This window comes from Amphibalanus amphitrite, unplaced genomic scaffold, assembly GCF_019059575.1.
Source record: "Amphibalanus amphitrite isolate SeventyFive unplaced genomic scaffold, NRLGWU_Aamphi_draft 000366F_arrow, whole genome shotgun sequence".
In the NCBI taxonomy this organism is placed as follows: Eukaryota; Metazoa; Arthropoda; class Thecostraca; order Balanomorpha; family Balanidae; genus Amphibalanus; species Amphibalanus amphitrite.
Genome location: NW_024881860.1, coordinates 299001 through 405155, shown reverse-complemented (window position 1 = coordinate 405155; position 106155 = coordinate 299001). Strand labels below are relative to the sequence as shown.

Below are 106155 nucleotides of genomic sequence, written 5' to 3'. Positions count from 1 at the left end.
CGCGATGAGAGATGTCTTCCTTACTAAGAAATAACAGCATGTAACACTTAACAGCGAAATGTTTCTCCGTGAGGAGAGCGCCGGTCATCAGACGATGGATAAAGCCCGGTTTGAGATTGTGTAAGGACAAATATGACTATGTATTTCGGTTAGTCTGAATTTATGCAGAAATGAGTGGCAGTGGTTTTGTAGAACCACTCAACTTTTTTTTTTGGGAAGTCCGGTTAAGTAATTAAGTTCGGTCACCTTTGGGTTGAACCACCAGCGTCGACCAGCCGCTTATTATACCCAGCGCGTATTTCGTTTTTGTACCCAAGGACCAGCCCTCCCATTGCACGTGACAGCTGCCCTCGAGGACTAAGTCGACGTCTTTCTCAGGTCCTCCCGGACACTGGTGTCACATCAAAACCCGGCTGTGTGCCTGGGAAAGCCGTGTGAAACGGCGGACGTCTGTGAATTTTCCGGAGCACTGCGCAACGCGACAAATGTTAGCTAACTGTTTAGCAGGCTCTGGATGGAATTAGCCAAACAAACCACGGTGGGTGTCGACTCTGTCCTTAAATCTGTGTGGCCCGGGAGCTTATGTGTGGCGTCATGTAGGCATGAAAGGGTTTCGAAATAATTCGAGCGTACTTAATCTTGTATAGGAGCTTAGCCGATCGTTCACACGTGTGCCAATGGCCGACAGGTCTGGTGGCGGCTTTGCTCACTACCTGAGCAGCCGTAACCACCTCAGCACTGTGGTGGTGCATTTATCTGCCGGTCGGGCGATGAGCCGTTATCAGCGGATTCTCGTCTCGTGCCGGTCGTGAGGGCGCTGTCGATCGAGGCTCTCCGCTGCTGTCCCGTGATATAAACGATCTGCGGCGACGCTGTGGCGCCTTATCTCCGCTGTCCTCAGCTGCCGGGCTGCTATACCGAGAAGGCGCATTTTGAAACGGCCGGTGCCGCAACCGTCTCCGCTTACAGTGGCCGGCTGCGATGGGCCTTTTTCTCCGGCGCTGTCCCTGGTGACACGTGCCTCTCTGCTGGACCTTCCCTCCACTGCACCGGGCTCTGCTGGATGCCCTGCAGTCCAAGCGAAGTTCAGTGATAAGCCGTAATGCCGTTATCAGTTCATTTAGCAGGTATCAGATATCCGATTGTTGCAACATAGATAATAATTATTTGGAAGAATCATGAATGCATATTTTCTGTAAATTACTAGTTGTGTGGTTACAAAGCTCCAAGGTGCATAATGCATATTAAATCCATGGAGGCTCTTACTTTCCATGATCATCCAAGGACCTTCAGCGTTTTTATCGACTCTGTGCATAATTCTGGTCAAGAGTTTTGACAGCAGCTGATGTGTACGTTGACGTGGCCCTAGAAGCATTCATCTATGACATCAGCCCGAGGACAGACGATTAACGATCCCGGCCTCCACTGGTGTACACACAAACACGGTCTCTGACCCGCGCCACGCATGTGTCGCCGGCGCACCGCGACTGTCACCCGCACTAATCTCGGCGCGTGGCGTGTTGTTTGCGCGTGCCGGCGGCGGCCGCTCGGTGCGGTGTCACCGCGCTGAGACCCACTCTCCGGGCCGCGGTAAGCCGCCGAGCGGTCCCTGAGCTGTGTGAGAGCCACCCGTCGATCCGCCCGCGCGGCCACATGCAAATTCTCACCGGGATTACGGTTTAGCGCTGGCGTGCGCGGCGTGCGAGGGCGACGGCGACGGGATGCTGCTGGCACTGCACCCCTCTGCGGCGGCCCCGTAGGTCGGTGAGACGACATTGACCAGGGGTGATGAATCCTTCTTCTGGGAGCGGCGATGATCGGCGTGGGTGATGACGTCACCGAAAATGTCCGGCGACCAGCCCCTGAATGGTGTCATCTAATACCGTGTCATGTCCACCCTGCTGTCATCCTTGTCATGCCTCTTCAGCCTTGTCATCAGCGAGTAACCACTTTAGCTCAATTACATGCTGAAATGTTGTTTTCATTTAAATGTTATTCATTAGGCTGCTCCCTTCCAATATTGTTGTGTGGAATGTGGATCCCTTTGATTTTGTGCTTGCAATGGGTGCCTATTAGGTACTTCGGTAGGTGCTCGATAAAAATGGTGATAGAATCGGCGAAGTTTCAATTACGGATTTCCGTCTGGCAATTCCCCTCCTCCAAGATCGGTGATCGGTATAAAATAAAGGATCTGAACACGGGTGCAGTGTGGCGAGAAGAGAGGGCTGATAAATATCACTGTAAAATCCTCACCCGGCACCTGTGTCGGATATTGTGGCTATCAAGACGCTTTTATCAACACGTGGACAACATGTTTGTTTTTACAGGTTACCTATTTTTTTTTTTTGACATGTGAGGACAAATATGATAAGTGAGGGAGACTTTATTTTAGGCTGAGAACTTATTGGCACGCAATGTATACCTAAATATTGTGATGCGAATCGGGAGGAAATATACGAGTATTTTGACTCGTTAGTGCTTAAACACTTATGCAGATCTATTTTTACCCCTTTCATTTTTGCGATAGATATGTTCATTGGATGTATCACATTGTTGTTTCACTTTCGTGAGAATAATGTCTGGAACAACCTTCCTATTGCCAAGTGATAAATATACATCGGTTGTTTTCCTAATATGACTCATTTACATCAATGTGCTACGATTACGAAGCATCACTTATGGAGTGTGGCGTGCACGTAATCGAGAACAGTTACCATGTCAGTACTACCTACCAATTTGTCTCGGCTATTGAATGCAGGAGCGAATTGGAGCGATTGTGAAAATTGCTCCAGCACACGGCCCACAGTCTCAACAAAGATCAGAGAAAACGGCAAAAGCCAAAAGCTGTATTTCCATCAGAAGTTCGCGCTGTGGCGATTTCTAAGTAACGCACGGGTTAACGATGACGACATATTACATATTGGTCACGAACTTGACGGTCGCTTATTAGCTAACGAAGAAAAAGAACGTCATCTCCTTTTCAGGTCAGCAATGAGTTTTTATCGTTTGATTAGCGAATATCTTATTAGCACATTCCGCTTGGAACTCAAAAGTGATAATGTTTTATCTTTGCATGTCGTATAACAGTCAATTTTTAACTAATGGTATCATCGGATTTAAAACACGGATGATGAAGAAATCGGTAGAGTGCAAAGAGAAGTAGCAGTAGCCGCTTAGGGTCATATTTCACGGGATTGGCCCAGAATGACATAATCCCAAATGATCCAGTGCTGCATCGAAGGGCGCGAGATGAGCCCAGCGTGAGCCTTGGTGATGCCAATCTGATAGCACCACTTGCCTTGTAATGATTGGTGATTTTTGCATCGGGTGTAGAGCTTAAACATTGGACGCCATTTAATTGCGTCCCAGAAAAGCTATTTCTGGCACCTAAAAGCTGACTCGCCCCAAAATTGGGCCTCAGCACCTATTTGGTGGGTACCAGCACCAATCATGGAAAATGACCTTAATTAGCTGTTTCTGGCACCTATTCATCGGTACGCCTTACTCTTTTTTCTGAATCTGGCACCTAAATGCTGAGCGTAGCACCAATCTAGTAGAAAAATGAACTACTGGCTGGTAGAACCATGTTGTTCTGGTATAATGACCCCTGGAGTCTAGCCTAAAGGTTGCCAGTGCAGCTAAACTCTAAGACAGCCCCGTAGTGATCTCAGCATTGTATATGACGTTTAAGTAAGCAAATAATATTAATTTGTTTGAAAAAACAATGTCATTTAAATATTTAAAAGTATTTATTTGTAATGCTTAAAGGGAAACATTTTTGTGAGTAATTGTCTCGATTTTGACCATTAAAACGGGTATTGTATTTTTTGACGTCATCATAGCTCCAAAAAAGAAATGTAATGTTTTCATTCCGTTCAAGGCCGCTGAAGAAACGCGGGATCTTGCGTGGGACATGTCCGTTGTTTGCCGCGCAGAGTTGTGCCGTGGTTGTGCCTTTTTCATCCGTTTCTTACTTATGTGTGCATGAAGCTTTGATTTTGTTTTTGGTTATTGTGTGGCCGGTCAGTCAAACGCCCCTGTAGAAACCGGACGCTGCGTTTGATCGAGATGGAGTCAGACGATGATTGCAGAAAGCCAGAAAGCTAATAATATTGAAAAGGGGGCCGGTTGCGTGGCATGTCTGTTCAGAGTTGACATTTTGCTTTACTCCAGTTTATGACCTGAGAGCCTGGCTGGAAGTGACGGATCCAAACTTTTCACGTTAAAATGGCTGAGGGTGCAATAATCTCTACATAGCGGGCTGGTATAGGAGCGTCTTGCTATGCTGCACCATAGCTGGCTAGTGATTCTCTTTTGGCTAGAAATGGCATTACCTAATCATTATCTCCACTGGCGAAAATGGCACTTAACATCACCGAATGCAACGTTCATGTTTGTTAGGATACATAAAATCAGGAAGATTACGCGAATTAGGTAGGCAAACGTGGAATAAAATAGGTGCTGGATGTTTTGGTTTTGGTGCTGAATCAGCAAACAGCAAATACGGAGTTCAACTAGACGATCTGGCAACTTTAGGCTGTGTGGAAGCAATTAGGTGCCAGATTCAGATATTAGGGTCGAATTAGCATTTTGGGGCTGATCAGCAATTAGGTGCCAGAAACAGCTTTTTAGGGACCAGAAACAAATATTCCCCTTAAACATTTGCATTAGCCTACTGGCACAATTTACGTAATTCCTATGTTTGCTTTCGGTAATGCCTCTGCTTAACGTAGGTCATTACTTTGACCCACGCTTAGCTTAACTTCCCTCTGCTTACGTTTTCCTTAGGCGTGGATCGGAGCCAGTCGGACTTATAGTGTTGTTTGCATTATAACTGCAAGCGAACAGAAAGGAAGCATAGGTATGATGTTTCTATCAGCGCACAAAAGCATTATGCTGTGATTTTAATTGCTATCAGCCTGTTATCGTCTTCTCGCCTTATAGACAGTCACTTACTATTGTGATTCGGTTCGGCCTCGCGATTCGCAGTGGGTACTGCTTGTAATGAGGAGTGTAGCTACGTAAATCGGCGGCGGATCGCAGCTCTGAAATGGTAGTTGATATAGAATGGCGCCTCTGGATGCCTTCCTGATCACCTATCTAAAGCCAGTTGATAAACCCTCCACACATATAGTGATCGTCAGAGTGCGCAACTGCTTGCAGTCACCCTAATGGCCCGGCTAATTGAGCTAACTACGTGATTTAAGAGCGAAACGTGTGTTGTCATTGGAATGGTGCCGACACATTTCAGTTGATGGATGGCGCGTGTTTCTTCAATGATGCTTATCGAATGCTAATGGCCGTTTGAAAAATGACACATATCAGTGGGGAGAGAGAGAGGGAGAGAGAGAGGGAGAGTGAGGGAGAGAGATATAGAGAGAGAGAGAGAGGGAGAGAGAGGTAGAGAGAGGGGGAGGGAGAGGGAGAGAGAGAGAGAGAGAGAGAGAGAGAGAGAGAGAGAGAGAGAGAGAGAGAGAGAGAGAGAGAGAGAGAGAGAGAGAGAGAGAGAGAGAGAGAGAGAGAGAGAGAGAGAGAGAGAGAGAGAGAGAGAGAGAGAGAGAGAGAGAGAGAGAGAGAGAGAGAGAGAGAGAGAGAGTGGAAGAAATAAAATTCGTATGTAACTGGAGAGAAGTAAAGATGAAGCTCAAAAGTATTTGATTTGGGGCTATGTTTATTGTTTACTAAACGCCAACTTTAAAGGTGGCATATATTTTTAACATTGGATTAAGTGTTTTTTTTCTGGAGTTGTCCTGGCGCTTTTGATGTTTACTTTAATGTTGCCGTATATTTTGTATCGTAGAGTTCAGAAAATGAAAGCCGGCTAGCATCATGTGATTCTGTTTTATTCCGATCAATTTCTATCGTGTGACGCAGCTTTTCATCTAGCCCGAGTGACGTGGTCATTTCGGATGACACAGTAATGATTCAGTCCGTCTTAAGCACGGGAGTGCTTTTTCGGTGTCGCCATCACGCCGCAGAGGTCACAGCTGAGGACGCCACCTGTGGCCTGCGGTTCATCCGTCACCGGCGGATTATATCGGCAATGACCGTGGGCGGGCGGTCACTGGTCAGTGCCAACGGGCTCAACTTTTACCTCGTAATGGAATAATGAGTGATGACCGCAGCCGCTAGTAGTCTTTTTTTTTTGCATGTGTGTGACCTTAGGCTGAAAATGTGCATTTTTACGTATTGGTTAGGAGTAAGGTACAGCCAACGCATAGCGAGCATTCACAGCTTTCATTATCTTTTACAAATTGCAAAATTGCAAAAGTCCAAATCGTTGTAAATGTCTCAAGAAACATATGCATCCGAAACGACCGAAACTGTTGCCTGGTGTCAAATTTATGTCGATGCTGGTGGTCTTCGACGCACCAACTCATAGTCATACGAAACAAAATTTTGAATTTATCATTAAACCGGAACAGATGTCAGAGAAGGTCATACATTAGTATGACTATGACATTAGTATGACATTAGTATATACCCTGAAATTCCAATATTTAGACAAATCGGTCCAAAAATATAGGAGTTATTGATATTTTCATTGACGTCATGACACACAAAATATGATTTTTTTGAGGTTGTACACCTTATCGGAGAATAAAATAAGCCCCATCCGATTCGTCGTGAGAAACTGTATCACATAGACACCTTTTTTGGTCTTACCAACAAGCTTCGAAGTTTTACCTCACTTGGCCTCACCTCGACCTGAACTTTATCCCATTATAGTTCATATCACTTTTTGACTAATGTCTATTAAATTCTTTGAGTAAAATGACTCATTAAATTGTATCGCACACATCCTATTCATTCAATGCTTGTTTTTGGTGGCATGGCCTGCATAACATCCTTATATGCAGTGCACCTTGTCTCGGTAGTCGGTAGCCTTATAACGCGTTCTAAGTGATCAGTATGAAGCTACTCTTCGCCAATTGGGCCCCACCAAAGTCAATAGTTTCTACCATTGACCTGACCTTGACCTGATCTGTCACCTACTTAGGCAAAACAAATTGTGCTAGAAAGATATGGCTTGTTGTTGGAGCTTTCGATCGCTGTTCTCCCTGTCTTTCTACAACCATCCGTTCGGAAATTAGACAGGGGGTTAGAATCCACCCTCTCCCCATTAGGGCACGTTCGGCCGAATACCCCGGCTGGTTAACAGGACATTAGTTATTGTCCTTTCAACAACTAAAAATGGACGCTTTAGCCAACTATGTAGCTACCAATTGTATGTCCCGGCGAATTGTATTGTGTTTCATTGCTATAGCTCTCGATGCACCCGTGTTCGCCGCTGTTTCGACGTTTATCATTGTTCCGCCGTGGCATACGGTAGCTACGGCTATATGCTATTCAGTTTCACCATTCTGTTGTTTGATGGTGCTGCTCAATCGAACTGTTACCCAGCACCGGCGAATCCTGCCTAGACTAAGAGACTTATGCCAAACTCCGATCATTAGCAATGGTGTGTATTGTCCAAGGGACAGACGGGCGAAGTATATGAATATCACATATTGGACGGATAACAGTATATGTAAGCGCACGGTAGCCAGCGCCCACTGCCGCGGCTTGCGGCGACTAGGGCGTCAGTCTCAGTCTACATCCCACACATGGGTCTAATATGAACCATATGTAGTTCTCACAACGAGTCTACTGCGACGTAGAACGGACAGGGACGGACCACGGGTACACACATAACGTCTGTCGCTGGCTAGACGGTCTCCTCCTCAGGCTGGCCGTCGGTGGTGTCAGCGGCGTCCTCCTCCGTCACCGGCCGCTCCGTGGTGGTCGTCCTCTGGCGCCTCCTCACGGGCCGTCTCCTCAGCACCACGGGCACCGTCTCGGCGTCCTGTGAGGGGGCCGTCTCCAGGGTGACCGAGTTCTCCGCCAGTGCTGCAGAGGGAAGTCGCTGCCGCCGGCGGGCCGGACGGTCCCGGAAGGAGGCGGGAGGCTCGGTGGCGGCCGGGGTGGGTGTCTCCTCCTCCTGTTCCTCCTCCTCCGCCTCCTCAGCGGGCTGCTCGGGCTCGACAGGGCGGACGGGGAGCCGCAGTAGCCGGCGGGCCACCTTCCTCCGCACAGGAACGACGGGAATAGGGGCGGCGGTGGTCGGAGCGGCGGGCGCCTCCTCGGACGCAGTTTCCAGCTCCTGCTCCTCAGTCTCCTGCTGAACTGCGCTCTCTTCTGCCTCCTTCTCCTGCTCCCGCTGCTCTACGAGAAACTGCTCTACTGCGGTCTCCTGCTGCTCTTCAAGCTGAATGATTGCGCTCTCGTCTCCGGTAGCCTCCTGCTCCTGCTCCGCTGCCTGGGTCTCCTCTGCTGCCTCCTCCTGCGGCTCCTGCTCCTCGACACTCTGCTCAGTTGTGGTAGGAGCCTCAGTGGTGATCCTCTGCCTGCGCCGGACCGCTCTCCTGGTCGCAGGAGCCGCTGTGGTCGTGGTCGTGGTTGTGGTCGTGGGGACCTCGGTAGCCTCCTGTTCGACCTCCTCGGCGACCTCCGCCTCGGTCGGCTCGGCGCTGGATGGTGCGACGGCTGGCAGCAGCGACTCTCGGAGCTGCTGGCGGTTCCTCCTGCGGACGGCGGCCCGCACCGGGACGGTCCGGACGACCTCCTGCGCCACCTCCTGTGCCACCTCCTGCGCCACCTCAGGCGCGGGGACCGGCGCCGCCTCCGGCACAAACTCCGGCACCGGCTCCGGCTTGCTGGGCTTCACGGTCTTGGCCAGCTCGACGGTCTCCTTCTTGGGCGGCGCGCTCTCCTTCTTGGGCAGCGCGCGCTGGCCGTTCTTGCGCGCCTTCTGGGCGGCACGCATAGCTTCGTGTTGGCGGCCGATGCGCGCGTGCTCCTCCATGATGCGGGCCACCTCCTTGAAGAAGGTGTCGCGCGCCGCCGCCACCACCTTCGATTCCTGCCGAGGAAGGAAGGGATCAAGTCAGAGCGGAGATTTGGTCAGATGCCTATCTGTCGCGTTCCGATACTGTCAGTGCGTCTGATCTAGGTAGCGAGGGCGAGTGATGTTTTTCTCAGATAATTAAAGCTGATAAATGTCAATGCTCACTTGGGACTTGTACGGGTGGGAACTGATAAAATAACGATGCCAATATCTTGTTGATGACATGCAATGCCAATTAGCTGGGTACACTAAGCTGGCTTTACCTTGATTGTTAATCATGAGCAAGTGGTGCGAAAATTGATACCTATCCGTTATGAAGAGCTGCCTGGGAGGGACACCTCATCTCCAGTCAATAGTAGCGTTTTCAGTTGGGCTAAGACATTCATAATCCGCTTCTTTTTCCCACATGAGTCAAAAACGTGTCCGAGTTTCCCACGGGCAGGTTTTTTTTTATAAATTTTGTCCGAACCTTTTGATGGGAAGGATTCACAATGACAGAGCCACCGCTAAGCGAAGCTTGTTGCGATGACCCTGCCCTCTACCCTCCGATCGCGCAATTCCGATTCTATGGCAGAATTTAGAGTCCAAAGTTTAACGTGCGCACAAAGTCGCGCACGGCCGGTCCCCTCTCTGACTTCGCCTGGCTACAGCCTGCCACCAACCGCAACCATACCTGTCAGGAGGCCCATAAATGTCGAGCGCCCGTCACGCTTCGAACCCGGACTGTTATAACCGGGAACGCGTGCTCTCACCACGCGGAGTCCAACGCTCTAACCAACTGAGCTACGGGACCGGCTTTATCACGGATCATCGGCGTCTAGCACTGCCGGGTATCCAGTGGCCAACATGGGCACCCGACAGCATATCTCCCCACCCGGCCCGAGCTGAGCCGTGATGAATCCTAAGTCGTGAGCCGCGCGCCAGACATCGTCGCAGTGCGCTAAAAACGTCGACCGCGCCAGACGTGTGTCATCCGATCTAAAAACGCTCATATGAGTTGCAGTAGTCAAGGTCGTTGGTTGGCGTACCTGAGCGACGCAAAACCGGTAGGGTGACCCCGCGGAAGGAAAGGATTGCGAGTCGTGACCCGGGAGACGGAGCCACGGGGCCGTGACCTACGTGGTGACCGGTGCCATTAAATACCCGATGACTAGCCAGTAGCCTTTCCTTGACCCGCCATGGCCGGTGTTTTTAGATCTGCCTGGTGTCGTCAAAATTAGAAGTGACAACGATACATGATAAAGAGAAATTAAATTTCGACCTAAGCGTTACCCTGGCCTCTGATAGCTGACTCTGACACAGTGTTTTATCTTCATTGTTTAATGCTTACCGATACATTGGTCAGTGCTCGCTCAGCGGTAAGTCTCCTGGCCAATTTGGTATCAGTGAAGTGTGATGAATGCCTTAAATGTGATTACTGGGACCGTAATCGATTGCATGCGTAGAGAGGCCAAGGAATTTCTATCGCGTCACACTGTGCTGGTTTTATTAAATGCCAGCTTAACCCTCGCATGTGTGCGGCGTTTTCCAGCTTCTAATGTGTAGGGGGGGGGGGGTCGGTTGGACCCCCCTTGCCGTTTGGCCCCTGATCGAGCTAGAGCTTCGCGGAAAAAACGAGCGTGTTGCCCGTGACGAGAGGAAGCCGATGATACCCAATTTTAAGGTCCTAGGTCATTGGTTGACCTTCCAGGTCAGGTCAATGACCCAAGGTCGGGAAAATCGGGACCTGTTAGAAAGTCGTAAAGTGTGGCTGCTAAGGGGTTTTTCGGGGTGCTGATCACGAATATCGTGTTAGTTTTGATCACAGATGATGTTTTTAAGCATTTAGACCAGGTCGGGTCAGGTCAGGTCAGGTCAACCAGTAGGCGTCGTGACGGGTATTAGTATTACGTGTCAACCGCCTCTGACAGCTTCGTAACATGTTACGAAGTCACCAAAACTACTTCGTAAATGTTCAAATGGTTGCTAAATTCGAATTCAGCTCCAAAAACTAGCCTAGAAACATGTAAAACTCGAAAAAGTGAACCGAGGTCACCAAAGGTCAATGACCTGACCTGACCTTCAGGTGACCTTGACACCCACCCTAATGCATGGGAGCAACATCATATCACATGTTTGAACGCTTGAAACCACGAAAAGACTGCAAACGCGCGGCTAATGCGAGCCGACATACGCGGAATCGCGATTCCGGCCAAACATGGTCTCGGAAAAGAGGTCACAGGTCAAAGGTCATTGGGGTCAGGGTCATGAAATTTTCAGGGTAGGTGTAAAATTGATCAATGCGAGGGTACTAAAAGTTTCGTCGCGATCGGCCGCTTTTTACGCGAGTTATTCGCGAAAAACCATGGGGGGGGGTCCATCCGACCCCCCCTACACATGCGAGGGTTAAGGAAAGTGCAAACGGATTGCCCTTATAGCTGGCGACGATTCAACAGGTTATGGGCTTGATCCTCGATCTTCGATAGCTCACTACTTAAGCCATTTAAGCTGTATTTAGCGGGACCTTCAAGGCTTGTTTACCTTGGGGATTCGAAGAATCTCAAAGGCGATGTCGTAGACGAAGATGTTCAATAACATAGGGATTGTGTCGCGAATATAAATCACGAACCAAAGATCATAGGCGTCAGCAATGACCCAGCGATTGCGTCAGTCTTGCGACAATGCTAAAAAAAGTAGCGTCATGGAGATTTCAAAACAAGCCAATGAAAAATGTCGACTACCGGGAAAAAAATGTTTTGATGCCACCAAAGCCGACATTGACATTGTTCTCCCGGCCGTGAGGCAATAAAATGTTGTCAGATCTAACCTGTTTCATTTAATCAGCTCGTCTAGCCCAAAGCCGGGCTCCTGTCAAAGGGAATACTGCAAGACGCTGGCGTGCAACTTAGGGCTTTACCAGTGTTACTCGGATCTTTGACACATTGTGGAACCCCTCACCATGTCAGGTGGCGGATTGGTTTTTAGATAACGTTACAGATTAGCACGTGTCGCCACCAAACCACAGCTTCTGATCCTCTGTATCCTGTATATTGTCACGGCTTTAGAAATGATGCTGTCGAACTTTTAACCCGCAAAGAAGATGAAACCAGTCCTTCTGTAGGTATGTAATAACGCAAGCTGTCAAAAATCCGGAAAAAAGTATCCTGGGTGGTTGACTAATGCGCGTAAGAACCTAAGACCTAATGCGCTTACCTGCCTCTGACACCTGACTCATGATTGCAACCTGTAAGTAACCCATGTACTTTGGACTAGCTACCATGTCGTGTCATGTAATATATCATAAGCAGATATTGTTGCTTCAGCGTTCGTAACCGAAACACGTTCTCTACTTAGCTTTTCAATTCCTTTCTGTTTCTTCCCAGGCGTCTTGGTCCCTCATCCATGTTCCCTCTTGTTTCCTCATCCCTGCTCTACCTGCCCCGCCTCTCATCTCCCGTCCCTCAACTTCTATACGGGACCCCTCCATTCCCTACCCTTCCCTCCGTCCCCCCTGTCTCACCCTGGGTGGGGCGCCCGGCCCCGCCCCGCGCACGGTCCGCTGTCTCACCCCGGGCAGGGCGCTGGGCACGGTCCCCCGCACGGTCCCCTGTCTCACCCTGGGCAGGTCACTGGGCACGGTCCCCCCGCACGGTCCGCTATCTCACCCTGGGCAGGGCGCTGGGCACGGTCCCCCGCACGGTCCCCCTGTCTCACCCTGGGCAGGGTGCTGGGCACGGTCCCCTGTCCCACCCTGGGCAGGGCGCCCGGCACGGCCCCCCGCACGGTCCCCCTGTCTCACCCTGAGCACGGCCGGGCGCTGGGCACGGCCCCCCGCACGGTCCCTTATCTCACCCTGGGCAGGGCGCCCGGCACGGCACCGCGCACGGTCGGGTAGAAGCCCGTCTTGTCGGCCGTGTAGTCCACCTTGACGACGCGCTTCAGCGGGTCCAGGTACTGGAACGAGCCCACCACATTGCCGCTGTCGTCCCGAGATTCGCTGCGGAGAGACACAGGGTCGTTGTGAGTGTCAGGAGGTAGGGAACGCTTACATCATTTATGGATACAGAACGAAGTGCTTTATCCTCTATGGACGCTCCATTTTCGTTGAACGTCATTTTTGCAAGCTGCTTTTTACTTTGATTGTGTATTTCTCGTTAAGTTATCCACAAGTTTGCTAGTGTCGGTCAATCACAGACACCAAAGTGATAATTGAACGGGTTTAACATTTATTTTGCTCGCTTAGTCTACCGCCGTTCATAGTCTGTGGACGTCAGCGTCCACGGTCTTACCTGTGCGTGCGATCCACGTGGTTGGGGAACCGGCCGGCGTCATACGAGAAGCTGTACGGCCGCCGCGGCCCGCGCGGCTCCGCCCTGGCCCGCGGCTGGCGGAGCTCGGGAGCCGCCTCCTGAGGCTGGCGCAGCTCGTTCTCGGACCGGCGCAGCTCGACAGCCGGCTGCCGGCGCCTGACAGCGGGCTGCGACGGCTCCTCCAGCGGCTGCGACGGCTCCTTCAGAGGCTGGCCCGCCGACAGAGAGAGCTCGTTGACGGGCTGCGGCAGCTCCTCGAACCGCTGCGGCAGCTCGTCGAGTGGCTGCAGAAACTCGTCTCTGGAGTCGGGCAGGCCGAACTCCAGTCCCAGCGGCTCGTCGAGCTCTCCCTCTCCGGAGCCGTCCGCTAGCTCCTCGCCGTGATCGTGGGCGTGGTCGTGGTGGTCGTGGTCGTGCTCATGGTGGGCGTGGTCATGGTGACCGTGGTGGGCGTGCTCCAGGCCGTCGAGGAGCTCAGGCCGAGCGCAGACGGCTGCAGCCAGCAGCTGTTGGTCACAGGGGACAGGAGTGGGGTCAGACGGCTTCGGGGTGATAGCCGGGTCAGAGGGTCGGTTTGGAAGGCAGAGGCCTGCTCAGAAGGGTCAGAAAGGTCACTGTCGTCGACTTATTGAATTCAATTGCTGGTCAAAGAGGTAAATGGTTGTGGCTTGTGCAGGGGCGCGGGAACTACTTTCCGACTGGGGGGGCACACCATAATAGAGATCAACCTAGGGTACCCCCAAATCTAGTTTTCTCACCGGTTTTAGGCCACTTATTTTTCACCCCTCGGCTTTTTCAACAAAAAAGAAAACATTTGCAAAAAAAAGTGTGGTATTCCGTCTCATAGCTGTGGGGGCACCGCCCCCACGGCCCCAGAGTTGGGGGGGGGCAAGCTGCCCCCACTGCCCCCCCGGCTCCCGCGCCTATGGGCTTGTGACTGATAAGCACTACCTACCAAGAGTCAAGACAGAAAAGATTAATTAGTTTGATATCGGTTTCGCCACTGCCTTTTAAAATTTAAAGACTATTTAAAGTTGAACGAATTAGTAATATAAACACCGGCATTTTTTCTGCGTAAAAAAATATACTTTCAATTAGTCTTTGTGAAGCTGTCTTTATCGTAATGCCACCTTGCGGGCATATTAAATTTTGGTTCAGAGGAAAATAGATGGCCATAGGAAAATTAATCATGTTCACAGAGCCTCTGGTCCACCGCGATGCATGTGATCTCTGCGGTCTGCCGATGTATGGCACCCCAGCTCTAGTTTGTGCACCGGCCCGATGTAACTCATCCCACTCACCAATGTCAGTAGCAGCCTCATCGTGTCAGTAGTCGGTACGCCAGTGGGTCACCCGTCGGCCAGCCGGTCCCAGCTGTGCTCTCAGCACAGCCCGCGCCGCTCTAAGTAGAGTCCCGCCGCCGCATCCCGGCCGCTGATTGGCTGCGACAGGTCTGACGCGGGCGCTGATTGGCTGAGCGCCCCCCCCCCCCCCACTGGGTTAGGAACGTCCCGAGCTACCTTTCTCTGTCGGCGAGGAGATGGAACAGGTCACCGTGTGATTCAGAACGACAGATCACAGGGGAGAGGACAGAAATCCCAGCGCCTGTCCGTCTCAGTGGCGTGTGGTCTGTTCCCCGATCAAATACCGAGTCTCATGTGGAGTCTCTTTCCACATCAAATACCCATATGAGTCTCACGTGGAGTCTCTTCCCAGAGCAAATACCCATGAGTCTCATGTCGAGTCTCTTCCCAGAGCAAATACCCATGAGTCTCATGTGGAGTTTCTTCCCAGAGCAAATACCCATGAGTCTCATGTGGAGTCTCTTCCCAGAGCAAATACCCATGAGTCTCATGTCGAGTCTCTTCCCAGAGCAAATACCCATGAGTCTCATGTGGTGTTTCTTCCCAGAGCAAATATCCGTGAGTCTCACGTGGAGTCTTTTCCCAGGTCAAGTAATATCCATGTGTCTCATGTCCATGTGGTCTCGGGTTCGTCAGACTTAGCCGCCGGTTTCAAACTGACCACTCCTCTCCCACATGGGTGGAGCTTTTCCGGGGAAGTCGGTGGGGTAAAAAGGCATCAAGCCTACATTGGCAGATTGTCAAGTTGAATAAAATGAACACTGAATCAATTCCCATCATTAGAGATGCAACATTTTGCATAACACAGACATTACAAAGCTCCTCAATGCGGGAAAAATAAAAGCAAAGCAACAAAGTCCTACAAATCAACTAAAGTTGGTGGGGCAAAACGCTAATCGGTGGGTCCAAATCGGGGGCGGTTGCCCCACAAACTGTATAGGAAGCTCCGCCCCTGCTCTACCATATTCACCTACCCGTTAAAAATTGGATCGTTCGGCACGAGCCAATACCGGTACTGTTCGAAGAGGATGATTGAAAGAAAAAATGAGGGCTATGTTTTGATCCAATCGACCGAGAAATTCAGTCGAATCATTGGTAGATTTAATTATCCCTAAGCAATATTTATGTTTCTGAATAATATCGTAAGAAGGAAATGCAAACAATCAACTTGCAGCTTGCACAGTGGCGAAGTGGTAGGGCGTCTTCATGCCCCCTCCCCCAAGGGTCTTCGCTTAAACTGAGCCAACCGCCTCCAGGGGCCAAACAGAGTGTAAAATGTACCTAAATTAATGTGAAATAAATCCAGAATATAAATCTGAGGAAAAACTACAAAACAAAACTATTCTATTGTTTTTATTGTATGTTTTTATTGTAAAAACTATTGATTGGCTTTTTTGCGATGTTCGGTACAGCTCTAGTTATTCACGCGTTTGAGCTAATTGATCCCAAATCGTAAACAACAGGAATATTTTACATTTCAGTAGTTGCTGGTGACATGACCCTATAACTGTATGATTTTGGTACCTTTCTATTGCCGCTTACCTACCACTTACTGGTCGTTACGTGTCTCAGAAGCCGAGTTGGATGGGCGCGGTGCCCACTCCACCTTTCTCCCGCCACCTTCGAATGTCATACGATTGGTTCACTGTCCTGGCTCGGTGAAACGGTCCTTTTCACGTAGTTTCGATGATGGAAAAAAACTGCTACGGTCGACTTCAGAGAGGTCACTCAGGAGCTTCGATTGATCCGCAACTGAGAAGTTTTTCTAACGATGAGTCAAAGTGACAGAAACTGTCACCGTCTGTTTTATTTCAGTGGAAACTGATTGATACCTATCGCTGCTTAGGGTAATGCTATAGTTCTGCTAAACGCTTCGTCACTTTGTGTGGGTATTATACGGCATTATACATTATATTACAATCATACGTTTACTCCGTCTTTCGGTTATAGCTGTAGGAGCCTTGGGCCGATGAATTTCTCGGCCCGTTTTCTCCTCGTCATTGCCAATATCATAGACCTCTGTATACATGTCAATATCCATGTCTTAATTTGCTTTGTTCTCTGGTTCAATGCCAGCTGGCCAATATCAGCCTGACCTCTGCAGTTGGGTGGAGACACTGCTGAGTGCTGATAATATCCAGAATAACGGCCACAACGCTGATTTATCGTCTGCTGCGGCGAAGGAGACTCGACAGCGAAAACTCCGACTGAGAAAAAAATGTTATCGCCGCGGACTCATGCTGGCTGGTGTGAAATTAATGTCGTCTGTCCCGTTGGATCAACTTATCGGTCACGGTAGCTCCCTGACATTTGAAACACAAGTGAGAATTTCGACTTATTGTCAGACTACCGTGCGCCGATAGCGGACATGCGGTTTTGTAGCATCTAGATCGGAATACTGGTCTCCAACATTTATAGAGTGGTATTTTTAACAAATGTGGGGGCGAAACTTCAGGGTCGAACATGGGATTTGTGACCAAGCATCGATAATGTCAGGTTTCGTCTTAGGCACTCGTAATATGGGTCATGCAGAATATAAAGAATGCACTGCAATGCTGAAGCTTCAGGGTTTGCATATTGAAGGTCACAAGTTCCTATTTAAATTGTTTGGGCTTGGGTGAAGGAGGATGGCTTTGAAAAAAGTGTGATCACTGTTAGACTTGTTAGGTTTCTTTCTATACTTCTATCTTTACGTTCAGCAGTGTTACATACACACATACACAGATAAAACACTGGTAAGTAGGCGTTGCTTATCTTGTGTGGGCTGGAAGCGAACTGTGGAATGGCAGGCGCGCTCCGTACGAGTCTGCAGCTATCGGCTAGGAACGATAGCAACATCCCTCATCAATATTCAAACACACGCTAATTCTATTCACGTCGTGTCTCACTCTACATGTTTGACGTTCTTCCCACGACACAAATGCTACAATCAATTCCAACACTGTCATGTGCGTGTAACCACGCGCGCCTTATCTCTCACGTAGCCCTGCGCAAGAACGCAGCTGTGTGACTTTTTAGGCATATTTGTTTTACGGATGTTCTGTTGGTTACTGCCATGTTGTTTAGTCTGAGTAACTTGCATCCCTCAAGAGCAACTTTTATAACGGCCAACGTCTTGGTTGTCAGTTGCATTTTTGTGTATCGCGACTAATATATGGCATCGAAAGTCAATTTGCATGCATGTTAAACGATGGATACGCGTGTACCATGTCGCAAACACATTGCACAAATGCGTATCTAGGATAACAACGTTTGTTTAGTACCTACTTATTATACACTGATAAGCCATTAAGTGTAAGTTGATCACTGTAACGTAGTTAAACGCGGCCAGACGAATTACTTAAGGGCTCAAACAGTTTATCAACACGGCATCGACGGACAAAGCATGCGTCCCATTTAAAACAATTGATCGTACCTAGACGGAAAAAAAAGAAAAAGAAAACTTACAACAACCTCAGAAACCTAATCCTCGGTGGCTCTGTCGTTTTACCGGAATTGAAGTAGGTAATTTTACCAGTGTTTTATCTTGAGAGGTGCTTTTGGTTGCGAGAGGATATTTCAGCACCTTTAACCCCCAATTATCTACTCTTTTTTAAGCTATAATTCGTTATAATCGTTATAACCTTTTGATTCTCGTCACCTGCTAGTTCTATTCTCCTCGCTAGATGTCTCTAGCGGCGCGCGCCTGAGAGCATGCTGTGCCGCATGGCGCGCGGTGCTGTAAACAGAGCGAGGCCCGGGCCGACGCGAGTTGGAACTTGGAGGTGACAGGTGATGCGGTGGCTATGCTTGTATGCTAACCTTTCCGGCATTCCGCCATTCGTTTATTTTGGAAGCTTCGACTCGCTGTCGTCGGTAACCCTCGTGCGCTTACAGCTACGTCGGAATGATTGATAATACGTGAACGGAGCATGGATGGGCAGTATTTGCTGGTCAGTGCGGCAGTCTCGCGCCAACCCTATGATTCGCTGGCCACTGTCACCATTATGGAGGCAGTGGTCAGCGGTGGCTTGTCGTTTTTGTTGTCGGCTCTTCATGGGAATGACACGGTCACCAAATTCCAAGAGCGGTTACTTGTAGAAGATTAGTTGGCAATTATCTTCTTTTATTGTGAATGTCCTTGGACGTCCTTGTAATTTCTTAACAAACTGAGCACCCATTTTAGCAAGGTCTGCGGTTATAGACATGTGTTAAGTATGACGTGAAATACTGGTTTCCCGTTACGTATAGTTGCTCAGAGCCGGGCGGCGTTCCATTGTTGTTTAGCGGTCAGGGACCGTGTACGGCTGAGTGTGGTTGGAGCTTTTCCCTGCAACGCAACACAACCCATGAAAATAATTGGAGGATGGGAAATACAGCTAACTATTACCGCAAATGGTGAGAGTGAGAATCGTGCAACTGTTAAACTGTTGGTATTTTTACAAATAATTATTTTTACTTTCCTTTAAAGGTAGTGTGCCACCTTTGAAAGATTTCCCATTTTATTTTTCCTAGGATAAGAAGCTTCTGTTTTTACCTAATATCGCAAAAAAAATCAAAAATGGGCCTGGAATAGTGCCTTTTTCGCCTAAAAGTTTATCGGTTTTTAGATATGTATAACAACTGTAGTGGGCTCACCTGCAAACAGGCGTCGGGCAACAATCGCGAATGCGGCGCACTTGTGACAATAAGCAAAGGTCATTATAGTGTTACGACCATACGACGTACGGGAATGAGTTATCAGCTGTCTAATCGTAGACAACACAATGTCGAGCCTTAAACTGTAAGCCCGTATTGGTATTGTTTCTTTTATTTGGCTGTCGAACATTATTTATGGTTTGAAATATGATTTTATGTAAAATAATTGATATGAAAAAGCCGTCTTATAAGTTATGACCCCATTTCACCACACGCAAGTGGCAGAAATGACAATGATCAGCTGACGCATTTTTCTTGGCCGAAGTCAGAGCGCGCAGCCCGACGCACCACCACCGCACCACAAAGTATGAGCAGAAGCCGCGCCCAAAGCCAGGGCCCCGGTAACGTGAGGTAGCCGAGTCGGGGCAGCGTGCGCTGACCCAAGCCGGGGCCGCAGCTTTGGGCGCGGTCTACCGCATCCCCGCGGGCAGCCCCGGGCTATCACATGACACCGGGAGGACGCGCGGCTCCGGCTTGGGTCAGCGCACGCTGCCCTGACTCGGCTACCTCACGTTACCGGGGCCCTGGCTTTGGGCGTGGTCTACCGCACCACCTAACAGGCGTGTTCGAAACCGCAGGAGCTGATGATGAACGGGTTTATCGAAACTTGATTGGATGAGCATATCGGTAATAGCGATTTCAGAGTGTGCATTTATTGTTCATAGTGGTGTGAAATGTGGTTGGGGTACGACTGACAACCCGTCGGGGCGAATTTCGCACTGGGGTACTCAAAATTTGAAGAATTTAAGACGTTTCCATGAGTTTTGAAGGTATGGATAAGTTCTAAAAATCCGGTTCTCCTTATCTGGGCCATTAACTCCAAACGGTCCAAGAAAGCTGGCACACTACCTTTAACAAACTGGAGAGATACAGCTAACCTATGTAAGAGTAATATTTCGTTTATCTACACTGAAAAAAACTTACACCTAGAGAGTTAGTTTTGGAGTTTTTCCACTCCAGTTTGGCGAATAATCACGCACCAATGGCATATAATGATTATGTTTTGTAGCGTATTCTTACTCTCTGCATTGCATTAAGGGCGTTTTTGAAAGTTATTCTTAAACTTGGTACTATAATCATCTCTTTTGTGTTTTAGAAAGTGGTAATTTTATCTTCTAATTTTATCACGTGTCCTTTTTATTCTTTTGGGTTATAAATTTATATCAGTCTCAAAGAGGCATGGGGTAATTTTAACTTATTTCACAGTGATAAACAAGGTCATTGGAATATATTTGTGCTGAACTCCCATTAGATGGTAATAAAATTGACAGCTAGAGTACTTTTATCAAAACTGCATAAAAATAAACCGCTGTGGAGTAATTAGGGTAATTTTTATACTCCATTACGGCTGATAAATTGACGCGACAGAATAAAACTATTCTCATTTAGGTGTAAAAATTACTTCCTTCGTGATAAAACTATCATGTCCGGACAATAATTTTATAACCATGGAGTAATATTATGTGGTAGCATTACTAACATTATTCTTCGGGAGTATTCGGGAGCGTATTTCAAGCAATACTGTATCACTTTCTTGATAATCCTATTCCGTTGTGACATAACTAATCTAAAAGTGATTAATCTATTCGTCCAGCACAGTATTATTCCAAGTATAATATTTTCGGAACGTCTCTTCAGTTCGCGACCATTCGCGACCGCCATTGTGCTCAAGTCGTCAGAACCAAGGCCTTCTGTCAGAGAACCGAGCAAGCGTCCCAGTCCTCGAAGGTAAGCTGAAATTACTGTATACTTTGTGTTTTGTTAGTATGACTTAACAGTAATCCGTAGTATGACCATACAATCCAAGAAATGCGTTGACGTAGATTTGCGGACGAAGATTTCCGCGATGATGAAATTCTGGAAGACAAATTGTCAAAACAAATTGACAAATTGTTGTTACAAACAAACAAAACAAATTGTTAAAACGGTCATATCCGGACATCTACTTTTTGTTGTTTCTATCCTCCCAATAATATCACGATAGAAGAAAACACGTTTAATGAACGTATTTATATCTTGTTCAGTGTTCACTGCCTGATAAAGCTGTCCATGAAATTAAAAAAAAAACGGTTCTTTTCTTTCTCAAAGGTGACTCTGCGGAAGAACAGCTTCCGACAGAAACTTCGGAACAGATTCAAAAACTGTCGAAAGCCATTGAGCATTGAGCAACGCCGTCATCGACACGGAAAGACGAGCCAGGGGCATCGTTGTGAAAAAGCGTGCGGCAGCTGAAGAGGGGATGCCGGGGTCGGGGATGTTTCCCAAAACGAAGAAGTCGCAGCTAGACATCTGCACCGAAACCGCCAAGTTCAGTGCCAAGCTAAAGCACGCCGATGTCACTCACAAGACATCTGTTCTCAAAGATTCCTTCGAGGTTCGGCGGATATGCCTCACGAGCAACCGAAACCGGAAGACTGGCGAGGAGATGAAGGAGATATTCCCGGATATGTACAGCGAAGCTGCCGTAAGTGTTGCTTTATTCGGTATTTAAAAGTCTTGTCTAATGTTATGTGCAATTGAACTCGAGATTCCTTTACTAACAGGGTAGTTCAGTAGGAAAATTTGACCGCCACGGTGACGTCACAGTGGCTATGCGTAAGCGTGGTGTAGTTAAAATGTCACATTTGACATCTGTGCCTTTTAACCCTCGCCCTGGCAGGGGGGGGGGTCGATGCGACCCCCCTAAGGTTTTTCGAAGATAGCGTAAAAACGGCGCCAAATTTGGCACAGCCTATGGGGCAACCTTTTTACATATGACCTGAAAATTTCAGGTCCGGGTGACCTTGGTTCCGGTCACCAGGTCAGAAAAACCGGTACAAGGTCATGGTCAAATTTCAATTTTCTTTTTACGCCTGTCCAACTCACAGTTTTCGACTGATTTCCTTCAAACTTTCAGGATGTGCTAAGTTCACCGAGTTGTATAACATATAGTCCGGCTTTTTTGAGGTCACTGACCTGAGGTCAGTTAGCCCTATTAGTGGCAGTGGGGGTTGTTTTTATCCACCCCTCAGGTTTTTCGGGAATATCTCCGAAACCGCTGAAGCTACGATGCTGAAATTTTCTGACTTTTCCTAAAACTAAATTGGGCACATTCCCTGAAAATTTCAAGTTTATAACTTTACCAGGGGCGGCTCCAGACTACTGGGAATTGGGGGGTCCTATTCGTGAAGCGAGTCATTTGGGCGAAGATCACGATGCTGCACCAGTTTTACGAACAGTGAATGAAATTTATCATGTGATAACATATACAAAGTTATTGTGCATCCTCTTTTGACACGTTTTTGCTATAATAGGCGGATCCAGGCGTCCAAAAAGGGGGGTCATTTTTTACCTCCCAACATAGGTGCCCTGACACCGCCTATGCATGACCAATACAATTTTAGTCGTTCTCTCATAAGAAAATTGTAACATAACAAGACCATTGCCACCCTTTTTAGAAACAGTACCAACAAAAACCTTATTTACTATACTTTTTGTGTACCCCCAATCTCAATGATCTGTATCCGCCTATGATTTTTGAAAATGCATATTTTTAGGATCCATGTGAATTCCTGGTTCATTCTCTATCGATCGGCAAAAGTTGCGTTAAGATTGGTTCAGAAACCTGGCCGTGATAAACAGTCTAAAATGTATCTGTAATTTGCCCGTTTTTACCCCCTCTACCCCCCTATTGACATTTTTTACTTTTATTTTTTTAGAAATGTAGATCTCGTTGAGCCAAATCGAATGCCGTTTGAATTTTGAAAATCGGCCGGTTAGATCTCGAGATATCAAGGGGGGTCGTAAACAGCCCCCCCTGCCACTAATAGGGGGTAGCCAGGAGCCTGCCACTAATAGGGTTAGAGGTCATTACGTCGTAATGTTAAGCCTATGGGAAAATACTAAATTCGGAAAATACTGGAGATATCCACTTCGTTCTATCACTTTTTTGCTTTGAAACCACGGTACTTAACAGCAGGTCACTTGGTGCTTCTTTGTTTGGTGTACTTATCCATGGGTCAGGTCAAATGAGGTCAACTGAGGTCAAATGACGTTTTTGCCAATAACTTGGCACATAATGACGCTAGAGCTTAAAAAATGGTATCATTGTGTTCCTGGTGATCAGCCGAATCGAATGATATGCGATATGATGCAATTTGGTTAACTTTAACTTAATTTATTAATTTAAGTTTACTTAGATTTAAGAAAAACTTTAAGTACACTTAAGCAAGCTAAAAAGTATATCATTCGACGCGCCTTGACGTGCTGAGTTCACTGGTGCTTTTCTTTTTGCTCTATCTTAATTAGATCAAAAGTTATAAGCGAAAAACTTTTGACCTGTTTTTAGCGAAATTTTTACATTTATACCCCCCCCCCCCAAAACCCCCCTAAATATTGACCTAGAGCAACCAAATTTGCACAGGGGCGAGAACTCCGGGGGGCCCACCTACCTACCAAATTTGGTGTTTCTAGGTGCCATAGGAGCCAATCGCGAGGGGGGGGGTCGCATCGACCCCCCCCCTGCCAGGCCGTGTTATGAAAAATGCCCTGCCAGGGCGAGGGTTAAGGGTGGATTATCGAGAAACGGGGCTTCAAACATTCATGTAAACGTGTTTTTTTATAAACTTCCCAATTATAAGCTCGCCAGTTGACCCAGATGATCACCATCTTCCTATGTATTATGAATGCGTGGGAACTTTTTTCCCGCCAGCGCGGCAGCGTGATGTAACGGTAAAGGAATTTTGAAACTCTTTAACGGGGTATGGTTGAACTGAACTAACTATATAATTAGTGGCACCATTTTATATCCGCGCTATCAGGGAACAACATTGGATAGGAAAACATCTGGAAAATTTGTATAATTTTTAACCCACTCCCTCTGCTTTTTCTACCGCCTGCTGGGAAGTCACCCCCCCCCCCATCCCATCTAACTTGGCGGTTCCTAAGCAACGTAACCGTAACGAAACGCTCAAGGCGGAGTTGGGAATCTTGTCACAAACCATGACGAAAGCATTCCAGTCATTTTATCAGGTAAAAGATCACCAGAGGTTGACACTTGACGTGGCGCGCTTTCAAACTTTTTGTGAGCTTGAATAACTTACCTGACCTGACCTTCCACAATGATATAATGTTCACTTGATGTTGCTTGATGTTAATTCCATTCATTAATGTGATTTTGCGATGTTTCCAGGTGTGGACTGACTTGGGAATGATCATGGGGCTCGAGGAGGACGTGAAGGAGCATGTCCTGCACAAAATCAGACATACCGCGAAGAAGTGTGCCCAGACGATGATAAACGTGGAGCCGGCCGAGAAAGACGGTGAGTTTTGAACGGGCACAAGCACACCTTTTCGGATGAGGTGTTCCGCTAGCAACAATCGTGCCGGGGGGGGGGGGGGGGGTACTCTTCTTCTATATAACTGGGCTCGAGCCGATCATCGTAGACAATATATTCCTGGCCAGGGCTGGAATAATGTTTAGATCTGTTTTTTTTTTTTTAGCGAATGCAAAGTTAGGCCCGAGGTATTTTCGATAAATACGAGGTCAGGCCAAAACATTAGCCAAGACCAAGTGTAGGAAGGTATTTCCCACGCATGCTTCTTCCTGCACGATGGAGAAATGACGTTTCACATATCCCAATAGCGTAATACATTAATAGAGAGAGAGAGAGAGAGAGAGAGAGAGAGAGAGAGAGAGAGAGAGAGAGAGAGAGAGAGAGAGAGAGAGAGAGAGAGAGAGAGAGAGAGAGAGAGAGAGAGAGAGAGAGAGAGAGAGAGAGAGAGAGAGAGAGAGAGAGAGAGAGAGAGAGAGAGAGGAGAGAGAGAGAGAGAGAGAGAGAGGAGAGAGAGAGAGAGAGAGAGAGAGAGAGAGAGAGAGAGAGAGAGAGAGAGAGAGAGAGAGAGAGAGAGAGAGAGAGAGAGAGAGGAGAGAGAGAGAGAGAGAGAGAGAGAGAGAGAGAGAGAGAGAGAGAGAGAGAGAGAGAGAGAGAGAGAGAGAGGAGAGAGAGAGAGAGAGAGAGAGAGAGAGAGAGAGAGAGAGAGAGAGAGAGAGAGAGAGAGAGAGAGAGAGAGAGAGAGAGAGAGAGAGAGAGAGAGAGAGAGGAGAGAGAGAGAGAGAGAGAGAGAGAGAGAGAGAGAGAGAGAGAGAGAGAGAGAGAGAGAGAGAGAGAGAGAGAGAGAGAGAGAGGAGAGAGAGAGAGAGAGGGAGAGAGAGAGAGAGAGAGAGAGAGAGAGAGAGAGAGAGAGAGAGAGAGAGAGAGAGAGAGAGAGAGAGAGAGAGAGAGAGAGAGAGAGAGAGAGAGAGAGAGAGAGAGAGAGAGAGAGAGAGAGAGAGAGAGAGAGAGAGAGAGAGAGAGAGAGAGAGAGAGAGAGAGAGAGAGAGAGAGAGGAGAGAGAGAGAGAGAGAGAGAGAGAGGAGAGAGAGAGAGAGAGGAGAGAGAGAGAGAGAGGAGAGAGAGAGAGAGAGAGAGAGAGAGAGAGAGAGAGAGAGAGAGAGAGAGAGAGAGAGAGAGAGAGAGAGAGAGAGAGAGAGGAGAGAGAGAGAGAGAGAGAGAGAGAGAGAGAGAGAGGAGAGAGAGAGAGAGAGAGAGAGAGAGAGAGAGAGAGAGAGAGAGGAGAGAGAGAGAGAGAGAGAGAGAGAGAGAGAGAGAGAGAGAGAGAGAGATAACTGTATTTGACAGACTCGAGGTCCAGTACCAGTCACATCACATCAAAATTGTACCACTGTACAGGGCAGAGCACCACGCTCTCCGAATCGATGAATAACATGCCAGATCACTTTCATATAGGGAGGATACGATTCGGTTGTCCGTCTGGCTCAGGCGAGTCATGAATCCCTGAGGGCAGGACAACTGTTTATTTTCTTGATGATTTTTTTTTTTGGCTTAAAGGAAGACTGCCACCTTTTTTACACAAAACGGTTTTCACTAGACCTAACCCACCTATGACCTACCCTGAAGTCTGTTTCCCGAAATTCGGCCTAGTTTTCAAGATATCCGCAATTGGACTTCAGATTAAAGGGACCCTCCCACCTTCAAAAAAGTTTATGAATTGGTATGAAAGTGATGTCGCTCGGTTCAGAAAGAGCGAAAACGAATATCTACCAAATTTCACCGAAAAATATTCACCGGTTTTCAAGATATTAGACTTTTACTTTTGTTTACTTTTTTGGGATCTCCGCTGTTTCTAGCGACTTTATTTTAGAAGTGCGGCGTTTGCGGCAGATGTTGCGCGCATATAACATATACCACCGCGTGCTACAAAACGTTTTAGTCAAGCATTTAAAAATCGTTAGATATCTGCGCTGACGTCACACATTCAGAGGGGTATTCCTAAGCATTAGCCCCTCTGAATCAAAATGCTGCAATTTTGAAATTCAATATTTCCGAGTTAAGGCATTTCTCGATGTTGTGAGTGCCGAAACCGGTAATTGTGAGCCAGGGACCCCATTTTGGCTATCTCAACTCAAATCTAATGTTAAGGTGGGAGGGTCCCTTTAAAGCCATCACAAATGTGTGGAATATGGGAATGTAACATTACCATGTTAAAATCCCATCTCCCACACTTTTTGTGATGGCATCAATGTGAAGTTCGAATGCGGATATTTCGAAAACTAGGACGAATTTCGGGAAACGGACTTCAGGGTAGGTCATAGGTGGGTCAGGTCTACTGAAAACCGTTTTGAACCGAAAAACCGTAAAAAGGTGGCGGGACAACATGTTGTACCTCACCTTTGGACAGCCAATCGTCGTTGGTTTTGCTATTAGTCAAAAAGTGTTGTTTAACTCTAGTGATATTGAAAAGTCATGGTTGTCTCCATTCAGGTTGTCTCCATTCATGGTTGTCTTCATTGTCTCCAAATATACGACAGTTACATGCAGTTTGATACCTACTTGCACTCCATACTTAACCATGACAGCGGAACATCGGGTACTAATTTCTTATTTCACTGAAATATTTTAACGACGCATAATTATTTTGTAATTATGCACCACGTTTAGTTGTAAGAGTGTATCGTACTACGCAAACGTACTACGCATCGTATTACGATTTTGAGAGTGAAAAGAAATCAGGAAGAAGCGAAGAATCGTCTCCAGATACTGTAGATGGCATAGCCAGCTACTGTACGAACGCGGTTCCTTGTTTCTCTCCTAGGTTTCCTTTACGTTTATTTGTACGATATGCATTGATGCCAACTGACTGCAATATTCTTTTTCACGGCAGACGACGAGCTGCTAGCTCTACTTGCCTATGGTTGTGGAACAACCATTGGCACCTTGGCGGATCCGAGAAACGGGGTTCGTCAGGCAGGTGAGGAACTATCGGTGGACGGTGTGGTGGTCTGCCAACTGCCGGCCACCAGGTTGGAGGCCGTGGCCCTAATGACGGCCGCCCACGCTGTCTTCTACACAAAGTTCACGGGGCCCTGCAGGGCCCTGTTCGACATTCTTTACCGGAGTGTGGGATTCGATGTAAACCTATCTGGCTTATCACAGAAGGTGTGGGAGGTTACCCAGGTAGTGTAGAACCAGCATCGGAGATGCCCACTTCGAATGACTGGCGACCTGTGGCTCACCTGTGGTTCAAGTGACTCGTGACTTGTGGCTCACCTGTGGCTCAAGTGACTCGCAACGTGTGGCTCACACTACTGGAGCCTCTGTATTATGACTAATTCAGCTGCGGCGGTCTCAGTACGCCAATGAGTCTCAGTACGTCTTTCATAGCCCAGATCACGCTCGTTTTATATGCCATCCGTGGCGGTGGTTCTGTGCGCAGATGTTATTCGTTAGCCTCAGTGTTAACCATACACGCTCGTTTTATCTGCCATCCGTGGCGGTGGTTCTGTGCGAAGATGTTATTCGTTAGCCTCAGTGTTAACCATAACGCCCTTGTGAGTTGTGACCTTGAACGTCCTTCCAGTGATTTCGCATTGCGGCCGGCAGAGACGAAGTTTTGCCTCCCAGTTGAGACGCCGCTTCTCAACTAGGAAGCAAAATTACGTCCCTGTCGGCCGCAATGCGCCATCACTGGAAGTGCGTCCAAATTAAGATGTACCTGCTGATGCTCAGGTACCATTCGTTAATCAATTGTTGGTGTTTCAATACATTGTTTAAATGCATTCCTTATTTTACACTTGGTCATAATATTATCACATCACCCCGCATTATCAGGGGTGGTACTTTTACACCGGGGCTTGATTTTACCGGGGAGTTACTCCGGGGTAAAATTATCGAAAAAAGGAGTGCTTTTTGGCATGGCAATATTATTCCCCGAATGGGAGTAATTTTAGTATTAAGTTAATAAAATTATCATCTGGTGTAATTTTATCCAAAGATAGCATACTTTTATCCTCCGTCATAAAATTACTCCCTAGCGCGAATAATATAAGCGTTCGGATACTAAATATATTCTATATGCTAGTTTTATTCCCCAAAACTCCCCACTTTAGGCGCTTATGCCAGGTCATAAAATTATTCGATTGCAGGAGTGCTTTTTGGCATTCTAAAATTAGAAAATGGGGAGTAAGTTTTTTTCAGTGTAGACACGTATTTCGGAATGTTTTGCATGATTACCGTGAGTGTTGGGAAGTCGCCCGGTCATTTGTGGACGAAACAGTCAGGCACCTTCCGTTCCTCTATCCTGACGCCTCCGGCCCCCTTCAATTCAGTTGATGAGCCGAATGTTCGACACACGCGCGCTGAATGAGCATGGCCAATAGATGCGCCGAATGCCCTCGTAAGCCGCAAAAACATCACTCTGTCGGTCTTGGCGCGGCGGCCGTCAGGCGTCAGTGACGCGGCCGAGGCTGACCCTGAACAGGATTTCAGCCATGCGAACAGCTATCGACGCACGGGTGTTTTGTTTGTTGCTTTCGCAGGCCGCGAGTTTCCGTGTTCTATCGGTAAAGACACGTGTCCTGGCTGGATAAAATGGATTATCCCTGGCCTCTCGTACTTATATCCACTTCCTGCTTATCTACGTAGGACTAATACGAAATGACTAATCGTTCGGCCAGGCTGATAGATTGTATTATTTATTCTCTCGTGGACTGAGAGCGTTCATAATGAAGCGTCGATCGGCATGGACAGCTTACATTGGTTAACCCTATTCCTGGCGGGCTCCGCCGGGACAAGAAACTGGCGGGGGGGGGGCCGATTCGGCCCCCCCCCCTGAGATCTCGAGAACGAAGCAAGATAGCGACAAGCGGTAAACGGCATCGGATACACACGGCCAAGATCTACAATTTTTACTAAGGTCATTTTCAGGTCAGGTCAAAGATGACGTCACAGGGGTCGAAAAAGTCAAAATGGCGGCGCTAGATATGGAGAGAGTTTTTCTCGAATAACTTTCGAATTAGTCAAGATAGGAACAAACTAAGGGCATCATCGTGATCCTCTCGTCAATCCGCATCGAATGATATATATGTTGACCTCGAAAGGTCAAGGTCAAAGGTTGACCTCAGGTCACGTGACCTCGAGGTCATCATGTATATCATTCGATGCGTCTTGACGAGCTGAACACAATGAGACCATCCACGCGTCTGTATCTTGTTCCTGTACGGAGTTATTGGCCAAAAACCTTTGGTGACCTTTGATGACGTCACATGACCTCACAGCTGCCCAACAGCAAAACAGACCTCAAGGTAGTGAAGGTTGATCGTATATGAAGTCATGTATGGTATATGGGGCCATTCCGACCCGTTTTAGTGGTAAAAACAGGGAGTTGATTTTTCCCCCATTGACTTATAATGGGGAGGTCGCGAAATTGACCTGACCTTAGGTCACCGATATCAAAATTCCGAGATATACAAATTGCACATACTGGTACCGTAACTAAACCCTGAAGAGAAGAAATTGATCGGTCAAAAACTCTAGCTCTGGCGTGATTGCAAACTTTTCTGAGGTAGCGTCACCAAACCGCCTCTGGTGACCTGACCTGAGGTCAGATCAACTCAAAATTTTCAGACATGTTGCGTAGAAGCCTTTTAGGAAAAGTCAGAAAATTTGAGCTTCCTAGCTCAACGCGTTTGGGAGATATAACCAAAAAACCTCAGGGGGGGGGGCTCCTGAGGCCCCCCCCCGCCAGGAATAGGGTTAAATACCTGCATATAAGTCTCATCGAAATACTATTAGATAGTGTTTTTAATCAAATTTTGCGTATAAAATAAATAAGAGTTCCTAAATATTGAAATATCTTAATTGTTATTGTCTGACTGAATAGCCGCAACAGCTGTAAATCCTCGGAGTAAATACGTTACGGAGTTCATGTGCCGCTAACTTGTCGGCGGTCCCACGGCGCATCAGTGCCATCTCCATACGCTCCCGTCGGTCACACGACGCTTCCCTGCGCCCGAGACACTGGCCTTGAATCTCACGCCGAAAATAACGCCCGGACAAACGAATGAAATTCACTGATGTGATGAAGGCGTATCGTGGTGATGGTTCCCTGGGAAAATCCCTCGATCGGTAAAGATCACGGCCGGGATGGTTCCTCCTGCTAACGGTAGCACCACTGGGCGGCGGTAGTGGCGACGGCGACGGCTCCTTATCCTGACCTTGGGGCACTCCTGCGCTGGGGCCGTCTTAACAGCATTGGTGGGACTCTCTCGGCGCCGGCCAGTCGACCTCCGCCGCAAATTCCGACCCTGGGAGGTACGCAGTTCACTGAGACCGATTAGACGTCATAATAGCGGGCAAGCTGTCGCAGGTGCGCCAGAAATGACACGGGAGCCAGCTTGACAGTAAAAAACTGCAGTATGAATGTGTCATGCATAGTGCACGGTATCGTCAAAGCTGGACTGTAAGGGATGGAGCATTCCAGCAATGTAAGGCCGCTTTAACGGTGGGTGATGCCGGGTTGATTTATTGCAGTTAGCGGGGGATTAACTATAAGATTGGCCCTGAAACTGCTCAGAGGTCGAACCAATCCCTACTGCCGTTCGGTGTTTGTTGTTCTAATTTACAGTCGCCGCGTTCCGTGTTGCATAGCTGAGACGTTCTCACTTGTCATTTGTAGTTGTGCTTGTTCGTTGAAAGCTTCCTGGCGCCCAATAATGCGGCGCGTTTTCGCTACAGGACGGCCAAACTATTCACAACACATAGCAGGCCGCAGGTACCGTGAAACAAGATCAACGGCGGCAGTCAGAGATGATAGACGTCCAGAAAGATGATGATGCCGCTCGGTATTAACCCTATTCCTGGCGGGGGGGCCTCAGGAGCCCCCCCCCCCCTGAGGTTTTTTGGTTATTTCTCCCAAACGCGTTGAGCTAGGAAGCTCAAATTTTCTGACTTTTCCTAAAAGGCTTCTACGCAACATGTCTGAAAATTTTGAGTTGATCTGACCTCAGGTCAGGTCACCAGAGGCGGTTTGGTGACCCTACCTCAGAAAAGTTTGCAATCACGCCAGAGCTAGAGTTTTTGACCGATCAATTTCTTCTCTTCAGGCTTTAGTTAGGGTACCAGTATGTGCAATATGTATATCTCGGAATTTTGATATCGGTGACCTAAGGTCAGGTCAGTTTCGCGACCTCCCCATTATAAGTCAATGGGGGAAAAATCAACTCCATGTTTTTACCACTAAAACGGGTCGGAATGGCCCCATATACCATACATGACTTCATATACGATCAACCTTCACTACCTTGAGGTCTGTTTTGCTGTTGGGCAGCTGTGCCGTCATGTGACGTCATCAAAGGTCACCAAAGGTTTTTGGCCAATAACTCCGTACAGGAACAAGATACAGACGCGTGGATGGTCTCATTGTGTTCAGCTCGTCAAGACGCATCGAATGATATACATGATGACCTCGAGGTCACGTGACCTGAGGTCAACCTTTGACCTTGACCTTTCGAGGTCAACATATATATCATTCGATGCGGATTGACGAGAGGATCACGATGATGCCCTTAGTTTGTTCCTATCTTGACTAATTCGAAAGTTATTCGAGAAAAATTCTCTCCATATCTAGCGCCGCCATTTTGACTTTTTCGACCCCTGTGACGTCATCTTTGACCTGACCTGAAAATGACCTCAGTAAGAATTATAGATCTTGACCGTGCGTATCCGATGCCGTTTACCGTTTGTCGCTGCGATGTGTAGTTTTTGAGATCTGAAGGGGGGGGGCCGAATCGGCCCCCCCCCCCGCCAGTTTCTTGTCCCGGCGGAGCCCGCCAGGAATAGGGTTAATAGGGGAGCATTTTTGCCCTTCCAGAGCCTTTCAAAGTTATGAACTATAGGTAATGCCTTATCGTCACATGAGACCTGTTTTACTCTGTCATGCACTTATTTTGTTTTGCCTCTATTTTGCAGAAATATGCTAACGATTTTGTGTTCCCTCAGCAAAAATGAAATGCTAGGATAAAGGTAATCAATTATATACAATGAATTTATATACAATGAAAATGATTTAAATTGTTCAGATTGTTTATAATATATCGTCGATGAATTATAAAAGGCTGCATATTATTTCACAGTCAACGATGCAATTCCTTCTGAATTACAACATTTTGCTTCAATAATCACTTGAACAGCTTTGTTAAATTTCCGCAGTCTGGATACAGGGTGGACCAAAAAGGATGGAAACATTTTAAACTCGTATAAAACATGCAATATTGCATGCAGGTGACTGAAAATGATACCAAGCGAGAGTACATTTTGTGGAAATTCATAATGACATCATGCTCAGCTGCTTTCTCTCGTTTTCAGTCTCTCACAGTAGGTGTTCGAGGAGGCCACCTTTGCGAGACAGGCACAGATCGGCCCGCCTGGCGGCTGACGCGATAGCCCGACGACACATGTCCTCTGGTATGACTCGCACAGCCTTGATGATCGCTTTCTTCAGGCCACAGAAGCTTGCTGGACCTTCTTTGTAGACCTGGCCCTTGAGATGACGCTACAGGCAAAAAAATCCATAGGGGTCAAGTCAAGTGAATAGACGGGCCAGTTCCGACTGGCACCGTGGGATATCAGCCGGTCACCAGAGTGGTTCTCGATCCACTTGAGCATTGTTTTGCTATTTGAGGAGACGCACCGCCTTGCTGGAGCCACATGAGGTCCCCAAGATACTGCCATACGTCGCTTGATCTCACTTCAAGAACTTCTTTAGCGTCGCTTGGTAGGTCAGCCACGTCGCTCCCACCCTCGAACCGAAGTGGAACTGGCCTGTCTGCTCAACCGACCTGACCCTATGGATTTTTTCCTGTAGGGTCATCTCAAGGGTCACCGGTCAGGTCTATAAAGAAGGTTCTGTAAGCTTTAGTGACCTGAAGCGAGCGATCACCAAGGCTGTGCGAGTCATACCAGAGGACATGTGTCGTCGGGCTATCGCGTCAGCCGCCAGGCGGGCCGATCTGTGCATGTCTCGCAAAGGTGGCCTCCTCGAACATCTACTGTGAGAGACTGAAAACGAGAGAAAGCAGCTGAGCATGATGTCATTATGAATTTCCACAAAATGTACTCTCGTTTGGTATTTTCAGTCACCTGCATGCAATATTGCATGTTTTATACGAGTTTAAAATGTTTCCATCCTTTTTGGTCCAGCCCGTATATTGCATTTTTTTAGCCATGCTTCACGTAAAAAATAGCTTTAGATAAGACGGTGCTTTTGTCAATAACTCCTAACCGAATTGATCATCGAGTCGGGTTTTGAAACAATCATCCCGGAACGGAGTGTGAAATATAGCGATATGTTAGCTGATCCGACTGATTGTGACGGAACATTAACTGGCGTCAGTACTTAAATTTACTTTTCAATAAAGAGCAATTGGAGAAATATTTGACGCGTGTCTACAAGAAAAAAACGTTAATCTGCCCAAATAGTTTTCGCTGGTCTGCAACCATTACTGTTGAAGTTGTTTGTAAACCTCGACCTGCTATACCTTGATTTCTTTTTCTTTTTAGTGCCGAGAGGGGTTATTGCTTGTACGTACGAAACATGCATCACAGTGTCGTTGACGAGCACTGGCATTTACTTAAGTTGACACCCATAGTAAAACAGCGATTTTTATTACTTTCACGCAAAAGCTGGCTGGTGAAAGGGCGGTAAATAGAGGTGACCTCCGCAGCACCCCGACCCGAGGTGCCCGGGGCATACATATTACATACATAGCGCGTCAACACAAGCCAAGCGCAGTCGACTAGACAGCACACAGACATACAGTCCTCGCTCAGCCCGCAGAGGCCCGCACGGCCCCCCCCCCCCCCCCCCCCCCAGCTTCCCTCTGAGATCCGAGGCCAGAGAGCGACTCTAACCTCGCGCACCCTCCGCTCTACCCTCCCTACCTGCTCTACCTGCTCACACAGACACAAAAAAGCAACAACCGGCGAGCGAAGGTAGGCGGGAGCTCACAGTAATATCACCCCACGCAGCCAGCAGTCCATGCCCGATAAAACACTGACCCGCACTGACGTCACACTCAGCTGACGTTTTGATACAATGCACAGACGTCTCAATAAGCTGCGATCAACGCCACATAGACTTTGCCTACGTCTACATAAAAGTACGCTTACTAACTACACTAACGTCTCGATAAAACAAAGCTAGCTAATTGCTAAAACTGCCAGCATCGCGACCGGCTATACACTGACGTACCCGCGCACTGCGCATTGTTGATTTCTCACTGACAGCCAACACCGACTCATTATCGCTTCAATGGAGGCACCTCTTTGTCCACACTCCCAATGTTTCTCGGAGCGATTCTGACCGAGCAGACCAGGCCAGTGACAATGGCTAGAGCTCCCTCCTCGCTTCACGGAGCCGACCAGCGGATGACGTAGATAGGGTGACGCCGACGGACGCTAGCCCAGACGGTCGAGCTCGTCACACGACTTGGACTTGGAGGACCTGTCGGGACAGACGACATAGCGTAAACGGCGAGTACACAACCCGCAGCCAGCGCCATCTAGCCCGCTGATGCGGCACCGACAATAACCACCGCAATGAAGACATCTGAGACGGTAGCCTTTATAACTGAACCTTTGATTCAACCAGAGGCCACCAGGGGCAAAGTGGTCTGGCCAATCAGACCAGGGCCCTGTTTCACCGGTGACAGCAGCACGCTGCTATCACACGTGTCAAATTGGGTTTCCATGGAAACATCAACAAACCATGACGCCGTCAATCTGTGTGATGTCATCAAATATTGCTGCTAACATCTTCACGGCCTTGCGATCAAACAAATGTTAGAAAACGCATTCAACGAGACAGCAACTCTGTTCCAAACGCAGCTCACGGATTACACGAAACGTCAGTAGTGTGACCTCATCACATTACGCCAGCTCGCGCAATTTGATAGTAGCGTGCTGCTATCACCGGTGAAACAGGGCCCAGACCTCCAGGAACCTCTAGTATTTACAGGCCTCCCCAAGACCCAATACACATCAAATCTTTCCAGACTAGCATTATGTCTCAGCAAGTACCAATGCCGCCCAACCTCAATGAACCCCACACTACTGACAGCAGTGTGATCCGTTTGTCGTACTCACCCGACCCCCTTTCGGACCCGCCGACCGACTTGCAGCACCACCAGACCCGTCTTTGTCTTCTTGAAGAGTGCGATGGCCTCGGCGTGCGAGCAGCCCCGCAGCGGCTCGCCGTTCACAGAGAAGATTTCATCGCCTGTGGGGATGGAACGCGCCCACATTAGAGTATGCACTCGGTTAGGCTGTGTGTGGGCTGCGCTACAAGCTGGAAGATTTCATAGGTGTCAGCACAATCGCGGGGCAGACAGTGGCAGGTCAGCCAGTGTTGGGAGCATACGGGAACACAGACACAGGTCTCGGCGATACATCCACTCCACAAACACGCGGTTACACTGTAACAGCATACGATGCCCCTGTTCATCTGATGTGTGCCTTTCATCCTCACAGGCCACAGACCCTCGACAGGAATAACTACAGGACACATCAGATGAGCAGCAACTCTCCGTCCAGACTGCTGCACTATGCATGAGGAAGGACGGCGGCGGCTACTCAGACATGCATACGAGGGTCGGTCGCGTCACAGTCGCGGGTGGAGCTCGAGCCAGAACTCGAGTGTCCGCCCGATCAGGACCAGTGCGCGCTGTTAAATTTGGCTCTGACAGGGTGTTCGATGATGCCAATTTCGTAACACCACCGCTACGGTGCTGGTATCGACAGGCGCCATTTCACAACGGCTATCGGCAGTGACGTTTAATGCAGCTGGACGCGAGATTGGGAAACCTCATGACGCCGTGGTCCGGCTCAGCTATTGATCGGAGTCATTATCCAGTCGCTAACGCTGTGAAATTCAGCGAGACTGTGCCTGTGGCGCACCGCAGGGGCTATGGGGAGGTGGAACCGTTATATCGTGATATTGCAGATTATGGAATTTTGAGGCTAGAACTTAGGAAACAGTATGACATGCTATGAGACTATGGAATAAGTCGGGGGCTGCGAGATGGAAAGAATGCTGTGAAACTGAAGCTTATGTGAGTTTATGATAGACCGACCATTGTGAACATTCGAGACTGTACCATCATAAACTTGCTTATATGTGAATAGGTTGTTATATTGTTAATTGTTCTGGCACTCCTGCTATGGTGACCGTAGCAGGTTAGCTCACCTTCCTGCAGTTTATTCTCCTCGGCCGCCTGGCCGTTGGGCAGCACCGTCTTCACGAAGATGCCCATGTTGCCGCGCGGTGAATCCGTGCCGCCGACCACGCTGAAGCCCAGGCTCTTCCTGCCGCGGCCCTTCTCGAAGATGACTGTGCGCAGACTGAGCTGCAGCGAACGGGGCCGACGCGGCAGCGTGCACAGGCCGCTGCTGGGGCTGGTGCTGGTGCTGATTCTGGGGCTGGTGCTGGTGCTGGCGTTGCAGGTGGTGCCGCCCGTGTCGGGGCTGTCTGGCGGGTCTGCCACGGACCCAGGGCCGGCCGGCGGCGGTGACTCGGGCTCCGTCTGTCTCCGCCCCACGGAGTCGGAGTCGGAGTCGCGTCGGTGCCGCTGCCGCCGCCGGTATCCGGCGCCCAGTGTGCGGGCCCGCTGGCTGGGATCGCTGCGCCGGCCGGCCGGCTCCTGCGGCGTCCAGCCGGGTCCAGCGGCGTCCAGCACCAGCTGACCGCAGGTGGAGACCACCGTCACGTACCGCTGGTCGGGGGAGGCGGGCCGCCGGCTCAGCACCAGCTCCAGCCGGCCGGAGACGCCGCGCAGCAGGTCAGCAGCCTCGGCGGCGGGCAGGCCGCGCAGCCGGTGACCGTTGGCGTTCAGCAGGCCGTCACCGCAGCGCAGCCGGCCGTCCCTGCAGCGGCGGATATAACAGGTCAGGAACACACACCGCAGCGCAGCCGGCCGTCCCTGCAGCGGCGGACGTCACAGGTCAGGAACACACGCCGCAGAGAGGTCAGGAACACAGACTGCAGCAGCGCAGACGCCGTCCTTGGAGCGGCAGACACGGCAGGCTAGCTAAAATGCTAAGGAGTTTCATATACACAGACGGGTCATAATTGTTATAATGTATGCCTACTGCATAGGCATATATTGTGCAGTACGATATGTCATATTTGCTGCACATGGTTTATCGTGGTTAATAGCCGGGAAGTTACCACGTCCTCACGCATGGCTCGGTACCACGTCCCGTTTTCCTCATTCGAAAGACCGCGCCGGCCCGAGCCAATTCGGTGCGGCACCGTCTCCGTGGAATGGAGCCGAGCGTGTGTGCGGCCCGCTGGACCGTCTGTGCGACTGCCGAATGCAGTGAGATCACCCGTAGTGATGTCATCAGCTGAGGCACACGGGCTCCCAACGAGCAGGGACACGGCCGCGCCCGGCTGGTGCTGAATTGGTCGCCACGAGATTGTATCGAAAACAGGTGCGGCGTCGCCAATGGTCAGGACTGGTGGTTGGCTGAGCTGGTGGGTTGTTAGGCGGGAGGTATAACTGGCTGTTTCATGGAAGGCCCGTGTCCGTGACAGCTGTAATGCCATGTCGGACAGGCACTGGGTTATTCATCGGAGCAGCATCACTGTCAGTTGTGTCTGCAGAGGACGTCTCCGCACCAGTATTATCGGCCTTGTGTGGAATCGGACGAGAATAGATCGTCATCTCGGGTCCGGCTCGAGACAGGAGGTCCGCGCTGTATCATAACCGGTGGAGATTTGTGTGTGCCTCAGTTGCTGCAGGTCGGGTGTTGTCTCTGCCTGTCATAAAATGCCTTTGCCTGTCGTATTATGTAATGTCCCTGCTCATAAAGTGTCCCTAACGGTCGGAGGGTATCCTTGCCTGCCGTTTAGGTCCATTCAGGTCGGGTGGAAAGATCAGGTCAGGTAGGTGATGTCAGGTCAGGTCAGGCACAGGCGAGCTCACCTGTCGGCCAGGCCGCCGGGCTCGATGCCAGTGACGATGAAGTCGCCGTCCTCCTCCCCGGTCGGATCCTCGGCGATGTCCACTCCGAGCGGCTCGCCGTCGGCGGCGGCGATACGCAGCAGGTGGAACTGCGGTCCGGCCGGCGGCGGCGACGGCGAGCGGGACGCCGGCGCCGGCGGGTAGGCCGCCAGCCGCCGCCGCCCCAGGCCCCCTCCGTCCATCGATGAGGCGCGTCGGTAGCGGCGGCCGTCGAGCACGGCCAGCCGGCGCGGTCGGGTGGGCGGCGTGCCACTGCCGCTGCCGCCGGTGGAGCGGCGCGGCGCCGGCGGTAGCGCGCCGCTCGTGGCGTCACCCTCCTCATCTGCTCCCATCCAGACGGGCGGCCGCGGCGGCAGACGGTCCGGCCGCGACTCCGGCGTATGGGCGCCCCAGCCGGCCGAGCGGCGCCGCCCGGGAGCGGTGTCCTCCTCGACCACAGCCCGCTCCCGGCGGCCACCCAGGCTACCCAGTCCGCCGCCCTCGCACGAGGCGCCCGAGTCGGTGCGCTGAGACGTCAGGCTGCCCGACTCGGAGTCGTGTGTCGAGCTGCCGTCCGAGTGCTCGTTCAGGATGCCGCTGTCACTGTCACCGTCGTCATCAGCCGTGGGGCCGTCCATCTGTCCGGGCCAGAGGCTGCGGGTGCGCCAGCCGGCCTCCTGTCGCGCCGAGGGCCGGCGCCGCGGCCGCTCCAGGGTGCTGACCACCACAGGGACGGGCGTGGAGCCCGCCTCCTCGGGCAGGGCCGTCAGCGCGCCGCCGCCCAGCGAGGCAGAGCGGCCGGCCTCCCGCAGACTCACCCCGCCGCCGCCGCTGCCGCCGCTGGAGCGCCGCTGCTCCCGTCTCTTACCCAGGTCCAGGTCATCGCTGGGGTCCTCAGCCGGTACGTACGTCGACAGAAGAGAGGTCGAGCAGCAGCGCTGCATGTTCGTCGCTGTCGTCGCCGCCGAACGCTCCCGCCCAGTGCGTGCTCGCGGCTCCCGAGCTCGCAGGAACAGATTCTTGAGTGACTCGACGCGGTCGAGTTTGCCCCGCTCCAGACTGCTGTCTCGACTGGAGCTGCGCTGACCGCCGGAGGTCGCCGCGGATCGCCCGGACGGGGGCGGTTTCCTGCGCGGAGCCGTCAGCGCGAACGAGTCGGTGACCGAGTGTCGGGCCGACTCGGCGGCGGTCAGCCGGTCGCGAGAGTCTGCCCGTCGCAGCTGGCTCCACTTGTGGCCCACCAGCCGACTCCATGTGGAAAAACCTGCCGCACAGACAGACACACAGATCAGCGCGTGTTGACGGCTATCGCTGGGGAGGGAGGGAGGCACACGCTAATGGGATCCGGCGCGAGCCGGCGCAGTTGACGCCTCGCCGCCGGATTAGGCGGTCAGATAAGTGCGGCTTAGCATTCAGAAACTAAGAGCGACAAACGTCTGTGTCACGGAGCTCGGCCTTGGAGTCGGGGATTAGTTGTCGCCAGCTGGACCTGCGTCAGCAGTCTGGACTACGGAGCCTAGGCAGTCCCGAGGCCAGATCAGGACCGGAACTGCCTCATGGCGTGGAAGTCAGTGCAGTCATTGTGGGCATCGCCTACCTACGGTTCGATATTTTATTCGAGTACTTTTGCAAATACCTCCATTTCTAATGCACCGAGTTAAAACACTGACTCCAACGTTACGGAGAATCTGCAACGACAGACGTTATCTTTCGATACCTATGACTACCACTAGATGGCACTGCCAGTGTCCCCCTGTATTTATGCTGTGCCGCATGGCCCAACGATGTTACCTGTGATTTATCCATGAACTTTCCAAAAGTTGAGACAACAATGTTGATTAATTTTACATTAGGCATCCGGAGGAAGCCTGTGTGACCTTCACATCGCGTTTCTCCGGTGGATATAACGACGGTATGCATTATGCATCTCAATTACTAAACAACATTATACTTTTACAGCAAGGCTCTTGTTCGGCCAACTCACGATCACGATACGTCACATTACATATGGAGCTCGGCTCGCGGAAACGCATATCTGACACGCAAGCTCCATAACTTCAGGCCTCAGCCGCACGAATCCGTCTTAAATTTGGTCACATCTGCGGCCAGGCATTCCGTCGGCGCGGAGTTACGGCTGATGGTGGAGTTTCGCACGCCCCTCCCGTGCTGGCGGCTGAGTGCTGACTGCTGATGCCCCAGATGTGCCCGTTTGGCGGCAACCTCGGCACCTGACAGAGCGCTGAGGTGCCCACATACCACCCGTCAACTGCGAAATATTTACCGCCGCCCAGCGCGCTCTGTATAAGGCGCATCCGCTGCCGACTCATGCTGTTCATTTGTCCGCTCGTGTGACTCATATCACTGACAGCGTGTTATGGGACGTGTCGTGCTGTAAATCATGTGCCACTGCATCAACTCGACCACCTTGTTACGGCTGGGCGAGGACAGAAGTGCTCCGCATACATACCGATACCATCGAGCGCGACTTATAAAACTAGTTAGTTAGCTGTCACCTCTGCATGCCTCTAGTAATATGCTTCAACCGTAATAAATAAGAGGTGAATACAAATGCAACATGTCGACCGAAATAAAACGTGTTGCCGATTAGGTACATGAGTCCGTCAGCATGAGGTAAATGCATTCACTGAATACACTCCATTCATAAACGGAACTTAAGAACGATTGAAAAGCGTCTGTCCATTCTGCATTCACCCGGGCAGACTAGAGAGACTTTATTGAACTATGTTGGCGCGGTGCGGCGACTCACTGGGTTTGGTCGGCGGCGCCGGCGGCTCCGCGTCCTGTTCCCGGCCACAGCCCAGGTCACCGTCCAGCGACTGCAGACTGCTCAGCTGAGGGGCATCGGTGGACCGACGCAGAATGTAGCGCATCGCACGGCGTCTTCCCGTAGGCGGCATCCTGAGGGAAGGGAGGGGGAGGTCAGGTCAGAACGGCGGCATCCTGAGGAACGGGAGGTCAAGTCATGATTGCGGCATCCTGAGGGAACTGAGGTCAAGTCGGGTCCGAACGGCAGAATACTGAGGGAAGAGAGGTCAGGTCAGGTCAGATCGGAGGTATACTGAGCGAAGAGGGAGACATCGGGTTAGGAAAAGTGCACCCCGAGGGGCGTGGAATAGGTCAGGACAGCGGCACCCTGAGAGTCGCGGTAGGTAATGTCAGACATGCATGACGCTTTGCATCAAATATGCTTATGCTGACCGCTCCCTCTTCACGATCTCTCCCGCACCAAGGTCACGGTTGCAGGCTCCACTCCCAAAATACCGCAGTTCCACCAACTATCGCCGTGCTACCGAGCTCTTAGACTAGCCCAACTGTCAGCGGTCTCATTGAGCTGAACTGCGGGCCCACGTGGCGCGCGGTGTGACCCCGCCCCTGACCCGGACCGTGACCTCGGCGGGCCGCCGGCAGCGGGAGCAGAGACCGGGCTCCCGGCGCCAGTGACGCCGATAGGGCGCCATCCGCGGCAGCAGCGGTGAAGGCACTTCACACAGCCCGCCGGCTATCTCAGTAGCTGCAGCGCCCAGCCGACGTGATCTCAGGCAGCCGTATCTCACAGACGGCTTCAGAGTCGCCGCCGCGCGGCCACTTCCGGGAGGGCGCGGTGGCGGGCTGCGGTCCCGGTCTGCGACTCTGCACACACACACACACCGCACCCCATACTGCACTTAGGGCGCCGCTGAACGCTCGTTGCCGTCTGCTTGTCCTAACACATAGTTAGTCGCCATCCTGTTCATGTGTGGCAAGAATGTGTAGTTTTAAGTTAACCATTCCACTAAGCAAGAGCAGAAGTGCGAAGGTAAAATAACAGATGTAGGTACTGAAGAAGCATACTATTACTCTTATAAGCACGTTACAAGTTTGTACCCTTTATTTTAATTTAGGTGATTTAATGCACAATCTATACCGGGCCATTCTATAAATTTCATTCCTTTATTTTTTTCCATTAATACGGAGTGCAGTAACTTTTAAAGACTGAGTCCTTGATGTAGGAAATATCGTAATAAATAGATCAATAGGTGTTGAGTTGCGTGGGTTAGAAGAACCTGATGGCAGGTTCATTGGGTACATTGGGCCAGCTCTCTGCCCACACGTCGGCCAAATATGTCGCCGTTTAATTTTTCTGCGTCGACACTACAGTGCAGACGATCTACCTACCACCTCTCACGAATCTCAGTTGCAGGAATGTTGACACCTGGCGCACAGAGTCGCCATAAATGAACCTCGCGATGTAGAACGTTTGTAAACGAGCCGAGAATAGACGCCACCATATAGATACTCCGCCCTACGGCGGGGCTGGTCGACCAGTCTGGCTACTGGAGCTGGCCGCTGGCGCCGTCAAAGGTTGCAAAAACTGCCGCTGTGGGCCGTCAGACATACCGTCCCGACTAACCAGCCGAAGGTATGCTGTAGCATCGTGTCGGAATGCAGCCAGCCACGTGTCCTAACAAGTGTTTATTCGTTCACTTCCGTGTTCCTTGTCGTGCAACCATTCGTCATTCATCACTTGGTATATGACTGCTAGTCATGAACAGTCAGTCAGCCAGTCAGTCAGTCAGTCAGCCAGTCTGCCCGTCCGTCAGTCAGTCAATCAGTCAGTCAATCAGTCAGTCAGTCAGTCAGTCAGTCAGTCAGCCAGCCAGTCAGTCAGTCAGTCAACCAGTCAGTCAGTCAGTCTGTCCGTCCATCTGAGGTCCTGTTAAATGACCGTCACGAGTGAGAAGCTCCGGTCCCGGTCCCGCTCGCCCAGGTCCTGGTAATGACATCTGAAGCACCGTCCGTCTCGGCTCTGAGCGGGACAATTACACGCGGAAGTGACTACAGTATCAGTGTTAAATGGACTGATCGGAATTCAGGAGGGTAGATACAGATGCGCTGAGACGCTAGGAGCGATGGCCTGACAACGATACAGGAAGAACGAACTCCGCAATATATGGCCCGTAGATGGCTCCTAGGACACTCACTGGACAGGCCAACGGACGGAGCCAGACGGTGGTGTCCGTCTATTTACTCTTCCATCAACGCTGCACTCAGCCATCGACGTGTGGCCATTTAAAGTTGACGGTCACATAAACAGTTATAAAGAGACGCACGACGGACATCAATGAGACCCGAGCGGAGACCAGCCGGGGCACGAGCAGCTGGCTAGTGAGTGATAATCGTCCTCATAGACCTAGGACTGTGTCTTTGATAGCGGCGCCTCCCTATAGTCCTGTCCAACCTTCAGTGGCCGAACTTTAACAGAAGCAGCCTGTGGCAACGTCCACCGTGCAGTGTCCACCAGTGCCGAGTCCCATGAGGTGACCTTGTCGCAGCCCATGATCGGCCGTCACCGTTGGAATAAACTGACGTCCCGTCCCCAGACGGAGCTCCACCAATCGTCCCGTTACCTCCTGTGCGGCTCACCGCATCGGGCACGCCGCACGCGTAGATGAGCGGTGACCGTTTCCTGGGGTAACGACGCGTGATAGCGGGGACGTCTCTCACGTGCGACCTGTTTCTCCGAGACGGGCGGACAAGAGAGGACAAAAACGCCTGTCCTCGTGACTGCCCAGGTGCGGGGTAGCGGTGGATCGGCCGGCGGGAGAGGATGTGCGCTGGACTGCGCGCACGAGGCCGACGGAGGTGACTAGATATGAATACGATATACGGGCCAATGGAGATTGAAGAGGGCATGTGAGGCACACATCACGGATTTGGCTATTGATTCAGAGGTCGGACAATCGACAAACGCATATTACGCATGTGTCTGAGGAACGTTGCAGTTGTTTGACATGATTCATATCAGTGGAACATCTCCGTGCCATGTCCGCAGTGCTGTACTTTCTGTCGAAATGTTTACTCCGCATAAATCTTCAGGTGGCCCGCGGTCCGCCCAGCGACAGTCTCGTGACGAGCTATTGACAGGTGCTGCCCGGACAGGAGGTGGAAAAATCCCCTGCACAGCGCGCGTCCGGCCAGTTAGCAGAGCCGCTGCCGGCCCCGATCGGTAGCTCTGTATGGCCACTGCTGACAGCCGGTCCCGGAAAAAGGGCCCAACCCCGCACAGACACGGATCGGGCACGGGCCGACATTTTTGTCAGACGCTCGGTATGGACTCTGGTAATGAGCACTCGGCACCGGTGGCGTAAAACTGCCGTTCCGGCTCGCGTTCCGAACTGCTGCGATAGCACGGACCGACGGCCGTCGTCGGCCGCTAACGACCGAACAAACTAGATCATTTCAAAGACATTGAAAACAGAGCTGCCAACAGTCGACAGCTGGTTGAATACTGGCAAGATCGCGGATTGAAGCGCATGTGAACCGATCCTTATCGCGAATGGAAGGCCACGTAGCACGGCTTTCGTGAGATTCATGCGGTTGTAAGACAGCAAACTACAGTCACTTCCGTGGGTACAGCCTGGAATCGTGCAAACAGCTGGCCAATTTATAGTGTAAGAAGGTCACGAAAGGTCACGGCAGATGGAAGTTCCAGTGTCTCGAATTCCAAACGTGGTTCTAGCCCTTGATACCTATATTCTAACCTGAACCACCGCACGCCATCGAGCCGGAGCTTGCTGCCACATTCCAGAGGCCCGGCAATACCAGCTCGGCACATCTTTGTTATTTATTTCACCGCGCAGCTCGGACCAGATTGAATCAGCCGCAGCCCGAGGGCCGCTGTTTCATGTCTCCCTGCACCGGCATCCAGGAAGATCAGTCGGCCGAGCTGCCCGACTGCCGCTCATTACAGTCGCAGGGCCTCCCAATGACTCCATAACTCTCGGGGAGGCCCGTGCCGCCGGCAGAAATGCCACACCACGGCCGGGCCGCGGAGACGGCGGCCTTCGGCTGACGGCCCGGCCCGGCCCGGTCTCGGCCCTGTCTCGCTGGGGCCAAATTGGTCTCCGCTCGGCCGGGCTGGAGCCTGATATAGCGCTACCACGCCACTGCAGGTGTCCGCTCCATCAAATAGCAGGGATCGAGCACCACCACGTCCACCGAGTCCCGGTTACCCAGTCCAACCGAACCACACATTACAGAGTAGCCGACAGCAGATATACATATTGATCAGCCCGCCGCGCCGCCTTGACCTGGAGTCTGCACCTGCTGCCACCCACGCGGCACGCCTGTCTGGCAGAGTGTTCAGGGCCCATAGCCGGCGGCCGATGACACAGAGTAGTTACAGAGCCGGCAGAGATCGTCTGAACTCCCAACAAAGAGTATGTAATAGCACAGATCATGTGGCTGAGCCCCCTCCCCTCCCGTGACAGCCGGACCGCGGCCGATGGTCCCGGATTCGGGGCTCCTCGAGAGCATCTGTCGCTGCCCATCCCGTGCACCTGTGCACCGCAGTCCGGCGGCCAGCCAGACCGTGACGGGGTCACGGCCACGGCCACGGGACCGGTCGTAACAGCCTCAGTACTCTCTCCGGTACAGTCCGGGCTCTGCTCGACTGGTCAGCGCCGAATGACAGTGCTCGAAGTTCATCTACCTCCGCCGCCGCCGACACTCGTGCCTCAAGGGCCGGCGACCGCCAAAGCACACATCCTCTTCCCGGTACCGTGCCGACCATTTTAATTGCCACTCGGTGAGGAGCGCGGTCCTTTTTTGCTCCTTATGGCAGTGGCTGTGATGTCAGCGCGTTTTTGAACATGCTGGCAGCCGACAGGCGGGGAGTGGCCGGTACGTTTTTCTGTTGACGTCGACGGCTGCCGGTGGGAGCGGTGGGGAGTGGCTGCAGGTGACGGCTGGACGGCCGACGGCCGCGCCTTGGGGCCTCCTCCGCCGCTGCCGCCGCTGGTAGGGTCACGGCTCAACTCACCAGTCATCCCCGCTCCACTCGCAGCAGACGAGCCGAAAACACTGAGGGACCGTGCCGAGCCGTGCTCACGGCCGCTGCCAACTCTGCAGCGGAACGGCAGTCAACCGTGACCCTGCGTCCGAACCGGCCGTGACCCGTGCGTGACCTCTGCGACCCTCCGTGACCCCGCGGCGTCTCTGCCGGTAACACTGCCTTGGGGCGCACTGCCGGTGCTACGACCTAGCACAAACAGTCGTCAGAAGTATTTGATTGACCGGAACGTCTACAGAGGCCGCGCGGACGGCCGTTTGATGGTCGGCTAATGGTCCGATGACGCCCGCTGAGGGCCCGCCGTCCGGTGACGGCCGGTGACGCCTCGGTGACTTCGGTGACGGATCGCTGACGACTGGACCGTGTTGACTCAGGGATGCACTGATGGACAGTCGGTGACTCACGGAGCGCAGAGATAGTGTACGGCTGTTTACGTTAGTCGAGTGTTTACAGACGGGCCGTCGATGGCGCAGTGGTCAGTCGAGACGGCCCACCGGAACCGACCGCAGGCGCCACACCAGCACCACCCGGCCGATCACTAATTAGGGGGCTCGGCGCTAATGGAGCCATTACACAGCCGGGTCTATCCATCCCAGCCAGAGCCTCTCGAAGTGTTGGTGTTTGTCAGATTGACTGCCTCCAGTCAGGCACTTTTGTTCGGCAGCAGGTGCCGGTAATTTCATGGCCAGGCAACAGCCAGTGTGCGCCTGGCGCATAGACATGCAGATCATGCAATCGCAGTGTTTTTTCACGAACAGCTCGCTCCGTTTTCGGCCATTGGCAGTCGGCTGGGCCGCTCCTGGAAGCCGGGTGGTCTGTATTTGGGGCCGCTGTATTTGGCCAGCTATGCTCGCGGAGGGCTCGAGCCGGTAAGATTAGCGCCGCACCCCGCCCCCGGACGGAGGCGCGGTCACGCACCTGAGGTGCGCGGAGCGCCGGCGGCCGGGGAGAGTGTCGCTGCCCGGCGGCGGGGGCGGTGTCGGCGGCAGCAGCGACAGATGACGGGCGCTCTCCCCGGCCGGACCACTCCACTGACACCGTTCCCAGACACCCCGACGCGCCGCGGGCCGCGCCGACAGCGACGAGGTGGGACGCGCCGCCACGGCTGTGGTCGAGTGTTTGTGAGTCGGTGGGCGGTCCCGACTGGCGATCAACGACTGGGACTCGGTTCCAATCCAATGTCTACGCTGTCGCGCTACAACAGTGCTTAGAAAGGGAATGAGCACCTGCTATCCCTTCAGGTTCTGAGAATGGTCGACAGGCCCCCAGAGACTGCAGACAGCCCTCACGGGTTTGGCTGACGTTTGAACAGATCGGTTGGATGATGTGCCCGAAATCATCAAACAGCGTGTGTCGTCATCACTGGGATTAGCTGTCAGACGTTCTGTCGACTATTTTCGGCACACCATATACGGCAGTGGACCTTCGAAGCCACATTTTTCACTGCAGTCGCCAGCCAGGCGGTGGTGCCGGTCTGCACACACTTCCCCGTCAAATAAACGCCCAATTAGTGATCGAATTTCCGTGCTGCGAGGGATGTTGTGTTTCTGACACACCTCTCTCAGTCACATCCGGCGTCCCGCAACAGTCGTATTGACTGCGCAATGTCAACATGGCAAGCCCAGCGCTCCATCAAGTGCAGGGTATCGAATATCTCCCTCATATGTCAGTATACAATGGGACGTTGAAATGCGAAGCATCCAGCGCCCAACTTGGGATCCTGTCTGATATCCGGGATCCCGGCATTCAGCGCTCGGCCTCTGAGCCAGCTGCTTGGGCCAGCATCCTGCAGTTTTCCGTGCGATTTAGACGGAATGACGCAAACGCCACTGGAACCGTGTTTGCACGGTGTCGGCTCATGAAATATGCATCAGCAGCCGGCTCTGGGGCTCGGCAGCCGGCTCTGAGCCGCCGTCACCGCCGAGTCGCGGCCGCTCGACGCTCGGGCTCAGGGTCTGGGAGGGACGGGCGACGGCTCTCGCCGGTCTTGTGTAGTCCGTTGAGTGGTCCTTTTGGTCCAGTATATCCAGGGTGATCCATTGTGGTCTAATGTAACCCGTTATGATCTTTTATGATCGACCATGGTCCGCTGGTCTTTCGGAACAGACTCAGAGCGCGCCGCTTAGCCACGGATCTCGGGACTCTCCGCGCCCAGCTGTGGGCTGTGGCCTGTGAGCCGCCGGTGGACGACTTACCGCGGATATGGCACCGTAAGTGGGCGGTCAGACGGGGGATCAGACGGAGCGGTAGCCACTACCGGACCGCTCCCGTCTCGAGTCGCTGCTGAACCGACAGCTCACCCACGTCAGTGTCTGTATTTTAGGAGTTTCAGAGAGACAGACCGACTGTGCGGATCCTGACTCAGACCCGGGTCGGTGACGGACAAGGTCAGATCGTACCGGCACCGACCGAGCTCTGGGCTCCGGGGCGGAGGTCACGGCTGCTCCGGGGAGGAGCGTGTCCGGACTGCGGAGCGGGCCGGAGTGGAGGGGCCGCCCTCCTCTCCTGTCGGCATGGAGCACCGGGACCGCCTCCTCCCTGTCGGCACGGAGTACCGGGACCGCCTCCTCCGCTGTCAGCACGGAGCAGCGGGACCGCCTCCTCCGCTGTCAGCACGGAGCAGCGGGACCGCCTCCTCCCCTGTCTGCACGGAGTACCGGGACCGCCTCCTCCCCTGTCAGCACGGAGTGCCGGGACCGCCTCCTCCCCTGTCGGCACGGAGTACCGGGACCGCCTCCTCCCCTGTCGGCATGGAGCAGCGGGACCGCCTCCTCCCCTGTCGGCACGGAGTACCGGGACCGCCTCCTCCCCTGTCGGCATGGAGTATACCGGGACCGCCCTCCTCCCCTGTCGGCACGGAGTACCGGGACCGCCTCCTCCCTGTCGGCACGGAGCGGGACCGCCTCCTCCCCTGTCGACACGGAGCAGCGGGACCGCCTCCTCCCCTGTCGACACGGAGCAGCGGGACCGCCTCCTCCCCTGTCGACACGGAGCAGCGGGAGTGGGACCACCTCCTCCCCTGTCGGCACGGAGCAGCGGCAGACCGGTGTGATGCAACAGGTCATGTCTGACACGCCCTTGTGGACAGGGGCGCGCCCAACTCAGCGTACTACGGCTGAATAAAGATGCCGCCGGGAGCCGTCACCCATTGACGTAGGCGGCAAACATCGCTTAGATACGTGAGTAGAATAAAGACGGTTCATTATAAAATAAGGGTGAATCTTGTCAGCATTAAATGTTCGTATATGTCCGTTCAAACGAGAAGAGCTCTCCATCGGCACAAATTTACGTCATCCCATCTCGAAAATGGCCAGTGTGTTGGCGCGCTCCGAAAAAGCATCACAGATTAGACCGAAGCGACGATTTCAAGTGCTGCCATTTGGGTACGGGGACCCGCAGTTGCTTCTGTACACGAACCCCAACTCTAGCCGTCTGTCCTGTCCAGTAACAACCGCTAACATTGATATCGACTGCCGGTCCCTGTACAAGAGCAGCTGAGGTTTTCTGTGCGTGCCCTCTGACAGCTTATCGTTGCTCCCTGTGAGGGTGCTGGAACAATTTACTCAGGGTCGCTGTATAGTAGCAACTGTGAGTCCCCGTACCAGCAGGACCTCTGTAGAGAGTCTCAAAAGCGGAGCTCCGTAAAGCAGTCTCTGTAACAAGCCCTTGTACTAGTGACTATAAGGGAGTCTCTCCTCTTATAACTAGTCTCGGCAGTAGCCCTCGGTAGCAAATCTCGGCAGTGACCGTGGTCCGACATTGGCGGCGGCCCAAACCGGTCTAAACGCTGGCGGCGGATTCCCCGATGCCGGGCCGCCGGAGCACCAAGGATGCTGCCGCTGGTGAGCGCCTGTGCCCGGCCGGCGGACACGCTACATACTACACTACCCTGCACCGGCTGGACAAGCGCCTCTGGCCAACCACTACACTGCCCTGCCGGCCGGCAGCGCTCAGAGGCGCCACGGAGGCGCGGCTGTGTGTCTAAAACGCTTCCTAAATTGCATGTTGAGCCAGATTCATGATAGCCAAGCAGGCGACTATTCTCATGGACTGGTAGGTATAGGGCAAACGATCCTCCCGATGGGCACAGCAGAATGATATCTACATTTGACGCAGAACATCGGTACGGGATTTGAGCACAGGTCACCATGTGACATGTTTTGAGCAGGCTTAAACCTACAAAGAACGATTGGAAAATTGCCGGACACGGTGACAGCTCTATAGCGGATAGCGGGCAGAGTCGGCCAACTGTGGGCACTATGTCCAGCCCAATATTTTAATGTCCTGCCACAGCCCCGATTATGCCCTCCAACGGCCAGTAAACAGCCTTCTCCCGGGGCGCTACACAGACGCTGGATGACGGGACAGCACGTACACTCAGTCCAGCGGCAGTCTCCAAGGTCGGCGGCAGGGAGTGGAGACGCGCGGAGCTGGCCCGGGACCACGGCAGACCGAGCGAGCGCCGATCGAGCGTGAACAACAGAGCCGTCCCTGGGGCATACCGGATGGGCCGAGCTGCACCAAAACAGTACCAAGAACCTTACTAGCTGCAATCTCTTGATGCGGTTTTAATTTCGGCGGAGATCACACTGATAGTGGCACAGTTTCTGAAATCAGTTTCTAATCCCGTAACTACTCTTACTTACCGACAAATTATGTGTTGCTCGATCGAATTACGTGCCATTTCATCTAGAGGCTCCAAATACGGAGCTGGCCCCCTGCTGTTGGTACAGCCCTGTGTTGCATATCGCATTTCCATCCCCTGGTTTGCCTGCTATAGGTGCTGGATTATGCACGCAAATGCAGTACGTCCGGCGATCGTGGGGCTGCAGGCGCATGTCATGTTTACATGACGGCTCGGACTGCCTTGGGTTCGGACTCACGGCTCCGGAGGTGAGGTGAGCGGACAGCGGTCGGTTGACGGCGGCACACTGCAGCGGAGGGTGACTGATCCGGCAGGACAGCCCGCCCTGGGACGGCCCCTGCACGGTCCGACACCGCTGCTCTCGGAATGGGGAGCGGTGACGGTGAGCGACCGCTCGCTCCGGCCCGCCCGCTGCCGGGACCATGGACAATACGTCGTGGACCACGGGTAGGTGACGCCGGACCGGGCCGGACCGGGCTGGGAGTGCAGGGCGAGCGGCCGCCTCACACCCGCGCCAGAGACGGTGCCCGGTGATGGGCCCTCCGCCGGCAGACAATGCCAGGAAGCGGAAGGAGCCGACAGGAGAGCGGTGAGCGGAGGTGCGCAGCCGACTGGAGCCGGCCGGCACGCGACGAACTCTTTAACACGGAACCCAACTGACGCACCATCGGGGGTATAAAGTATAAGCCGACCAATAACCCGGGAAATGAGACTGACTGAGACTGTTCAAATTGTTTTGACACCGACACCTTTCTCAGCGCTCTGACACATGACATAACGTCCACACTGGTCTAACAGTTAACACTCATGACACTCCTCAACCACGGCTTTGACTGACACGTCGTCCCCACATGACACATTTGACCGAACACACGCCACTCCCCACATCTGACCGAACATACCACTCCCCAGCACAGACATCTGACCACTTAACCGCAGGAATGTTGGTCTGATTGCCATTCAATGACCTTCCGTGACCGACTCAGACCGGCGCCTCTACATTTCCCCGAGGGTAGGAACAAGATACCAGCATAGCGGACTTGCGTGATACCTATAGAGGAATGCCCGTTCGATGGCTGAGGGTGGCTTTTCCATCATCAGCAGCGACTACGGAACTTTCTCTGAGAGACGCTGTGGCCAAATGACTCGCGGTGTTGGAATGTGGGAACAGACTACATATATCGCCACCGCTCATTACGCTCGCTTCCCACCGCTCGCAGCTGCAGACACACCTGTCATTGACCGCGCGCCTGTCGATCAGCGCAGCAAACAAATAATGACCGTATGGTGAAAACACACAGTTCACATGCTCTCCTAAAGATTGAAAGGAAACCTAGCGAGGAATAGGCGCATGCGATTTACTGGCAAATTGTTTCCAGCTCTCCACCGAAACGTTCCGATCGACAGAATATGGTCAAGGACCATGGTGCGAAACGCTCTGATGCAAATCGGGGCCGGGGTTAGTTTGGGGTGCCACAGGTCATGGTAGAAGTGTGTGGTTCAGGTCGGGATAGGAAGTAGGAACGGACGTAACGAGCTCAGGTAAGGGCAAGGATGAATGAAATGAGTGCGGGGCAGGGCGGAGCAAAATGGTCAATGGTCAGGCATGGATATGGTAGACGCGCGAGGTCATGGTCAGGTCAGGTCCGGAATGCGAAGGACGGGCATAAATGAACGGAACAATGCCAGTTCAGGCTCACTCGAGGTGATTTTAAATGAGGCGGACACGACAGGACCGGGACGAACACGGGACAGAAGATACCCTGAGGGGCGAGTCGCGACCACGGCCGCCGCTAGGACAGGTTCCGACCGTAACTGGCGGGTCACGGTCGCTCCCGCCCCTCCCAACATAGACCGGTCCTTATCGATCAGACCCCTCCCATCTCACACGCATATCACCTGGACAGTGTCACCCGTCCTAACATCTATAAGTCAGATAGTCAGATACACGGTATAACACACGAAATCGCCGATATTGGCTCTCAAACAGCCGAGTCAGGCAGTCTGGCAGTCCGGACCGTTTAAACACTGATTTCATTATTGACACGCCCACTCAACAAAGATACGAGAAGGTATACATACTGCATATCTTATCAGGGCAGACATAACTCCACAAAGATTGAATGTAGCGACTTTTTACGACGTCCGTACTTATCATTCAGGGCCAATACGACGCAACTCTGGCCGTATAATGAGACGATTATCGACATTCCAGCGTTGCGCCAGAGTCGTCTGACCACCGCCGCACCTTTTGTTTCGATCGTGCTGAGACACACAGACCACAAATGACGTGACAGCACATCCCTTATCCTATGGGGCCGGATGCATGTCACTGCTTATCCCTCGTTTCAAGGGGCTGGTACGATGTCACATCTTACCCCTCGTCCTACGGGGTCGTGTATGATGACACAGCCTACCCCGGCATTGCACAGGGAGCCGGGTATGACGTCACAGCTTATCCCTCATCCCACGGGGTCGGGTATGACTTATTGACTTCACAGTCAATCCCGATCCGACGGATGTCGGGTATGATGCCGCAGTTTATCCCCTATCCCACGTGGACCAGCTCTCACCTCGCATCTTATCCCCTATCCCAAGGGCCGAGTATGCTGTCACGGCTTATCCCCTATCCCACGGGGTCAGAGTATGACGTCACCCACCTGACGTCGGCGGCGCTCCTGTCGGCCCTGGGGGGCGGCCGGCCACCGCCGCCGCCTCCGCCGCTGCCACAGACCAGCGTCGTTCCACCTCCCATCGCTGCGGTGCCTGGCGACTGACTGACGCGGCGGCGCGGCCCGGCAGGCCACCGACCGAGACGGGCGGGCGGGCGGGCGGCCGGCCGCGGCGCTCCGGGGCATGGCTGACGGCCGGCCGGGTCAGTGCGGGTCAGTGGGAGGGACAGAGGTATACCCCGGTCAGGAGAGGGGAGGGGTTAGCTGCGGTGATTACGGGTCTCCCAGCAGCGGTAATGGGCCGAGGTGTTGAAGGGGTGAGATGGGGCGGTCTGCGGTGACCGAGAGCAGAAACAGTCATTATCCAGGCAGGAATAAGAGGACCACCCCGCAGTCAGCACGGTCATCCCGTCACCGCAGTCCTACTCTAATAAGGTGTTATTGTGGATGCGGCCAATGTAATTCGGGTTGAATGCTTAACCCCCAGCGGTGCCAGCTTCGTAAAATTATTTACTTCGTCACAAGTCGCAGCATCGAGGATTGTGACTGGTGCATACCAGCCATTCAGCACGGCATAATATGCCCGCCGATGTGGCATTCTAGACCACATGCAAACGATGACAGTGGTTGGCTAGAGCAGGCTAGAAATAAACGCCGGCCATGAACCCTAGGAATCATCGTCACGACACCATTCGCAGTTGTCGCTCCACCGTCGTAAACAAACTTTCTTACAGACAGCACGACAGGTGAATGTAAGTGGAATGCTCACCGCTGGAATTTTTGAAACAGTTCGCCGGTCGTCTGTCCTGTCTGGTCATGCTTTCCACAACGAACAAAAAATGCGCCGTTGTTTGCCGTCATTGAAGCCTACGCGTGTTGCTTGTTGAAGCCTATTGCGATACATTTTTAGATCGCAAATTACGTCATTTGCGATATAAAAGATACAGACAAGTCAAATAACGCGGCTCCTAGTTCGCATGCCGTGCAAAACCTCACTCCTTCTGGAATCCATATAACGAAGGCATGAACATTTTGGCTAATAATAATAGCGGCAGAACAAATCGTTCACAAACACGAATCGTCCTGTAACAGCTGAAAATAACATATCCTAAAAGGTCAACATACCTACCAGTTCGCCTCGATTTCCGCGTTCCAGGTGAAAGCAACGAAATTCGCGTGCAACATTTTCTATCATGGATGATACCGTTTCCGAGACAATTGATGCTTATTTCCGAAACATTTCATCAGCAAACGTGAAACACAACGTGGGATGATCCGGTCCTTTATTGAGAAATGTACAATGATGTGTGACCTGTCCCCCCTCCCCCTCCCCACTGCTCCCGGCTAAACGTGGCAAATCTTATAGCCAACGGCCGGCCGGGAGTCAGGCTCGCGACATGACCAGGAACGATGCGAACACAGCGACGCCAATGGCTTCGTACAATGAACTGGAACGGGGCTACAGCGCTCGCGCGGCACCCTTTCACTCACACACTGCTTACACTCACAACACCAAGAGGCGCTCAGCCGATCGGGGACCGCCTGCGTGCACCGAGTCGCCGGCACACTCGCCTGGCACCGGGCGGGCCAGCTCCAGGCCCGGCCGAGCGAGCTCCAGGCCCGGCCGAGTGAACTCCAGGCCCGGCCGAGCTAACAGAGTCCACCTGAGCCAACTCAGCGCTCACTCAAAACTCATGTCCCGGCTGAGATAACTCAATGCCTGGCCTTTCTACTCGGCCTGAGCAGCACTCAGCGGCAACTCAAAACTCTTGTACCGGCCGAGCTGGCTCAAAGCCCGGCCAATCTAGCTCATAGCTCTTCCGTTTGTCTGTGGGGCCGTAATAACAGGCACGGCCTCTCCCCACACTGTCCGTGGGTGGGGACTACTGCTCGGCAGGTTCGGCCGACTCTTTCTCCTCAGCAGCGCTGGGCTCCTCAGTCTCAGCGGCCTCCTGGCGACAGGACGGCAACGGTCAGCACATGGGGCAGGCGCGGTCTGGGCATAGAACGGCAACGCTCAGAAGTCGGGTTACAGGACGGTGACGGTCAAAACATAGGGCGGTCGCGGTCAGAGGATACTGACGATCGGAGCATAGGGCGGCCGCCGTAAGCACACATAGGACGGTCACAGTCAGATCATAGGGCGGTGATAGCACATAGGGCGGCGACTGTCCGTACATAGGGCGGTTGCCACAGAGCGTTAGAGTGAGGGGCAGACGGAAGGACACCGTGTGGACATTAGATGGGGATTGCTGAGCGATAAGCGACATGAGACAAATCGCACGAGGAAGGGAATGCGTAGGCCAGAACAGCAGCGCATGGCACCGCATTACAGCAATCAAAACACAACTAAATTTATCACTGAGCACGTCACATACGAAAATCCCCGGAGCCCATCAAGCCCATTAACTACCTTCCTGAAGGCCCGTCGCTAGGACTAACAAAAGCTCAATACCAAAGCTCCCACTCCCCCCCCCCCCCGAAACAAAAGAAAAAGAAAAAAGAAGCCCTAAGAGCATAAAACAAAATATGTAGGTAGGTAAGTAATCGTGTAAATAATCAACATAACATGGATAATCAGCAATTGATCAATTTCAAAGTCAACGAAACGCCTAAATAAATGTGTACCCCGCTTTCACTGCCCGGTTAGCTGCGAAACTAGACACGCTACTTGGGTGCCGTGTGACGAGCGTGCCTTGCCTATTCGCCATGAGCAGGAGCAACAACGATCGTACGGAGTGAGAAAACACACCCAATGCGAGCTCACGGACTGGGAAAATACGCCCAGGGGCACACTGAATGGTAAAATACGCCAATGACTGGGAAAACACCCCCAGGGTACACGAACTGGGAAAACACCCCCAGGGTACACGAACTGGGAAAACACGCCTCAGGGGTGCACGGGATGGTCCAGCACGGACGGCCGGCCCAGCCCAGCGGTTCACAGCTCGGCGATCGGAGCCGGGACCGGCACGGAATCGCCGCTCAGTGCAGGCGGAGTTCAGTTACTGACAAGCTAGTGTTCCCGGCATGGCGGTCATTCCAGCAGGGTCCGGTATGGTGTATCCAAACCAAGCTATGGAGAACTGATTTCCGTCATCGGTCTGCATTGGCGGACCTCTCGACTAATTACAGACACGACACTTAGAATTTGCGTAGATCTGCCAAACACACTGACACATTGCAGGGATTGACACAGCTAAATTAAACACATCGACACATTGAAACACCGACACACCGCAGGAAATGACAACCCCCCCCCCAAACACACCACAGCCACTGACACAGATCCAGCAGACACACTGACCCACCAGACAAACTGACATTCAGTACCCCTCCCCGTACCAGCTCCCCGTACCCCTCCGCCCCCGGCCCTCACTTTGGCGGCCGGCTCCTCAGAGGGCTCCGTCTCGGCCGTCTCCATGTCTCCCTCCGCCGTCTCCGTCTCCGTCCGCGCGGGCGTCTCCTCGGCGGCCGTCTCAGCAGCGGGGGTGTCTCCGCCGGCCGTCGGCTCCGGCTCAGCCTCGCCGGCCGCCTTCTGGGGACTGCCGCCCTCCGTGCTGGCTTCTGGAGATAGAGTGGGGACGAGCAACGGTCAGAGGCGAGTGTGTCCCGCGGTGTATCTACAGTGTTATACCGTAGTGCAAAGTACCGCAGCTGATAAACCTGAACATATTATCCAGGAGTATCAATACCAGCCTTGAAACGTTATTATGACATTCGACAGTCGACACCTTTTACTTTAAAATGAAGTATCAGATGACTAAAATATGCTAAAGCAAATACTATAATAGGGGAGGGGATAAGACAGACGATCAATAACGGAGCCTATACAGGTCATTGTAGGTCAAGTCGCGCATTTTTGCGAGCACGGTATCGAGCATTGATGGAAACATCAGCTTATGAATGATTCACAAAATCTGCGATGTTCTGATAAAAAGAAGATAAAACCTCCAAGTGATGCGCAGCTCGGACATATGACCTCATTGAACGCAGTGCTCAATTCATGGTCTTAATATACATCGCTGCTCGGCTCGAATTACTGGTTATCAATGGTAGCCATCAACTGATCGACAGCGCTCGTCAATGTTTACTCTGTAGTCTACACACCCAGGCCAACGAGGGTGACCCCCCCTTCCCCCCACCATCACCACATCACCACACACTCATACAAACCCCTCACTGTAGTAGGCCAATGGTTTGATATATTATCCCCAGCGGCGTTACCGCCATATAAGGAGCCAGGGAATCCACTCCGCCGTTACCGTCACAGCAGCCGGACAAACTGCAGTGTCTGTACGCCAAACACAGCCGGACGTAGACCACCTGGGACCCCTCGCGGTCCCGTAAACAGCCCGGCGCCGGCTGTAGCCTGTCACACGCCCGGGCTGTACTGCAACATTTCCGTCTACTGGCGCCCACTCGGCGCCGGAGGCCTCCCAGCAGCGCACGAGACGTACGACCGACTGCGCCGCCCCGTAAACACGTCTGAGGTGGACTGATAGCCACGGCGGCAGGGGCATTCCACGTCAAATCGAACAAAAATCGGCTGTTTTGCACCTTACCATCAGCGATTTCATTATAAATTTGTGAGCGCGTTCCTGTGTGGCCCCGGACATTACATTGATGTTTTTTGCACATTCTGACCACAGGTCCTCTAAATATAGGGCATCAAATTTTTACAAAATGTTGCATCTTTATATTTTTGAACGACCATAACTTTGGTTGTACTTGTTTGATTTGAATGAAATAAACCTTACTGTTTAGGTAATTTCTTAAGCATTTGTTTAGAATTGCACCTACTTAAATATATGACCTTGAAATTTGCTTAACTCTGTTCTTAAGCACAAATATTGAAATAGCAAAAAACACGTCACCTTCGATTTGGCTCATTTTCATATATTTTATTGCCTACCATATTCTTAACAACCTGTGAAAAAATTAGAGTGGGCCATTCATAAGTTTTGAAGAAAATTGCACATATGCAAACGTATGTTAGCACGCGCAGTGGAGGGGGAAGAGCGAATTTCGCCCACCCGTCCTATTTTTCGCCAATATCTCATAAGATTAATGCGAAATTAATTATGGCTACCTGTCAAGAATTGAATTGGACATCTCATCGTGCAAGCAATAAGAAAATCGGTTCACAACTGTTCTAGTAATAGCGGTGTAAAGTGAACATCCTGTCGCCGCAGCGACGCGGCGACTCGGCAGCCGGCGCCGACCGCTACGCGCCGCCTGAATTGTAGACTGTGCCGGGACGGAACGGAACGGTTCCGTCTTTACATCGCGCTCCCTACCGCTGATTACGTTCGATTCGCGTCAAATTTTGTGAGAAGACTAAGAATTGTACAGGCAATCTTATGGTGAAAGAATTTTGAAAATCGTTGGGTAAACAATTGAAATATGAACGTGTAAACACAAAATTGTGATTGCTGCGTTTCCCGCATCGGCCGAGCCCGCCTCAGCCGGCGACATGTTACTCTTAGCAGGCCTCTAACTGCCATATTTATTATTGGATTAACTAGAAACTCCCCATACATACTAAAAAAAATGTATGTTCTTTCGTATCGTGAAGATCAAAAGACGTGAAGATATCGTTGCGTGATAATGTTTTCGTTGAATTTACATCATGATGCATTTCCACACGGCTCAAAATTCACCGCAAAATACCGTTTGCCTGAGACACTTTTACTATGGAACGTGAATGCTTGACTACGATGACTATGCATTTCCATTCTCGCAGAGTTTAGGATATCACTAATCAGCAATCATTCATTTCAGAAAGTGTACACAAGCAAGCATGTCTTGACTCTGTCTTTCAAGGTCACGCGCGGTTGCGTGATGTTGTTGCATGAAAACGGCGTTTGCCGCGAAAGTTATGAATGGCCCACTCCATTTTTTTCACAGATGGTTAGGAACATTGTGACGGACATAATATGTAAAAATTAACCAAATCGAAGGTGACGTGTTTTTTCCTATTTAAATTTTTCTGTTTTAATTCAAGGTCAAATGCATTTCAAGGTCACTTCAATTTAATTTTATAATTAAAAATCAAAGCCTTATCAATTGCCTATAAGACCCTGTTAATATCATTTTGATACCAGAAAAGGAACCAGAGTTATAGCCATTTAAAAAAATTGATGTGTGGCATTTTTCGCTATATTCGATGACCTATATCTCAGCGATACGTTATCAAATTTCGAAAATATTATACGTTACTCAGTTTTGAACCATGCCCAGTCTGCCTACAAATTTTGAGAAAAATCGAAGGGGATGACGGATTTCGGTGTTTGATTTGGCGTGGAATGCCCCGGCAGGGATCGGCGGGCTCTGAGACGCTGTTCAGCGTGGACCCGCTGCACGGTCTTGCCGAATACCAGATTAGCGCGAATTTAATCAAAAACCCGACTTTCGATAAACTGTTATTTATACCTATCAGTGGGTAGGAAATTGTCTGAAGTTATCTGATAGAACCTTATTTTTAAGCCACTTTACCATTTGAGGACTTATATCCCTGCCGAAAGTAGACCCACGCTCCGGTTCCTAAAATCGGGCTATGGTACTGATAAATATGTCCAGTTTTCAACGTAAATTTTACGGAAGTTTCGAGAAGATATATGAGAAAATAGCATATCACCGGATAGCACAATTCATGATGAAGCTGTTTCTGCTATCATGGTATCTTTTCAATGAATGGTTTTTGAGTTTAATGAGTTAGAACAAGAGCCCTGCATGTGTATCGTTCTCACGATAGTATTTAATAAAGAAGTTGAAAAATGTCAAAATGGATAAAAATGGATATGACGAATAGGGCATGGCTGAACTCTCCGCACCTTTCTGAACATGAGCGAGCAAGTTTCAGCTGCCAGTTTTTGCCTATTTGCCGTCAACTCAGCTTTGAACATGTCTAGTCGGCCGCCCTATGTGACCTGACCAAGGTCGGGGGCGGCGCGGCCGGACAGGCTCCAGCCTAATAAACTATCTCAAGCACACGAAATCGTGATTTCATGCACTCCTTGCAAGGTCCGATGCTTCACCTATGCATTGTTGGTCTTACGTGACGTCATTTATGACGTCACTAGGGTAATAAGAGTTTTTCGTCAATAACTCCCGATTAAATTGAGCTAGCGAGTCGAGAAAGCCACCAATGGACTCAGGAAGACTTGCTGAATCGAATGATATGCAACATGACCTCCTTCAACCAACTTCGTGATCTGGAGGACTCTGACCTGACCTTGACCCACGGTCAACACCTGAAGTTAACTTCAGCCGAACAAAAAGTATACCATTCGACACGCCTGAGTGAGGCGAACATGATGATACCAAAATTGCGGCTCTGCGGCATTTTTTCGCGAAGTTATTAATAAAAAATGAATCCGCACCTGGGTCACTTGACCTGACCTCAGAGGTCACAGGTTGGCCTAAGACCTTAAAATCGGGTACCAGTCGCTGCGTCTCGTAACGGCGCACACGCTCGTTTTTTCCGCGGGGCTCTACCTCCATCAGGGGCGAAACAGCGACGGGGGTCGTACCAACCCCCCCACCCCTTCGGCCGGCGCGTATTTTGAAAACCAATAAGTCCGGCGAGGGGTAAGTGTCAGTTTTGGAACCAGAGAACCATTTTCAGTGGATCCGAGCAGCGCTGGGATTAAATTCGCGCTAAACTGGTGTTCGGCCACACTGTGCGCTGGTCCGGCCTGGATGACAGTGTCCGCATCGGAAGGCGAGTGCTCAAAGTAGTCCCAACCGACCCCAACTGACCTGCGGCGGGCGCCGGCTCCTCGGCGACAGCCGGCGGCTCGTCTTTGGTCTCGTCCTCCGTCTTGGCGGCTCCGTCCTTCTCCTTCTGAGCGTCCAGCGGGTCGCCGGCCTTGTCCTTGTCCTTGCGCTGGCTGTCGGCCGGGCCCGTGCCGTTTGTCTGTTTGTCCTTCTCGGCGACTCCGTTGGTCTTTGGCGGTGCCGGCGGCCAGTTCTCGTCCTCCGAGTCGCTGCTTTCCTCGCCCGGTCGCTGGACTGTCGGAGGTACAGGCGATACAATGTCAGCGGTACAGACACGGGTCAGCAGTTCAACACTGGACTGTCGGAGGTACAGGCGATACAAATGTGAGCGGTACAGACACGGGTCAGCAGTGCAACACTGGACTGTCGGCGGTACAGGCAATACAAACGTCAGCCGTACAGAAACGGATTAGCGCCGCACTGTCAGCGGTACAAACACGGGTGCACTGCACTATCAGCGGTACGGACACGGGTCAGCGCTGAACGTCCTCAGCACAGACACGGGTAAGCGGTACTGACAGAGGTTTAGACAAAGGCCAGCTGTACGGAGGCCAGCGGTACAGACAATACAATGGACTGCCAGTGCTAACAAACAAGTGGTCAGCGGCATAGGGCTGAGTTGGACTATCAGCAGTCGAAGTGCTGTACGGTAGGGTACGTGCTGTCACAAGAGACGGCACATATCAGACGATCGTGGTGCAATCAGGGTATGTAATTATGTAATAGTGTATGCATCAGAGTGAGTGTAGTGTACCGTCATCCTAACTGACACGGCGCCTTGGACCCTAAACGAAGCGTGCACGGAAGGAACCTTTTAGACTTCGTTTTCTAACGTATTGACGAATTATCAATAGAAACAAAAATTTCAGATACTTGGGCCATTGAGTAACGTCGGTTTATTTACCAAGTATTAAAATTTAACGGATAGTTACCATGACATTTCACCCTGACTGGGCGAGGGATTCGAGAACCTTACGGGAAATCATTGAATTCTGTCACAATGGCTTGCCGTCAGCCGTTAGATTATAGATAACCGAACGAAAGAAACCTTTGATACACTTGCATGTTTGGTCTACCACTAAACACTAAATATTGGGCTGAACTTGAACATGGGAAATTCTGAGACCTCCAAGCACAGCTAAGCTAGGTGCCATTTCGTGCCGGGCCAAATCCACTCCAAAGTTCCGTTTCTGAGAAGCCGTCAGAATGTTGTGTTGTCTGCTCTGGAGTCGGCAGCTCCGGCTAATTCCGGCTCAGCGCGTGCCACGGGCTCCGTCTGGGGCGGCACGGCAGCCGTCCGTCAGCCCAGCTGCCGTGCTCGGCGTCCGTCTTTCCTCAAACTGAACAAACTGAACAACTCGGACTCGCGTGCCTTCAGAGAAACTGGGCGGCGCAAGCGGCAGAGGGAAATACTGGAGCGGTTCGGGCCGGGCCGCCGGATACTTTGTCTCACGACAGAGACAGAAACGGGAGCAAAGTTGTCTGAGGGGTCCGGAGAATGGGGGGGGGACCAGTATCGGATGGTGTTCGATCAGTTTCACCGGCAGAACAGATCGCGGAGAGAATGCAAAGTAAAGAGACGAAGGGCAGGCTGCCCCTAGAGCACTCCGGTCAGAGTTTTATTTACACATCGAGCCGCAATTCGTCGGGCGTGAGAGGGGCTTCGGCTGAGGACGTGGCCGGGTTAGTTTTACCCACGGAATGGACCACGGAACGTGGAATAAAAGGACGGGGGTCTGTGTACGCGCTGTGCCGCTGCAGTAACTTAGTCTTAACCCGCGCCCCGTAGGGGGGGGGGGGCCGAAACGGCCCCCCCTGTCCTTTTCCGTCGATATCTCCTAAACGGCTAGAGATATCGCCACCAAACTTTCAGGACCCCTCCGGGCATCAATTTTACACATTGTGACAAAAAAAATTCTAGAGGCTATAATAGGTTGGCCACAAATGACGTCAGAATGACGTCATGTTCTGCCATTTTCGACCGAAAAAAGACCTTCGCGAGAAGAGCTGTCAGGCCTACAGCTTTGAAGATACAGAAAAATGATCAGGCAAAAAAGGTGTAGAATTGACAGGGCTACAAATCTGCTATCTCGGATTTTTTAAATTTTTGAGTTTTGACCCCCAAAAGTCAAAAATGCGATTTTTTTGATATATTAGCCAAAAAATCCAAAAAGTTTTGTGAGTTTCGAAAAACCGGAATATATGTGATAGTACCCACTGTCTTCTATCTACATACCAAATTTCAGATCGATATCTCGTTTTTTTTGGCCAAGTTATAGCGAAAAAACTGTTCAAAAATGATGACGTCAAATTTTCAAACTCATTTTTTGGCAATTCTAGACCACGTAGGGCAAAACAAAGACCACCATTGGACTCCCCGTGACGAGCTGCATCGAATCGATACCCATTTTATGCAAAAACATCAACTTTGAAATTTGACCTAATATGACCTGACCTTGACCTGACCTTCACCAAAACGTGACCTAAGCTGGCCCCAAAGGCTGCCTGACCCACATAATCGCATTTGTCATGTAAAATGGACCATAAAACATGTATCACATGACACTTCCATATTGTGACCCCCAGTGACCTGACCTCTGTGACCTGACCTGATATCAGTGACCTCAGATAGCGAAGTATGTGTTTGACGAACAATGTACCATCGATGGTTTTCAATAACGTACAAATTTACTCGATTTCACAACACATTTCTTGAAATGCCTGTGAACGGTGAAAATCCGACCTTTGACCTGACCTGTGACGTCATCGGTTTGACCTAGGTCAATGAAATTTGGTCACAAGGTAGTTCCCGGATGGGGCTATCGAACGCCGTTTGAATTTTGAAAATCGGCCGGTAAATTTCCGAGATCTTAGGGGGGGGGGGCGAAACGGCCCCCCCCCCTACGGGTGGTAGGGTCCGCCGGTAGCCCTACGGGGCGCGGGTTAAGGCTGAAACAGACTCTTTCCGCGTTCAGGAAATCGCATGCGAGAGCCTATTCAAATACATTATAATTTTTCCGCATCAATCGCATCCGGGAGGTGCGTGCGATTGATGCGAGCGTGCTTCCATGCATTTGAATAGGCTCTCGCATGCGATTTCCTGACTGCGGAAAGAGTATGTTTCAGGCATTACTCGCAGAGTTGGAAGTTGGACGCAGACCGGGGGGGGGGGACCGCCAGCGCAGTCCAGTCAGTGTTACTTACAGAGCGGATCGCGGACCATGCGCACCACCTTGTCCTCCGGCATTTCCTCCGTCACCTTGCGGAACATGGCCAGCTGCTCGTCAAAGTACTCCCGGAACATCTTGCCCTTCGGCACGACAAACATTTTCTGTGGAACAAAGACGAATCACGTCAGAGGGCGCGGTGGGTGGTAGCCGGATAAAGAAGCGATGCAGGTAGCTCAACAAGACACGGCACATTTAGCAGCACTACACAGTACAAAGCGAACATGAATCAACGGATCGCTGAAGGACGCCAGAGGTCGCCACGGTCGAACGAACAAAACACGTCCCATGTCTTTCACCCTTCTCGTACATTCAAGCCCACCCACTCCAGTCCTGTGCCTATTCACCTTGAAGCGCTGGTAGCACTTGTCGGCGAGTTCCCTGATCTCGGCCGAGCCGGTGTACTTGCGGCACTTGCGAACCGTCTCCACGATCTCCGGGTTCTTCTTCAACATGAGCGGCGCCATGTTCATCTGATGGCGCACACAGGCCAGACAGGGCATGTCAGGACGGGCTGAGTCAAACAAAATAGCTCAAAGCGTGTGTTGGCAGCCTTCAGAATACGTCAAAGACGTTGCAGAAAATGTCACCTTATGCGTAACACAAAAATAACCCAGAAAGAACCATCGATAAAAAGACCACGTATATACCTACTTCCCAGGCGGATCTATGACATAGTTTCACCGAGTCAACAGTCTGAGTCCACACTATGGTTTTATCGACCCTCTACAAAAAAAATCAGCTAGCCTACACGCACAATCATCTGAGGCAGTATGGCATGACTCACCACGGAGAGCTCTTTGAACACCTCGATGCACTTATCGTGATTCTGTTCGTCGATGATGAGGTTCAGCTTGATGTGGTAGTCCATCTCGATCATACGCGCCTCGTCTCTCAGCCACCTGGCGGACGATACGGACAGTTCAGAATACCGCCCTATCTCCTTGGGTGCTCACATTAGGGTTCTCTGGTTATTAATTAGGGGTAAAGCAGCTGCTGCTATGTTTTCTGGTCACAGTTCAATAAGCAGGTTTTAAAATAGGAACCGTTACGGCCACTGTTGATTGAAGTCACAACTTTAACTGAAGTTGCTTCTCTAGTCATAGTTCCGGCTAAATATTCTGAGGTCACATCACTACCAACAAAGAATCAGGAATCATCAGCCTGCCCTGGAGGTTCAGTAATTCAGGCTAACCACAATACCGCCTGGCTACTAAAAACTCAGGCGATGCGCAATAGATCGTCACAAGCAAATTACCTCAACATAAGAAGGCAATATATCCAGGAGCACCCACCACCCTTGTCCCTCACTCACCAGAGTTTGCTTTTGCGCATCTCGGCCTTTTTGTCGTTCTTCAGCTTGTCCTTGAGCTCGTCGGCGACGTCGGCGCGCGCGAGCAGCTTCTCGCGGAGGCGGTCCGGGATGTACTCGCCCTGCTCGAGCTGGTGCCGCAGTCGGGCCAGGTTGATGGCCGTGGCCGTGTCCCACATGATGCGCGCCTTCTCCGACTGGTGGTACAGACAGGGAGCACGGGGGTTAGGAGGCTGTAGAGCGGGCTTCATAATACACAGGGCGGGGTGCACATACCAAAAGTAGGAGACTGATAAATATACTTTTTTACATAAGCGTCGAAAAGCCTGGTGGAATTTAAATGTTGCATATACCGGGTGGCCCAGAAAAAACGTTCCCAACTTTAAATCAATATTTCTCAGAAAGTGATAAAGATACAACATTGAAGCTTCGAATAGTCAATGCGGCACATATTTTCATTCGCGTGCTCTATTTCTTATTCTTTTTTATAACATGGGACGTCTAACCCAATCATCACTATCATTTGACATCGGCAAAAAAAGCAAAAACGTCTTGTTTGATTCAACTCAAGATTGCCAGCTTGAAAATGATGGTATAGTGTTATAATTTGGCGAACCAATTCGCAAAGAAATGACGCAAACTTGATGAACATTTTGGCTCGTTATTTGTACTCGAATTTGATATATAGGCCTCCAAAGTTCGGAACGTTTTTTCTGGGCCACCCGGTATTTTCCATTGGCATATCGAATTATAAGCTCTTTTATTGAACTATAAATGTAATTAATTCATGTAGCATCGCAGCAAGCTTAGAAGTTAGAACTTTGAAGCTCAGTACACAAGACGTCAGGATGTAAGACAAGACTCCAACCCTTGTTCCTACGTCCCGCAGACCTCCAATATCGTCTAATAATAACCAACAACCCGGACCATCCCGGCGCGCTCCTCCGTCCGCCACCTACCTTGAACTCCTTGGGCCGCTCCTTGTCGGAGATGTCGATCTCGAGCATCTCGCCGCACTTGGCCTTGACGTACATCACCTTCCTGCCGTCGTCCGTGTCCTGAACGGAGGCCGAGTCGGCCACGCGCACAATGTCCTCCGTCTCGTGGGCCGGGTACGGCTTGTAGCGCACGTCACGGCGCTCCACTGGTGGCGGACGGGGCAGAGGTGACGTTAGGTTAAAGGTCTGCTCAGATGCGAGACGAGCATTGCATCCAATACCAGACGAACACAGGTGGGTTGGGTTACCCGTAACGGCAGAGATCCCAACAGAGAGGCGGTTTCATAAAGGGCAGCGAGAGACGATGTATCTGGTGTTAAGTCATTTCCTTCCGCCTCCCCTTTCGGCACACTATCCCATCTATCCTGAACTGCCTTAACTTCTGTCAGTTTACCATTCCTCCTATTCTAAGCCCGCGCTCCTTCGGCCCCAAACACAAATACCTCCCACAGAGTCCGTCCCTCCCGCTCCTCACCCGGCTCCTCGACCGGCTGAGCGGCCTCCTCGTGCGGCCCGTCGCCGGCTCCTCCCTCGGCCACATCCATGGGCAGCACCTCCTCGCCCTCGTCCTCGGCCATCGGGTCGTCCTCGTCCTCGTCCTCGCCGGTGTCCTCGCGCCGCACCACCGGCGTGGTGGCGTCCTCACCAATCGACGGCTGAGGAGCGGCAGAGACGCGTCAGTGATACGAAAGAGCGAGATCTTCAGATAGACAAAGGAACATGTGAGACAGAAGGCTAGAGAGGGCCGTCTGGATTATCTAGATGGTGTGCGAAAAGGACAGCGAGTCATCCCACTGAGCCAAAGATCCGTGCGGAGATTCGCTGTCGAGTGTACTCTCTGCAGAGGCGGCGCAGCTGCTGGTGCGGCTGGTGGTTGAAAGGTGTGGTCAGACAGGGGGAGGGGTAGGAGTCAGGACCGGGGGAGTGCTCAGACAGGGAGACGGGTAGGAGTCAGGACCGGGGGGAGTGGTCAGACAGGGACGGGTTAGGAGTCAGGACCGGGCGTGTGGTCAGACAGGGGGAGGGTAGGAGTCAGGACCGGGGGGAGTGGTCAGACGAGGTGGTCGAAGCTCTACGGACTGGCGGCGGATGCGTCACTGGCAGACTACGGACAGGAGGCGGAAGAGCTGGCGGCTCAGAGCAGATCAACCACCGCGGCCGGCGGACGGATCTCACCTCAACCACCGGAGTCGAGGCCGGCTGGCGGCGGCCGGTCGCCGGCGACTTGGTCTGGCCCTCGTCAGCGTCGGCGAAGCGTTTCGGTTTGATCTTGCGCCCGCTGCGACTGAGGACGGGCTCGGCGGCGGGCGCGGCGGACGTGGCGCCCGGCCCATCGCCACTGTCCACCCGACGTCGCTTACCGGCCGTCGACTCCAGCTGCCGCCGCACACAGACACACACACCGCGTCACGTCCGACTGTTCTCTTAGCAACATATAAAACAGATAAGTAGAACTTCCAGACAAGAACATGGATGCGAAATACCATCCATGAAATCTATGTCATCAGCATCGTGACCGAGATTTTAATGTGTACATCACTGCTGAATGCTGATCTCGTAGACACGTTTCCTGCCTATTTCTACATAAGCATCATATAAAACACAAACGCTGTTTACAATGGCAATAATGTTACACCAGTTTAACAGTCGCGTCATATTCTAATCGTACAATACCCTCAGTTGAGCGATGAGGAATAAATAACGAAGTCGACAATGAAAGCATGAAAAGGAACTAAATGAACGAGGAATGAACAGGTTATGGATGTTTGTTTCAACACAACTTCTATCCGGAGATCAGGCGTACATGGAATACACAAACACGACTGAGCGTGAACTGTGAAGCACAAAGGCAAACAAGGCACAAGCACATGTGCATACGTTTCCAATATTGCTTTAAAGAAGTGACACTTATTTTTCATTGCAAAAAGTCCAATTAAAAAAAAAAAACAGTCACTGGCGTCGTTGTTCATCCGGGATCTATCAAGCATGCACCAACTGTATCACATTTACCAAGATGCATGAGCGATAGATCACTGCACACCGGTATGCTGTGGTATGTATATGAGATGGTATTCTAATTAAACAAATTTGCATTACAACAGATTTGTGGCGAATTTCAGTGCTAACATCCGCTTGCAATGTATGTACATGCGTTGTGCTCAAGTAACTGGGGTAACAATTACCTAGCCACTTTTAAAATGATGAGTAAAAAAAGACTGAGCATTGTTTAGGTGTACCATAGACCTCTGTATACAGTGGTCTATGGGTGTACCTAAACTTATCTATGTCAGCTTGCCACGGCAAACGCAGTGACTTATGAAAATGCTTAGACATCACGCCATTATAAAGCTCGGAATAAAAGCATGTGCACGCCGCACGGTTGACTACAGAACGATGTTCCACTTTCCACAGGCAATCAACTGCCTGGAGTGGTAGGCTGTGTCGCATCACACGGGCTGAGTGACTTTTTAATTTTGTAACCAAACGTTCACCATAGACACGCTTCACTGGGTGATAAGTGGCACAACTTAGCGTTCCAGTCAACTGATTTCGAGTTTCTGGGGAGTGCAACATCATCTTTCTAAAGTCAACTGTACTGTGTACTGTGTAGTGTGTAATGGGCGGGAGGCTAGGGGGGACAGCGGACTGTTTGAGACTCCAGTCTCACGTGCATTCTGCCTGGAATTGGTCAATCAGCAATGGCAGAGCCATCTAGCACTACAGCGGTGCACTACAGGGACTACAGCACTAGCAAAAAAGGACGATGGCAGGTCCATCTTGTGGGCAAGGGCCAAAACAGCAGCAACATTATAACACCGCCACTTATCGGTACGGCCATTCTGTCAACGACGTCATACTGAGGGCTGTTCACAGGCCCTGTGTGCGGTCGGACCGTACACAGGCTGTAAGCTCCGCGTACTGCGTCCCTACGTCATCCTCCCGTCACCGCACACAGCGACCGCTGTGGCCGGTCGGGACCGGCCACAGGGGACCGTCCACCGCACGCAGCCGTGACGTCAGAACAGCCTACCCATCCTCTACCCCTACGCCTGCTGCACACACCACACACACCGCAGTCAGCAGTTTGCGTTGCCCGTGAACACCCCTCTGGTTATCGCTTATACGACACGCGTGCAGACTTGACACACGCTGGGAGTAGAACTAAACACTCAAAACATCCAAAGCTAAGGAGGGATAACTCATCAAAACCGTCACGGAGAAACTCGTAAGAAACATGATCTAGGACTAACGACATCAGCTCATTGGCGGGGCACCTACCGGCGTCGAGGCGTCCTCCTTGCGTTTCTTGCCGCGGCCGCGACCCTTGGGCGTTCCTCCGGGGAGGGTGGCGGCCGCGGGACGGGGCGTGGCTGCAGTCGTGGCCGGCGGGGGCACGACCGTCACCTGGGCGGGCACGGTGCACGGTCAGAATGAGCGGCAGCCCGTGAGGGCACTGCGGACACCTGGGCGGGCACGGGGCACGGTTAGTGGGGCGGCAGCCGGCTGAGGGCACTGCGGACACCTGGGCGGGCACGGGGCACAGTCAGTGTGAGCGGCAGCCGGCTGAGGGCACTGCGGACACCTGGGCGGGCACGGGGCACAGTCAGAGTGAGCGGCAGCCCGTGAGGGCACCACGGACACCTGGGCGGGCACGGGGCACGGGGCACAGTCAGTGCGAGCGGCAGCCCGTGAGGGCACCACGGATACCTGGGCGGGCACGGGGCACAGTTAGTGGGGGCGGCAATCCGTGAGGGCAATGCAGCTGATACCTGGCGGGCACGGGGCACGGTCAGAGTGAGCGGCAGCCGGCAGGGTCGGTACTGGCGAACGGAGCGTGGGAGCGTCGGCTGCCGCAAATGACGTTCGGGTGGGTGCATGATCAGACGACAGCCGCACCCGGGGATTTTAGGGGAGGTCAGAGAGGGGACGAAGTGGCACAAGCCAAACGTAGCGCAGAAGCATGGTCTGCATGGCCTGTCGTGGTGTGGCTGCAACTTCATAAGAGGGTATCCTTTATATGGTTATTCAACGAACAACACAGGAAAACCAAACCCAGCGCAATCAGTCCAATATATATACCAGTACCAACAGAGAAGCATATGAACGAAAGCCTCACATAAAAACGATCGACTCACATCCATATCCGGCGAGCTCTCGATCTCCTGCATTGCCTCCAGAAAGCCCTTCCTCTTCACATTCACGTTACCGAACTTCTCTTTGGTCTTTTCATTGTACGCGAACAGATCTTCCACTTTGACGGTAGCGCTACAAAGATAGCATGTCATTAGACAAGCATATGTGCATCAGTGAACTTTCGTCATAAATATCATGCAAAGTAAAAGGTAAAACATTGACATTAAGCAGCATATTTTGCCAAAATATTGTCAGGGAACTCAGATTTGTTTTCAATAGAAAAACAATTCTAGCGAATAGTGTTTTAACTATTGACAACAGACCATCGGTTATGCCTACGTCTTTCTGGTTCCACGGCACATACCATGCGACATACCACAAAAATGACAGAAGAAAAATGGCACTCACACTTCGTATGTTCCAAAGAAGAATACTGAATACTTCTTGGGCTTCTTTGAATCATCCAGTGGAGCCGTGACCTGTGGAAAAGCGCGGTCATACTATTACTCCTCTGCTTCTTACCTTGTCGCTGGCTGAATAAAAATCACAGTAATGCAGGCAACAGTTGTAAAGGGCGCAGGCTATCACTGCGATACCAATGGTAGCAAAAGTGCATCCTATTGAATATCCTTCCTTTATCAATTATTTCCTTCGACAAACTACCAGCAAAATCCAAAGAATGATGGGATAGTATTTGAATCGTAACTTTCTCGTCGAAGAAAAGCATTAAAAGAAAATTACGTCAACAGCCTTTTGAAGAATTTATTACCTTGGCAGGCCACGCGGGGTAGCCCCTGATCTTGGCAAAAACCAGCGCATTCGGCTCGAAGACGTCGCCCTTCATGTTGGAGCGCTGATAACCTGAAACGGGAGCAAATATACAACTGGATAAAGCAAAGCAGCGTTACGCCAGACAGCGGCATCAACATGCAATAGGTTTTAAAGCTTGATTGAGGACTGAGGGGAGACATACATTGGATGGCATGGTTCAACAGACCGCACTTTTACACAAATTCAGCTCTCGATGTGATGGGTCTTTATTCGCCGCTCTTTTCCATCGATGCACAGAAACAGGGCCGCTAAGCAGTAAGCTCAAACATTTCGGGTATAGTTTAGTGTTGAAAATCACATTGCGAATAACAAAAAGTAAGAAGCCTTTCTTTCGGACAACGAGCGAGCGAGTGAGCGCCATTGTGAGTAGGTTCTGCACGCGCGGGTGTGCTATGTGCGGGCCGTGGACCCGGTGCGGGTCACCCATAAGGCCGATCCCCAACTGAGTACTGACTTCGAGGACAGTCGGTGCAATCGTGCCTGAGCAAAACAAATGGCACGAAATGGCAAAATGGCCCGTTTAATACTATCAGAATCATAAGTCGTGGTTGGGGTGGTGCTGTCACAGTCCGTGACTCATGTAAAATCAAATGCATCACCTAGTGGGTGCCGAACGATAGGCAAAGCTCGGGGTGACCGGTTCGTCGTTGCGGAGTGAGAGAAACTATTTGGAGACTCAATAATTGTGGTGCATTCCTTCCTATTGGCGTTCCTTCGCTCTACTCTGTTTTTTCGTCTACAAGATTTGCTATCACGTCTACCACCAGACAGCAAAGCGTGGCACGTGCGCGCCCGAGGTACGGTTCTCCAGTAAAAGTCTTGTTGGTTTTGCTTTTTCGGACATATCTGGTCCTTTATAATGTTCAAATGCATAACTATCAACCCAAATTATGTGTATGCACATTTACCACGAGACTGTGAAATTGCATCGTTGTATGCCAAATACTTTCCGAGATATTCACCAAAAACCTCATTTTCTGCCGTTTGGGGTATTCTGGCCGCAATCTTCCTGGGATCGCCTATGACATCAGTAGAGCCATCTAACGAGAGGAACGTTGAAACACAGAATCATGAATGAATCGAGTGCGTAGTAAACGGTGTATGAAAGGGAGACTCGGCAGAGGCTATCCGGGTGGCCGGCGCGCGGCGCGCCCTTAGGCATCGGCCGACTCTTCGGACCGCGTGGGGTCAGGGGTCGCGCTGGGGAAGTCTCGGCTCTGGGTTTTAGCGCTGTGCAGTCAGGAAGGGAGCATAGGATAGCGCTAGCCCGACTGACTAGTATCTCGGCTGATTCATGTGGGGTGGAAGGGGGCACAGAACGGGATGGTGGCTAGTGGTGGATGATGGGATGGTGGTTAGGTTAGTGCGTACTGCGTAGAACGTAGCTGAACATGCATTGTTTTTTCATGGCAAACAACATGCAGCATAATGTGCGGGATTATGCCAGAACTCATACAAAAAGGAAATAATATTTCGGCCGAGGGAGTGGATGAGTGCCGTGACAAAGCATGACGATGCTGCCAAAATCGGGATGCTTTTTTGCCCCCATTTTTTTTACCCCTAACATGCAGCGCTTGATCCGAACTTAGAGGTCCCCGACTGACCTTAGACCTTAAAGGTAGTGTGCCAGCTTTCTTGGACCGTATGGAGTTAATGGCCCAGATAAGGAGAACCGGATTTTTAGAACTTATCCATACCTTCAAAACTCATGGAAACGTCTTAAATTCTTCAAATTTTGAGTACCCCAGTGCGAAATTCGCCCCGACGGGTTGTCGGTCGTACCCCAACCACATTTCACACCACTATGAACAATAAATGCACACACTGAAATCGCTATTACCGATATGCTCATCCAATCAAGTTTCGATAAACCCGTTCATCATCATCTCCTGCGGTTTCGAACACGCCTGTTAGGTGGCTTCTGATGCTCGTCGAGGTCGGAATTTCCAAATACGCGTGGTGCGTCGGGCCGCGCGCTCTGACTTCGGCCAAGAAAAATGCGTCAGCTGATCATTGTCATTTCTGCCACTTGCGTGTGGTGAAATGGGGTCATAACTTATAAGACGGCTTTTTCATATCAATTATTTTACATAAAATCATATTTCAAACCATAAATAATGTTCGACAGCCAAATAAAAGAAACAATACCAATACGGGCTTACAGTTTAAGGCTCGACATTGTGTTGTCTACGATTAGACAGCTGATAACTCATTCCCGTACGTCGTATGGTCGTAACACTATAATGACCTTTGCTTATTGTCACAAGTGCGCCGCATTCGCGATTGTTGCCCGACGCCTGTTTGCAGGTGAGCCCACTACAGTTGTTATACATATCTAAAAACCGAAAAACTTTTAGGCGAAAAAGGCACTATTCCAGGCCCATTTTTGATTTTTTTTTTGCGATATTAGGTAAAAACAGAAGCTTCTTATCCTAGGAAAAATAAAATGGGAAATCTTTCAAAGGTGGCACACTACCTTTAATTAAAATCGCACCCGTCTGATGCGCCACCTTTTCTTCAGGGGCGCTCTTGGTTGTATCTGTTCTTACCAATAACTAAAGCAAATCGAATGTATAATAAAAAAGGCATACCTCAAACACAGTTTTATTCACATCCCCTCGTGTGCATACTTGTTTTGATCTATACCTTCTCGCATCATAATATCACTTCAGTGCTTAACCCTCAACGGAATCGTGGGTTTTCTGCATATACCCCGGCCGAGAGGGGGGGGGGGGGGGGCGATTACGACCCCTCTCAGTCTTTTTGCCCCTAATTGAGCTATCGCCTTGCAGATAAAACTAAGCGCGTGCGTCGTATGAGATGCAGCAACTGGTACCCGAGTTGAATGTCTCAGGTCAACCGATAAACTCTGAGGTCAGTATAAGTGCTGGCCAAGTCGCGGGATCGGTTTTTGGTAAACAACTTTACCATAAGTGGTTACAGAGCCAAGACAATGGCACCATCGAGTTTTGCATGCTCAAGCGCGTCGAATAGTATACGCTTTGTTTTTGTTGAGGTCAATTTAAGGTGTTCACCTCAGGTCATGTCAGGGCAGAGCCACTCAGGCCACGAGGCTGGCTCAAGGAGGTCATATCGCTTCTTCGATTCGATAGGTCCTCACAAGTCCACTGGTGGCTTCACGACTCGCATAGCTCAATTTGATCGGGACTTTTTGGTGAAAACTCCTGTGACCTTAGTGACGTCATAAATGAAGTCGCCTAACTTTGAGAATGGAAAAGTGAATGCTGGGGCTTGCAAAGACTGTATAAAATCGCGAATTAATGCGCTTGAGACAGCTTTAGATGGCTCGCGGCGCCAAAATAACAGCTTTCATATTTCCCAATTGATTAATAAACGTGAGGTTGCGTGACCGACCTGACTTCAGGTGACTTAAGAAAAATACGAGATAGCTACATACAAGTTGTGAGGCCTCTGGGAGATATTACTAGATCATACATATAAGCTTCATTCCCCGTTGAAAAGTCCCCTGGCACGAAGGGTGCTGCGACGTCGCGACATTTTGGGACCTTACAGAGGTTCACTTTTGACGTCATTGGTCAACGGCCTGACCTTAAAGGGACCCTCCCACCTTAACATTAGATTTGAGTTGAGATAGCCAAAATGGGGTCCCTGGCTCACAATTACCGGTTTCGGCACTCGCAACATCGAGAAATGCCTTAAATCGGAAATATTGAATTTCAAAATTGCAGCATTTTGATTCAGAGGGGCTAATGCTTAGGAATACCCCTCTGAATGTGTGACGTCAGCGCAAATATCTAACGATTTTTAAATGTTTGACTAAAACGTTTTGTAGCACGCGGTGGTATATGCTATTTGCGCGCAACATCTGCCGCAAACGCCGCACTTCTAAAATAAAGTCGCTAGAAACAGCGGAGATCCCAAAAAAGTAAACAAAAGTAAAAGTCTAATATCTTGAAAACCGGTGAATATTTTTCGGTGAAATTTGGTAGATATCTGTTTTCGCTCTTTCTGAACCGAGCGACATCACTTTCATGCCAATTCATAAACTTTTTTGAAGGTGGGAGGGTCCCTTTAACCTTCGCACTTGTAGGAGGGTGTCGAACAGACCTCGTACCCTCAGTTTTTCGCAAATAACTCGCGTAAAAAGCGGCTGATTGCGACGAAACTTTCAGTACCCTCGAGTCAATCAATATTACGCCTACCCTATAATTTGTATGATCCTGGCTCAAAAGACCTTTGACTTGTGACCTGTTTTCCGAGACCATGTTTGGCCGGAATCGCGTTTTGGCGTATTTCGAGTAGAGCGCGTTTTATTGTCTTTTTGTGGCTTTAAGCGATCAAACATGTGAAAGGATGTTGATCCCATGGATGCTAGTGGGTATCAAGGTCACGTGAAGGTCAGTCAGGTCACTGACCTTTGATGACTTTTGTTCACTCTTTCGAGTTTTACATGTTTCTAGGGTAGATTTTGGAGTTGATTTCGCATTTAGAAACCGTTTGTAACAGGTCCCGATTCCCCGACTTTTGAGTTTGACCTGTCAACTTTGACAACTTTGTCAACTTAGACTTTTGACCTGTCAACCAATGACCTAGGATAGGACCTTAAAATTGGGTATCATCGGCCTCCTCTCGTCACGGGCAACACGCTCTTTTTCCGCGAAGCGCTAGCTTGATCAGGGGTTGAACGGCAAAGGGGTCCAACGGACCCTCCTCCCCCTTTACGATAGACGCTGGGAAAACACCAATATGGGCGAGGATGAAAATACAGCTGCTGTCATAAAAATGCAGCTTGAATCAAAGGTCAGGCTTGCCAAATTTCAGCTCTCGCAGCTATCAATAAAAATAAACATGTGGAGGCGGCACCCGCCACCCCACATCCGCCTCCCCCCCTCTCGGCCACTCCCAGCGAGGTTTTAAGCGTATCGTATCATACACGTTACAAAGCATCATATCAAGATGACACACCCCAGCAGCCATATGCACTGAACAAAAACTTATTACGCACGCTAGTCTATCGGCACCATAGCACATGGTCGAGACTGTCGTCAGCCACGGACGCGCACTCGGCCAACCCTCTGAGCCCGTTGACTGCGGGTGACCTTGACATGTCAAGCCTGATCGGCCGCCGGCCGCTGTCGTGCGATCGTTACACGCGGAGGGGAGGGAGACACAAAGCTCTACGTTATAGCTGAACTCTGACCTTTCCCTGCGCCCTGGTCACCGACCCCGCTCCATGTCGCTGGGCGGTGGCATGGCGGTGGAAACCGGTTCTAGCCTCTACACATGCCGCCATTCTAACCCTCCCCTCCCCACGCTACTACGCGGCGTGGAGTACGCTCGTGCGTAACTGGGCGGAGCAAGGGGTCACGCGATACAGGGGCGGAACTGGTTGCCCTCCCGCCCGCCGAGCGACCAACGACTAATACCCTGGAGAACCGTACGCCCAGTCTGATTAGAGTGCACGCCTGGCAAGTGGCAAGTGGGAAGGCACACCTGTATTCGTAATTTGCACGCCTGGCACACAACGTTTTAAGTTCAAAATTACATGCCCTGCATAAGCACAACGATATTGAGCATCGTAGCAAGACTTGCTATGAGGCATTGAAAGTGTCTCAGCGAGCAGCACATCTAAGCTTAAAGTCGGTCAGCGATATCTTTCGTAGATAAGGTACCTAACCATCACACTTACATCGGGGTCGGGGTTCCAATGCGCCTAACTCAGGCTGGGCTGGTACTTGGTGACCTCAGTTGACTTATTTTAAATGCTCATTTGAGTAGTTTTCGGAGCCGACAACGAATTAAGCATTCATTTGAGGCTTTGGGAACTAGCTAGAAGCTAGTTTTAGAAACTAGGTTAATAACATGTGACAGAGGCATCATTGGTGGTAAATACTGGCCAATAACAACTAGAAGGACAAATACTGGTTGACCTGAACTGCCCAGCACCCAACAGCCCGCCTACCCCAAATGCAGACATGCATTATCAAACAAAACTAGTGTGAAAAGGCAGAATCAGAACTCAAAAATACCCCAGACAAGAGAAGATTCATCTGCTTCAATATAAGGAAGTCCTGATTTTTCTGACTAACAGGTCATTGACCTGACCCAGACGTCACCATCAGCCACTCATCTAAGACCTCAAAGTTGGTTAGCATTTGCTTCCTTTTGTCGAGCCGTGAGGCCATATCTTGATCAAGGATCGAGCAGTTCGGAGGGGGTCCGCCCGAACCGAGGTCTACCGTCCAACAGAGGTTCCTCCAGCTCCGCCTGTCTCTCGTATGTGCCAGCCGCAGTAAAAACTCTGGACTATGACTCGCACCTTTCATCCCAATGAATTCTCACAAATGTGCGGTAGTTTCAAAATGTTTGTCCATGCATTTCACATTTATTTCATTATTAAGCTGCCAGTGATAGCCCCGCCTCCAGGCATGTACGGTCCTCAGCAGACTGCGTGGTAGGTATTCTTTTTTCGACAAAGCCAGTAATAACTCAAAGACTATGTTGTCAGTCGGTCGGAACTCACTGAAAATAGAGGCGCCATGCTCTACTCCTTCGATTGGGTATATCACTAAACAAAGGATATGCCTTGTGTGGCAACAAAATGCAAAAGTTTGTTTTGGGGGCAAATACAAACTTTTGGGTTTTGTTGCCAAACTGGATGGAAAATGAATGCGATGGCAATGCCAACCTAAGGTGTGGAGTCTCGCGCATCTTGCTGTTATGATTTCCAAGCGACCGATAGCATAGTATCCGCGTTATTCTCGGTTTTGTCGAGGAAAGAATACCTAGGTACCACGCAGTTTGAAGAGGGCTGTATGTACAGTGTACATACACCCTGATTCATTATTGAATGGCTGCAGGCCTGGGCCTTGTGGGCCATGCCTTTCACGCTTTATATAGCCTTGCTTTCACGCCTGAGATTTGTAATGCACGCCCGACTCCTGAGGAAGGCTAGCAGAATGCTGAGGCCCTGTGCATGCTCAAGATCTTTTTAAAATCTGCCAGGTTTTGCAGTCTGGGTCAGTCCCAAGTGCGTCACTGTGTGTTTAGCCTCATTGAACGGAAGGAGCCATTTACAAGACCACGTTACAAGGGTGTCTGTCTTGTGGGCTAGTGGGTTCATAGTCATGAATGAAGAAAAAATTAAACATCCAGCCTAGTGTATGGATTTTTCCAGCCTGGGGAAATGCCATACGAATATTTGCCCTGAAATTACAACATTGCAATTGCATGCATTGCAACAATGACCAAAGTTTCACTAGTTTCAAGGTGTCTGTTTACATAAAAAACATTGGCATCCAACCAATACGGGTTATGATTACGAGCGAGCGCTCTTTCAATATAACGGAAAAATATGAATATCAGTACGGTTCGTCGGAAGGTCATCTCAGGCTCAAAAGAAACGATATATACCATTCGAAAGCTGACGATGCGCTGAATCCGAAAATGTAATTTTTTATCAAAATCGATCGATGGCCTTTTTTGAAAATTGCGTTTTTGTAAAAACTCTATAATCTTTTATTCAACGGGCTGTCCCAGACATTCTTCAAAATATAAATATGTACTTTTGAGTTCCAGTGAAAGCTGAACGCCAAAAGAACAATATTTAGCAAAACAATATTTCCAAACATTAATATGCGTCTACCACAGCCGACAATAAGGCGCAATTACACAGCCCAGTGTCACGATGGACCAAAGTCAGCCACACAGAAGCGTGAAATGACCCTTATCGACTCGCAGACCCGGCGCTCTCGCCTCTCGGCCCGCCTGACCAGCCACGGAAAGAACGTTCGGCTCTCGTTCTACTAAACAAATGTCATATTTGTCACTTTAACTGTCCACATCGCTATTAAAGCTATTCAGGATACCTGTGAAAAAAAAAAATTCATTGCTCTGTCATCTTCACATCATGCATTAATTTACATTTGTTCATTTCTACTTTGCTCAATTGAGCTTGGTATCATGCCCATATAAGGAAAATTGGCCGCGCTGAAATGTCTGAGGTTGTACCGGCCTCAGCTCGGGTGCAGTGGGGGTAGCGCCCGGTGGGACAGGGTAACCTTTGACCGGTCGCACGGCCGAGCAGCTGTCACCAGTACAGCCTCTGACAGTGAAACCCCGCTCACTTCCCCTGCGCGGGGACTGAGCGCAGCTGGATGGAACAAAACATGCATAAGAAAAATGTAAATTAAAGCATGTTGTAAATCAAGCAGAACAATGAATTTTCTTCACAGGTATCCTGAATAACTTTAATAGCGATGTGGACAGTTAAACCGACAAATATGACATTTGTTTAGTAGAACGAGAGCCGAACGTTCTTTCCGTGGCCGGTCAGGCGGGCCGAGAGCGCCGGGTCTGTGAGTCGATAAGGGTCATTTCACGCTTCTGTGTGGCTGACTTTGGTCCATCGTGACACTCAGCTGTGTTATTGCGCCTTATTGTCGACTGTGGGAGACGCATATTGATTTTTTGAAATATTGCTTCTCTAAATATTGTTCTTTTGGCACTCAGCTTTCACTGGAACTCGAAAAAACATGTTTATTTTTTTAAGAATGTCCGGGACGCGTATTCGCCAAATGTATTACACGAATCGGCCCACCAACTAGCGACATCTCTAGTGCGACGTCATAGCCATCCGACGCGACAATGCATGCATTGAGGCTAGATTTGAGTTGAGACTTTTTTCATTTGTATATGGCTAACGAAGGTGCTGTGTGTCGTCGTAGCCGAGTGGTTAGAGTCTCGGTGTGATGAGCTGGAAGTCTGTGGATCGATTCCTGCTTTAGCGGTTCTTTTCTGAGAAGTCGGTCGTAGACACGCATTTTTGGCCCCTACGTTCGAACGCCAATATCGTACGCCCAATAAATCTATGACAAGTATTCATCTGATTAAGGAATAAGTTGCAAAAGAACTGCAGTTGCAGTCTATACCTGAACTACCAATTTTGCTACGGCACTGTCGATATTCGTCAAAGTCGGAAGAGCTATTATGAAACACACTCGAATGACAACGGATTCCGGTATTATTTCATCGATCAGATAAGACATGCATAGAGATAAATTGATGACAGCCCGCCGTGAGCAAGCAACTTAACAATCAGTCTCAAGTAATCTTCATAAACGTCTAATATAAATCTTTTTGACTTTAACTAGATTCCAAGTAAGGGGGTTTAGGTATCCCCCTGGCGGCTGAAATGTAAAAGTTATAGTTAGGGCATAGCTTCTATAGATGACGCTCTGACGGCTGGAAATTGACAATCTCGTCCGTGATTACGCTAACAGCTATGCCGAACTTTTTTGTGCATGGTGATTCTTGCACGAAAAACTATCTAATAGCCTGCTAACCAGCGTGCGATTTTTACTTTTCATCTTAGTTTTCGCTACTTTTAGGTACTTTACCTTACCAAGTGCCCACCTGATGTCAAAAGATCAGCGCCGCCCCTGTCATATCCAGCAGGAGCTGCGTGCTGTCACCCATTGGCAGTGAGAAATAGGTATTGATCAATGGCCATCGCCCAGCACCATTTGTCTTTCCATTGGCTACGTTCGCATAGTATGCACTATGCATTAGTGATGTCGATCACAGAAAATCAGAACACCGATACCAAACCAAATACAAACAAAAACCATTGGAAAATACCGAAACCGAACCAATCGGTTGGACTGCAAATATTTCTCTTATGCAACATATTCATAAGAAGAATGCCTACCTCTGATTTCTTAGGTGCACGCCGTTGCAAATGTATCCAAAAAACGCACAATGACAGATGACACGAAAATTGAGGTCGCCGAGTGGACTCGAACCACTTCCCTCTGTATCACCAGTCCGATACTTTAACCACTTCGCCACGGCGACAACATATGCAGAGCTGCTTAAATGTCGTCAAACTAAAACCTAGTTTCAAAAGACGCCACCAAGGGCGAGGACCGAACGTATGACGTCACTCAAGAGGCACGCTATTGGTCGGCCGATTCGTGTAATACACTTGGCGAATACGCGTCCGGGACAGCCCGTTGATTAAAAATTATAAAGTTTTTACAAAAACGCAATTTTCAAAAAAGGCCATCGATCGATATTGATAAAAATTACATTTTTGGATTCAGCTCACCGTCAGCTTTCGAATGGTATATACCGTTTCTTTTGAGCCTGAGATGACCTTCCGACGAACCGTGAGTATGAGCAGCCCAGCCCGGCCTGTAACAATTTGGAGAGGCTTATATCTCAGCAACCGCTGGACCGATTGGCCAGCGGTCTTTTTTGCTGGGTAGCCTTATCCCTTCTACCCCGTAATTGACTACTTTTGATCAGGGATGCGGAGCCGTGGAAATTTCAGACGGCTCCGGCTCCGGCCCCGGCTCCGGAGAAAAAAATCGGCTCCGGCTCCGGCTCCGGGTAAAATGTTATGGCGGCTCCGGCTCCGGCTCCGAGTAAAATGGTCCGGCTCCGGCGGCTCCGGCTCCGACTCAGTATATCCCCTACGCAATCAATTAAATACGGGTGGAAGAAAAATTGGATTGGTTATACGCGTTACTCTTTGCCATGACCGGCTCACCGCGTCCCCGCGCAAACGCACCTCGGAGAGAACTGGCAGAACAAAGGGCTAGGAAGCGATGGCATTGGAAACGCAGTCGCCGCGAATCGGAGTTCAGTGAACCATCGTAAGCTGACACCCGTCTCGGCTGCATTGGGGGGTGAGGGGTGGGGGGGGGGGGGGGTGGGTGGGATGAGACGGTGCTGGGAGTCGCAGTCCACTGCACTGGTTTGAAAACAATGGCCGTCACCTAAAGACTGGTCCTCATGTTCTGGGGATGCAGTAGACGTGGGGGGGGGGGGGGGGAAGAGCAAACAGGAAGTTGTTTGCGTACTGTGGGATACTGGGGATATTCGGATTTTTTTCATTCACTTGATGGCCCATGACGTAAGTACCATATGTTTTACTGCCTTGTACTGTCAAACCGAACTAGGTCAATTACCGTTGTTTGGTCTAACTTTGGGCCGTGTGGGTAACTTTGTTCCACGAGGAAAAAAATGTCTAAATTTTAATCAGCTTAATACCTATGCGCGAGAAATGGCATTTTTGGGCCGGAACCAATGAAGTAGTCAATGATAAACCCAGGGACACAAAAAATACGTCATCATGTCGATTTTGGATTTTCTAGATTTTTTTGGTGAAGCTTCTTTTTTTCACCCAATATTAAGGTTTAGGTAGGTCCCTGTACAGGGCTCAGATGCTACCAGCCGAATCGATTTTTGCAATTTGCCTGAATAGGACATCATGTGAACTTTGCATTCGACTATTGGTAATTTATTTTCCTCAAACATTTTTTTAAAATTTGGGGGTGGTCAATGTTTATACATATTTTTTGCCGTTAATTCAATAACTTTGGGCCACCCGCAGGAAGGGTAAATCCAGGGGTGATTTAAAGTTCCGACACCATATGATGAAGAGGGTCGTCGTGTCGTTCGTTGTGTTCCGTGCCTTTTATTGTATGTGGTTCGTCGCGTCGTTGGTTGTGCGTAAATGTCCCAGCGGGATACGTAAGCGACCTACAGTCATGATGGTGTGCACCATCCCGTGACTATGTTTTTACAATGTACAAGTTTGCTGTTCCTTTTTTAAAAGCCCCTAAGTGGACCAATGTATCCATAACGACCGCTAACATTGATACTTTTGGCTTTTCCATTGTTTTATTGATGCATTTATTCATATGGTACAAAGTTATTTTTGTGCGGGTAACATTGTGCCACTCTTATTTCAAAAAAATAAATTATATGTCATTATCCAAAAAAATTAAGAGTGACTATAGGTCACCAGCAGGGATGTCACTGCCTTACTGCACAATTTCCTGAACATTTAACAAAATAATTTGGAAGTAATACGAAGAAAAGTCAAAAACTGGTACAAAGTTAGGCCAAACAATGGTATTTTTTTCCTCTTCAAAAAATAAAAAGGAGCCGGAGTTGCCCCCTTTTTTGGCGGCTCCGGCTCCGGGCTATATTGTTTCACGGCTCCGGCTCCGGCTCCGGGCAAAATATGCCGGCTCCGGCTCCGACTCCGGCTCCGCATCCCTGCTTTTGATACATCTCAGTGACCATCATGGCACGTGCCACGTGAATAGTCAGGGGTGTTCAAGCTGTTTTGCAAAGGTAGTGAATTTGAGAGGCTCATATCTCAGCATCTGCTTGGACGATTGTCTTGCGGTAATTTTTGTAGGGTAGCTGCATCCCTTCTACCAAAGGTCGGATACTCTTGATCTATGTGACTGACCCCCACTGCACGTGCAAAAGGCAAAAAGAAGAGGTGCCAAATTTGTTCCCATTTCAATAACTCGGTAATTACTAACTAGGGCGATTTCGCTGAAACTTGGCATACAGGTAGGCACCCACCAGGCATTCCCATGTTTGCGGTTAGGGTGCCACTGCACGTGCGCACGTGCAGGGGCGCTCCCAGATCTCGAGAACGGCTGGGCCGATTGCGCTCAAATTTGGCACACGGTTGGGGACCGGTTGGGCGGTTGGCGGTTAGTAGGGTGCCATGCAAAAGTCAGTTTGGACCCCGTTTGAACGTGCGCACGTGCAGAATGCCAATTCCAGATCTCAGGAATGGCTGCGCCGATTGCGTTCAAATTTGGCACACCGCTAGCGACCGGCTAGAAGGGTGCTTTGCACAAGCCCGTTGGAAGTACCCTCTCGCCCTTGTGCAGGGCCTGCAGGGGCCCAGGGCTCACTATCTCGCTCGCTCGTTCTTCGCCCAAAAGGCGTTTTACTGGTAAGTAAGTATTTCACATGGGCTTTAAAAGTTTAAATCTTACCTCCCTAATCCTTTATTATGTTGTATCAGACTTCAGCAGAACTTCACGGGAAATGAAATGCGAAAATCCGCGCTACACGCGTTCCACGCGTTAATGTTGCGCGCCGCAGTCACCTTTTGCACATGACTTGAAAGCGCGCAAGAATCGTCTACCAAAAAGAGTCGTCCAAAGTAATTGTGACGTCATTGTTTGCAGACAAATGAGCGATCGGCGGGATGTAAATACTTGCAGTATTTGTTGTATTTTTTTTAAAGCCATCAAATTTACAAGCAAATAGATGTTTTCATCGGTCTTACTTACAATTATAACGAAGAATACAATCATTTACAAAAAAAAGATATTTCGTACTAGTTTCATGACGTCACTCAAATATTTGTCATTAAAAGAAGAGCGAGGTTTTCAACCTTTCCGAAGCATGCCGCGCGAATAAGTCTCGATTTATTTTGCGTTTTGTACAATTTCATAGATTTGTTTTTCACATTAAATGCAAATTTTCTCCAATCATGTAGGACAATATTTTTAAATAAATAAAATATGACAAACATAAACTTCACTTGGTGGGTGAGACTAAATGCTTACTTCGAAATCTAAGCTGCGTTGCGGCATTGGCGGTTATGTGCGGCGTGTATGCCGCATGATTAGTAAGCGGCGACCACTAAATTAAAAATTCAATAGCTTTGACCTGTTTTCAATGGATAACACTGCATACCAAAAATGTCCATCGCTCTCGTCATAGGATATTTAGATTTAAATAACTAACTTGTCTACATCATTGTTTTGAACCAAATTAATACTCAGCCGCGAACGTATAAGGTATAACCCCTTGCCGTTTCGCTCCTGATCAAGCTAGAGCTTCGCGGAAAAAACGAGCGTGTTGCCCGTGACGAGAGAAAGCCGATGATACCCAATTTTAAGGTCCTAGGTCATCGGTTGACCTTCCAGGTCAGGTCAATGACCCAAAAGGCGGGAAAATTGGGACCTGTTAGAACGCCGTAGTGTGGCTGCTATGGGGTTTTTCGGGGTGCTGATCACGAATATCATGCTAGTTTTGATCACAGATGATGTCTTAATTCATTTAGGCCAGGTCGGGTTAGGTCAGGTCAGGTCAACCAGTAGAGGTCCTGCCAGGTATTTGTAGTAGGTGTCAACCGCCTCTGACAGCCTCGTAACATGTTACGAAGGCACCAAAACTACTTTGTAAACGTTCATGTGGTTGCTTAATTCGAATCCAGCTCGAAAAAACTGACCTAGAAACATGTCAAACTCGAAAAAGTGAACCGAGGTCACCAAAGGTCAATGACCTGACCTGACCTTCAGGTGACCTTGACACCCACCCTAATGCATGGGGGCAACATCATATCACATGTTTGAACGCTTGAAACCACGAAAAGACTGCAAACGCGCTGCTAATGCGAGCCGACATACGCTGAATCGCGGTTCCGGCCAAACATGGTCTCGAAAAGTAGGTCACAGGTCAAAGGTCATTTGGGTCAGGGTCATGAAATTTTCAGGATGGGTGTTAAATTGATCAATGCGAGGGTACTGAAAGTTTCGTCGCGATCAGCCGCTTTTTAAGCGAGTTATTCGCGAAAAACCTTAGGGGGTTGCATCAACCCCCTAAGGTGCCCCTGTGCGGGCGAGGTCATGTTTTGATAGCAAGACTGAAACAGACTTTTTTGGGTAGCCAGGAAATCGCATGCCAGAGCCTATTCAAATTCTTTTATCGGCCTTTATATGCACCAGTCGCATACAGGTACGGGATTTAGCATACGATTTCCAGACAATCGAAAGACTGTTTGGAGACAACAAAGGAAGGAATGAGTGAGTTAAGTTGAAAGTATGAATTTGGTTCAAAATGATGATGTAGATAACCTAGTTATTTAAAGCTGAATATCTTATGACGAGAGCGGTTGGCATTTTTGGTATGCAGTGTTATTCATTGAGAACCGGTCGGAGCGTTTGAGTCTTTAATTTAGTGGTCGCCGCTTACTAATCATGCGGCATACACGCCGCACATAACCGCCAATGCCGCAACGTAGCTTAGATTTCGAAGTAAGCATTTAGGGCTCTGGTATTAACTGGATAATTCGCCAGCTGACGCCGTATGGTGGCGCTAGTGGAGCAGCACCATATGACGTCAGCAGAAAACACCGTGAGCAGCTATGAAATGGGAGCGAGCACCACGGAAATATCGAAAGGTGATGGACATGTACTGACGTTGGTCATTCAAGTACCACCAACACCATACAAAAACCATATAATATCATCAAGACTGATTGTGGAATCGATTGCTTTGGGTATTTAAAACACATAAAAAATATTTGTAACCCAATTCTGAAACAGTATAAGGATATTCTTCTTTCTTACTTTTACCTTGTGGAGTACTTTTACTTGCTTTCTAGTGTGCCCATCACTATCTTGAAATCTGGATTGCAGCGCTGTAGGAAAACATTTTTTTCATTTGTCATTTCTTCCTATTTTGAGCAGTGATAATTTATTTGGTTTTATACATTAAATAATGAAGACGGCTCCTAACTTTTTAGGGATCTGCATTGGCCCAGAGAGCAAAATCAGATATTTTCTAGAAACTTGAGGCCACTATTTTCTTATATGCTAGATAATATACTAATATTGACATGTAAAGAATGATACGGGTGTATAATTCTGCAGAAATATAAATTCAAAGTTTTTAAATTTTTTCAAGAACCTTTTTAAAATCTTCCATAATGACTTCTTTCAATACAAGGTGGAAGCAATTTCAGTTAACAATAAAGCAGCACAAGGCAGTACCTTGAGCTGCGATGATCCATAACCAATCGGCACCTGCAATTTGATTGATCTTCGAGATGTAACCTGCCTCTGTTCCCTGACTTTCCCTTTTCGTTGTACCGGGTGAAGTGAATATTCTGTGAATATTCTTCTGACAGTCAGTTTTTAGTCCTACATTATGTTGTCAATCAGATTTAATTGGTTCAAAAACCGTCGTAGTCCGTCTCATTCGCAGTCTACATCTCCACATGCGCACCCATACATGCTCAAAATTTTCACTACGTATGTACTATGTACCCTGCAGCGTATCCTGATGAAAAATGTTTTGTTGAAATCAGAGACACTTCCCAAGGTAGGCCATAGTCCATGGCCATATATTTAAGTCAAAACAGATGAAACAGGTAAACACAATTCCAATCATCAAGTCAACCAGCATCGACAATCTGCACATAAGTTCTAAACCTATTGCAAGACTACTTTGTATTCAAACTTTGTATTGCAGAAGGGTGGAAGCTGCATGGAATTATGCGACAATTTCAGCGTGCATCCACGCTCGAAAGAGCAGGGTTAATTGTAACAATGTCAATACCATAACAATAACGTAATTGTAGGTGTTGTGATTCGGTTGTCTCTTGTCTGTGCTGGCCATTGCGCGGGTGTCCAGCGGCGGAACTCGGCTTCGCCGCCGTGGCGCGCTGGCAGTTGCTTCTTCTTCTTCTTCTTCTGCATCCCACCGCCAACCCGCTCAGGGGGGCGGCGGCGCAGGCGGGTCGAGCGGCGGCTCGGTCCGCCCAACATCCTCGATGAAGGTGACGACCTTCGTCGCCGGGCCGCCGAGGACGTCGACCAGGCGAGGGTCGACACCCCAGCGGCGGCGGCGGGCCGCCTCATAGGCCGGACAATCGGTCAGTAGGTGCGCCGCGCTGTCGGGCTCCCCGCACGCGGGGCATTCGTCGTCGACTTCCGGGCCAATCTTGTGGAGCGTATCACGGGTCAGCGGTGATGTGCCGGTCCTCAGCTGGGACAGCGTCACCGACCCCCAGCGCGCCAGGGAGTCGTGACCAGGCGTGGGGTCCGGGTGCGGGTGGGCAGCGGTTGCCCTCTGTCGCGACAGCTCCCGGACATGGCGCATGACGGCGGCCCGCGCACTCGACAGGTCGATCGGTGCGCTGTCTTGGTCGCCCGCCGTGGCCTCGCCAGCCAGGCGGTCGGCGGTTTCGTTGCCGTCCAGCCCGGCATAGCCTGGCACCCACTGGAGCACCGTCTCGGTGCCGTTCTCGGCGAGGGTGCTCAGCACTCAGCAGCCTCCACACCTCGGCGGCCAGGGCCATGGTCTAGTTAGCTGGGCCGCGGCCGAGTAGTTGGAGCCCAGACCTTGAGTCGGTGAGGTGAGGAGGCGGACCGACTTGGTCGATGCCAACTCCCCGTCCTCCAGGCCGGCCACAGCCGCGAACGCCTCGCGCATGGCGGTCAGTTCTGCTCTTAGGCTGGAGCAGACCGCCCCTGCAGGAGCGCGCACGGTCTCTTCTCTGTTGAGGTGGTGGAACTGGATCAGCGCCTGCGCCGCCCTGTTCCGTCCGCCGCGAGCCGAGCCGTCCGACCAGATAGTGACGTCCGGGTGCGGGAGCTCTGCAATGGCTCGCAGGGCAGCTTCCCTGCAGACTGCAGGCGGGTCCGACCGGCGGGTGGCCATGGGCAGGTCCACCCTGAAGGTGATGCCGCCGCGGTGGCCCAGCCATGGCGGGTCGCAGCTGTAGAATGCTGAACCTGTAACACAATAGAATTGCAATTGTAACAAAGACCTGCATGGTCAGCACACATCTGCAGTGACTGTCATCCCAAGTTGGTATGAATTGGCACAAAGTTGGGTCATGGTAGCAGACGTAGCACAAGCTGTTGTGATATGCCATACCGTAGGACTAGGTCGTAGGTTGTAAATTTTAGGTTTAAGGCTGTAGGTTGTAGGTCAGGTTAGGTAAGGTTTGGTTAGAAAGACCCATTCTCGTGCATCGGGCAGCTTGTGCTACATCTACCTTACCAATACCCAATTTGAATTCCCAAAATTGATGGCAAACAGGCTTTTTGTATAACAAGTGTGGTTAATTGTTCTAATCCCCGCTGCAATGTGAGGGTAACTGCTTTTCTACAATCACAATATTTGAATTCATATAGGTAGGTGTTTACATGTTCAGAAAATGATACAAAATATGACACAATTATAGCTGCAACTGGATAGTGGATACCAACCTCAACTAAAAGTTTATGAAGCCTTACAACCTAACAAATGACTTAATTGCCAAAATAAATCCCTTAGTACAATAGCTTGACCCTAAAATAACAGAAATTTTGCATGCAGACCCTGAAATGGAGGGTTTATGAAAAGTAACAAAAATAAACATTCACTAATATTGATATCAACATGTTGTTATAAATTTCATATGCAGCATAAGCGCCAATACTGCCTTCATTTACAATGTTGCTACTGTTTTCCACTCACAAACGCTGCCGTCCGTGGACAGCAGCAGCAGCAGTGAAACGTCACCCGTGGTGTGACATCATCACCCATGACGTAATGGAAATCCAGTTGTTACCAAGGCCCAGCATTTAGTCCCACCCCACTTGGTTAAGACATCAAAAATTAGATTTTTTCTTAATGATACGTCATTTTCATACCATATATTCATTTGATGACATTGTTATTTATGCTAGCCTTGATAGGTGCATTCTTTTCACACAATTGATACACACGCCCTTTATTGCAACGATTGCAACTTGCAAGTACACAAGATAGTGTGGATGTGTGTGGAGGTGTGCTGTAGAATTTACTATCTGTAAGAATCTTGGAATTTACCATTAGCAGGTGCGTAGAAAATTGCGTGGTAACATTAACGTTGTGGTCCTCAAGCCTATCAGCCTTTCAAGGTAGGTAGTTCAATCAACAATAATATAAGTATTGCAATGTTTGCACGGTAGGTAGGTACTTATTAATCGCCTTGGCCCAGACTGGAAAAAATAAACATTCCGAATATGTCCGGCATAGTGGCGGGATTGCGCCAAAAAATTCAGCGCACGTCCGGCGTAACTTCGCATGCGCCAAATTTGGCGCATGGCGGTGGCAGATTTTTTTTTGACGCATGGGGCTGCATAATTATTGACGAAAGACGGTCACTAAATTTAGTTGGCATGCTGGTCAATCTAGGAGCAGATTCGCCCTGCGGGCTGCTCTGGAGGGGTTTTGGGACGAGACATCCCCATCCCCGTCCCGGCTGTCGCGTGCTCGAACTGGCGAGCCGCCCTGAGTACTCATAATAGGAGTGGCCGGCGGCCGCCCAGGTGAGGCCTCAACCCTCGGTGTGGAGATGGGTATGGAAGACCTTGTTGAACATCACCGAGCATCATTAAGCAACACTGCAGGGTATTGGTAGAGCAGACGTCACACGAAGGTTTTCCAACCATGAAAACAAAGAAACCTAACCAGACCTGACCTAACCTGACCTACAACCTACAAACCTACAACCTACCCTACAAACCTGCAACCTACAAACCTACAACCTACAAACCTAAATCGTCTATTCTTTGTTGGAAAACCTTTGTGTGACGTCTGCTCTACTAATGCCCACTGCAGTGGGTTCCTGCCCACTACGGTATTGAGAGGAATGAGAGCGCAGACGACCTGGTGAAACAAGTGGCCGGCCTGCCCTCAAACGCCCGCTCGCTGACCAGGGCCCTGTTCGGTCGATGTTTTTATATCAGCGTGCTGTCGGTTTCCCCCCATATAAGGAAGTTATTGCTGGCGCGTCTTGGCCTCTCATTGGTCTAACGAATAGACCACTTGAATTCGACCAATGAGGAGCCAAGAAGTAGTGTTAGGGCCAAGTAAAGCTGCATATACCACGACACTGTGTATTGTGCTTCCAGCGACCGACGACCAAGCACGGACACGGCGACCCGCCGACTGACCCAGTCCGGTCACGGTCGCGCCCTTATATAACCACGGCACAGAGCGCATGCGCGGTGACCGCGCGGCGGTCAGGCGGCTCGCCGGCCGGACGGCCGGGCCGCCGACCCATCCTGTTCCACGGCCCCACACGGCCGGTGCGCGGTCACAATATCCCAACACTCCTCCCCCCATAAAAGAAACGTTTCCACTTGGTCAAGTAACAAAGAAACGCGACACACTACGCGACCGGAACGCGACCGGAAATACAAACTGATTCAGACACTGGTGATGCACATCGAGAGCATCCGAGGCCTAGGATTGAAAACGATCTGGGGGAAGCGACACTCTGCCAGACCTGGTCACATACGCGCCCCGCACAGATGTACCCCCATTCCCCACCTGATCTCGGGCCCGCCGGCAGAGGTAGTACAACGCCAGTGGATCCGGTCCAGTCTCCTCGGACCCCGTCTGCTTCCTGGGACGCGTTTCTGTGGCTGTGTCCGATGCGTCGTCCCTCCGGGTGCTTCCAGACGTTTCCTGTTTGTGGGACTCCCGTTCCACAGCTGGCTTTAGCTGGTTGAAGTGCAGAGCCTTTTCCTTGCCCTTGTCGTCACGGACGAGGTACGTTACTCCTCTCTCTCCTCCAAGGCGGCCGATGATGGTGCCCGGGCCTTTGTAGTACAGTCCCAGCTTCGGCTTCCCGCCGACCGAGACCCTATTATCCCGAATCCATACCCGGTCACCAGCCTCGAACCCTTTTCCGCTCGCGCGCTGGTTGAATCGGGTCGCAGCCTCCGTAGCACTGGCCCGGGTTTTCCTGATAGTCGTCTGATAAGCCTCTGAAATGGCCTTGAGACGGTCTTCAAGGTAGCACCGGATATTTACCGCCCGATCCGGAGGGTTGATGACCGCATCGAGTGGCGTTTTCGGGTGGAATCCGTGCAGCAGAAAGAACGGGGAATATCCGGTGACGCTGTGCACAGAGGTGTTGTAGGCCATGCAGTACGCCTTGATGTCAGCGTCCCAGTTCGCTCCTTGAGGGTCAACGTATTTGGCGACCATGTCCTTGAGTGTTCTCATAAAACGCTCTACCATACCATCACTCTCAGGGTGATAGGGCGTTGTACGCGTTTTCTGGATGCCCAGTCGCTTGCACATGCACTGGAACAATGCAGACTCAAATTGGCCTCCTTGGTCCGAGTGAATCCTGTCTGGCACCCCCATGTCGTAAACCCAATCCAACAGCACCGTGGTTACGGTTTCGGCATCCTGCCGTCTGACTGGGTACACTCGGACGTATTTAGAAAAATAGTCCATGATGACTACTGCATATCGGTTGCCATTCTCCGACACCGGCATCTCAGTGATGTCAATCGCAATTCTGCGGAATGGTTGACTTGTGACCTCCGTCACCAGAGGAGCCCGTTTCTTCGGTGCAGGGCGATGGCGCCGTTGGCAACGGTCACACGTGCTGCAGTACCGACGGATGTCCGCGAACATGCCGGGCCAGAGGAAGCGCTGTCGCACTCTTTCCGTTGTTCGACTCCGTCCCAAGTGTGCGGACGTCGGATGGTCATGGGCGAGCGTCATGATTCTTGATCGCATCGAATCGGGGACCAGGGCCCGGAAGCCCCACTTCGTCCTCATGCCGAGAACGCCCTCCCGCACTTCGAGCTGCGTCCAGCTCCCACGCAGTAGCTCCCACTCGGCGAGAGGGTGATCGGGCGGTGGTTCCCGACTGCCCAGACAGGCGTTCCGCATGACACTGAGGACCTCGTCCTCTTGTTGCGCCGTCTGCAACTCCGATTGTCCTGGTGCTTCAGTGATTAGGCGTCCCGCCTGGTCACCCTTCGCACTAGGTGGCGCAGTAGGCAGTGCGCAGACTTGGTCAAGTTCTGCTGCGCCTCGAGTCTTCCCCACACATTCCTCCTCTTCACCAGAAGCAGGTTCTTGGGCTCTTGTAGCTGCGGTATGCACGGGTGCTTGACCGGCTTCGGCGGGACAAGACTTGCTGCACTTGCCCGTCCAGATATTGCCGTCGACTGGTCGCTGCCGGGACATCGCATCGGCATTGCCGTGATCACGGCCCGGCCGGACAACCACCCGGAACTGGTAAGAGCTCAGCTCGATGGCCCACCGGCCACGTCTTCCCGTCCCGTCCCGTTCCACATTGATGGACTCCGGTACACCCGTGAGTGGTTTGTGATCGGTCACGACTTCGAATTCTGCTCCAACTGTGTACTGGTTGAATCGCCGGATGGCGTGAACGATGGCCCAGAGTTCTTTATCATATGTTGGCCATCTGCGCTGTTGCTTTGTCAGCACCTTACTGTCGTAGGCGATGACTCTCTCCGTGTCACCCACCCGCTCCGCAAGCACTGAACCGACTGCAGAGTCGGATGCATCCGTGTACAAGACGAATGTACCACGGAACGTAGGGAGGGCTAACACTGGAGGTGCAGTCAGCGCCTGCTTCAGACTCTCAAAAGCTGCTTCAGCTTCCGGCGTCCACGTCAGGTGGTCACCCACCACCTTGGCTTCCCTCAGCGGCTTCGTGAGATCCATGTATTGTGGGACAAAACGGCTGTAATATCCGCACAATCCGAGGAAGCTCTTCATGCCATCTTCCGTCTTCGGTGGAGCCCAGTCGAGTATCTTCTGGATGTTATGTGGGTCCGGTAGGAGTCCCTCCTTTGCGACCCGGTGACCGAGGAACGTAACTTCGCGCTTTGCGAGGCGGCACTTTTCTGGTTTGAGCTTCAGCTTCGCCGACCTCACTCGCTTGAAGACATCACGGAGCGTTGCGATGTGCTCGCCCTCGGATCTGCTTGATATGATGATGTCATCAAGGTAGACTAAACAGCGTTTCGAGTCCAGACCTGCAAGCACCAGTTCCATGAGTCGCTGGAATGTGGCTCCAGCATTTTTGAGACCCATGGCCATCACCCTGAACTGATGGAGTCCTTTGCCCGTGGAGAACGCCGTCTTTTCTCGGTCCTCTGTGGCCAGCGGGACCTGCCAGTAACCGGTCGCCATGTCGAGCGTCGTGTACCACGTTGCCCCCGCTAGGGTATCCAACGCCTCGTCGACCCTCGGCAGAGGATGCGCACATCCGCGAGTTCGGCTGTTGATCGCGCGGAGATCGACGCAGAAGCGGAAACTTCCATCTTTCTTTCTGGCCAGGACGACTGGGGAGCACCAAGGACTTGTACTCTCTTCAATTATTCCATCTTTCATCATCTGCGTCTTCTGCATCTCGACTTGCTCGCGGAGTTTAACTGGTACCCGCCGTGGTCTCTGCTTCACGGGAGCCTCCTCCCCTGTGTCGATGTGGTGTTCGAGCAAATCTGTCTTGCCGATATCACCCGCATACTGACTGAAGATGTCTGCATATTCGCTGAGAATGGTTCTGAGCTTCTCCTTTCCTTCCGCTGAGAAGTCAGATCCGTCCACATCAAGTACTTCTGTCACCGTCGTATTCTGACGCCTTTCTGTTCTGCAGCTCACATCATCAACGTCATCATCATCACTGTCCCCAACGCCTCCGTCTGCAGCCAGGCACAACTTGTACTCGCAGTCCTTCTCGTTTGTGGCATCATAAAATGTCCCTAGGTCGCTGCCTCTGAGAACACGGACTTCTTCAGACCCAACATTTGTCAAAATGATCGAGACGCACCCGTCGTCGTCTGCAACGACCAGAGCCCTTGGAGTCAGGAGTCCCTCCCGCTCCGCTACGGTTGATGGCTCGAATATCCCGGCTGCACCCATTTCATCACTCTGCACGCCGTCCACTCTCTCCAGCTTACCGGCTACCACGCTCTCTGACCGTGCTGGAATGACGACGTTCGACAGTAATCGCACTCGCGCACGTCTTGGGCGAACCTGCTCCCGGCTCGGCAGGGGAACGCTCATGGTTCCAATCTTGAATGAGCCAGCGTCGTCGTCGATGACCGTGCGATGCATGCACGTGAAGTCGCGACCTAGTATCACGTCGTACACGAGGTCGTCTGCCACGGTCACTACCGGGCATCGGAAGCTGACTCCATCAATGCATAATGAGAGGTTTTCCAACTCACCAACTACTTGGAGGGAGGTACCTCCCGCTCCGATAGCATTGCGCGCGCTCGGGCTGAGCCGGATTGCTCTGAGTGCTGGGTTCCCCTCATAAAATCCTCTTCGCATCATGGTGAAGTCGGCACCAGTGTCCACCAGCGCCCATGTCGGAGCGCCGTGAATGACGACCCGAACGGCCGACGCCGTGAGTGGGGACGCTTTAGAGAGGACTGGGACCTGTCCCACGGCTCCAGTCCGGTTCAGTTTTCCTGATGCGCACCGGCGCCCCGCCGGGGATCAGCAGCTCTTGTCTCGGAGTGGCCCCCGCCAGTGCTGCCACCCTGGAAGTATTGGCACCCCGCCATCCAGTGGCCCTGCTGCCCACAACATAAGCAGAGCGGCAGCGCGCGCCCGTCCCTTGTCGACGGCAATGAAATGGGGCAGTGTCGCTTGAGGTGACCCAATTCTCCACAGCCGAAGCATCTGACGCTAGGTGAACCACGGCTACGCTCGGGGCAGTCTCGCTGAAAATGACCCGGCTGCTCGCAGCGGTAGCACCGGGGAAGTCGGCGAGACTTACTCGCATCAGTTGTCGTCTTCGGCGCCATTGTGATGGCCGATATCGACTCGTGTAGCCCGCGAATGTGATCTTCGATGGCTGTGAGCCGGTTGTTGTCCGTCACAGTCTTTTCAGCTTGACCCACGGTTGCTTCACCCCCGACCGGGCGGACCGCCCCGATGACGTCGATCTCATGATTTCGCACTGCCTTGATCGTCTTCCTCGTCTCCTCGAATTCTTTACTAACGCGTACCGCGTCAGTCAGTGTGGATACGTTTTGGCTGATTAACCTCTCTTGCAATTGCGTGTCACGGAGGCCACAGATGAATCGGCCGCACTGGAACCCCTCCATAGCGCTGTGATCGCTTGGCAGAGCCGGCTGGGCTAGCCCACTCAGCTCTCTGATCCTGGCTGAGAAGTCTTCAACAGACTCCGAAGGTGACTGGCAAACTCGGTTGAGTTCGGCATGAGCCTGCAACGTGCTTATTTGCCGACCGAACCGACTTTTCAGCGCTTCAACCACCCTGCCGTAGTCCTTCCGTGACTCTTCGGTGAGTGACGCGAATGTGTCCAGTGCGACTCCGTCCAAAAGACCCACCATAGCCGCCAGCCGGTCCCCGGCTTTCATGCTCGCCGTCTGAGCTTCGAATCGGCGGAACCATTTCTGCCACACTTCCCCCGACTCTCCACTAAATTTCGAAGCTCTTGAAAGGAAAATGGTAGATAAATCCATAGTTTGTTATACTGAACTCTACTGGAGAGAACCTCTCACCACCCAAAGTCTCTACTCACCGGCTCCGTCCACCTTTTCCACCGTGAGCTTGCGTAGGCCGTCACAGAACTCTCACAGTAATCTTCTTTCTTAAAAACTCATATGCAGCCCATTTACGTTATTGGTCCTACCGACCGCGCCAAAATATGTTAGGGCCAAGTAAAGCTGCATATACCACGACACTGTGTATTGTGCTTCCAGCGACCGACGACCAAGCACGGACACGGCGACCCGCCGACTGACCCAGTCCGGTCACGGTCGCGCCCTTATATAACCACGGCACAGAGCGCATGCGCGGTGACCGCGCGGCGGTCAGGCGGCTCGCCGGCCGGACGGCCGGGCCGCCGACCCATCCTGTTCCACGGCCCCACACGGCCGGTGCGCGGTCACAATATCCCAACAGTAGCAGCATGGTCGCAGCCTGCTGATAAATAAACGGGGGGGGGGGGGGCGAACAGAGCTCTGGGTGGTTCATTGTGCGGCCTCACATCAATGGTGTGACAACTGGTCCGAGTCACTACTCAAGCCACTCCTCAGGAGCACGCAGCCGCTCCCTATCCCCGAACAGTACGAGAGGACCGAGAGGACGCCGTTTCGGTGCACCAGATGAGGGCAGCCGGCGGGCAACTGGGGCCCCTCGCTCCAGTACGTGCACCGAATCGGCTCTATCCACTCCGCGGCGTGCCAGGAGTGCCCAGACAAGCGCGGTGCCCCACGGCGCTCTGCGCCGTGTGCCGAGAAGAGGTTGATGTGCCGGAGCACGTGCTGCTTCGTTGCCCGGCGGTCGCTGGCTCCCACTAGCCTCGAACACACCGCTCCGCCGATTTTTGTGGCTCCGGGACTTCCAGCTCCAGCCTTGTTTCACGGCACGACGCAACATTGCGCTACGCATATTGAGGTATGGTGTTGGGTTTCAGTGGAATTAACAACTTATTCGGACGGTCAAACAAGGGAGAGCGTTCAAGGTCCCGGAACGCTCTGTCTGGTTGTTATAGCCTTGATCGGGAGACGAGCACATGTGCTTTACATAAAAGTGGCTTAATTTTTGCACAAAAAAGGCACCTAATTTTTGGCGCAAATCATGCAGAAATTTCATCGCAACATCGCTTGCGCCGAATTTCGGCGCAAGAGGGTTTCACGGGCGTCCGGCGTAGCATATGGATGTTTTCCAGTCTGGGTCAACCAGTACCAGATTACCTTCCTCGTCAATCCTCCTTAACCCTCGCCCCGTTGGGGGGCCAATTTGCCCCCCCCGTGGTTTTTCCTGAATAGCGAGAAAACGGCGGCGTGCACCGCCGCCAAATTTTTAGTACCTTCCCGGGCATCAATTTGACACCTTCACACCAAATTTCAAGTCTTAGGTCACCTTAGGTCAGGAGTTACTGAGGTCAAACTGAGGTCATGTTCGAGCAAAAATGAGCAAAAAGCATGCAATCTTGAAACGCTCACCAAATCTACAGTTACCAAGCAATTTCAAAGTTCTTTATGTGGTCTAGTAGACAAAAAGCGGCGCTACAAAGCTGCTATGTCGGATTTTCAAAATTTTGGATTTTTTGACCCCAAAAAATTCAAAAAATCGATTTTTTTAAGTAAAACTAAAAAAATCCTAAAAAATTCCGAATTTCGAAAAAAAACAGAATATATGTGAATGTGATAGTCCCTACGCTCTTCTATATACATACCAAATTTCAGATCGATATCTCGTTTTTTGGCCAAGTTATAGCGAAAAGAAATGTTCAAAAATGATGACGTCAAATTTTTTAACTCAATTTTTAGCGATTCTAGACCACGTAGGGAAAAACAAAGACCACCATTGAACTCCCCGTGACGAGCGGCATCGAATCGATACCCATTTTATGCAAAAATATCAACTTTGAAATTTTACCTAATCTGACCTGACCATGACCTGACCTTGACCTGACCCTCACCAGAACATAATCTAAACTGACCCCAAAGGCTGCCTGACCCACAAAATCGTATTTGACATATAAAATGGACCATAATGCATGCATCACATGATATTTTCATATTGTGACCCTCAGTGACCTGACCTCTGTGACCTGACCTGGTATCAGTGACCTCAAATAGCAAAATATGTGTTTGAAGAACATTTCCTTATCGATGATTTTCAATGAAATGCATTTTACTCGATTTTACAACGCATTTCTTGAAATGCCTGTAAACGATGAAAATTCGACCTTTGACCTGACCTGTGACGTCATCGGTTTGACCTAGGTCAATAAAATTGGGTCACAAGGTAGTTCCCTGATAGGGCTATCCAACACCGTTTGCCGCTTGTCGCTAGGTTGCGTGGTTCTCGAGATCTTGGGGGGGGGCAAATTGTCCCCCCCCCCAACAGGGCGCGTTGCTTGGCAGAGCCCAACGGGGCACGGGTTAACCCGCGCCCCACTAGGGGTCCTGGATTTCCACACCCTGCTGGGGGGTTGACCCCCCCCCTCTAACTCTTCTCCTGGGCCACGTAGCGATACGCGGAAGGCGGCGTTCGAAAGAGCGCCAAAAATAATGACGAAATGACATCAGTCACTTTTTTGGTCAGGTCAAAGGTCATTGAATGTCACCAGAGGTCATTGAAGGCAAAATTCTGCCGATTTCCAGGTCGAATGTCGACAATTTCCAAGAACCCAACGCATAACTTGGGAACCAATAGAGATACAGCGCCGCGGAAAAGCGCATTCGATAGCCCTATTAACGCCCTTTCTGGGTAATTTTCTCAGATCTGACCTAGCGGCAACTGTTTTGCCTGCAGGGGGCAAAAACTGCCAAAATAGCCGATTTTTTTCGGAAACAAATTTTCTGCAATAACTTTTGACCCAAGCCTTGCACGAGGTTACTTTTTACCGGCATCGTGTTCCTGTCGTCAAGACGCATCGAATGAACTATAACTTGACCTTGAAAGGTCAACTTGAGAATTTGACCTCAGGTCAAGGTCATGACCTGACTGATAATGGTCATGTTGCATATCAGTCGATCCGTATAGTCGAGCTGAACACATCGAAGGTGTTTTCACCGCTCTAGCATGCCTCTATCAAAAGTTATTTGCGAAAAACTGTTAGATACCATTTGTGACCTGAGATGACCTCAGGGGCATAAACAGGGGTCACGGACACCATTTTCATGTTCAGTGTGTATAAGTTACTGGTAAATTAGTGTTAAGGAGTGTTTATGATGGCTTTCGTCCAATAGCAGCGCATTTCAGTTTTCTCCCATTGATTATAATGGGGAGGTCGCAAAATTGACCGGACGTTAGGTCATCGATATAGAAATTATGAGATAAACATTTTGTACATGCTATTGCTCTGAGCAATTGCTGAAAGTTTCAAAGCGATCGGTCACTCAGTGTAGCTATGCAGACATTGAAACTTTTTATGAGGTGAGGTCACTTCAAGTGACCTGGTGATCTGACCTTGAACGACCTTGGTCTGAAATTTTCACATGTGTAGAGCTGATTTATGATAAGGTAAACCATAATTTATGACAAGCAGTCGTTTTTGAGATATTTGCGAAAAACCACAGGGGGAGGTGTTCAAACATACACACACACACACACACCGCAGGGCGCGGATTAACCCGTGCCCTGGTTGACGGGGGCTCTTATTTTTAACTCCCCCCCCCCCCTCCAGTCTGTTCTCATTATCTCTAAAAGTAATTTGCAGATCGTCGCAAAACTTTCAGTACCCTCTCGTACATCACGTTTACACCTTTTGTCAATTTTCCCAGGGCCTATGATAGACTGGCCACAAATGATGTCAGAGTGACAGAGAGTGAAAAAGGTTTGCGGGAAGAGCTATCATGCCTACAGCCTATACTTAGAGAAAAATGTTCAAATTAAAAAAAAAAGATGTAAAATGAACAGGGCTACAAAACTTGTATCTTTGATTTTTTTTAATTTCTTGAGTTTGACCTCCAAAATTCAAAAAGCGATATTTTTTGGAGTAATATTCTGAAAATACCAAAAATTTCAAAATTCCAAGAAAGAAGATTGTATGTCATAGACCTATGAGTCTGCTATTAACATGCCAAATTTGAGCTTGATATCTCTATTTTTGGCAAAGGTATGGTGACAAAAATGCTAAAATTGATGATACCAAATATTTAACCTCATTTTTTAGCCATTTTCGACCACGTAGAATAAACGAAGACCACCATTGGTTTCCCAGTGATGAGCTGCATCAACTAGGTACCCTTTTATGCAAAATTATCAACTTTGCAATTTGACCTTTTTGACCTGCCCGTGACCTGATCTCCACCAGAACGTAGCCTAAACCGGCCCTGATGGTCGTCTAACCAACACCATAGAGTTGGAAATGATAAATTGGCCATAAAACATGCATCACACTGCCATAGTATAGTTGGGTTCATATTTTGACCCTTGGTGACCTGACCTCTGTTACTTGACCTGTTATCAGTGACCTCTTTTAGCAACATTTGTACTAGGCGACTGGCGCTCTATCGATGATTTTCGATGAAATGCGTTTTACTCAATGTTATAACGCATTCCCTAGAAGACCCATGAACAGTGCAACATTTTAGCTTTGACCTGACCTGTGATGTCATCGGTGACCCCGAGGTCAATGAAATCAATGATTGCATGGAAGTTTTAACAGGACTATCGAACGCCGTTCGAGTTTAACGAATCCGTCCTGTAGTTTCGGAGATACGGGGGGGGGGGGAATAGCCCCCCACGAGGTCGCGTTATAATCAGACCCCACCAGCGCGCGTGTTAATGTCAGCCTTGTCATAGGTACTAGTTATTGAACTTAAATTATTCGTGTCCCGATTTAGTCTTGAGTTAATTCTTCACCCAGGGTCAGGGTAGCATCTCATGATAACCTGGTAGTTGAGACGCACTTACTAACCAAACTACCTAGTTACCTACTTCAAATTTTCAAGGATATTGCTATCTTGAAAAAAATCATATTAAGCATTTTGTAAGTTTTGCTGTTTTTTTCATTGATTTTGCTAGCTGTGTAGATTGTATTCATAGATAAATTTTAAAGTAGCTAGTGTCTTACCATGGTTTGTTAAGCATATTGCCTACTTATGGCCCTTTGGCTGATTTCTTCTGATTTCATCTGCCCTCAGCCATCTGGTTGAAACGCCTGGTAGTGTGTCGCCCATCGTTGGCTGCAAGTTACAAGTGATCCACTGAGGAACTGCCACCTCTGGAATGGCTGAATCCACCAACCCGCTGCTTGTGAAGCAGCTGACTGCGGCCGACTTCAACCCGGCACGTTTTGTGCAGGACGCCACCGAGCAGTGTGTGGGTGGCCTGGAGCTGCGCCAGCACCGTCAGCAGATCCAGCTGATCGCAGACAGCACCAGCAACGAGCTCAAAAAGAATGTCTACCGCAACTACCAGCAGTTCATCCACACGGCCAAGGAGATCCAGTACCTGGAGGGTGAGATGTACCAGCTGTCCCACCAGCTGACCGAGCAGCGCTCGCTGCTCTCCTCTCTGTGCGGCCCGCCGCCGGCCACCGCGCTGCAGTCGCCGCCGACAGAGGAGCCGCCGCCGCCGCCGACCACGCCGCGCCCGGCCGCGCCCGACGACCTCGAGGAGCGCCGCCGCCAGCTGCTGCAGCTCATGGAGCGCGTCGAGGGCGCGGCGCACATCCGCGAGGTGCCCAGCCGCTACCAGCTGTACGAGAGCGACCTCGTCGAGCTGGACCAGGACACGCACACGGCGCTGCAGCGCGTGCACGGCTACCTGTTCAACGACGCGCTCATGATGGCCGTCTGGCTGCCGGACCGGCGCGGCCGCGTCCGCTACAAGTTCGAGGCGCTGTTTGCGCTCGACAGCGTGGCTGTGGTGAACATGCGTGACGTGGGCAGTCTGAAGAACGCCTTCAAGCTACTCATGTTCCCTGAGACCCGTGTTTTCCAGTGTGCCACGCAAAAGATCAAGGAGGAGTGGCTGGAGATTGTCGACCGCACCAAACGCTCCAAGATGGACGCGGAGAGGAAGCAGCAGTCGGCGCGGCAGAAGCGCGGCGGCGGCGTGGCGGTGGCGGCGGCTCCGGCCGAGTCGGAGTCGGCGGCCGAGTCGGCGCCCGCCGAGCCGCCGGTGGGAGCCGCTGCAATCCCCGAGCCGCTGTTCATCGCCGAGTGGTTGCTGGAAGCGCCCGAGGACCTGGACGTGTTCCTGGCGCAGCGCGAGTTCGAGGCGGCGCTGGCGCTGCTGGGCCGCGCGCGCGAGGCCGCCGCGCCGCTGCCGGACTCGGAGGCGCGCGTGCAGCAGCTGCGCTCGCAGCTGGCCGGCCGCCGGCAGCATCTGACCGAGGCTCTGATGGCCGAGCTGCGAGTGGAGGCCGGCCGCAGTCTGCAGGGCGGGCCGCGCGCCACCCGCCGCGCCCTCCAGCTGCTCATCCGGCTCGGACACGCCGGCCAGGCGTGCCGCCTGTTCCTGGAGCGGCGCTCGGCGCTGCTGCGGCACGAGCTGAAGCAGGTGAAGATCTCGATGATGACGCAGCTGTTCGTGCACCGACTGTCGGCAGTGGTGTTCACCAGCCTGGCCGACACAACGCGCGAGTTTCAGCGGGCGTTCGCGGCGCACCCCAACTGCGCGTCGGCGCTGGTGGTGTGGGCGCGTCAGGAGCTCACTAACTTCATGGGCACGTTCAACAAGCAGGTGTTCACGGCCAAGGTGTCGCTGGCCACGCTGGCCGAGTGTGTGACGGCGATCCGCTCGCAGGCCGACCGGCTGCGAGAGGCCGGCCTGGATGTGCGTCAGGAGCTGGATACGGCGCTACTGCGGCCCGTGGAGCGAGCCGTCACGGACGCCCGCCAGAAGCAGCTGGAGGCGGTGCGACTGCGCGCTGCCGAGGACCGCTGGCGGCCCACCAACCTGCAGCACGCGGCCGGCGTGGCGCGCTTCCAGGCCGAGATGCGCGAGCTGGGCCTGCCGGCGGCCGAGCAGCTGCCGGACGAGTCGTGCCGCGTGCCGCTGACGGCCAACACGCTGCAGTTCTGCCGCTCGTTCCTGTCGCTGGCCACCGAGCTGGGCCGGCTCAGCGGCGGCGACCTGACGCCGACCGTGGAGGACGCGCTGGCGGCCGTGCTGCTGGCGCAGCTGCAGCACGCGCAGCAGGCCCTGCAGCAGGAGCGCTACCGCTCCGAGCGCGCCACCGTGCTCACTAACGGCCGCTTCCTGCTGGACGAGCTGCTGCGCGCCGCCGAGCAGCGCTACCGAGACGCCACCGGCCGGCCCTGCCCGCCCATGGCCTCGCTACGCACCGAGCGCAGCAAGTTTCCCGACCTGTGAGCGGTGGGTACCGGACCACGGGTGAGTGTACTGGCTGAGAGGTGGCCACGGGGCCCGCTCGGTGTCCTGACCAGACTCGTGTGTGTCAGTGTGTGGTGAACTGCTTTAGGGGTCGGCTCTCCCAGACCGCCTTTTGAACGAATCTAGCTGGATCGAGTCTACCAGTGGTTAGTTTGTTCATTGCGGGATACACTTCCTACTTCGAGTCCGGAGTCGTCTCAGCATTTTGGTTATATCACGCTATAACTGCCTATATCTACGTAGTCAAGCTATGTATCTCCCGTTTACATCTGCTAAGAAATCCTGCCTGCTATCTGAGCCCCGGTCCAAGCTCGGGTGTTTTTCGGCCCGAGGAGGTCCCGGGGGCGAGCGCGCGCGACGTGTGTTGGTTGCACGGCGTGTTTGCACCGTGTCGGGACGGGAAGCGTGCCTCTGGACTGGTCGGCCGCGCCTCGTCCGGTCAAGGTTATCGCTCCAGGTCGATACGGGGCCGGCCGGGGTGCGTGTCCTCCGCTCAGAGGCGGTAGATAGGCCGCGGGGCTGGCAGCGGATGGCTGAGAGTCTGTAACTGACGGCAGGGCTGTGTCCGCCCCCGGTGCTGACTGCGGGTCATGTCAGTCACCTCCGAGTCTCACAGCGGGCCGAGAGTGTCCTGTGGGGCTGATTGTATCGCGTTGTTACAATTTGTCGATGCCAATGACCGGCCTGGGAGGGGGAGCTGTGCGAATGTCGAACCATCGCCCAGACAGACGTTAAGTAATGCATAATTTATTATTCATGGTATTATACCACTGGTGGCATCGGTATATGTTGACGGAGCTAGTTAGTTTGCATTTAAGCGTTGCTGTCAGTGCCCAGTGGCTCGTTCCGTTTAAACCATCTATTGTCATTGCTACTGAAGTACTGAGGGTTGCATTGTGAGATTAGTTGACCGAGGCACGGCATGCCTGTTGATATACAGATAATACCTTCGGCCCCGATATCTACTTTCGCTGTAGTCGCATTGTTATTTGTATGCATTGTTATTTTTGCTTGTTAACGTAAATATTTTGAGGTATGCATTTCATGCGTATAGATATGGTTTGTGATTATGAGCAATACAGTCGACGTCCGCTTGAGCGTGGTTTTGTAGGGATACGATCCAACTGCCTCTGACGGTGAAGGTTCTTATCTGTCATCACACAATAGTTAGTGTTCATAACCACAGCCAGTACCATTTGCCAGCCAGAGATCCGATGTAGACAGCTATTGTAAAAAGGTGCTTTTTCTGACGGCACGTGCGAATAGGGGACCTAATGATCGCTAAGCACGTCACCGCAGAGTAATGTGCGCACTGTCCAGTTTTTGTAGGCAGGCTCTGCTGACGTGTGCGGCTCTCGGTGCTGTGAGCGGTGTGCAGTGGCGCCCTCTGCACTGCCTCGTCGCCTCGGCCTTCGCAACCCGTCCGCCTTTGAAGCACAAGTGAACTGAGGACCACTTGGACAATTTAGGAAATAACGCAGTGCCAGGCCATGGAAGGTGGTTATGGCGTGTCTGTTCCTCGGACATTCCTTTGTTTGTTTTATTTATTCAAATGGCTTTACGACAAATGGTATTACGAGAACAAAACGTACTGTTCTGTTTGATATGCTGGATGCTCAAATGAATAGTTAAACCCTCGCTCGCACGCATATTATGGAACCATCCTATGTAAAACGCACATGAGATCGCCCCTTTCCCTTCCCGTTCGGCTGCTACTGGGACAGAACTTTTCAGGTTCAGGGACACGTATTGCATTACACACATAGAAACATTTGTTTGCCCACGGCGTGTTTCAATGTATCAAGTAAAACTTTGGCGTTTTTAGACCAAGTTTCTACTGTGCCAGCTGCAGATGATTTAGATGGGCCAACACCCGGATATGTGACGGGCGTCTCAGGATTTTCTCCAGCCTGGATAGAAGAAAAAACTTTATTTTAAAAAATTCATTGGATGGTAGGCTTGCAACTAGCAGCGGCA

General features: G+C 51.1%; 4 protein-coding genes and 1 long non-coding RNA gene across 8 annotated transcripts; 2 read left to right on the top strand and 3 right to left on the bottom strand.

Annotated features, from left to right (window-relative positions):
- Positions 1-7450: 7450 nt before the first annotated feature.
- LOC122389646 (eukaryotic translation initiation factor 5B-like) lies at positions 7451-14607 on the bottom strand. The gene is made up of 4 exons (XM_043381854.1): positions 14478-14607; positions 13156-13682; positions 12719-12863; positions 7451-8902 (listed from the first exon to the last, which is right to left on the bottom strand). Exons 1-4 carry the CDS (start codon positions 14496-14498, stop codon positions 7709-7711), a joined length of 1887 nt encoding a protein of 628 aa, XP_043237789.1. The 5' UTR covers positions 14499-14607; the 3' UTR covers positions 7451-7708.
- A 5811-nt stretch (positions 14608-20418) lies between these two features.
- LOC122389645 lies at positions 20419-24450 on the top strand. Its single transcript, XR_006258008.1, has 3 exons — positions 20419-20945; positions 21306-21681; positions 24388-24450. It is a non-coding gene; the product is annotated as an uncharacterized LOC122389645 (long non-coding RNA).
- Positions 24451-34182: 9732 nt separating this feature from the next.
- Positions 34183-53805, bottom strand: LOC122389644. The gene is made up of 6 exons (XM_043381853.1): positions 53693-53805; positions 41303-41454; positions 38518-39799; positions 36777-37453; positions 35678-35810; positions 34183-35036 (listed from the first exon to the last, which is right to left on the bottom strand). Exons 1-6 carry the CDS (start codon positions 53785-53787, stop codon positions 34991-34993), a joined length of 2385 nt encoding a protein of 794 aa, XP_043237788.1. The 5' UTR covers positions 53788-53805; the 3' UTR covers positions 34183-34990.
- A 1165-nt stretch (positions 53806-54970) lies between these two features.
- Positions 54971-85206, bottom strand: LOC122389642 (PC4 and SFRS1-interacting protein-like). Of its 2 annotated transcripts, XM_043381851.1 has the most exons (15): positions 84783-85206; positions 71927-72018; positions 71566-71636; positions 71160-71289; positions 70303-70428; positions 68200-68400; positions 67499-67679; positions 66985-67169; positions 66029-66222; positions 65501-65615; positions 65061-65186; positions 64691-64817; positions 61469-61720; positions 57084-57271; positions 54971-55656 (listed from the first exon to the last, which is right to left on the bottom strand). In XM_043381851.1, exons 2-15 carry the CDS (start codon positions 71999-72001, stop codon positions 55588-55590), a joined length of 2040 nt encoding a protein of 679 aa, XP_043237786.1. In that variant the 5' UTR covers positions 72002-72018; positions 84783-85206; the 3' UTR covers positions 54971-55587. The 2 variants fall into 2 exon arrangements, with proteins under 2 accessions (XP_043237786.1, XP_043237787.1); XM_043381852.1 differs by lacking the exon at positions 68200-68400 and having other exon boundaries at positions 84783-84907.
- A 4977-nt stretch (positions 85207-90183) lies between these two features.
- On the top strand, positions 90184-105275 carry LOC122389641 (exocyst complex component 8-like). 3 transcript variants are annotated; one of them, XM_043381849.1, is made up of 2 exons: positions 90184-90411; positions 101979-105275. In XM_043381849.1, exon 2 carries the CDS (start codon positions 102064-102066, stop codon positions 104155-104157), a length of 2094 nt encoding a protein of 697 aa, XP_043237784.1. In that variant the 5' UTR covers positions 90184-90411; positions 101979-102063; the 3' UTR covers positions 104158-105275. The 3 variants fall into 3 exon arrangements, with proteins under 3 accessions (XP_043237784.1, XP_043237783.1, XP_043237785.1); XM_043381848.1 differs by having other exon boundaries at positions 90184-90473; XM_043381850.1 differs by lacking the exon at positions 90184-90411 and adding an exon at positions 97618-97773.
- Positions 105276-106155: the final 880 nt, after the last annotated feature.

Excerpts from the sequence above, each read along its gene's own strand:
- LOC122389642 (XM_043381851.1), bottom strand. The coding sequence starts at position 72,001 with ATGAAGGGCGACGTCTTCGAGCCGAATGCGCTGGTTTTTGCCAAGATC. Across the intron at positions 66,223-66,984 it reads AGCGGCCCAAGGAGTTCAAG|TCGGAGAAGGCGCGCATCAT; the intron begins GTAGGTGGCGGA and ends CTGTACCACCAG. Across the intron at positions 64,818-65,060 it reads AGTGCTACCAGCGCTTCAAG|AAAATGTTTGTCGTGCCGAA; the intron begins GTGAATAGGCAC and ends TTTGTTCCACAG.
- LOC122389641 (XM_043381849.1), top strand. The coding sequence starts at position 102,064 with ATGGCTGAATCCACCAACCCGCTGCTTGTGAAGCAGCTGACTGCGGCC.
- LOC122389646 (XM_043381854.1), bottom strand. The coding sequence starts at position 14,498 with ATGAGGCTGCTACTGACATTG. Across the intron at positions 12,864-13,155 it reads CACGTGGATCGCACGCACAG|CGAATCTCGGGACGACAGCG; the intron begins GTAAGACCGTGG and ends GTCTCTCCGCAG. Across the intron at positions 8,903-12,718 it reads TGCCGGGCGCCCTGCCCAGG|GAATCGAAGGTGGTGGCGGC; the intron begins GTGAGATAAGGG and ends CTTCCTCGGCAG.
- LOC122389644 (XM_043381853.1), bottom strand. The coding sequence starts at position 53,787 with ATGGGAGGTGGAACGACGCTGGTCTGTGGCAGCGGCGGAGGCGGCGGC. Across the intron at positions 39,800-41,302 it reads GGCGCCGCCGACCAAACCCA|GTTTTTCCACATGGAGTCGG; the intron begins GTGAGTCGCCGC and ends TCTGTGCGGCAG. Across the intron at positions 35,037-35,677 it reads CGGGTCCGAAAGGGGGTCGG|GTCCTCCAAGTCCAAGTCGT; the intron begins GTGAGTACGACA and ends CTGTCCCGACAG.